Below are 144179 nucleotides of genomic sequence, written 5' to 3'. Positions count from 1 at the left end.
AACAAACAACAAAAAACTGTGCATGAAATTTTATAACATTTCTACTAATAACTTTTCTTGAAATACATTGAGAAATAATAATTCATAGGAATAGAAACATCATTTAGCTTATCCTGGTGGAGAAGATGTTTCCAGGCAATCTCTGTGGATGGGACCTCTTCCAAAATTTGTAACTTTCTAGTTCTTTCTCTTTAAACCAGGCAGCTCCTGAATTAGAGGTTGTCTTCACATAAAGAATTATCTTTTGCAAAATAGGTCATATCACCATTCTCTTTCCTGTTATGAGGAATTATCACTCTATCTCTACTCCATTTGTCTTGTATATGCAAACTAGGGTGGTGGGTGACTTTACATTGTTTCTGTTTTCCTATTGGAACATTCCTGTCATTTTACGCAATTCCTGGATCACGTTTTCCATTAATTTAAATTAAAATCACTACACACTAGGTTCTCAACTAGTTTAGACCAGCAAAACATCTGTTTCCTCATGTAAGTCTCATTTTGTCTTCAGGAACCTGGTAAGAGAAGTGCCACATGATTATAATCTTAAACAAATCCAAGCAAGAGAACATTATACCCTCCTAAAATCTGTCAGCTCTTTTAAAACTAAGTAGTATAACTAAACTGAAATGTAAGGAGCAACTTCTTTCAAGATAGGTACCCCATTGTTTCTGGGTGCAAATGTACTACAAAATTTTGTAAGTTGTGCTTTTCTTCCCTTATTTCCATCAGATATCTGCTAGATATGTTGTATTGATAATGCCCATCTACCGGTAGTGTGACCATTGGCATCAAGTTGGGAAAAATTAGACAGTCTTGGAAGAACCTCTATCTTATGCAAGGATGGAAAAGACTGGAGTAAATACCTGTGATTCTGCAGCCACTGAACATGAGCCACTAGTCTTTTTCAGCTTTTTGGAAGGCAAAAATCTCAGGATCCAAACAGGTTTTGCTGGGGAAAAAAAGAGGTAAATTATATTAATATTAAAATAAAGTTTCATCAGAAACCTTCAATAAAAGAAATTATTTCAATGAAACGTTTTTAAAAAATAAACTGGAAGGGTTAGACGTACATTGATGTGTTGTTAAATTAATTATTGGTCAGAATGAATGTAAACTGTAGTAGCCAGGACTTAATTCAGACCTTGCTAGTAGAAGTAGTGTATACCTTTTTTAATGAAAATTATCAGCACTTTTGATCAGTGACATCATCAAAGTAAACAAACCCATGTGCTGATTAAGTCAGCAGGTCATGGCCCTAAAAGGAAGTGACGTGCTCAGCCCCCACCCTCCGGATGTGACGTTTTGGCCTAATCCCATCAAGATTGGCAGTCAACCCTCTGCGTACATGATTAGGTTAACCCTAGACTAATTCTATGGACATTCAAACCCCCCCCCCCCCGAAAGAGCTAATTACAGTGAATAATTAGCAGAGGCCTATGTTTTTGGGAAACAAGCCCTACTTTGGGAAGCTGTGAAATAAAAAAATAAAAAAGGCTTTTTATTTCTAATCATTCTAGCCTAACAACAGTTTTAATTTTTGCTATGGGGGGGGGGAGACTACATTTTATTCAGGGTGCAAATGGCAAAATATGTGTCTTTAGGTTTTTACAAAGGTAAAAACCAGCTGTGGATTTTAAAAGGGGCTGTGGTTTGTTTGCTTTCCCCCTGCATTTGAGGAAATGATTTTAAAGCCACCTAGAAATAAATACCTTTTAGAAAAAAATATCTTTTAGAAAAAAATGGGTTAAATGCAGGCTCTGGCTGCCTTTCAGGGGCTTCTTTTTCCCCAGCTTTTGAGGCACTGATTTTTAAAACTCCACAAAAATTAAAAGCGTTGTTAGGCTAGAATGATTAGAAATAAAAAGCCTTTTTTATTTTTTATTTTACAGCTCCCCAAAGTAGGGCTTGTTTCCCAAAAACACAGGCCTCTGCTAATTATTCACTGTACTTAGCTTTTTTTTTTTTTTTGAATGTCCATAGAATTAGTCTAGGGTTAACCTAACCATCTACCCAGAGGATTGACTGCCAATCTTGATGGGATTAGGCCAAAATGTCACATCTGAGGGTGGGGGCTGAGCACATCACTTCTGTTTAGGGCCATGACCTGCTGACGTAATCAGCACATGGGTTTGTTTACTTTGATGACATCATTGATCAAAAGTGCTGATAATTTTCATTAAAAAAAGGTATACTCTACTTCTACTCTTGCTCTTATCCTGAAATATGGTTTTGGCTTAAAGCAATGGATGAACAGTGTTATTTGTAATCCACAATTTATAACTTAATATGTTGTATGAACCCAGCTGAGTTTTATACACACACATGCACGCGCACACATTTATGGACTAATTTGTCTGCTTTCTATTTTTCTGTTTTGGCTCTCCAGTAGTTTTGACTGCTATCAATTTTATGGAATATAATGTTTGTATAGCATCATGTTATAAACTCATTCTATAATGGAAAAACAGTTTATAATAAATACATGAACACTGAGATGACTTGTTTTGTTTCATTTTATATTGTTTCTTCTCCCCGAGATTTTTAAAAGTAGAGGGCAGAGCTGGGGTCCTATAATATCTTGTTGCAAGCAGCTGCTGCTCTGTTGGATTCAGAGGCCTGTATATTTATTTACTTATTTATATGCCGCAACAACCCTGTGAGCTGGGTTGGGCTAAGAGAGAGAAACCGGCCCAAAGTCCTCCAGACAGCTTCTGTGCCTATGGGAGGGATAGTGCCATAACCACTATGTCAGGGGTAGGCAACCTTGGCTCTTTTATGACTCGTGGACTTCAACTCCCAGAATTCCTGAGCCATAGCTGGCTCAGGAATTCTGGGAGTTGAAGTCCACGAGTCATAAAACAGCCAAGGTTGCCTACCCCTGCACTATGTCAAACTGGCTCTCAATATATCCCAGTTTTCTCCATGTTACTGATTTAGGTTGGGCACTTTCAGCCCAAGTCCTTAGTGTATGTTTGGTTTTAGCATCAACCCAAGACAGACATAAAAAGGTCAAGATATCCTCAACCTAAAGCTGACTCCTGCTGATGGAGTCCACACAGTTTTGTTGACAGTGTTTGCTGTCCACATAATTTTGTTGGCAGTGTTTGGGAAGTAATTTTCTGTTGCCTTGTTCAGTGAGAGGGCTGGGACGAGGGCAAGCAGGGCTTCCCACTGAGAGCTGTGGAAGACTTTGGTGGTCCTGATCCAAGTATTAAGCAGGGATGATTTTACTTAGCTCCTGAGTTCAGCCAAGGAAAGATGTAAACAACTTTCTAGCCTCATCGTTACCCTGCCGGCTGCATCCGTCTGGGTGAATAGCTATGTCAGACCACTTGGAGCTTGACTGCTCTGACCTCAAATTAAGATTGCTATAAATCATGGAATTAAAGAGACAAAAAGCCAGCCATATGAAAATAAAAAAGAATAGCCTTTGTGTTCTGTTCAGATACTATGGTTTCAAAATTCTACAAAAGGTTTTTGATTGTAGATGTATAATAGAAAGGAATGCTTATATAAAGAACTCTGTGAGCAAATCTTAAGGAAGTAGTATAAAATGTACTAAGGGACATAGTTCTGATGATCTGTCTGAAGCAAAGTGCATGTAACTCCCATTAGCATTCCTGGGAACTTTGCCAATGCACCAGAGTGGAAGAAAATGGAACAGGGCTTAGTGCTTGGAAATAGTGTTGCTTAGAGAGTCCTCCATAAGCCTTTAAAACAACTGGGAGTTTGTGTGTAATCAATCTCCACATGACAATCTTTGTTTATGGGTGAGTCCCAGGCTTTCCTGGTTAGCCTGCTAAAGCTGAGCAGATCTCTAGGAAGAGTTTACTCTGCAAGAGCTGGAGACTATAGTGAGAAACACAAGACAGCTATTATTCTCAATTGCTCCAATAATGCAGAATAGAAGCAAGAGAATCAGTCTAAAGCAGAACACAGATAGACACACATCTGAATGTATATAACTAAATATTTGATAGCTACTGTTTGCCACAATCTACATTTTATTATATTTACAAAGCCTTGATTTGTGTTGTTTTTTTTAAAAGTCTGCTAGCTTTACAATTGATGTAGTTTTAAATGAGATGCACTCATATTATAATTTCCAGGTTGAATCAATTGCAATAATAGCCTAGAGATGGAGAGAATGTTCTCAGGGTCCATATGTCAGAATCTAAGCAAGCGCAAAACATAATATAAACACCGCTTTTACCTAACAAATATATTTCCAATTTGGAGCCAATTTTAAATTCATCTCACAACAATTTGTAATTCAGAAGTTAAATTCAGGGCTGTTTCCAAAGATGTCTCTTAATTGCCTTGCTTTCATAGTGAGTACTTTTTCATTTATACCAAAGGTAAAAGTAACATGGGAAATAATATTTTTTTTAAAAAAATACACTAATAGAAGCTTTGTCTTTAACTAGTAAGTTATACCATGACACATTCCATTTATCAAAAAGTTGCCAAGATTTTTCTACGTGATTTATGTTGGGAGGGCCAAAAGGCCTCTTATTTCTGTGAGATAGTTTTGTGTTTGACATTTGCGGATTCAGCAAATACTAGTATTGTTCATGGAGCAAGTAGCAAAGCTGGCAAACCTATTACGAAGCAGAATGTGGAATTTCCAATAACCAACGAAGTCATTTTTAAACCAAGGAGACAAGGATGAGGGGTAACAGGCTTAAGCTGTAATATAGAGTACCCTAGAAAAGGAAGAGGATGACATAGTTGCCACAGAAATTTATCCAAAGTTGTCTATAAGAATCATCAACAAAGATGCTTAGTTTTCCATATGGGAATGAAATTACTTAGAAATAATAGAAAATTATTTAACGAAATTAATTAAACTCTTTCCCTCTTTGTGATTATGAAAATTTGCAAAATAACCTTATTGCCCTGAGCCTTGAACAGATTTTACCCCCCCCCCGATTTTATTTGCTTTTTTCCCCTTACACTTACACTTTTACACTTACACTTTGCAAAGAAAACTCATAATATTGATACTAGTTTAAAAGGATATAGAAAAACAGATAGTATAAAAAATAATACCAATTTAAACAATAAAATAGGGTTGAATAACCAAACAAATCTAAAAATATAATATGGCTAATATATTCTAATAAATTTGGGGTGCTCAGGGTGAAAAAAACTACATTAAAAATATCAAGTACTATGAAACATTTCAACCCCAGCTTCTACTCAAAATATGTTTACTGAGTTTTAAACTCTACTGAGTTTTAAAAACATTTGTTAACACAATTAAAACCAAAAAGACCAGAAAAGGCAAATAATAGATAATGAACAATATATTAAGAGCATACTGTGGATAATATATAGATATTATCAAATGTAAACTCTAAATCCCACATTTCAGATGTGGAACAATTCCATGTGTAGATCTCTAACTGATCTAAAAATGGCATCTAAATATTGAATCGTACATGTATTTTTTTAATAAGCAGTTATTCTGGAGTGATGAGTTATTTTCTCTAATGGATTGAGGTGTGCTTTGAAGACATTTGTGAGTCAGCTAAAACATTCCTGAGCTAATTCAAATCAGTTGGGCTGCTACCTCCCTTTGCCCCTCTTCTTATTCTTAATAATTGATTCCATTAAGGTTGGCACAATGAATGACAACAAAGGAGGGAGTCTGTTTAGTGTCTGCCCCAATGATAGAATGCTTATGGCATAAAAGGATTTTTATTTCAACAGGCTTTTGTCTGCCAGGTGTGCACTTTTATGTCAACATTCAGTGAATAAAAATAAAAGAAGTGGCTTTTATGCCATCTGTAACAATAATTCTGCTGATTGATGAATCACATTATCTGCTGGTCAAGAGCCAGTCTTGTCAATAGTCACAGAATTTGTCCAATAGTATTTTTTCCCCTCAAATAAATGGGGTTATTGTAAGGAAAGCTCTTACTTAGCAGTGATAACATGTTTTGGACTTCATATTCTATCACTCCACCCAGCATGGCCCATGACTATGTGACAAGGACTGCACCCAATAGCATTGGCTATCCTAGCTCCAAGCCTACCAATTTACTTATGATTATCCTTTCCCTATTTTTCCTCCTATAGATCCAGGATTATGCATTCGTATTCCACAACTACATTCTTCTAGTACGAGTGGGAATTGTCAGCTGATTTAAAGCATAACATTTCATTCCTGTAACTTGTCTTTTCAATAATCAAGTTTGGAACTTAAACAAAAGAAATGTGTCACTTCAAAGACAAGGATGGAGACTGGCCTTGAATTAGAAATACTCTTATAAAGTGTTAGCAAAAAAGTAAATAAAAATCAAATAAGACTAGAATATAAAAAGTCTGAAAAGATTGAAATGAAAAACACCCATTGATAGCTCAACAGAAGAACCCAACCTGACTTTTTCAGTAATGCAGTATAAAATGAACATCTGCATGTTTCAGTTTATTGGAAAGTGGAGCAAAATAGAGGTAAGGGAGAAGTTGCATTAGCCAAGCTGGCTAGAGTTCTGCACATTTGGACTGCAGAGAGAGAGAGAGAGAGAGAGAGAAAGAGAAAGAGAGAGAGAGAGAGAGGGAGGGAGGGAGGGAGGGAAAGAGAGAGAGAGAGAGAGAGAGAGAGAGAGAGAGAGAGAGAGAGAGAGAGAGAGAGAGAGAGAGAGAGAGAGAGAGGAGCAAGGAGTTAATTTATCTCTTTTTTTCCATCTAATGGTTATTTGAATTCTTGGAGCCCAAATTTGGTAATCCTAGCCAAAATAATATGGAAGTTGAAATCCAAAACATCCCAAATAAAGTTTTGCAATATTTCAGTTGATTTATTGGACAAGAATTATGATTTCTGTGATGCATTTGTCAGAAGAGATTAAATAATGCTTAACTATATGGACAATAGCCATCTAAATAACAAAGCAAGTTTTCAACTCTTGATGAAACTTTCCTGCAAATAATGAAAACATGTGGGCATGTGTCACATTAAGAGAGAGAGATACAGAGAGGGAGGAAAGGAGAGAGAGAATGAGAGAGAGAGAGAGAGAGAATACATTCAGAAGTTTGTTTTATTTGATGACAAAATTATTTTTTCTGTAGTAAAATATTTGCTGCAATTCATGTGTGACTATTACTATTTTCTGTGATTCTTGTTGACTATTACTATTATTACTATTTTACATTATATATTTTTCTTTTACAAATGATTTGCTTGGTTTTTAAAACAATTAACCCAGCAATACAACAAGTACAATCCTTCAATTATATTTAATCATCTTACTTAAACTGTAACCTCATCTTAATTAAACTGTGAAGCTCATGTGATGGGTCTTCTCATACCAAGAAAGAATTTATATCACAGAAAATGTAGACTTGATAATTGCTAGTTTACATTAAAAGAGCAAAACTAATCCAGATGACATGCTTTAAAATCCTACCCACTTTAAGAAAAACCTAAACAAAATGCCTATTCATTTTGAACAAATAATTGAGAAATTCCAAAACTGAAATGCCTAGCTACAGTATATAGCAACCATTTAAATATAGACTGAAACTCATGGCCTCCCATTTGAAAGACCCACAGATACAGTTTCTTTTTAATTCTAGGATAAAACAAAATTTATCCAAAAGCAAAATCTACAGGCCAGAAAAATGTAAGAGCTGAAAAGGGAAACCAGACCGGCAGCTGAAGATGAAATACTATTTCAGCACGAATATGGCTCAGTAAGAATTAAACTATGTTGTAATTACCTTTATTAAACCCATTCCTTGAACTTAACTCTGGCTGCTTCTTAGAATACTGTCTGCTCCAGCATCAAATACTGTACTGCCATCAAATACAGCTGATCATGATCTAAAACAGATTGCCATAAACATTGAGTAAAAGCAGAGTTTAAGAAATGGCAGGCTACATTCAAAATGTTTTCTTTCATTCCATGAAAGTCAGTAATGGTCCCCGGAGCTTTTTTTTTAAAAAAAAAAAAACGTTTTCTGCAAACTATCTGAAGAAAAAAAAATACATTTTGAAACTATTGCACTGGAATTATCCTAGTCAGAGTTTCAGCTATGCTTTTTCCTTAGATGCATCCAACTTGCCAAAGTTAGATCTTTCCTAGCTCAGTTCTCACAAAACATATAGCTGGTTAATAAGAACATTTAAGTGTGTGTGTCATATTAACTCTAAACCTGAATTAATTCATCCATTCACTGTTTGCAGAGTTTCAAAACGAGCAAGATGGTTGCAAAATGCAGCAAGGCAATCCAAATTCCATCTCTTTTCATAGCATCATAGGGTTGGAAGGACCTTGAGGTCTTCAGATCTAACCAGGCAGAAGTTATACCAGCTCAAAGAAATAGTTGTCCAGTCTTTTCTTAAAAACCACCAGTGGTGGAGCAGCTACAACTTTGGGAGGCAAGCTGTTCCACTGCTTAATAGTTCTCACTCTCAGGAAATCTCTCCTTATTTCCAGATTGGACCTTCCTCTGATGAGCTTTCTCTCATTGCTTCTTGTCCTGCCTTCAGGTGCCATGGAGAATAAATGGCCTTCTTCTTCCACTGTGGCAGCCCTTCAGATATTGGAAGACTGCTATCATGTCTCCCCTCAGTCTTCTCTTCATTAAGCTAAACATGCTTAGTTCCTTTTGCCATTCTTCATAGGATATCGGTGGGTATAGAGCAGTACTATATTTGTATGTGTGTCATCTTGCAGCAAGTTCCAATTGTACTGTCATGATTGCTATTTTGTCAACAGATGCTACTGCTCCAAACAAACACAGATTAAGGTAGTTTGAAGTAACTACACATTATCCGTAAACTATTACCATAAAACAAGTACAAAACACTTATACTATTTATATTTATATGAAACATATTAATCATATTAATCAGACAAGATGATTAACCACAAGATGAAACAACATTGTAGCATCCAGTCCACATAATCCACTGGATTAGCTAGATTGTTGTGGTTTTCCTAAACCCAACCTGATCCCAGCAACACAATTTTTCAATAAAAACTAATTCCCTCCAGAGGAAAGAAAAACATTAAAAAGACAGGAATTGGGGAGAGAATTTAGAGCCTCCTTTGCGAAGACTGGTAATAAGAACTAAAAGAGGGCCACTTTCTATTAAAAACATGCAAGTTTGCTGGAGGACCAGATCTTGGTTGGGACACATCATGTGAACATGGCCACTGCATCATATACTATTAAGATTCTTTTCTTTCAACCTGGTAAAACGTGGAGTCCTTCGAAATCTGTGAATTTGTCCTTCTTGTAGGTCTCAGTAATCTTGGAAAAGTGTGTTTCTATTTTTAGGATTCTATTTTTAAGGATATGGCTCTCAAAGTGAGCCACAGATACATAAAAATAACCACATTTGTTGTTCAGTGGTGATTCAGTCTTACAACCACTGTAGAGGGTTATATATTATATAATTATTGAGTGTTGCTTATGATTTATTGTCTCGTGGATCTCATTTACTTTGTGTTCTACTTTTGTTTTGGCAGACAAAAACTCATTCCTTAAAATCAGCAATATAACTGCATTTAAAATCTATAAAAATTAGCAGATTAATTACAGCTACAAAGGTTTTGGTTTATGGGGCTGGAATCCTTAGGTCACTACCAGATAGTAATCAAAGTTTCCCTCAAATTTCTGTTGCCCTTCCTATAACACAGAGCTGGGCAAAAATTGGGCCTTTAGGGCTGTAGTATAACACTGTATACTCATAGCAAACAGCATCTGCTCACTGGTGGCTGTCATAATTGCCATTTTCTTATACAACTTACAGAAGGGAGGAAGCTTTTCTGGGCTGTTCCTTTCTGTAGGAATCTTATCTTTGGTCTTCATCCAACTGTGGCACCTTCTAAAGACAAAGCAACACCTGAACATACAAGCTGACTCCCAGGACGCTGCAACCATCATAAATACATGCCAATTGCAAAGCATCCATATTTTGATCATGTGATCGTAGAGATGCTGCAATAATCGTAAGTGTATCAGTTGTAGAGGCTGACTACCTGTTCCATTCTTACAGTGGAAAAAAGACTTCACCCCTACCTGTTAGCTAGAACCCCATGCTACTTCGAATAGTTTTCACACTGTTCACTGCTATCTCTGATCAAAATGCAGTCTGTCAAATTTCAGTTGCTGGGACTACACTTAACACTGAACTGAGTGAAGACAAAGGCCATTAATGGGTAAGATGAAGATGGGAAGAAGATGGGATAGTTTGGAGACATAGGTGGGAGCTGTTTCTTCACTTTTTTCCCCAGATGGGGGTCAGAATTTGTGAGAGGACGCTATCCTTCTTTAAACAACTCTTTCTGCCTCTTACTATGTATGTCAATTTCACAAATTCCTTCTGTTTTCATACTCATACCCAGTAAGTGTTGACAATTTAGCAAAGAAAAATGTAGGAAGTTCGTTTTTAAAAGTAATGTATTTGGTTGCAACTAATACAGACTCCTTGGATCTTACTTCCCACCTTCTTCTACTCTCTTGCAACAGCCCCAAATGTCTTTGCTCTCTTTGTCTAAATGGCACAGCTGGTGAAACCTGATGACCCCCTAAAGGGTTAAAAGTAAATGAATCAATGGACAGAAAGAAAGCCATCTCCACAGGATAAACACTAAAAAAGACAGCTCCAAGAAGCTGATGACACAACCTGATGTACCTAATGGCAGGCAGACATGATACTTTATTGTAATTGCTACAAAGTATTTTAGGAAGCTTGAACAGCGTTTACCCAGAGCTAAGAGTTCACAGGTCAACACGTGTGAGAGTGCTCTATATGTCCCAATAGACTAGCCCATTGCTATAATTTAAATCCTTCCAGATGTCCGGAAGAACCTATGGCAGACATTCAATAATACAATATCTGGGGTTTGTATTGCTGGACTCCTTGATAGCTTCTGCCCAGCGGTGGTCTGAGAGATCTATTTATTTTAAGAAGCCACCATTTGGGGGCTGTTTCCAGATATCTTTTAAAGCAAGTATGCTAATTAATCAGCTTGCTCATTTATTTTATTTTTCAGTCTTATTTAATGTATGAATACACGGAGACTTCCTTTTCAGTGTAAAGCTAATAAAAATATATTATAAAAATGTTGGGAGATCATCAAGATAAGACTGCCTATTGGGAATTGCACTAGAATTCTACACCTAGTTTTCATCTGTTTCATTATTGCCTTTGACAATCATGATACTACAGAAATTATGGAGATTTGCTGCTGAGATAGGTGCACGTGGTAGACTAGAAATATGTAGCTCATATATATCTGATTTATTTTGCTGTCCATATTAGTGAGACAAAATGCCAAAATGGGGAATTCTAATGGATTCAAAAATGATAAAACAAAAATTCTGTCTACATCCAATCTTTGTTTACAGCTTTCCCTAATACGATGCAAAGTTCTCTAACATCATTTTTGTAAGGATATTTGCTTGTTGCAAGATTTCTAACATAAGGTTCCTTGATATAAGCAGTTTCTGAAAAACAAAACAATATTTTTCTATATGCCAATTTTAGAAACAAATTACCTGTTTTATACATGGGACATTTTGCTGGTAGACTGTTCAGGACTGTTACCCATGCCGTGGCTGTAGCCATTTGGCTGCAATGCAGATCAGTTCCCATGGAAATGTCTAAGATTTGTTAAGTTGTGAGTTCTAGTCCCACTTTAGGCACGAAAGCCAGTTAGTTAACTTTGGACCAGTCATTCTCTCTCAGAGTTTTGTATTGTATTGTATTGCAGGGGTCACCAACCCCCTACAATTCAGAACTGGGCCATGCAAGCGGCAGGCGAATGTGTGCACACACAGCTCCATTTGCTGAGGGGTAGGCACTCACCCATGTGTGTGAAGCTCCATTTGTGCACAAAGGAAGCTTCACACACATGCACAAGTGTCCACAGCTTGTGCAAATGGAGCTGTGCATATGTCTGCTGCTCACACAGAACTTTCCCCCCTGCCAGTCCACAAAGCCAGAAAGATTGGGGATCACTGTTGTATTGCATTGCATTTATATTTCATACTTCTTAACTGCCAATCTCCCTCAGATTACTATTGTAGGGAAAATAGGGGCAGGAAGGAATATTAGGCAAGTTTGCTGCCAAAGGCAAGATTTAAAAATCTAATTAAAAATAAACAGATAAGATTTGCTAAATTTAGGAACAAATTTCTACTCAGAAATGGTAAAAACCTTCCAAAACAGGAGTAAAACGTGGCCATTTATTTGGGGGCTGAAAGAGATAAAAAGCGAGGCATAAATAATCCATTTAACTCTTACCACTATTGTCATATAAGCTGATAATTTTGTTCCCGTTGGACTCTTGAAATTGACAGGTGAGAGGATGTATGTGGGCTTTTTAAGGTCATGGGGTGGAAAGCTAGAATTTCTTTTTAAATTGCTGGAATTTTCAATATTTTATTTAACTGAAAAAAAAATTCTGTTTTCACAGAAATGCAGACTGTTGTGTCCTGAGCCTGCAAAGGCAGGCTCGGGACATTGCAATGGTCCCGGGCTGTTGCAAGCTGCCCGGGACCAGACTGAGTGGCGCCGGCTTCGCACGCATGCGTGAAGCACGGAAGCGTGCCAGATTGTTACCTTTTTGCCCAGGGATTCTATTAAAGGAGACGGAGAGGCCTGCGAGCCTCAGAGTTGTGTCGGATGAAGAACTACTGAGAATAAAAGGCTGTTGGAATTACAGAATGTGTGCTCTTCATTCGCCGTTGACTCGAGGACTCAACATTGGCGACGAGGATGGGATGGCTTACAAGAACAAAAAAGAAGATTTGTAAGCTTACCCCAAGAGTCCTGGAAAGAGGAAGACAGCGTTAAACTCAGCACCTGGCCTGCCAGTACAGCGTCGCTGGAGGTAAGCTGGCTGATAGACCCCTTCCTAGAGTAAGAAGCAAGAATGGCGAAGATAGGGAGACTGTCTGAATTCGACGTTACTCACCCAGAAAGATGGGAGTCTTATGTTGCTAGAGTAGAAAATTACTTTAGAGTGAATCAAGTTAGAGAAGATGGCTTGAGGCCGCTACTTTGCTGTGTGTCTATAGTCAAGATGCATTTGAAATTGCAGAAAATTTGGCAGCCCCTGCTTCTCTTGAATCTGTCACTTACACAGATTTAAAGAAATTATTGAAGGAACATTTTCAGCCCAAGTTGTCTGTTATTGCATGGAGACACACGTTTGAACAGAGGGATCAAAGAGCTGGTGAATCAGCCAAAAAATACATTGCAGCCTTGAGAAGAGCAGCTAAGCCTTGTGACTTTAAAGATTTAGAAGAAAGGCTGAGAGACCGATTTGTATGCGGGCTTAGGAACAGAGACTTGCAACAGAGACTCTTTGCAAAAGAAGACATATCCTTCCAAGATGCCTTGAGAGAGGTCACTGCAGAAGAGGCAGCAGGTGGGGCAGTCAAGAATATGAGGCCTATCAGGAACAACTCAGAAGCAGTCTTTGTGCACCATGAGGAAGTCCAGGAGAGCTCAGAGGAAGATCCTGAAGATGAGGTGGATCATCTCTACCCATCCAGAGAAAGGAAGCAGAAGGAAGGCAAAGAAAAGTCTTCAGCTGTACCCAAGTGCTTCAGGTGTGGAGGTCGCCACAAGAGGACTGACTGCAGGTTCTGTTCTGCAATCTGTAGAGCACATGGTAAGCAAGGCCACATAGCAGCTGTGTGTCTGGGCCGTCAGAAGGTACAACCCCGAGAAGAATTGCGCCTGAAAGGTACCAGGGTCCCCAGCCAAAACAGGGTGGGTTTCTGTGCATCACATAGAAGCAACTATAGGACAGGCACACACAGGCCACTTAAAAAGAAACTGTCACTTAAGGTGAAGTTGCAAGGAGTTCCATTGGTCATGGAACTGGATACTGGGTCTGCCCTTTCAATCATTTCTATCCACACTTTCAGAAAGATTTGCTCTAGCAGTGGGTTCCAGGCCAAGCTTAGGCCATCCAATATCGTCTTAACAGACTTCCAAAATTCCAAGGTGTGTGTTAACTGGGAGGCCACCCTTACAGTACAATACAAGGATATTGAAGGTCCATTAGATGTATTGGTAGTTGGGGGTGAACGAACGAGTCTCATTGGACTCGATTGGTTTGAGGCCTTGGGAATCCAAGTTACAGGGCTACACAATTTGCAAACGCCAGGCCTACAAGCAGTCTGCAAAGAGTTTGTAGATGTCTTCAGCCCCCAGCTAGGAGCTTACAAAGGCCCCCCAGTTTCTTTGAAACTGGACCCCACTATCACTCCAATTAGGGTAAAAGCAAGGAGAGTACCCTTTGCTTTAAAAGGAAAAATTGATGCTGAATTGGACAAATTGATCCAGCAAGGTGTTTTAGAACTTGTTGACTCAAGTCCATGGAAAAACCCCATAGTTACGCTTCTCAAGGCTAATGGGGACATTCGCATCTATGCAACTACAAATGCACCCTAAATAAGGTATTGCAACAGCATGCCTATCCTGTACCTGTAGTCAGCCATATTTTGGCCTCCCTCAAAGGGGGGCGTGTTTTTGCAAAGCTAGATTTAGCACAGGCTTATCAACAGTTACCTGTTGATGAAGCTGCTGCCAAAGCACAGACCATTGTAACTCATAGGGGGGCATTCAAATTCAAAAGACTACAATTTGGAGTAAATGTAGCTCCTGGAATCTTCCAAAGTGTAATGGAAAACACCCTGAGGGGTATACCAGGGGTTTGCCCCTATTTTGATGATGTCCTTATTGCAGGAGAATCCACTCAGAATTTAGCTGAGAGATTGAGGCTGTTCTGCTACGTTTCAGAAAAACAGGTCTCAAGGTTAAAAAAGACAAAGGCAAAATTGGAGTGTCTTCTACAGATTTTCTGGGATTCAGAATAGATGCCAGGGGTATTCACCCTGCTAAATTAAAAGCTATACTGCAAGCTCCTAGGCCTAAGTCTAAAGCTGAGTTACAAGCTTTTCTGGGCCTCTTGAATTTTTACAATGCTTTCATATCTAACAAAGCTAATGTAGCAGAGCCACTTCATAGACGTCTAGACAAGCAGGCAGTGTGGCAGTGGTCACAAGCACATGAACAAACCTTCAATGAGGTCAAGGCCTTACTTACATCAAATGATGTGCTTGCACATTTTAATGAAACTCTTCCTGTGTGCATCGCTTGTGATGCTTCCCCTTATGGGGTGGGAGCTGTACTTAGCCACTTAAAAGCAGATGGAACTCAGGTTCCTGTTGCATATTACTCCAGAACCTTGTCCTCTGCTGAGCGAAACTACGCTCAGATAGATAGGGAAGCCTTGGCCATTGTTGCTGGAATTAAAAAATTCCATGATTTTCTATATGGCAGACACTTCACAGTCTATACTGATCATAAGCCTCTGTTGGGGTTGTTTACCACAAACAAACAAACTCCCCATATCATCTCCCCTAGAATGCTGAGATGGTCTATCTTTCTGTCAGCCTATGATTTTTCATTGGTTCACAAACCTAGCAAGGAAATGGGCCACGCTGATGGCCTAAGTAGATTACCTTTACAAATGGTGGAGGCTGACCCTGCCATCAACATTCTTTCCATTCAGGCATTGCCTGAGTCTCCCTTAAATGCCAGGGATGTGGATGCTGAATCAGCCACGGATCTCACACTCACCCGTGTGTTGTCATGGGTTTTGTCTGGATGGCCGGAGAGTTGTCCAGGTACTGAGTTCCAGAGTTTCTGGCTCAAGAAGCATGAGTTATCCACTTTCCAGGGTTGTCTGTTGTGGGGCAGCAAAGTTGTTATTCCTACCTCAATGAGACCTAGAGTCTTAGCTTCCCTTCATGAGGGTCATCCTGGCATTGTGAGGATGAAGGCGCTTGTGCGTAGCCATTTATGGTGGCCAGGGTTAGACAGGGAAATAGAGGCCCAAGTGCATGGATGCCACTTGTGTCAGCGCTCACGCCTGAAATGCCTCAGGCTCCTGTGCATAGATGGGAGGAGACACAGTCACCTTGGTCAAGGGTGCATGTAGATTACGCTGGGCCCTTTCAGAGACAATTCTTCATGGTCCTTGTTGACAGCCATTCAAAGTGGCTTGAGGTTGTTCCTGTCTCTTCCACCACTGCTGCCAAGACCATTCAAGTACTGAGAGGGATTTTTGCTGCACATGGCCTCCCCGATGTTCTGGTTTCTGACAATGGTCCTCAATTCACTTCTTTCAAGTTTCAGGCTTTCTTGCAGGCCAACATGATTTGTCATGCAACTTCGGCACCATTCCACCCTTCCACCAACAGTATGGCTGAGCAGATGGTTCGCATCACCAAGGATGCTTTAAAGAGACTGACCTACGGGGACTAGCACCCCAGGTTGGCAGACTTTCTTCTTGCTTACCGCACCACACCTTCCACTTCCACTGGGAAGAACCCGGCTGAACTCCGCTGGGGGCGCAAACTGATCACCAAACTTGACAGGTTGCATCCGGACAGACTGCCTCCTAGGGTCACCCAACCCAGGGCACCGCGGTGTCTGCAAGTGGGTGCCCCAGTATGGACCCAGAACTATGGGTCTGGTCACCTGTGGGTTCCTGCTGTAGTATGCAAGATCACTGGTCCATTGTCCTATGAGGTTTCCTTGGATGACGGTCGTGTCCTTCGGCGGCATATCAATCAGCTGCGTACGAGACTGGACTTACCCTCTGGAACTCCTGGGCTTTCTCCAGGGGGGAGGGGGACCACTGTGGGCAAAGGGAAGGGTGTTGGCAGCAGCCGGGGCCAAACAGAGAGGCCGAAGAAGGCCTGTTCCAAGGTTCCGCAAGTGTCCCTAACAGGAATTCAGGGGAATAAGAAATAATACAGGCACCAGTGCCTACTCCAGCCAGGGAGTCACCCAGGGGGCATACTCATCATTCACAACCACAATTCAGCACTCCAAGCAGGGAGAATAACCGGGAGCATCCAAACAACCCAAACAATGCAAGAGAACTGGCACACAAACAATTAAGCTGGCCCAGTACTGCTACTGCTTCCAAAAGGAAGTCTACACACAGGGAGGTAGTCAGAGAGGCAAATCCTGATTGTGGCACCTCCGGCATAGAATGGGGGTCTACAGAGTATTGGGGGACTGCAGAAACCCCAGACAATCCCGTTACGGGGCTTGGGAGTGAAGGGATGCGTTCCCTTGATAGGTCCATTGTGGACTTGGAGAGTTCTACAGAAATGCCAAATACTGGTGGGCACATAGAGGGGCCCGAGAGCCTACAGTTAGGCAGGTCAACCAGGTTCAGTGGGGAGCAAAGTCCTGGTCTGACGAGCCCGGTGGGCAAGTAAGCAGACCAGGCAACAGGACACAGTTCACGGGGACCACCAGGGTTTAAAAGAGGAGGCAACTCCACTCCAACCTCTGTACAAGAGGAATTAGGGGGTTCTCAGAACCTGAGGAGGTCACAGAGAGTAAAAAGATCTCCCAAATACCTTGAAGATTTTGTAGCCTTGCTGTCAAAGCAAGGAAGGTGAGAGGGTGCCTGCTGTTGCTAGGGGAACTTGAAAGTGCAAGTGTTGGGCACTTAATTCCAAAACAATAGCCTGGTACCATGCTGTAGTGTGGCTAGTGAGTAGCTGCAACAGATGTGCAGGTTCCCTGGGTTGGCACACCACGCTCGTGTTGAGGTCGCGTATAACTACCTATATAGTTAATAAGTCTCATCCGGGGGGGAGGGGTGTTGTGTCCTAAGCCTGCAAAGGCAGGCTCGGGACGTTGCAATGGTCCCGGGCTGTTGCAAGCTGCCCGGGACCAGACTGAGTGGCGCCGGCTTCGCGCGCATGCACGAGGTGCGGAAGCATGCCAGATTGTTACCTTTTTGCCCAGGAATTCTATTAAAGGAGACAGAGAGGCCTGAGAGCCTCAGAGTTGTGTCGGAGGAAGAACTACTGAGAATAAAAGGCTGTTGGAATTACAGAATGTGTGCTCTTCATTCGCCGTTGACTCGAGGACTCAACACTGACCTCTTCATAAACTCAGATTTTTATTGCTCTGCCAGACAAGCTGGAAATTGTAAAAAGTTTGAACTCAGAACACAAGACTAGGTTGAAGGCTTTCCAGACAGATACCTTGTCCAAGGAGAGTGGAAAAAACTGTAAATTCATATCCTAGTGAATTGTATGCACAATTGTGATTTTTTAATATTATGCTTATATAGCACTCTGGGCTCAGTATTGTCTCACATTAATCATCTTCTGAGCAGACCTACAGCCAGTGATTTTACAATTATAGCTGATGTCTCTTAACTAGTAAATACTTTAAAATTGTTTTAATTAACTTACCAATATCAACCATATTAAAAGAGGAGGAAAGTTTAATAATGAATAAATTTTCTTAAACATTCATACTTTCATACTTGTAGCAAGCCACAGAAATGACCTTGGAGAAACTAGGGAATGGCTGACCATTCAACCCACTACATCACAACTAACACAAGCTATAAAAAAGGTAATACTACCACATATTTCAAACAACTAACTACTACAATCACACAGCCTCACAGTAGCACACAAAGCAGCTAAAGGCCTCCATATCTTAAGTAAAACAAAGTAATCCAAAAAGAAGAAGCAAACAGGAGTCATCTACAATATACAGTATAAGGATGATAATATCCAGCCAGAAGACTGACAGAGCATATCATGAACACCCAGTACTGTAGCAGACAGAAGACTGAAACTCCTTAATCTTACAATATGTGGGTAGATTCAACCATAGTTTCAAATGGGAAAAGCTGTGAGCATTCTAGACCAAATTAAATCCCCAATATCCCTAGATATTTGACATTCAGACAAATCAGTAATCAGGAGACACATAAAGATAAACCACATTTATATACCATTCAAAAAAGACAACAAGAAGTCTAAGAAGGAAACAAAAAGACCATAGCACATCCTTTTCAGATAAGCCTCTCCAGCATCCAGATAAGAAGGGATTAATACCAAACAGAAAACAATAAATTAATCAAGGAACTAGCAAGGAGAAACCACACCCCTACCAACATTTTTAATCTTATTTTCATTTTAAAATAAAAACACAGTAAAACTTAAAAAAATGGACACTAAAAGATATTTTAATATTGGAGATATTGAGGGATATTTTTGAACAACCAACCTAGAAGTTATTTTAATAACTATTTTTAATAGTGACTACCTCTATAGATATATTGTATTTAAAATATGTTAGGGAAGAGCACTACCAATTCAGAATGGGACTGAACTGAAAGTAGATTTTAAAATGATAAGATTTCAAGAATAACATGGAAAAAAATGTTACACTGATATACAAAAGTAACTACCTGATATCTTAATAATTAAAAGGAATATGCAAACAACAAACCAAGAGAGTGACCTGGATAATTTTCCTACACTGGATTTACAAAGGTGACTTTTTAACATTTTAAAGGATTTTGTGGGATGGGACAAAGAAAAAATCAAAAGAAATCAAGTTTTAAGACAGTAGTAGGCCTTATTCAGGATGACAATGAGGGTGCTTACCACAAGGAGGTAGAGGGCTTGGTGAACTGGTGTAATAAAAACAGTCTCATTTTAAACATAAGAAAAACAAAAGAACATTGTTGATTTCAGAAAAGGCAGGCACAGCCACACATCTCTGTGTATTAATGACTCAACTGTGGAGGTGGTTAGCAGCATCAGGTTTGTGGGTGTGCAGCTGATAATTAGGTTGGCTTGATCACTCAACAGTAAGACATTGATGAAGTGGGCACAGCAGCGCCCTGCACTCTCTGCGCCACATTAGGAAAATACAATACATCTGTCCTTATCACTTTCTATAAAGGGATGATCGAGATCATCCTGTCATATTGCATTACTGTCTGGTTTAGAAGCATTACTGCTTTGGACAGGAAGCGATGCAGAGAGTGATGAGAATGGCAGAAAAGATTATTGGTAGTTCACTTCCTTCTATCCAGGACATGGCATATAAGCAATGCTTGAGTAGGGTCTTCAGGATTGTCAGGGACGCTGCACATCCTCTCCATGACCAGTTTTTCTTGTTACCTTCTGGAAGAAGGCTTCATGGTATCCGAAGCAGAACATCCGTAGGTCTTTAGTTGTTCGGGTTTTCTCCCGCGTAAAATTGGAAGTGTCTTGGCGACGTTTCGACGAAGTCCGATTCGTCATCTTCAGGCTGGTGCTTTCAGCTTCGTGCTTTGTGCAGCAATATGTGGTCTTAGCTGTTTCTTCCTTTTAACTGCCAGTGGGGGTATGAACTGATTGGGTGGGAGCTTGGCTGTGTTCTGATTGGGTGGAGGTGTGTTCTGATTGGTTAGGGGTTTGGCTGTGCTCTGATTGGCTGAGGGGTTGGCTGTGCTCTGATTGGCTGGGGGAGTGTTCTGTTTGGTTGTGCTCAGGTTAGTCTGAGTTGCAGGGGGGGTTAAGATTTTGGGCTGCCTAGCTATTTTTTGGCTTCGCGTTTGTGGTCGTGCCTCATCTTCATGGAGGGTGTCAGTTTGCTTCATGTATGGATTGGAGGGGTTTAAAGTGGCTAATGATGCAGCTGTGGTCTGGCTTCTGGTTTGTGGTCGTGCCTCATCATCGGTGTGGCTTTGGGTTTGCTTTTTGCATGGATGTGTGGTGGTGACATCCTGTGTGGTTTTTGTGAGTGTGGGTCTGGTATCATTTTTTGTGTTAGGGAGTCGTTTGTCAATAAGGGCGGGTTTCCAAATGGCTGGTAGACGGGAGGTATCATCTCGCTTGTTCATGCTGTGTGGGTTTTTCTATCTTGATGGCTTCTCTGATTATTCTGTTATTAAAATGTTCACTTTTGGCAATGGTTCTGGTATTTTTAAAGTCAATTTCATGTCCTGTGGCTTTAAGGTGTTGGACCAGGGAAGATGTTGGTTCCTCTTTTTTGACTGAGTTCTTATGTTCTTCAATGCGTGTACTTATTCTTCTGTTGGTTTGTCCGATGTATGTGGTGGGACAAGTGGTGCATGGGATTTCGTATACTCCTTGATTTTCTAATTCAATTTTATCTTTGGGGTTTCTAAGGATGGTGGATATTTTTCTGTTTGTGCAGAATGCTGTTTTGATGTTGTGTTTATGGAGGATCTTACTGATTCTGTCTGTGGTGCCTTTTATGTATGGGAGGAGGGCTTTGCCGTTTTCTTGTTCTTTGTCTTGGATTTTAGTGGGGGTTTCTTTTTGGATTAGGTTTGTAATCTTATTTCTATGGAATCCATTGGATGTTAGTACATTGGTGAGAGTGTGTAGTTCGGGTTTTAGGTGTTGTTCGTCAGCTAAGCGTTTTGTTCTGGAGATGAGTGTCTTGGCTACAGAGTTGATCTGTGCTGGGTGGTGGTGTGAGAGAGCGTGCAGATAGCGGTTTGTGTGTGTTTTCTTCTGGTAGATGGTGTGTCCTAGGGAGCCATTGGATTTCTTGTAGACTAAGACATCCAGGAAGGGAAGTTGGTTGTTAGCTTCTGTTTCCATGGTGAACTGTATTTTGGGGTATAGGCTGTTGAGGTGTGTGAGGAAGTTGTCCAGTTTTTCTTTCCCATGTGGCCAGATTATGAAGGTGTCATCTACGTATCTGAGCCAGAGTTTGGGTTTGTGATCCGATTTTTCTAGAACTTGGGTTTCAAAGTGTTCCATGTAGAGGTTTGTAGAGCTAAGGTTTGTAGAGCTAAGACCACACATTGCTGCTCGAAGCACGAAGCTGAAAACACCAGCCTGAAGATGATGAATGGGACTTCGTCGAAACGTCGCCAAGACACTTCCAATTTTACGCGGGAGAAAACCCGAACAACCAAAGACCTACATATATATATATGAAATTCTGTTGCCTGCTCTCAAAAAAAGTATATATATACTTTTTTTGACAGCAGGCAACACAATTTCAGTTTTAATACGTGCCAGTGTGCTCACAGTAAAAAACAACAATAAAGATTATCTATTATTTGAAGTGACAAAAGATCAAGATTATTAAAAATAAAAGGAAGCAATGTAAAGTTGGTATATTTGATCAAGGTTAAAATAGATATGTTATCTCTGGTAATTTTTAATGGATATTTGCTGACATCAGGACTGAACAATGTGACTTATGAATCTGTTTATAGATAAGAGATGGGATATGGGAAGTAGAGATCATTTGTTATATTTTAAAAGAAGGTGATAAGTTACTAAAATTGTTTCTAGTGATGAAGATATGAAGTCGTTTTTTTATAGATTTTTTTCTTTTTCTTTACTATATTATTATTTTTTCTTTCTTTTTCTTTTTTTCCTTTCTTTTCTGAACCTTCTACTTTTGCTTTTTTATTCTTTTAGGGGTTTTTTTCAATTTGTGTTAGTTTTTACTATTGCAATTATAACGCTTAATAAATTATATTAAAAAATTAATTCTGGTCTCCTCCAAATCTCCCTGATAGACTTCCATGAGAGCTTAAGCTTACTGGCTTTGTTGCTGACTGCTCTGCCACTGCTGGCTGGGCAAACCTTGTCCTAAACAGTCGGTCCACTCTTTATTATAGTCCAGATCAGAAAACAGTTTCCACAAATTTGACTGGAACTCTATTGATATAAGCTACATTATCAGAATCATGAAAACTTGTGTTTCCCCTTCTCTTCTTCTTATGCCCCAGGAAGTTAGGGTGAAACCAGAATGTGTTTCTTTTTTTATGTTTCCCTCATTTCTGGGAATCTCTAAAAGACTCAACAGAGATATAAATCTCTTTTTTTTTCTATGTCTTCCGTTCAGTGAATAAAAGAATCACAACCAACCTTTCTCATTTCCCCCCCTTTTTTCTCCTCCAATCAATCTTATATTTTCAGACTGCCTTTTTCAAGTTTTCCCATTGAAATTTGGTTAAACTGTACAATTTTGAGCTAATTGTCAGAGTGAGGTGACACAAAAGGTTAATCCTATTAGAAACTTTAGGAAGTCCTGGCCTTACAAAGTTTGAGAATATCCGACTTACTGTCATTGGTATGAGTTTGTTTCTTTTTTAAAAAATGTTGAAATAACACCGATTTTTAAAAAGCTCTGTTAGAACATCCTCATTGTAATCCACTTTGGTATTTTGCATGCTGAAGGGTGGCCTCATGCAAAGAGAATTGCAATTTACAAGAAATGATAACAGTATAAGCATAGACCTTAAAGAATATGACCTTGCTGGAGATAGATGAGATCTGTTACCAAAGGGACCAAGACAAAGCAATACGGAATAAGCCCAAAACATGCAGAAGGAATGCAACAGCAGTCAGACACCTTCCTAATTCACATTTTATATATACTGTATCTCTAGCAACTGTTTTTGCTATCTTTCCAGTGCTGAAATTAATCAAGATTAATGCAATATATTAAGGCTATTTTCAGGCCTAGGATTCTTAGAGATAGTAATCAGAGAACACTATTTAGCTATTCTATGGGGGGAAATGGGATGGAAAAAAATGCTTACAAATAGAAGACAACGGAGTCTAAAACTCGTGACAATCTGTGAAGAAGGCAGGGTACAAGCCCTTGGTGAAGACACTATTACTACACACTCTTCATGTAATTATCACCTTTTTAGAGGTGGAATATTTGGAAGGTAAACATAATAATCAAATGGGGATATTGTTTTTTTTACAAATCTATACATTACATTGTCTTGCTTTGCCCTACTGATGCATAGCTATAGTCAAAGTCTCTCTCCCAGATTTCTTTCCTGCCATGTGAATAAACTATTGTCTTCTGCAGTTCCTGGCCTTTTTACCTCTTAGGATCTCCAGCTTCTCAGAGCTGGGGGACTTTGGGCCAGGACAATGCCGTATCAACTTCTTCTAAACGTGATATGGCTAGCGTTAGCTCCGTGTCTGACTAAAATATGTGGAAACTATGATTTTCATTTGCAGCCACATAGTTCCACATCTTTCATTCAAAAACTGCAAATGCATCAAATCAACACACTCTGCCGCAGGCTGGATAAAGACTTGCCCTTCCGTGAATGATGAAACAGGTCTCATGGAAGTGCCTTCTAGAGGAAACGGGGTTTCTAATTTTCAGCTTTCCTGGAAAAATATAGGGCTGCATAAAAATAAGAAAGTACCGCAGTACATACCTTTCCCGACATATGGATAATCTCTGGATTCCACCCTTTTCTTTCTGCTTCTACTGTTAACAGAGGAATGTTAGATATTAATCCTTCCTGATATAAGGCAGATCCTTCAAAAGTAAAAATGCAGCTTTGTTGAATCCAACAGATATTCTGGAGTTTGGTACTGCAGCAAATTTGATTCTTTAAGTAGTCTCCCAGCTGGAAAGAGAACAGCACAAAGAGAAGTAATAAATCCATAGGACTTGTAACTCGATTGGATCATCATCAATGTTTTCTGTCATCTCTCACAGCCAGACAGTAATGCAAGATCCATCTTAAAAGAACCTCTCTCCATAAATGGAGCTCTTAGCAAGTGTTCAATTTAGAAAAATGACAAGTGTTCCAAAGTCTTCTGCGGATTGAGAATCATGCTTCATCTCTGATTTAATATCAGAATTTATTCTTCATAATGTTAAAACCATTTCTCAGATGCTGTTAGGAACAATTTCTATTATTTTGTTTGCATGCATACACGATTTCAAATAACAGAATTGCAATAGAGGTTATATAAGTAGGCCATGACTCAATAAGAGGTAACCTCTTATGATTTATAAGTGTATTTCTTATGAAAAAAACCCCAAAGTTTCCTACCATTATTTTGACTTTTTCCAGATATATTTGGATGTACTTGGTGATGGTCTAGGTCAGGGGTAGGCAACCTCGGCTCTTTTATGACTCATGGACTTCAACTCCCAGAATTCCTGAGTCAGCTAAGCTAAGCTGACTCAGGAATTCTGGGAGTTGAAGTCCATGAGTCATAAAAGAGCCGAGGTTGCCTACCCCTGGTCTAGGTACACAGGTATTGTTTGGGTTGTTTAAAGACAGTGCTAGCTGTGACAAAATCAAGTGGCAGAAATCGGTAGGTTGCTCTCCTACTTTATTTCAATTTCCTATGGCATACAATCAAATTACATCTCCTCCTTAATATTTCCAGCTTTGGCATTCCAGTCTCCAATCACAAGCAACACTTCTTGCTTGCGTGTTCCCTTGATTACATAAAATTCATCTTTTTCATCTGCACTGATGATTGCAAACTTGGATAATATTATTCAGTCATTGATTACAGTGTAACCACATACTATTCTTGTTATACCCTTCCTAACTGTGAAAGCAACACTCTTCCTTCTTTATTTTTGCTTTTCTGTATCCTGAGTAAAATAACAATGTAATCTTCTGACTGAAAGTGATCAATTCCAGGCTATCTTAACAAATCTAGTAGGAATTCAGAAACTGATGTTGCTTGTCACTGCCTTATTCCTGTGGAACAAATGTTTGCCCCCCTCCCAGTTGTGCTTAAGCAAGATGGTTAAAACACTCTGTTCTGCTAATTATTAGGGAATTAAGGGGTGTTTGGGCTGCTTTAAGGTGAGTTTTTGACTAAAATGATTAAAATGACTAAAATGAAATGGGGCCAATCGAGTTAACAGAATAACAGAAAAAGAGAATTGGGAGGGACCTTGGGGGTCTTCTAGCCAACCCCTTGCTCAAGCAGAAAACCCAATACCATTTCAGACAAATCATTGTCCAATCTCTTCTTAAAAGCCTCCAGTGTTGGAGCACCCACAACTTCTGAAGGCAATTTGTTTCAGCGATTAATTGTTCTAACTTACTGTATGCATTATTTGAAACTTGATTTTTTTTTTCCTCGTGCAAACTTAGCGTGACTTTTTTTTTAATGTGCAGCACAATTATTTATTACCTTTTCCAGAGAAATACATCCTCATCATAATCTACACCTGAAAACAAGCAATACTACTAAGATACAGATTTATCATCACATTTTCTATATAAAAGTCCCAGCGTCGGTTATTTCTGAACTTTTTTTAAAAAAATGAATGTTTACATTTTAGGGTCCTAGGATAAACAGTATAACACTAAACTAAAAGTTCATTTTTAGAAAATCTGTATACATAAAAGCTGAGTATAAAATGCTGAAAATATTAGGATTTATATTCAGCATGAGAGAATGAAAATTACAGCTGGATAAACCAAGACCTTTCCTCTGTTGCCTCAAGTGAGAAATAATATAAACATTTAGACAATTCTCTAAAGTATCAGTTGCTTGTTTAATGGTAGACAGAATTCTTTCTGCTCTAATTTACGAACAATTCTCACATTTAATATATTAAACATGTTGTAATATTTATCAGCATATGTCTCTAAAGCCCTTAATCCAACTGCAACCATGCAGGGAAAAGTAAAATGGAACATATACAAGGAAATTAATATGATGAAACTAGATTTCTTTAAATCCATGCCAAAATGGAAAATAATATTTAATTACCCTTTTCCCTTCTGGAGTATGAAAGACCGTCAGATGAAAATTGGATGGAAATCTTTCAGTTCCAAGAGCTCAAGCCATAATCCAAGAGAGAATGAACTACATAATGGCATTGGATGACTCAACACAATGAATTATACACAATTATACACAAAGGTTTAGATCCTAAATTAAATTATGGAATATTCCTAGCTTTGCCAAGAGGATGGTTCGTGAGCCACAAAGTCAGTCATTCTGCTTTCAGAGAACCCTAAGGAAAGTGATTCTTGAGTTGTATAATTTCCATGTATAGCCTCAGGAAAGGGAAGCAAAGCAGGGCAAAGCTTAAAAGACACTTCTTACAGCTCTGTATCTGAAGAATCTAAACCTCTTTATGAAACTGTGGGAATTTGGCTTGAAACTACAGCCTTGTGTCTCTTTTTCAAATGTTATGCTCTGGATTTAGGGAGCTGATAAAACAATGGATATGATGTATGGAATTTCCCTTTCTTTCTCTTCCAAAGTAGCAATTATGCTGTAGAATCATAGGAAGAAATTACCCATCTTCCCTCTTCTTTGCGCTTCTAATTCTTAAAATATTGCAGTGCATTCAAAAAGTATTCATATCTCCTTCGCTTTTGTCAATTTTGTTATGCTCCAGCCTGATTCTACAGTGGCTGACATTCGTGTTTGTTTGTTTTTCTCATTAAGCTACACTCAGTACCCCATAATAACAAAGGGAAAACAGAAGATTGTAAGTGTCTGTAAATTTATTTCAAATGGTTTTCATTTGTTATGGCTTATTTTGTTTCATCTTGTGCTGAAAAATCAGTGGAAATTGTATTTCTGTTTTCACAACAATTTGCTATCAAAGTTTGGCATTACAATTTACAGAAGCTCTGTGGGCTACAGGTTGCTTAAAATAGGCATATAGTTCATATTAGGTTTTACAAGAAATATCTGTTTTAGAAAAAAAATGATGTAATTCATGCATACCACAGTTTTTAGAATGTAATGCGACATGTGAAGCTGAAGCAAGCAGGCTACAATTTGCAAATATACCATAAAGAGTCAGAAATTTTTCTTCACTAAAGTGTACCACTTCTCCATTGGTTTATGGAAGAAGACTATTATTTGCAAAAACGTCATGTTTCCTTAAGATATATGTGCATACGAAGTGCAACTCGATCCTAAAGTAATTATGCATTTGTGTGTGTTTGTATATACTTTTCTTTATGTTTCAATATTATTTCAATTCAAAGATGTTCAAATGCCAAGGCTCATTCATGAAACAGTTCTGAAATTGTTTAGAGTAAGGCTGAAATACTGAACTCTGACATCATTAACCACTAGAAAATAGTTTGCTTGAAAAATAGAACAACATGTATAATTGCACTTATATAGCAAAAATTTGCAAAAACAGACAGAGCATCATTGTTCAGCAAACCACAGTTCTGCCAGAAAGATTGTGTCTGGGATTTTTGCTTACTTCACCCAACCACTATTCCCACAGGAAACAGATCAGTTAAATCCTATAATAAGAATAATTAAAGTTATTAGAAAACCAGACATTAGCATAACAACATTACCATCTTTGAATATTATACAGGCAGTCCTCGACTTATGCCCACCACTGAGCTCAAAATTTCTGCAGCTAAGTGAAACCTTTGTTAAGTAAATTTTACCCCAGTTTGCGCCTTTCTTGCCACAGTTGTTGAGCGAATCACTACAGTTATTAAGTTAGTAACAAGGTTGTTAAGTGAATCTGGCTTCCCCATTGATTTTGCTTGTCAGAACGTCACAAAAGGTGATCACATGATCCCAGGAGACTGCAACCGTCATAAATATGAATCAGTTGTCGAGCATCTGAATTTTGATCACGGGACGATAGGAATGCTGCAACAGTCGTAAGTGTGAGAAACGGTCACAAGCCACTTGTTTTAGTGCTGTTGGAACTTTGAACAGTCACTAAATGAACTTCAAGGACTGCCTATAATACCTTTGAACATTATAAATGGAAAGTGTGTGTGTGTGTGTGTGTGTGTGTGTGTGTGTGTAGAATCTGTGACAGAAATTCCTGTTTGAACAGCTGTTGTAACCTCTGTGTGGTTGCTAAGGGTCAATGCCTATTTGATGGCACCATAATCATACAAATAATATAAAATTATACAAGAGAAAAAATGAAAAAACATGCATAGAATTTTATATCATGGACAGCTTCTAAATGTTGATCAGAGTACTTAGGAGAGACATGTCAAACACAAGCCCGGGGGCTGGATGCGGCCCGCGAAGTGGTTTCATGTGGCCCACGAAGCCATCCTGGAAACAGTGAGGGAACAGCCCCCGCTGCCTTGGCCCTGGCCCAGGCCAGCCAGGAGCCAATGTTTCTATGCTGAAACACATTCAGTCTTAGCTCCACAAGGCTGTCTGGAAACAGTGAGGAACCAGCACCTGCCATGTCAGTCCCACCCCCTGAGTGCATGCTGGGGAGGTGTCACCTTTTGTGAGGAATTAAGAAATGCACCATCGCCTGGAAGTGGCCAGCAAATGGCCCTCACCTACTTCACATATCTGACTTGATGGGCTCTGGGCTCCGGGCGCTCTCCTCACAGAGCTAAGAGGCTGAGCTGGGTGGCACAAAACTGATGAGAAGTGCAATGCTGCCTAGCTCCCAGCCTGCCCAGTTTCAGCAGCCAGCAAGGTACAAAGCTGGTGAGCTTCGCACTGCCCGGCTCAACCTCTCAGCACTGTGAGGAGAGCACCTCGTTGCCTGCCAAGACCAGGCAGGCTGGGGGCTAGGTGGTGTCACACTTCTTTTCAGATTTGTGCCACCTGACTCAGCCTCTCAGCACTGTGAAGAGAGCACCTCACTTCCTGCCGAAACCGGGCAGGCTGGGGGCTGGGCGGCATTGTGCAGGTAACATTGATTCTCATGCTGCTCATGGCATCCCTTCCCCCAGAGCCCACCAAGCATATGTGAAATAGGTGAGGGCCATGTGCTGGCCACTTCCAGGCAATGTGCATTTCTTCATTCCTCATGAAGGGTGACACCGGCCCAGCTGTTTTTCTTCCTCCCTCATCTCAAATATTTTCCCACCACTCTGTACTTAGGAAGAAGAAATGAAAGAGGGAGAGGGAGGGTCTGAGGGAAGTCCTGCCTTAGTCCTGCCCTGCTGCCCTTTTACCATCCCCTTGCCCCCTCCTCCTGGCTTATTCTGGAGGTCTCCCATTCTATTGCTAAGGAAGTTTTGGATACAAAGCCGGGTTTCCTCCCATGGAGAGGGAATGGGCCTTCCTCTGACTTTGCCCTCGTACCCATCATGAGCAACCTGGCTAAGGAGAGCAAGCACAGCAGCAGCCTTGAGGAGGAGGTAAGTGCAGCTGGGCGCCCCCTTGGGGAAGTGGGGCTGGAGTTGGTGCCATGGGTGCTGGGCCAGGCTGGGCGTTTGATCTCTGCTGCCCAGGGCTCCAAGCAGCCCGCACCACCATCCAGCCATCCCGCATGGCCTGAGAGGAATGGTGAGGCTCCTCCAGTGGACCATGCCTTGGCACTTGCCCTGGTCCCACCCCCCTTCTGCCAGAGACCCTCAGATCTGTCCCACTCCTTGCCCAGGCCCCCACAGGCACCCTTGATGCAAATGATATAGAGCTAGCCATGCCCACCCAGTAGGGCACACCCACTCCATCGACGCCCATCCAGTAGGCCGCACCCACACTGGCCACACCCATCCGTTCCCCCAAGGGCAACCGCAATGCTGATGTGGCTCTCAGTGAAATTGAGTTTGACACCCCTGACTTAGGAGTTGTCTTCCTTGCATTTCTTTCAAAAAAAAGGAGAAAGTCCTAAATTGACAAGCAACACATAATAAATTAATTAAGGAGCTAAAGAGCTAAAGATGCAACACCCATCAGAATTACATTGGACCCGACTGTATGGACAAGAACAGGCTATAAATTTAAATAAATAAATAAATAAATGTGTTCCCTATTAAGAGATTGCAGCTTCAGGAAACATAGCCTTAGAACTGGTTCTTGAGAATAAACTTGATTGCATTCAGTGAGAAACATGTATAAATTGGCGCTGCCAGGTTACATTTATGCTATAAGTATTTTTTATCTGTCAAATCACTCCATATGTACAAGCACACATACTGAAATCTAACCATATATGACCTTCATGCATACTGCGGTAGGCTTAGTGAAGGATTTTATAGGATTAAGGAAGAATAAAAGATTTAGGATTGTCTAATAATATTCTATGACTAGCGATGTAACATTAAACTTTTGAACCATGCTTAGAAGCCTCTGGCATGTAATAAGCCACCCTCTTAAAGAATACATTTTTAATGAAAGAAAAGATATATATTTTCTTAACAAATGTTTGCTCCAACATTTGATTCTATTTTAAAACAATAAACAGTACATAAATACATAAAGAACTCCAAATAGTTTTGGTCACCTGTTTTAGATTTGCCTTCATTATATATTTGTTCATTTTGTGTGCACTGTTTAAATGCCTCAGGGTGAGAACGCTTTATAAACTCAACAGTGTAAACCAATGCTCTTCATCAGGCTGACACTAGATAGCCCCCCCCCCCTTTTTTTACTTTGAATTAATTTATTTTCCAATGTTTCTTTTTCTCAGGGCCTTTGCTGTTGATGGCAATTTTGAAAGACAGGAATGGCTGTCTTTCTCTACTCTGGCCAACATTTGAAAAGGCTAGAAATGAGGGCCACTTGCATTTGCTGCTTGTTTTTTTTGTTTAAACAATAATCTATGCACAATGTGATTAAGGCTAAGCAAGTACTTAACAGGAACAAATATTGCTCATTTGCTCATTCATCTGCACACACTTCAGATGTGATTTGGAAGAAGTGCTTCAGATCTTGTACAGCTACAGCCTCTCTCTCTCTCTACTATCCATTAAAGCAGGGCTTTTCAACCAGTGGTATGGGTGCCACCTGTGGTACATTGGCACCTGGCAGGTGGTATGCGACCATCCTAGAAAGTAGCAGGGGAGGGGAAGGAGCTGAACCGATGGCAGCACCACACAAGCCTGAGCAAGAGATGGCTGGAGCTGCAGGGCTGTCAGGGCTCAGCGGAAGCCCCAGGATCAGCGCCAGGCTCCAGCTGGAGCTCGGCGCTGATGCTGGGGCTTCTGCTGAGCCCTGAAAAAGTGCCGATCAGCTGGAAAGCAGCACTGATCTTGGTGTGCTTCTGCTGAGCCCAGAAGATGCGCTGATCAGCTGGAATGTTGCAGCATCTCCAGGGTCTTGTGATTTACATTCAGATGCCTGGCAACTGATTCATATTTATGACGGTCACAGTGTCCCAGGGTCATGTGAAGTAACCAAAACCTGCTGCAACCACCCAGCAGATGGGGGGAATAAAAACCAAACTCCCCCCATCCCACCCCTGCTGCCAATCCTCAACAGAAATGCGGGCAGGCAGGTGTCTTGCTCGACTGTGGCTTGAGTGGCATTTTTTTCAGTGCCATTGTAACTTCGAACAGTTACTAAACGAACTGTTGTAAGTCGAGGACTACATGTAGTTTATCACTTTTTTCCTTTCGGGGGGGGGTCATCAAGTTTTTGACACCTTGCTAGGTGACTGATGGTATTCGGATATTGCCATATCCTAAAAGTGATACAATGGGTGAAAAGGTTGAAAAGCCCTGCATTAAAGCAGAAGTCTTTCAAACTTTTGTGATTCTTAAAAAAACATTTCAGCTCTTTTAAGGTACCAACTCATTTAAATGAATGTGACTCTTAAATCAATTCCAAGTTTGTTTGTTTTTTAATTGGAAGCCTGAAAAACGAAAGGCTGTCTTGAAAAGAGAGGAGCTATGCTTCCACAATTAATTATATACCACCCATCTCACCATCAGGTGCCTCTAGGCAGCTTGCAAGATAAAAACCACAATAATAAAACATTAAAGCAATAAATATTAACATTAAAATTAATTTTAAAAAGCTAAGTAAGAACCAATATTCGATGGAATAGAGGTGGAGTTTTCTTTTAAATCTCCTAACCACTTCCAATATGGAACACCCCCATTGGGACCTTAAGCCAATCAGCAGAGCCAAAATTCTCCCAGAAGGCGAAGAGAGTGTGGGCAGATCTCACCTTGAGGGGCAAAATGATCCAGAGGACCATATGATACCCATAGCACTTTTTCCAAATCATTTCCATAGCTCTACTGAGTCGTAAACACAAAATGTTAACAGAACAAGTTCTGGGATGAAGAAAAAAAATGTACTAATTGAAGAACACCATTGATTTCCACATATCTGCTATCATTACCGTTGACGTAATTTGTAGCAATTATATATTATATCATTTGAAAATGTTGCCTGAAAGGAAGACACGTTTGGTAATTTCAGTCTGAAGCAAATGATTTCAAAGAAGGCACTGAAAAAGAATATACGTAGTAGTTAATTAATGAATAAGTTGATTGAGATTAAATTCTCCACAATCCAAAGCTTCCTATCTACATTATATTAAACTAAGATGTTCTCTATATGCACCTGAAAATTATATCTTCAGGAATGCCATAGTGAATGCTTTTCTTCCTATTAGACCAAAATCCTTTGACAATTAATTGCTTCAGATTATTTTTACTGAAGGCTTAATAGACATGATTATAACTGTCTATTCAGTCAAAATAGGCCAGGTCAAGGAACATAGACCATTGGGATTCCAGAAGTCCCACTTTACAGGTACTCCTCCACTTACAACAGTTCATTTAGTGACCATTCAAAGTTACAACTGAACTGAAAAAAGTGACTGTTTTTCACACTTACAACTGTTGCAGCAATCCCCATGGTCACATGATCAAAATTCAGAAGATTGGCAACTGGCTCATATTTATGACTGTTGCAATGTCCTGGGGTGCTATAATCATCTTTTGCCACCTTCTGACAAGCACAGTCAATTGAGAAGCCAGATTCACTTAACTACCTTATTACTAACTTAACAACTGCAGTGATTCTCTTAACAACTGTGGCAAGAAAGATTGTAAAATGAGGCAAAACTTGCTTAACAAATGTCTCACTTAGGAATAGACATTTTGGGCTCAATTGTGATTGTAGGTTGAGGACCACTGTACTGGAAAGTAAATAAGTTGGTTAACAGCTAAACTGCTTCTTTCGGTGAATCCTGACATTCTTGTTCTCCTCACAGTTACATAGAGTGCAAACTGATTAAAATGTACTCTCATAGACCAGGGTTGTAAGTCAAGACTACCAATATTGTACAGAATATAATGACAAAATCTTGAAACTGTACAAATTTTTCTTTGTTCCATTTTATACTAAACAAAATCAAGGTGGGATTATCTTGAGTTTTTTTTCTCATGCTTCCTTCAATCTCTGGACTATGCAATCGCTTGTCCAAGGTGATTCTTTATAGCTGCTTCATACCTTCCCCAACATCGGCTCTAAATTCCTTTACATAATGCAGATATAAATGCTAGAGCCTTATTGAATATCTTTAGATAAAATGCCTGAAATAAAATATACTTCCTACATTTAAGTTAGGACAGCAAAAACCTTTGAAAAGTTGTTGGTGGCATTTTCTCATCTCTTAAGGCTTCTATTTACATATTGCCAAATCAAATTCCCCTCCACACCCAGGTGCGTGAAGCTTGCATATGCTAAATTTACTAGTACAGTTGCCTATTCAATATACATAGTCAAGAAGTAATTAATGAACAATTTCAAAGCTTTAATCTCTTTTCTTATATTAATTTACATTTAAACTGGTCTGAACAGAATAACTTTTCATGCACATAATACATGCCCATCTTAGTGTTCCCTTCATTTGACTCGCCACCAAAATCGTAAAATTGTACTTGATTTTTTCAGCTTTTGAAGAAAGTGTAAGTTATCAAATATGATTCTTTATGCCACATAGCGACCCCTATCTAAAAACAACATTTTATCTCCAATGTATTAAAAGAGGCTCAAAATTAGTGATATCAATATAGGCAATGGCATCCTTGGTGACCAATCGTAAATATATAAAACATAGTCTTAAAAAAACAAACTATACACAGATACTTGGACATGCACACACACGTATTGCTTATTTAAATAAATTCAGTGGCTCTTCTGATCATTAAGACAAAGATAGATAAATACTTTTGCACAAAGTATCATTGAATATAAATTATTTTCATGTCATTACTCTACTCATAAAATCGCTCTGCAAAATTATTTGGTTACTGAATATGTCGGCCAATTTTATCACGTACATGTGATACCTTAGCACAAGAACACTCAGTGTGACAGAAAACTTTCTAGAATTTTTTAATGCAGTTGATGACATTCTTGGCATTTGCTATATGACAGTATGACATAAATGATGGTAAAAACTTTATAGACACTCTGAACAAACAAATGGATACAATTTGCAACATCTGAGAATATTCCAAAAACCTATCAAAAGGCAAAATCACTCTGAGCTGAAAGGTTCAGTAACTGCCAAGCCTATGAATTAAATAATGTTTTTCAAACCTGAAACAAATTTTGCCTTAGGGCTCATGTTTGCCTGGACTAAATCCAAACAATGACAATCAGATTTTTCTCTTACAGCTCCTTTGCAAACATGCAGTAATCTGAAAGCTTTTATTCTCCACTGAATTATTGCAAAATTACTATAATTGGGACCAAGCTATAATTCATTCCACAGCGAGTGAATTAATGGACGTTTATCCATGTATTCAACCACTAAGTGTTGATTGACTGGAGACATAATCTTAAAAAAAAAACTTACTCATGTAGAAAGAAATGAAAATGTATTCTCAAAGGGAAAAAATGTTCCACCCTTCTAAAATACTAGCCTAATCTTTCAAACAATCACGTTCTATTATTTGACTTTAGCTTCCATTCCATTTGCCCCAACTTCCATATTCTGGGGCTGAGATCTCTTATGCTGATTGCTTTGTATATGAATTGTTTAAATGACAAAATAAGCATTTAATGAGTAGTTCTGTATTAAGCTGTTAAGTAACCTTGAGCCCTTTGTTGAAACATATCTGAGAGTTTTACATGACGTTGACATGTACAATGGCTCATTAAAGAGAGAGGTAATGTGGCAGTCATTTAGAAAATAATACAATAAAGCTGGAGAAAGAAACTCAAGCCTGCCCCACTTTGACCCTCTTTGGTATTAGAAGGAAAAAAGAAACATGCTGAGAGTTTCAAAATTCTGTTCGTACAGCCTATATCAATAACACAAAGTTCTAGTACCATGTTTCCCTGAAAGTGAGGCCTACCCCCAAAATAAGTCCAAGCTTGATTTTGGGGGGTGGGCCTAATATAAGCCCTATTCCAAAAATAAGCCCTAGTTTTGGGGCGAGGCACACCTAAAAATCAAGCTAGGGCTGGGATGTGGGTTGTGGAGCTGCCCCACACACCCCGCACCCATTTACCTTGCAGCCAGGCTTCTCCTTGCTGGCCCACTTCTTCTGCGTTGTCTTCTGCAGCCAAACCTGCATTTCTCAGTCACAGGCCTTTCCAGAAGGCCTGTGCAGCCAAGAACTGAGCTATGGATTCAATCTGTAGCTTGGTTCTGCAAGTCCTCTACAGCCGAGGACTGAGCTATGAATTGAATCCATAGCTTGGTATTCGGCTGCAATGGCCTTCCGGAAAGGCCTGACTGCAAAATGCAGGCCAGAATGCAGCTGCAGAATGAAGCTGCTCGTTTGGCTGCAGAAGAAGTGGACCTGCTGAGCGGGATTGTTAGTACCGGAGGTGAGTAAGACATCCCCCGAAAATAAGACTTTTGATTTTGGGGGGTGGGCCTAATATTGGAGGCAAGAAAAAAAAATGACTCAGTCTTATTTTTGGGGAAACACGGTATGTTGTATATGTCTGTTTCCTGACTGGTCTACCTTAAGAGTTTTCCTTTGCAGCTTTATTCTCCAGTGGGAGATAAAATCTTCCAACCATATGCTTACTTCAGATATACTCATAAATCAATTCCCCAGGAAAGGAAATTCAGAGTAGTATAAATAATATGCACAATTGCTAAAGTCAAGCTTCTCAGGGTGAGCAACCTTTTGATGGTTCAAGGCACACTTAACACATCAGGTAAAGCTGAGGACCACAAAGTATGTAGGGCCAGATGACTCAAGTTGGTAGTGATGCTTGGAGGAGGGGTTATTGGGAAAATTTTTAATAATAAGACATTGGGGACTTTTATCATAGTTGTCATGTGTTTCCCTCCTTAGGATATGAGAAACAGTGTAGTCAGTTTTGGCAGTCATAATCAAGGGGGCTCAAAGACCTACAAAACAAGGTACTTGGATCCTGTAAGTACAGATTGTCCATATCTGTTTTAAATCAACACTGCATGAATCTTGTAAGAACAAAATGATAGTATGAATGAGGGGACTTGGATTTTTTCTCTGTATTGCAGTGGGTCAACCAGATTCTATCTGCAATTGGGCTCCAACAAGTGGTGGTAAACTCAGCAATGTTGGGGAATCACTGGAGAAAGACTGCAAGGAAGAGAGGTGCAAGAAAGAGAAAGTTTGAATTAGAGATTGATGGATAATTATTTTGAGCCACAGCTTTTCACATGTGCCAATTTATACAAGGATCCATCCCATTTCTGCAGCGTTCTCTGTTTCTCTTTAATTTGTACAAATATACTGAACTTGCAGGGAACCTGTTTTCTCTCAAAGTACATATTTTGAAAAGTATTTTGAAGTGCTTTTGTTTAGCCAAGAATTGCACTGCATGGCATGTGATACTAAACTATTTTTATGAGATGTGGGAATCAGATTAGGTCATACGTAACTTTGCAAAGTATAAGGGATCTATTAGTTTCATCCATCTGCCTGGCCCTGTTCCATTTACAAATGACAGGAGTTTCATATAAAGATTGCAACAGATGTAGACCTTGATCTCAACTGAAAAGGAATCATAACAGGAGCAGAATCCTCATGTGCCCCAGGAAAGAATGTAACTTCATGGTCCTGGATCAGAAGCAAAGATGGATTTGCATAGATATTTATGCAAAAATACCAAAAATGTGTGAATGAGTGAATGAATAAATGTATGAATTGCATAATGGCTTCTGTAGAATTTAGTTCTGGGAAAAGTAGAGCCCGGGGGAAATACAAAGGCTGATACTGAGTTTCTATGAAGCAGAATATTCATTTATGATCTAATTTCCTTGCCATAATAATTAATCTGACAGTATTACAATCATACAATTCAAGTTTGTTTTGGACTCTATCCAGTATTTTTATGAGATACCGTGTTTCCCCGAAAATAAGACCCACCCAGAAAATAAGCCCTAGCCTGATGTTTTAGGGTGTGCCTAATATAAGCTGTACCTCAAAAATAAGCCCGGGGTGGTGGTGGGCGTGGCCAGCACAGGAAGCGGAAAGCACGGGGAGTGATGGTGTCTGGCAGCAGCCACAGCCTGCACAGCACAGGTAAGTCCAAGCATGGAGGCAGAGCTGGGGGGAGGAGGCAAGTGATCCAGATGCACCGCCCACTCCGTCCCACTGTCACTGTGTGCTGGACAGTGAAAATTTAATCCTTAAATTAATGTTCCTAATGTAGGGTTTAAAATAAAATAATCTCTGGGTTTGGGTGAGTGGCCTGAAAATGCCAACTGGATAGTTTTAAAAAAAATCTCATTCTTTGGATCCATTTCATTCAATTAATAGATGCATATTTAAATTATATTTATAATTAATTATTTCTACCCTTAATCACATATAGTCTTAAATAGAGCAAAAGGGATAATAATTTAAAATAATCAGTGAATACCTAGGATTCACCTTTGATTCTTGCAACTATTTCCTTTTCAGATTAGAAATTATTTTATTATTTAAATATGTCACATCATTCTTAAGGATGCCTTATAATAACCAAAATATGTAAGTTGTGATGGGAGGGGGGAAGAGAAAATCAGATATTTTTGTTCAGGCTTAAGGCAAGGGTCTCTAAAAACATCTTGCATTCTCCATTTCCCATTGGGCAGCAAGGAGAATGTTTTGAACTAAGATAGAGCTGAGATAAAATTAGATGGAGTTGGTGTTTTGTATTTGCCAATTACATCTGAGAGCAGTAAAATCTTTTTCAGGAGAGTTACTCAGCTGGAACTTTTGTGTACAGAAACTGTAACAGTGTTGCTGTTGTTGATGGATGTAATTTTAAAAGCAGCTTTGACAAGCATGTTACTTCTCTTCCTGCACAAAATCAGCCATGCATACATTCCATGCCTGACTGCCAATTTTCCAATGCATGTTTTGTCTACTTATGGGGGGAAAATATGAAAGAAAGATACAACATATCCAATTGGGAAATTATAATCATTTCATCTGTAGAGATTTTTTTATGTTGCACAAAACTGTATAATTGACATGATTTTTTGTAGTGTTCTTTTGGAACAGCAAGTTTCAAACAAAGCTACAATACTGGATGAACTAGAAAGAGGAATAGCAATCCTATACCAAACATCAAAGAAATATTTTCTCTGGGAACTATCAGGCTAACGTAGGATAGGCTACTGTTCAGACAAATAGAGCCAGTGATATGAACAATATGTTAATAGGAATGGGGAATTCTTTAGAATCGAATCAAATAGACTAGACTAGACTAGACTAGACTAGACTAGACTAGACTAGACTAGACTAGACTAGAATAGAATAGAATAGAATAGAATAGAATCTTTATTGTCGTTTTATATATACTCTAATCAGCATACATTAAAATCAAATTTTGTTGCATTCGGCTCAAAAAAATACCATTATGCACACAAACACATATATGACACATCGCAGAAACATCACAGTCTAGTTCGAATGTATACATACACATGGCGGGTGAAAAAAGAATCCTGCGAATTTACAAGATGGATAGCATAAGGAACAAGGCTGTTACAGAATCTAGTAGTCCTGCTATAAATATTTCAAAATACTTCAAAACCAAAAGAAACAGACCATAAAGTACGTGTGTGGGGTCTCTAACAATGCTTCAAGCTCTAAGCACATAATGCTTATAAGCAGTATCCCAGACCTTTGATAGGTCTAGCAGTGTTAGTATCTCAAAAGAAACTCCTATCACATTCCCTGTAAAAAGAAAGGATGAGCCCTTTAAAATATAGCAGTGTACAGGCAACTTCCAGATGAATGGACATTGATCTTCAGAAGTCCACAACCGACATGTCCATTAGTTGGTATTTTGGAAGTAGAGAAATTTCCTAGCGTGAGAAACAATGCTGTAGACATTAGGAAAGAGAGGGACTTTGGATACAGTAATGCAAACCCCCTTTCCTCCATATCTGAAACCACTGGGAAATATACAAAGGGTTGCAATTTATTACCTCTTATAGGATCGTTGCTGTGATTATAAAAATTAGCATGGGGTAATGACATCATCTGTGAGATCCCTGGAGAAGAGGTGGAATACCAATTAACTAATGAACAAACATAATTTTCACTTCTATTTAACTAAATGTTTACTATTAGAATATATAAGCTAGCTCAGACTGTCTTCATGTGTGTGCATACCCAGGGCAATTTAAGCATCTTCCACTTTCTGCCTGAATGGACAGCAACAGGAAGTTCTTCACTTCGCTAATATTTCAGCTGTTTCAGTCTAAAGTGTTGCAGCAGCAAATCTTTTCTATTCCTCCCCAAATCATTCTATTATGCTTTATCTAATTAAGATTCATCATCCTCATATTATTATTATTATTAAAAATCTTCAGATAAGAAATTTAAAATGTGCTTTTTTTCTTTTGAAAAACATCTTGCTCACCTTAGTTCCAGCAGAACTCTGTATCTTTATATCATACATCATACATATACATCATATATACATATTTACTGATCAGGCTATTCTTTTTTGGGGCAGCAACATTATACTGAATATCAGAAAGGGAGTAAGAAATAGCAAATCAAAAAATTAGAGACATGAGATAAACAAAGAAACTTTATCTAAATTTAGCTTACTCCAACACTACTTGAACTGCCTTTCCATACCTTTTTATCTGCCATCCTTGTACTTCCAGTATCTGTACACATAATATATTGTCTTTTCTTCTTCAAACTTTTGCCTTTGTTTTTTGTAGGATCTCATAACTTGATCTCACTAGAACTTTCTTACCTAATTTGAACCCACTAAGACCTTCCTCTTAACCCATCCATTCTACCTTGATGCATTTATTTGGTCATTCAGTCCTCATTCATGCTCTCTAAATCAGTGTTTCCCAAACTTGACAATTTTAAGGCATGAGGACTTCAACTCCCAGAATTCCACAGCCAGCGTTGCTGGCTGTGGAATTCTGGGAGTTGAAGTCCACATGCCTTAAAATTGTCAAGTTTGGGAAACACTGCTCTAAATGATCTCCATCCCGGTCTTTCAATTGGAAAATGTAAAGTTCAATGTCACATGATCATACCACTTACCAATGACAGCTCCAGCAGTTCCGGTTGCTGTCATTAAACAAGGACTGCACAGGTTAACTGAGAACCTCATGTGATCACAACGTCTGGCTACCTTCCCCATTGGCTTTGATTGTAGGAAGCCAGCAGGGAACGTCAGAAAATACAATCACATGATCATGTCTTGCAGCAACGTTGTAATTTTGAATTATGTGTTAAGTGCCTGATTCGCAGTCATATGACCACAGAGACCCTGCAACAGGTGGAAGTCTGAGGACCAGCCATAACCCTCCTCAATCAGCCCCATCACAATTTTTAATCGTCACTGAATGATTTGTTGTAACCCAAGGACCACGTTTACTTCATTCCCACCATAACCCATTTATCTTTCTGGATCTCTTGATATACCCTAGCTCTCACTCCTATATAAGAATGTGGACATAAACCTTCTCTTCTACACAGCTAGATTTCCTTCTTTTGACAAACATCATCTATTTTCACTTTTTGCTATTTGTGCCAAAAACATCTACTTTGGTCTTGGATTTTACCGTTTATCTAATGTTCATGTTTTCAGCCAACAGCGTGATGTTATCTATACAGAAAAATGCATGCATATTCATGCTCTCCACTAACATATCTTTAATGTCATTACAAGCATTCCTTAGGCATACATCCATAAATGTATTAAACAATCAAAAGGACATTATTCCGATCTCAGTGTAAACCTTTTGCCAAGTATTCCATTTATTCTCCTGCATATGTTACTTTTATTATATGATCCTCTTCACTGCCTTTTTCAATAATCCCTTACATGTTTGCACACCAAAACCATAACATAATACATTCACTTTGTCATACACACACACACACACACACACTTTTCTGCAAGGGAATGCTGGCTTTTTTTTACTTTTGGCAACAGCAGAAGCTATTGCTCTCCGATATCTGATATGGAGATATTTAAAATACTACTGGCCTAGGTTATCATATGATTCATAAATAAATTAATAAATAAAACATGCAACACCTAGAAGCTCCCGCAACTGCATTCAGTTTTCCAACCCTGCTAGGCAACAACATTAGTGAAAAAGGTCAGAGTAACTGGGTTACTGTGGCATGGGGGGAAGAAGTAGCTGTGTTTGCCACCCAATCTTAAAACCTGCAGCTTATTAAAGGGGCAAGGGTTGACTAATAAAATCAACAGAACTTGTAACACGTTTTCCCTTCATATATTACTAAGGTACATTTATGAGTAGCACACGATATGGCAAGCACCATGTAAAGTTACAAAATCAATAGTTTGATCTTTACTCTCAGAGGGTTGCCTCGAATTTTGTGACTGACTTGAAACCCTATAATTCTGATGAAGGAACAGTGTGACTACCTGGAAATTATTTGGGGAGAAGAAGAGTTCCTTGTTTTTTTAGGCAACACCTTTCAGTTGGGATTGCTCCACTGAATCATTATCATTAGAGGAAATGTTGAGTCATGGGCCTGGGAATAAGAAGAAAAGCTTCAGCTTAGCATGTGAACAGCAATTAGAAGTGGTTCTCCTAAAAATATAGTATGAATTTCGTTTTTGCATTGAACGGAGGCTATTCTGAAAAGAAATTAAGGAGACTAGAGCAGAGCATTGCAATGGGCAGGTTATGCTAACAAAGCAATGGGAGCCTAAAATTATTGGGGGAGAAAATATTGTAAGAGGAAAACCGTATTAGTTTACATTGGCAGAAAACCTAACGTTGCACTTTCCTAAGTAACAAATTTTATTAAAAGACATCAGGTTTCCAGAGCTGTAGCTCATCTCGTCAGATGCATAGAATAGCTAGACCAGTAGTGGCGAACCTATGGCACACGTGACAGAGGCGGCACTCGGAGCCCTCTCTGTGGGCACACACACCGTTGCCCCAGCCCTGCCTCTCCCCACAGCCCCCTCTTCACCAGCAGCCCCCCTGGAGGAGAGTCGCCCCCAGGTGCAGCCCGTACGGAGCAGCATAGCCAAGTACATAGCAACACGGACAAGACTCCACCCTTGCACCCCATAGCATGCAGATGATGCTGAGGGGTGTGGGCGGAGGGCGTGGCTGCCATGGCACTGCAGAGCTGCCCGGGCAAGCTGCGGTGGGCCATGGATCCGGTGCGTGGCCCTGCGGGCGGGTGGGGTGGAGCAGGAAGGGCGGGAGGCGGAGCGGGGATGGGGGGCTGGTTTTGGGGCACTCAGTCACTAAAAGGTTTGCCATCACTGAGCTAGACAGACGTAGGATTTAAATTGGGTGAGATGAGGGGAGAAATAAGGAGGAGAAGACAGGTTGTTTGTGTAAGTCAGGGGTGTCAAACTCACAATGTCATGTGACATGTTGCGATGTATCACAACTTTTTTTTTATTGCTAGCAATGGGGTGGGCGTGGTTTTGGCATGACGCATTCAGCCCACGGGCTGGCAGTTTGACACCCCTGATATAGGTGCAGGCTACAGGTGAGACAGGTTATAAATACCTTATTAATTAACAATTGTAATACGTTAAAACCCCATTGTGTTTGTCAACTTCTAAGACTTCCCCAAACCTTTTGATGTATACGAATTCAACACTTTCCCATTCCGTGGTGGAGTTACAAAACCCATTTTACCAAAAAGAGTTACTTAGAGATCTGATATAGACAGTGATGGGATTCAGATATGTGAACAACCAGTTCTCTGTGTGGATGCCACTTCCGGAAGTCCATTCTGGGCCTGGGCAACAAAAAAAATTAGCTACCGGGGTGTTCTGCTGAAGTGGTGCTCACTGGCTGAATCCCACCACTGGATATAGAGTGTCCTGGGAGGTTGAAATGCTCTGACATTACTTTGTCCTTATTTTGAGCCCTGATGCCAAAATTGTATTCATTCGTTCTTTGGAGCAAAGGTTGTTCTGTTTATCGTACATAGAATCTAGAAGGGCATTGCTGGCAGATGATCGCATATCTAATATTAGAAAACAATCACAGTTAAACTGCAAAACAAAATAGTTTGTTTTCAAAAACTAGAGGCAAATGTTATAGTGATTGACTATATAAAATGGAGCTAAACGGAAAACATGCCAATGATACACAGCTGTAGACTTTCACCCTGGGCCATCCAAGTGATGCTGTGGAGGTGCTATCTTGGTATTTGATGGGGCTTAGATCAGACAAACAGGCTTCAACTCAACCCTAGAAAGACTGAATGGTTTGGGTTGTAGGGCCTCCTAATTTTGTGGATTCAACCTCTTATTCTGATGGGGTGGCACTGCCCCAGACAGAACCGGTGTACAGTTTGGGGTTCCTCCTTGATTTGTAGCTCCTGTTCAAGGAGCAGGTAGTGGCAATGACCAGAAGTTCTTTTGCATAGCTTTGTGTTGTGTGCCAATCACACTCTTTCCTGGATTGAAAAGCTCTGCCCATAATCACTCATGCCTTAGTCACCTCCTGGATGGGCTATAGTAGTGAGTTCTATATGAGTCTGCCCTTGAGGAGCATCCAGAAGCTGCAGTTAATACAAAATGTAGCAGGACAGACAGCTATGGGTGTTTCTCAATCTACGCATGCTATATCTCTGTTTGGAAAGCTGTATTGATTGTCAATATGCTTTTGGGTTCAATAACAGGTGAAGTTATTGAACCTATGAAGTTTTTCATGGCATGGGGACAGGTTATCTGTGGGAATACCTCTCCCCAATCAGATCTGGCAGGAGAAGTATATCCATGTAGCAGGACTTCCTGTTGTCACATTATTCCCCAGAAGATCAGATTGTCCTTGACTCTGTTGGCCTTTTACAAGGACCAGAAGACCCCAGGCTTGGGGTCTGTTGGAGCTTGTGAGTGAAGTTTATTGAAAGAGCTAAAGCACTTAGACTTATATATCACTTTATAATGGTTTACAGCCCTTTCTAAGTGGTTTACAGAGTCAGCAACAATCTGGCTCTTCATTTTACCAACCTCAGAAGGATGAAAGGCTGAGGCAACCTTGAGCAGGTGTGAATCAAACTTCTGGCAGTTGGCAAATTAGCCTGCAGCACTGCATTCCAACCACTGCTCCATCATGGCTCGAAATGTTTTTATTGCATTTATAGGGATAGGGGATTCTGCTGTGGTTCTTTTAATTTTGGCTGCTGAATGCCTATTTTATATTTTAGGTTGGCTTTTTGCTGGTTTTTAAAATTCTTGTTAACCCATAGTCATTTATTTCACATGATCAATCATACAAATTGAACAAATACATGCATTAAAGATGTAATTTGGGGCATACTTGTTTGGGAGTAAGTCCTGGTGAATTTAAAAAGGCTTAGATAGTTTAGTTATAGTTGTATACATTTCAACTACATACTTAATCCTTTAACAATTGGGAGTAAATGGCATACCTAGTCTCGGTTCAGAAACTAAATGGGCTTAAAAAGAGTTACCATTTGAATGATAGTTCACCAGCAAATCAAAGAGCTATAGGCTATGCTAGGATGCCAAGAAATATCCTGGAAGGCAGCAATTGTAAATCATTTTGGTAAATCATCACCAAAAAAAGCAACATGAACAAGAGAAAAGGAGGAGGCTGCTATCAGAGGAGGCTACTGAAGGAGGCTTCTGCGAGATAACTGCTTTCTAGCTATATCCCTAGATATCTTAAATATGTCTTGTTATCTTTTTTTCTATTTTATTTTTAATTTTATAAATAATATGCATATTGTACTGTATCCCAAATCAGTTAGAAAGTTGCCTTTAAAAAAACAGCAATAAAAGTAAGGATGACTACCAGTGGAAAATGTGGTTCAAAAATATGCAAACACTGAGAATTTTATGTATTACTATGTTCCACAAACCACAAAGTCTTTTTTTAAAAAAGAAATCTCTTTATTTCTCTCCATATTGGAAAACTGATGAGACAAAGAATATGGGGCATATTTTCTGCTAGAGTGGTGAGGATGTGAAAAGTCATAGGTGCTCCGCTACCTTTTGATTCTCCTTTGCACTCCACATTTTACATAAGATTCGGACAAAGTAGAATAAGTTCAAAGAAAGGAAATGCGGGCGATTAGGGGAATTAGTTAAATCCCATGAAAAATGAGTGAAGGAATAGGAAATATTTAACATTGAGAAGAAAATGTTACGGGTAACTTGGTAACATTCTTCCAATATTTGAAAGGTTATCATACAGTGAAAATCAGGTATGTTCTCCATTATTTCAGAGAAGTTGACTAACATATGAAAAAGCATTCAACTAATATATGCAGTTGTATTATGTTGGTTCACTTGTTTTCATAGTAAAGTGTGGAGACCGCCTATCCTGTACAATGACAAAACCAGAGCAAGGCTGGAGCATTTGCCTGCTTCAATAGTAAGCTGATCAGAAGGTATCCCAAAAGAAATCTTCCATTGAAATAATGGACAAGAAATTCGAACAGTTATCATTTCTTTGCACATTGACTTCCAAGGAGAACCAAATTATATTGTATGCAGATTCGATCCAGCAACTCATCTGATCTAGCCAAATCAAACCATACAGGTTTGAGATGGCTAAATGAGTTTTTTGAAGTGTTTGTAGAAATATGCAATGCAAGATAGAATCATAGTAGTGTGAGCATGCCCCTCCCACGAGGCAAATAGAACCCTGGGGGGGGGGGGGGAAATGGTGTGAGCATGCCTTACTTGTCTGTTGTAGTTAGGTCACAGCACTTTCTATGTGTTTGCCTGGCTATCTATTGTTTGAACAAAGATATGTTGCAGATAAAGCTTCAACTGCCTGCTGAAGAAAAAAAAAACTGATAATGGGTAACTTTCTTTGGATTGTTTGGATTGAAGCCAGCAATTTACTCCAGGACTGGGGCGGGGGAATCCCTCACTGCCACCCATGACTCCATTCCATTGGCTGGATTGAGAGATGATTGACATTATGCTATAGTGAAACTTGGCCAGATCACCTGTTGGCTTAGCAGCAGCATGTAAGGAGGTGTAGATGGAAAGTGAAGTAAACAGGCAAACAATTCCTCAGACTCTTAGAGAAAGAATGTGTGCACAGGAGTGTGCTCAGCAGTGGAATATTGTTCAGCTCTGTGAACTATTGTATGTCCAGTTACTGCTTGTACATATGGCTAAAACATTCCAATTTAAGTATGCGTTGCTAACCCATTGAGCTACTTACTTCACCTATGTCTCTAGGTAAGCAAATAATAGCTGGCCATGTCAGAATTAAAACTACTCCACCCACTGAAACACCCATTTCAATCTATTATGTTCTCCTCCCATCTTTTCAACAGAGGAGGAAAATCAAACAGCAGCAACAAGAGTTTTGGATTTCAGCATTTTTATACTTTTTATAATGTTGACAGTTGGCATTCACCATACAAACAGTGAATGGGTTAAAGGAGAAGATAATTTGACATTTTATTTATTTTTATTTTATTTATGTCCCACGTAATTATTTTTACAAATAACTCAAGGCAACAAACATATCCAACTGACCTTCTTCCACCTATTTTCTGCATAACAACGACCCTGTGAGGTGGGTTGAGCGGAGAGTGATTGATCCAAAATCATCCAAATGGCTTTCATGGCTAAGACAGTACTTGAACTCATAGTCTCCTGCTTTCTAGCCAGGTACCATTTTCATTTGTTGAAACTGTTAAATTACTAGCATGAATTGCAAAAGTGTCCTTATGATTGTCCGAAAATTTAAGCTCTTAAATAAAGGGGAAGGGATTTTTGATAGTGTGTATCAATATATGTATACAGCATATTAACATCTACAAAGAAACCATGTGACAGTCAGCATTTTTCATGTTAGGGCTTTCTTTAAAAGGAATTTTTAAAAGTTAGGATTTTTTAAATAAATTAATACGATACATCCTCCTTTCACTGCTCCTGTCTGGAGTATTACAATGCAGTCTACATAGAACTACCCTTGAAGAGTCTTTACAAGTTTCAGCTGGTACAGAATGTGGCCGTGCAAACAATTTTAGGCACCCCGAGAATGGCAATGTAGTACCCTGAAGGAGACGGGCAGTCTATTAACATGAAATGTAAATAAATAAATACATACATGCATATATACATACCTTTGCTGCATGAGCTGCATTGGGTCAAAATTTGCTTCTATGTTCAGTTCAAGGTTTTGGTTATGCTTTGGGACCAAATTATTCAAGCTACCACCTTAACCCTATCATATCAGCCCATCAAACCCAGTCAGACAGAGAAGACATTTTACAGGCCCCGTCAATTAAAGAATTTTGACTGGGGAGCTCCAGGAATATCCTCCCCCAAAGGTTGGGCAGGTCCCCACTGTCCTAGCCTTTCGAAAAAGTTTGAAGACCTAGGCTTTGCCAACCTGCATGGGTCTCACAGAGGGTGTAGTTCAGTGGTTCTCAACCTGTGGGTTGGGACCCCATTTGGGGTCGAACGACCATTTCACGGGGGTCGCCAAACAACGCAGTCCACCATTTTTTCCCCTTTTCCTTAGCTGTGCTACTCCCTTTTATTCTATTGGCTTTTGAAAGCCAATAGAATAGACTCTTGAATAGAGTCTAATTCTATTGGCTTTCAAAAGCCAATAGGAATTGTCCAGGCTGTCTCTGCCCTGCTGAGCCCGCCAAAAGTCCCATTCTACAAACGGTGATGCACCTGTTGAGTAGTCCTCGACTTACGACCGGTTGAGTAGTCCTCAATTTACGACCGGTTGGGGGTCGTGGCATTAAAAAGGTTGAGAACCACTGGTGTAGTTAGTGCCATGAAGGTCTCCCTCCACCTTTTAACTTTTAATTAATTTAATCCTTGTTTTACCTGGATCTTTTTCCTGATGCATTATATCTTTATTTATGTATTGTGTCTGAGAGTGACTACATTTGATAAATAAATAAAAAATCTAAAAGACATGAATATGATTCTTTTTTCTCCCCCCCTTGGCCCTATTATTATTTACAGAACAATTTGGCTAAATTTAGAAATAATGACTGGCTCCAAGTCACAGTTTCTTGGGCAAACCATGACTTCAGCTTGTCTTCTTTTCTAAGTCTAATGAAACTGGTAACAGAATAAACAGAGAAGAGCAGGTAAATGTAAACAATGCAGCAGGTGGAGTTATGTAATGATGCACGCAGGAGGTGGAATTATGGAAAAGGTTCAAGCAATAACCTTTGGAATTTAAGCTGAACTGTTATAAGCATGTTCTGTCTTTATTTTTGAAATGCTGGAGGGTAAACTTTATTAATAGAGTTAATTGTTACAAGAGTATCAATTACAAAAATAGGAACTGTCTTTATCTCAGATAGAATAATGTTTCAACAGTTTAATAAGTACTAAACTACTTAGAAAATGACCTGGTTTCAAGGGCATTGTGTATGAGAGTCATTTTCCTGTGTGACATGGGCAGCAAATAATTTAGGCCACTGGTATATCGCTACAGATGAAAAGCTGTAAATTGTATCACAGACAAACACACACACACCCCAAGACTCATCCATAGGCCTAGATGATCAAGGTAGAAAGGACAAACCAATATGAAAAAAAATGAAAAACACTATTTTCAGAAGTTTATTGAAATATTTTACTACCATATAGCTTTTACATCAGAACAACTAAGGATGATTAAGCCCATCCTACTCAGGTCTGGAGATAAGATGAAAATAATATCATGGGGACAAAGCAGAAAAAACATGTTGCTGTAGTAGATTTTTATACCATTATTAAGTTCAAGTGAGAAAAAATTTATACAAGTTAGTGTAGCAGGCTATCCTTAATATCTAAGTCGGCATTACTGGGGACCCTTTCTGATCTAGGAAAATATAAATTCCAACACATGGAAGTCAGATATTTTTTTGATCCCAGTTCCCTCTCCAAAAAAACCTACTCAGAATATTGGGGTGGGAATTGGGTCCAGTTTTTCCTTAGTTTCAGTTTAGTTTTAAAGCCAAAGTCTCCTAAAAACAGGTAATATTTTTGCATAGAGTATGAAAAGTAAGGGGAAACCATTTTATTTTCCATTCTTCTGTAAACCAATCGTTCCAACTGCTTGCAACGATTTGTACAATATTATGTAAATAAAACCATTCTATACATTGGGAGAGGGTGACTTTACCAGGTGTTTGTTATAAAAATGCATAGCGAAAAGAAAGGTAAGCCAAGATTGCTGGAACTGGATAGGAAACAAAAGCAGGATCTACCTGTGCTCTTTTTTTTTTTTTTAATGGTTCCTTAGAAAATTGCTCTTCGGTTAGGGAAAGGATATGAAGCTGAAGTTTGAGAATTAGATGGCTATTGTCCATATAGTTAAGCATTATTTAATCTCTTCTGACAAATGCATCACAGAAATCATAATTCTTGTCCAATAAATCAACTGAAATATTGCAAAACTTTGTTTGGGATGTTTTGGATTTCAACTTCCATATTATTTTGGCTAGGACTACCAAATTTGGGCTCCAAGAATTCAAATAACCATTAGATGGGAAAAAAGAGATAAATTAACTCTTTGCTCCTCTCTCTCTCTCTCTCTCTCTCTCTCTCTCTCTCTCTCTCTCTCTGAGCACTGGTTAGCAATTGACTCAGGTATAAAAGAACAGCTGGAACCCTCGAAAGAAAAGGTTGGTTTTGTGACTAAAAAAAACCCTCGTTAATCTAAGTTTAATCAGGGAATATCCTTACCCAACGGCTCGTTGTACAGAAGGGCCAAGGAAAAAGTTGGATTCCCGCCCGCCCTAAACGTGAAGGGCCCCGCCTCTCCCTTTCTCTGCCCCCTGTTCCTCCTCCTCCTCCTCCCTCTCTCCCCTGTACGGGGAAGCCGAGAGACGTCAGGCCGGACCGGAGATTAGCAGGCGCTTTAAGTGGATTAGAAAGCGGCAGAGGCAAAGAGAGGAGAGACGAGCCGAGAAGTTGGTGTTGGAGGCAGGCGCCGCTTTGCGAGTTGCTTTCAGCCGGCGAGCCAGGCGCGCTCCCTCATCCCGCTTTTCCTTTTGGCTTTGAAGAGCCTCCGCCATGCCCCAGACAGTGGCTCTGAACGGTCCTTCGCCATGGGGGTTCCGCCTGGTCGGAGGGAAAGATTTTAGCACTCCGCTGACTATTTCCCGGGTAAGTGTGAGGAAAAGCCGCGTCTCTGCCCTCGGTGCGCTGGCGGGGGGGTGGAGGTTTGAGAAGCGCTTCAGGCGCCGGAGGCGGGAACTGGCACTTTTCGGCACTCGTGTCGCTGCGCCGTCTCGGGCAGACTGGTAGAGAGGGTAGAAAGGGGAAAGCGTGTGCGGGCCAGGGAAGCGCGTTTGTACGCGCCTGGTTTTGTTCAAAGGTTATCAGGAGTGGGGTGGGTGAGGGGGACGGTGGTAGAAAAGAAGCCTTTTGTCGACCCGCATCCCTCAGGCACCATTACATCAGCCTGAGGCAACCTGGAAAGCCCCCGCCAGCCAGCCAGCCAGCCCGCCCGCCCGCCAAGCCCGCCAAAGAGAAAAGCGGCGATGCACTTCAAAGGCCCTCCCGGGGGCTCTCGCGCGCTGCTTGACGACCCTGCGGTAGGAGGCACTTGTTGCCGGCCAGCCAGCTAGCTCTCGGCGATCTGGCGCTCCCGCTGTTGGCAGCTTTTTCCTCGCTAAAGGCGAGCAGCGGGACAAGGAACGGGAGGAGGGCGCCTGGGTGAAACGCCCCTGCGAAAGAGAAAAGATGCTGCGTGCGCTTTTAGCCAGATTCAGGACCTTCCCTCTGAGTTGGATGCCGCGGTGGGAACAGAAAGAGCCGCCTCAGATCTGCAGGCGCTGAACTTCGTGGCAGCTCCTTATTTATTATTATTTTTCTCCCGAACCTAGGCTGGAAAGGAAAAACCTTAAAAAAGAGAAAGCGGGCTTTTACTAAAGTGACTAGAAAAGGATGGGGTTATAGTTTAACAGAGCAGTTGGGTTTGTGTTGTTGTTGTTTTTTTTTTTTTTAAAGGAACGTGCGGGAAAGTTTCTTCGAGGGAGGGAAAGGAAAAGATTGCAAGAAACGGGTGCCCCATCAGTAAGTGGATTGGTAGGAAATGTTAATGCAGGGCGAAGAATTATGTTGCCTTTGTGTTGCCCCATCTCCCGCCTTGGGGTCATAACATTTGGGAAGACAGAGAATTTTCCCCTGGACATATTAGTCACAGAAATTATTGTCCTACGTGTAATGAAATCATTTCCTAAACTACTTTAATTTCTAACACGCCGATCCTAGCCGTGATTATTAAAACTACATTTTCCGAAAGCAGTGGGACAGAAGAATACAGAAAAATGAAAGAGACAGATCGTAAAGGAAGAACAGGTAGCCCAGAACTGTAGTGCTGATAACTGGAAAGCCAAAATTCAAAGTTAGCTGAAATCAGCAAAGAATGCTGAAAATAAAGCAGGGCTTCTTAAAATCTGTTCAAAATAAATCAATACAACAGCTGCCCAATGAAGAAGACAGAATGCTAATAAGTAACAAAGAAAGGGCAGAGCTATTTAACTCCTGTTTTAGTTCAGCCTTCAACAAAACTATGAGTTCTACTTAGGAAGAGCAGGATGAAAGGGCAGGTTTGTATTTGGAGACGGATGGCAACATTATTAAAAAATCCCTTTGAGTTTAAATCTTTAGGACCAGATTAATTGTAACCTAGAGTATTAAAGGAAGTAGCTGGATGGTTTAGTTGAACTCTTATCTATTACATTTGAGAATTCTTGGAGAAGGAATGGTGCCAAATGACTTTTAAAAGGGGTCAAAAGAAGATACAGCAAACTACACACCAGTCTGACACTGATACTTGGGAAGATTCTAAAACTCATCAAGAGTTAGATGAGTAATTTAGAACCAATCATCAAGAGATGGATCAAAAACAGTGCCATAATTATCAGGAGTCGGCAGTGATTTGTTGAGAACAAATAGTGGCAGATTAATTTTAGCTTTTTTAGATGAAACATGCTGGATATTGCAGCGGTTGCTTAACAGTATGGTTTGAAAGTCATACATAGATTGCAGGTCATCAATGGCTCCTTGCCAAATTGGAAAAAGATGGTGAGGTGCTATAAGAATATTTTAGGCAACCTACTTCACAATATTTACTTATTTTATTTTATTTTTATTTATTTATTTATTTACCATATTTATATAGCCACCCTTCTCACAAACACATATTTCTGGGCTGGATACAACACAACAGCAGTTAAATATGTCAAAAGAATCTAAAACAACAAAACTAAATAAAATAAACATAAAGTAATCACACAAAATAAATAAAACGAAGAGGTAAAACCCAAGAAACCAGAAGAATAAGCATCACTTAATCTCATACAGCTGTTTTGCACCCTGGGATCCCCAAGGCTGGGGAAAAAAGCATTTTTCAAGGACCTTCCTGGAAGATCCTCAACTCAGGGTGAACGATGTTCCAGAGAGTGGAGGCCACAGCATAAAAGTCATGGCTCTGGAGCTCATTTGGAGATGGAACCGACAGCATACTCCTCATGCCTGATCTGCTGTTTGATTGAGAAAGTAGAAGAAAGGTTTATTAAATCTGCAAATTGTATAAACTAATCAAGGAGAGAAGCAACCTAGAACTAAGGAGAAACTTCCTGACAGAACAATTAAACAGTGGAACAGCTTGCCTCCAGAAGCAGTAAATGCTCCAACACTGGAAGTTTTTAAGAAGAGACTGGACAGCCATTTGTCCGAAATGGTGTAGGGTTTCCTGCCCGAGCAGGGGGTTGGACTAGATGACCTCCAAGGTCCCTTCCAACTTTACTATTATTATTATTATTATTATTATTATTATTATTATTATTATTATAAAGCGGTGGTCCCCAACCTTTCCTGCTTGGCGGCCTGGCTGGGGGAAGGGGAGGGGATGGGTTTGTGTGAGTAGCAGGTACGCGCACAAGCGCTCACAATTCTATGCACATGAGGTTGTCACTCATACAAAGCCATTCCCTCTCCCTCCCCCCAGCTGGGCTGCCAATCCAGAAAGTTTGGGGACCGCAGGTTAGACAAAAAAAAGCTACTCCCAGACTCCTTTTCACGTACTGTATAGATATTGAGCAAATCTCAGCATTCCAGCCAACAACAGAATAACAGTTCGAAGGGATGATGGAGTCTTCTGGTCAACCTCCTGCTCAAGCAGGAGACCCTAATCCAAGTGGCGCTGTCTGTGTGTGTTTGTGCGCTCGCCTGCCATTCGCATGGCCTGGTTCCAAACAGGTAGAGCCCCAGTCCAGGGCTGCAGACTGGGGCACTTACCCTAGATGAGATGAATAATATTTCAAACAAACTCAGTATGGAGAAATGGGCAGAAAATTATGGAACAATAAAGACCACAGCAAACTTCTTCACTTAGGGAAAAAGAATCAAACCTATGTAGTAGTTGATTATACAAGTAGTCCTCGACTTACAACTCTGATGGAGCTTGCCCATTTCAGTCATATGTCATGGCTGTCATTAAATGAGGTATCCATGTGATCGCCATGTTTAATGACCACAATTTCTGCTCTTCTCATTGTGGTCATTGAGCCTCAGGTGGTGAAGGCCCTAGAAGGTCTAGTGCAGGTGCAGGCCCACACTATGTGATCATTAGGATGACCACATAAATGATTTAATGGCACGTATTCATTCATAATAAAAATAATTTGCTACAGATAGTCCTCAACTTTCAACAGTAAATTTAATGACCATTCAAAGTTGCAATGGCACTGAAAAAGTGACTTATGACTATTTTTCACACTTAAAACTGTCATGGCATCCCCATGGTCATGTGATTTATATTCAGATGCTTGACAGCTGACTCACATTTATGATTGCTGCAATGTCCTAAGGTCATGTGATCCTCTTTTGCGACTTTCTGTCAAGCAAAGTCAATTGGGAAACCAGATTCACTTAACAACAGTGCTACTAATTTAACAACTGCAGTGATTTAGTTAATAAACATGACAAGAAAAGTCATATAATGTGGCAAAACTCATTTAACAAATTTCTCAGCAGTATAAATTTGGGGCCCAATTGTGGTCGTAAGTCGAGGACTACCTGTATATACAATTTCTTATTCATTTGGAGAGACAAAAAAAGTGACTTGTGATAATCTGGGGGACTCCATTCCAGTGTGGGACTGAATTTTACTTTCAGCAACCCAACTGAAATTTAGATACAGAGAGAGAAAATATGACAGATCTGAGCATGTCACATGCTACAGATGTGTTAATACAAAATTAATGTTAATTGGTGATGAAAGAAGAGTAGTTCTTTTGAAGGACCATTTTAATTTGTAATTAAAAAAATATGCTTTGATTTTTTTTTCTCAAAAAATACTTTGTAAAATGCCAGAACTAATTTGTTCCATAAATACAGTTCCATAAACATCACTTGTCTATGTGTCCCAATGAACAAAGTTCAGCTTTCGTTTGAACAGGTAGAAAGGTTGGAGATGTTTGCAAATTCTGCTGCAGTAATTAGTGATAATGAAAGAAGCAGATACGAGTTTGGAGAAAATTGTATAACATGCTGAATGAATGCAGTGTGTGTGGGGGGGGGGAATATTCTGCTAGAATGGATGTGGCAGAAGATGCTGAGAAAGGACAGAAGATATGCTTGCACTATTTGTTAGATGCAAAGATGAATGAGATTGTTGAGAGCTTGGTGAGTTATCAGCTTAAAAGACCATTTATTTCCAATGTACCATTTTATCTGTAAGTCTACTCATTTGTATATACTGCAATGAAATGTATATAAAACTAAAAATATGACTAATTTTATTGCATATGATGAAAGAGAAGTAATGAAAGATACAAGAATGGCAAGTACCGGTACTATAATAGGGTCCTGTCTCACAGTATCTGAGAATATTTGATCTTAAATGCAAAAAATAACACCGTAAGAATCTATTATCCAGCTAGGCTGCCTTGAAAAATATCCATGTTAGACATGTTACATTACATGTTATGTTACATTACTGAGGAGAAAAAGTGCTTGCTTAAAAGGAATGTAATCTATCAAAGTCATTTAAAATGTTATAAATGTATATAATATTCTCTAAGTTTCTCTAAGTTTTCCACTAAATATTAAAATGGGCCGTATGCCTATGAGCATGTATGGTATACGTACATTTATTTAATATTTCCCCCATCCTTTTTAGACTATTCCATTTTGAGTATCTTATAATTTGATACCTTATACTATAGATACTCTGTCTACCCTAATATTTTACAGACTATTTACTTTGTCTTAGTATGCTTAATGTAGCAAAATTATATGAACTTTGGATCTTTCAGTATCTTAAGTCTGAAAAGAACTGACTGTTTTTGAAGATAAATGCTTTGTTTATATTACTTGTGATTGGTTGTCAAGTCATTGCACAGAGAAAACAGTTGTTAAAGGGTGTTTTCCCATCTACAATCTGCAAAGTGGTTTCTGTAAATGAATGTGTTAGAAGAATACACTGCAGCAAATTAAAAAAAGAGATAAAGATAAAGGAAAGGAAAAATGAATTTTTTTCAAAACAATTATAAGACATAATTAACTCAGATTTTTAGATAGGCCTTTCCCCTTAAATACTCATTGTTTTAAACTGGGATTTTAATAGCAGAAATTATTGTAGTAGACAGGGCTTTTTTTGTCATAGAATGCCCAGAACGGAGTTCCAGCACCTTTTTTGGATGGAACCTTGTAGGGTAAGCAAGGCAGGTTGTATGACGTGTGAGTTCTGGCACCTTTCTTTTTTTTTTTTTTTTTTTTTTTTACAAATAAAGCACTGGTAATAGATAAATATATCCAGATAAGGAACAAGTAAAATTATAAATATACTTCAACATACTTTATTTGTTTTAGAAAATCTACTGCCTTTCTTTCATTCTCTACCATTCTTTACAGAATTTTTCTCATTTAGGGCTACTATATTTGAATTCCAAAAATCCAGATGACAATTAGGTAGAGGCAGAACATTATGGTTTTTTTTGGATCTCTCTAGTTCTCATCTGGATTTCTGCAACCCAGACATAGCGTCCTAAACTCTTCCATGGAAACTTCACTTAAGAACTTATGCTGGGTTTTAAAGCAAATTAAGAAAGTGTTTAATGAGGCTTATTCAGAAATATCAATAGGTGAGCAAATCCATTTTTCTTTTGGTCACTTGTAATAGTAGTAAAGTTGGAAGGGACCTTGGAGGTCATCTAGTCCAACCCCCTGCTCGGGCAGGAAACCCTACACCATTTCAGACAAGTGGCTGTCCAGTCTCTTCTTAAAAACTTCAACTTGCAGTGGATCATTTCCCTTCTCATTTGTAACAAAATAAAATCTTCATGAAGATAAAATCATCTGAATATATACTTATAAATACTTGCATTTTCTCTAAGTATATCTGTTGTACATGCCCTGTTGTTACATAAACAAACAACTTATTAGGCCTTCCTTTCACCAATGTAGACATCTTTGTATATATCTTTTATTATGGACCTCCCTCACAGAACTGAGAAAAAAACTATTTTTAAATTTGAGCTACATTTTATTTAAATATTAACTTGGGAGGTTGATTAGCTAGTTGCACTAACATGCTAATTATAAATGAGTTTCTACACTGTCATGAAGTGTTGTTAGAGAAGAATTCAGTTGTGGTTGTTTCAAATTCTGTTGCTCTGACATGTTTCTATGAGGTTTCTCTGAGACTTAGCTCAAGAATCCACACTGTTCTGCAAAAGACAACAACATTACAAGCCTCAAAACCTGCTAGGAATGAGAATAACATCATGGCAAACCGGAGAAAAATTAGAGCCTACTATTTATGCATTTCCTTCATTGATAAATTGAGTAGTTTCCCCCTTGGAACTGTTCCAAGTATAAAAGTACTTGAAGAGTAAGCAAGCAGCCAGTCGAGAACCTAAGGGAAGATTTCACACTAAGCCATATTTTTTGTTATGGTAACTTTTATGCTAGATTCCTTCATAGCTTCCTTGTTCCTGCTTCTTTCTACATTTGTTGCTTTCTTTAGAGTAGTTATCGTGTAATAACAAGGTTTTGTTTTAAGGTTATACATTTATATCGGAATTTTTGAAAGTTGGCAAGTTTCAGATGTGTGGAGTCTGGGAAATTCTAGGAGTTGAAGTCCATACATCCTAGAGTTGCCAAGTTTGAAAAAGACCGATTTATATTATATTTTTGTATGAAATAGTTGTAATATTAAGACTAATTTATGATAAAATTAATTTGCTAAGATTCCCATCATTGCCACAATAACAAAGAAAAGCTGAGAGATTAAAAACTAATCAGTGCCTGCAGTATTATTATTATTGTTTTACTGCCCTGATCTGGAGCAAGGTAATTATAAATACCCATGTGCTATTTATTTTTCTTTGCCTCCGTGAAAAAGATACATTTTTCCCAGTGTTGAGTTGTGGCATGCAACAATTCCAGCCTTTTCATTTCCTTAGAATGCCTTCCATTCCTTGTTTAGCAAAGACCGACATCTGCAGTCTCTACTTTATAGTATTCAGGTGTAATTAAAAAGAGAGATATTCACAATGCAGGCAATAGAGACCAATCTCACTCCAATAAATAGTGGCTGAGATGTCAATTAAACCAGTTCTGTCCAAGTATGGAACTGAAATGTTTACTCAACAGAGGCCTCTGTGTAGGCTACCATTTACACAGCCTGCAGACATGTCATAAATGGCAGGGCTCCTCCCCTTCATTTAGGTATTTTTAATAACTCCTGGATAACACGAGTATCTTAAAATCATTAGACATTGTATACTAGTCTCTGTGTTAAGGAGTCAGTATCTGCATAGTCTACATGTGGTTAAATAACAATGACAACTTTGGTCTTAAATAGATATCTGGGTTATTATTCACAGTGCAAACATCTGCTAAGTATGTGCCCCACCTCTAGAAATGCTCCATTAAATCCCGCATTACAACTATAATCTTTTACAAAGTCTTGTTCAGGTTTATTCATACATTTTGTATATATATATTTCTGTCTTGTTCTACAACATGAAAAATATTAATATTGTACGTTTTAATGGGTTTTCCCAAATATTTAAGTTTGTAGTCTTTTAAAGTTTGTCTCTGTGGCTGAGATTTTAGAGAGTTATCTGGTAACAATTTCATTAAAGAACTGTAGAAGATAGAAGAAGTAGTTTGCTATTTATTATAAAATAAATAATTTTATTTCTGTAATTGCTGTTATTAGTTTCACTTAGAAAATGATTCAAGTTATTTCATTAAAAATTACATAAATTATATTAAGTCAATAGACCAAACAGTAAAGGAAAATTATTTTATAAACCTAATGGACAGTTGTAAGATGAGATGCCATATAATTAATTGCATTTCGGAGATAGCAGTCACCAAATAACAGTAAGGAATCATATACTATGGAAAAGGAATCCTATACTATGAAGGGGTTAAGTGGCTGACCAAATGAATGCTATATGTCAGTGATGGTGAACCTTTTAGAGACTGAGTGCCCAAACTGCAACCCAAAACCCACTTATGTATTGTCGGGTGCCGGATGGGTGTGGCCCATTGGCTGGGCATGGCCCATTGGGTGGGCATGGCTGCAATGGTAATGGCAGACTGGGTGGGACTAAAAAGTTCAATCAATTCCAACTTTGCAAGATCTTTTTTTTCCCACGAGAAGTTGAAATTGACTGATTGAACCTTTTTTTTTTTTTTTGCACACGGCGGCGGAGGCCTAAAGCGAAAAGGTTTTATAAAACCCAGCTGAAGGCCTAGGACTGGGGCGATGTTGCATGTGCCCATAGAGAGGGCTCTGAGTGCCGTCTCTGGCACCCGTGCCATAGGTTCGCCACCACTGCTATATGTTATTGTCATAGGTAGAAATGTGAGTGAATTTTAATTTTTTTTAAATGATACAATTGTAGGAAATCAATTGTATGGGATGCTGCTGTAAAAGCATGTGCACAAAATTTGGTTTGTTTCATCTTTTTTTTTATGTGGTGGGGGTATGAGGAGAAAATTGGAAATGACCACATCTTTTTCAAGTAATCATACGTTATTATACCCAAACTGAATCTATCTGTCTGTCTGTCTGTCTGTCTGTCTATCTGTCTGTCTGTCTATCTTCCTGCCTATCTCCAGGCAGCCTTACAAAGTGAAAAGATTAATTCCATTAATAACACAGCATCATAAAGCAATCACCATCCTAGGAAACAAAACTACCCTTCCACATCCCCCTCCAGTTTAAAGGGACCATTGAACTATCCTAGCTCAAGGCCTGAGGGAAAAACCAGAATTTCAAAGTACACTTGAAGGCAGGCAGGGTAGGAACCCTATGAATCTCCAAGGAAGGCTGTTCCAAACGGCAGGTGCAGTAACAGAGAAGGCCCACTTCCTGGGTCCTGCTATATAACATTGCTTAATCAATAGGATCTGGAACAAGTCAAATCTATCAAACGTCTAGCACCATGGAAGATATGCAATCCTTCAAATATCTTGACTTTGTGCCATGCCCATCTAAAAAGTGACCAGAACATGTGAGACCACGAGGAAGTCTCTAAGCACAACTGGCATAGTGCTACAGCTGGGCAAAGGCCTTCCTGGCCAAAGCAGCCATCTTTGAGATTGCCAAGTGAAATTGTACAAAAATGGAAGATCCCCAGTACCAGGAGGACATGGCCGCTTGGTCTTACTAGATCAAATCTAAGCCTGTTCCTTCCTGTCCAGATCCCCCAAGAGCGTCCAGACACTGGGACAAAACAGTAATTGCACTACTTGATTTTCCAGTGATTGAGGGATACCACTGTATATCATCAGCATGTTCATGATACCCAGAACCAACCAATGACAGTGGGTTCATATGGGGGAGAGAAGAGAATGCCAAGCACTAAATCACCCTTAATTTGGGCCTTCAGCTTCAACCTCTCTGCTCCAACGAACACCATCTGAAACTTGCCATGCTTTCTCATTCCCTAAAGCTGGTTTAGAAGGATACTATAAAATTTGTGGAAGTTTCAATAAGTCGAAGATAGTGTTAATAATGTTTTGTTTTCATTTAGACAGAAAAACAAAATATTGAAAGTAAACATTTTTCCAGTTCCTTCCTTTGCCTGGGTTAAGAAGGACTTCGGAAGGAACTGGAAAAATGTTTATTTTGGGATGGTTCTTAGATTTGTTCTTCTACAGCTAAGGCATGGTTCAGCTTTATCATACAACCTGAATCTTGTTTGCAATTTCATAATATGATACACTGGGGGACCCTTTCAATCTAAGACACCACAGGGTATTATTGAATGTTACTTCCCTAGCTTAACCGTATTCAATTAACACATTGTGAATATGCTGTAGAAAACACAAGTTACTTTGAATAACCTCACAGTAGGCTGGCAATATTCAAGGGAGAAAAAAATATTTTAAATTTATTTCATTTTGGACATAATTGTAAAATATTCAGTTCATTGTATTTTGACACACTGATAATTAGAGCCCTTTTAATGTCAAGCCTATTATTAATTACTTAAATTAGTTGATTGCACCGGCAATCCAAAAGAGGAAATCAGGCAGAAGAAATTATTTATATTTTTTTCATTCCAAGTCTGACCTTGGTGGAAGCTTAACAAAATAAATCTCCCACACCCTAAACACTTTCTGTCTTTGCCAAACTGGATGAAACAAAAACATTCAAACTACTTGGGAGAATTCATACCATTCTGCAATGCTGGTATAATGACATCAGCATTTTTAAAACAAAGTTTAAACTATTGTTTTCCCAATGCAGATGTAGCTAGCTACTGTGGAAATACAGATATACAAACATAAGAGAAGCAAAACTATGCTTGAGGGATACCACTTAAGAAAACCTATTTTTCAAGTTGATTACAATAATTTAATATTTCCGAAATGAAAGCATTTAAAAGTACACTTTTAAATAATATTGGTTATTGTAATAACTGTTGCTGATTAGAAAAATAACTTTTAAAAAAATAATAATAAATAACCAATAATTTATAGAAAATCTTGTGCAACATAGCAAAAGTCAGTTTGGTTCAGTGGTTAAAAGGCTGATATCAGCCTAGAAGGCAAGAGACTGTGAGTTCAAGTCCTGCCTTAGCCATGAAAATCAGTTGGGTGACTTTGGGCCAATCATTCTTAGCCCAACCCACCTCATAAAATAGGAGGAGGAAGTTGTGGTGGATATGTTTGCTGCCTTGAGGTATTGATAAAAATAATAAAAGTAGGAATACAAAAAATAAATAAATGTAATCATTCATGTTAATAAAGTTGCTCCTTGAGAATGGAGAAATACCAAATATTTTGATGCTCAGGGGGAGCAGCACAGATCTTATGTGTGCATATTGCATGGGATCTGAGTGATTTGCCTGTTTCTCCTTTGGATGCAGATGGATGACATGGGTGGGTATTTTATTTATGTGGCTAGGTGTACTCCTCTGAATAATCTTATTTGCCTTCTATGGAATTTTCATTTTGTGCTTTGCTGAGACAATACATTTGCTACTGCCATTTTACATCCATCTTGAGGCATTTTCTTGGTCAAATTATTTCTGAACATGTTTGGATTGCCTTCCTTGAAGTTGGTGTTGGGACCCGCTCCTACCCCCAAAAAGGTTTTCAAAAGGAGGTATTGGGTTTGGGATCTCTGCCACACACTAAATAATGGCATGGGCAAAAAAAACCCTGATTTTTCTAAAGTACAATTTTGCCTTCTGGGAAATGGATATTCTCCAGAAGCAAAAGTTTCTTAAAATTGCAAATGAACTCACTTACTGAAAGAGTTAACATTTGCTGTAACCAGCGCAGATGAGGAAACGGTCCGTAGTGTCCAGCTTAGGTGGTTTGTTTAGCTTCTGTGTTGGCTTCTCTTGTCCCTTGCCCAATCCAGAAGCCAAGTGGATTGCTGGTGGAAGAATAGGTTTGTCATCGGGGGATGACAGAAATGAATAGGCCAAGCTCTGTTTTGTTTTGTTTTCTCTCTTCGCTAATGAGATAATTCAATTCCTTTTGGCTAGCAGCAATATTCATAACCAGGACCATACTGTTGAGTTGCAAGCTCTCGCGCATTCTGGAGCGGATAGTTTTTCACTGTGACTATAAAGGAAATGTGTCAGTTTCCAGAGGACAGTTTTCAGAAATCCACATATCAGCAACTGAAGGCAGCCTGCTGAAAAACAATCGTTCTATTTTCTTAGGTTCCTGGCTGGAAAAAGAAGTTGTGGATATTAAATTTCAAAGGCAGGAGAAATAAAGCAATCAAAATGTTTTTTTTTTAAAAAAAAAAAAACACTTCAATGTTCACCTTTCGTTAATGGAACCAAGACAATTCTTGGGAACTACAGTACTTACTGTTGTTTTCATTTCTCCATTAAAACAAAATGGAGACTATAACAGACTATCGTTTACATTTTTCTAAACCAATTCTGATGTACCTACTTAGTTTTGCTGTCCTATTTTTATTCTCTCTAACACAGCATAATGTAAAAGAGCCTCTCCATCTCTCATTGGGATAATTCTCTCAAAACTAAACAAAGTGGGACTGAATTTGGTTGGGGAAGGGAGAGTAGCTTGCAAAAAATGGTAGGAGTCTAAAGTGGGATAGATCTTGACCTGGCTTGGGACTATGGAGGGAAAAAATTCCTCCTCCTGCTGAATCCTTTAGGGTAGTGATTCTCAACCTTTCTAATGCCGTGACCCCATAATACAGTTCCCCATGTTGTGGTGACCCCCAAGTGGGTGTGGCCACCAATAAGAGGGAGTAGGACAGCTAGGGAAAAGGGAAAAAAATGGCGGACAGCATGGTTTGGCGACCCCCGTGAAATGGTCATTCGACCCCAAATAGAGTCCCGACCCACAGGTTGAAAACCACTGCTTTAGGGAGAAGCAGCTGGGCAGATTGCTGTGAACTCGTGCTGTCTCCTGGCTGGGTGACCCACAGAAAACTGGTGTTTAAACCCCAAACTTGCTTTGCCCCACCAACCTTTGCAAATCTCTAGTGGCAGCAGTGAGGTACACGAGAGACTAAACTCAGATTTTATCTGAATTTCCTTAAACTCTTCTACAGAAGAGAATACAGCTTTCTTCTATGGCCATGGCTGATAAATGGGTTTGAAAGTCATGTGACTCAGAGAGGAGATTACATCATACACAGTCTGTTCCATTCTTCTCAGTGCACACATACAGAAAACTATGGGCAAGTAAAATGGCAGGACAGAGCAGATACACAGATATGCAACTGCTTTGATTAGACTTTGCAGGGGATATGGACAAATGCAGACATGTGGTAGAAGCAGAAGGGGAGAATAGAAATATGTAACTGTGCACTTAGAGACCCAAAATGTTTTCCAGCCAATGAAACTTTGGGAATAAATTGTTTCTATCTGTCCATCCATGGGTTTAATTCTGAGAACCAAACAGAAATGGAACCAAATTTGGTGTAGGGGAGGGAGGTGGAGCTGAAACCAGCAGAGAAAAAAGCCAAGTTAGAAACTGGGCCAAATCTGTTTGGGGACTGCCAAGGGAAAAAAAAAATCCATTCAGTGCATCCTTCTGAGAGAGAAGGCAGCTGGGCAGCAGCTCAGATTGTTGGCAATTGCTTCATTTTATCTCCTTTCCAGTCATGTAACCCGTAATGGAAATCACGAAGCTATTATATATTTCTAATATACACAAACAAATGGTTCCTGCTAGTAAACGAATTGAAGATAATTCCAGAACTATGATCTGCTTGCTTCCCTATGTGGTTTAAAAATTGAATTTTAAATTGCAAGTTACTCTGAGATTCTTTTCAGAATTAAACTGTAATTCAAAAATAACTTTATGAGGGCAAAAGTAAAATACTTGAATTTTATTAATATGATAATCAAATGAACATTTTTCCAAAAGCTAAGTATAAAACAAAAGAGACCCCAAGAGATAAACTGGAGATGTTTGAACTTCATCATCCATCTGAAAGTGGGGATGCTTTAGAATTGCATGTATTTCCTACTGGATGTTGAATCTGGACAGCTTTTAGGTTATGAATTACCTAACTGAGCAATGTGTCTAAGCCTGTATTGCATATATTCAGAATTCCCATTCCTGGGAAACTTACATAAGACCAATTTTTGTTAATTTTACTAGATTAAATGGCACAGTACTGTGTGTACTTTAATTCTCTTGTATGGTGTTAAGAGAACATGCATTACTCTTATGATCCTTTTGTTCCTGGTTCCTCAGAACAATAATTAATAGGGAAAGTGTTGGGGGTCATGGTTACAAAAATACTGTACAAACATCACCATGATTAAATGAATCAAAATCTGAAGATAAGAGAAAGTGTCTTCCTCCCTAAGCCACCCCAACTGAATTAATGACTGAGACAAGATTACATGAAATATATTATGTTTAGATTAACTTTGAATATACTGTTCTTTTTCAATTCATAGTAGAAAAGGGGGACAATGAGACAACCTTGGATGAAGGCTTCAAGTTTAGCAACCCAGAAAACAAGAGTAACATTGTCTCTTGAATGCTGTTACTTCATTCAGCTTTTACAAACACAATAGAAAGTTTTAAACTTTGGAAAATGCTCCAGTCCTGCCAAAAAAAATAAACTGGAATATCCAAGGTATTCTGTACTGAGCCACTTCATTCATATTATATAAAAAGGTCAATTTAAATCTTTTGGAAGACAGGAGTGGCTTTTCATTTTTTTTTTCCTCCAAAGAAATTAACTCAAAACAATTCAACTATTGTTTGTAAAGGTGACATATGACTGAATATTATCAACAAGTATTATTGACCACAATATGTACAATATTGTTTTGATTCAGCTTCCCCCCAATTAATGGTTTCAGTTTCCCCAATTTCTAGCAAGGCTGCTTTAATTCAACTTAGTTGTATAATCTTTTAAAAGTAATATGTTTTTCTCCTTTGTCTGTATTAAGCCATTGCCAGGCCTTAATGAAAACAATATTGAACTAAATAAGCTTTTTCATAGTTTCTTTTTCTTTTTCTTTTTCGCTCTGTTTAACAAAGTATATTATAACAAAGGCTGACTTATCTACCTAGAAGCATATGGAACACTATAGAAGAAACACAAGAATGGTTAGCTAAACCTCTGCATAGCTCTGGGAAAGAAGAGAGGATGAGAAAGAAACTCAAGATAATGGTGCCTTGACTCTCCTTAGTATAAGAGGGGGCATAAGGAAATTCTGAGACATCCAGTAACAAAATTCCAATAGTCTTGGAGTATCTTATTTCTTGAGCTGGCCTACCTCAAAGGGAAGATTATGTAGTTGTTAAAATCTAGTAATTTAGAAATGGGTAGTACCATTTATTTAATCCCCCTCCCTTCCGGTGCATTTTTTTTTAAAAAGTGTATAAGAGATTATCTCAAAATTAGAATAAATCGCTTGTGTAAATTTCATGACAAATAACTGTGTAATCTTGTTCAATAATCAGTCATGTCCCAGGCAAAATAATAATAATAAAATAAAACAGTTTCAGTTCAAACTCCTGGAGGCCTTACTTTATTGGGACAGAGGGCAGCTTTAGGAAAGAAAATTATTTATGAACAGCAAACAGATACCCAGGAAGGACTTATATTTGAAACTATGCACGTTTTCCAAACCAGACTAAAAAACCCAGATTTTCTTTATTACATTGCAAGGCAATTTTATTATTTGGATACGGGAATTGCCATGGGAAAGTGCAACTAAAATCCACTAATCTGTATGAAATGGATAATATTTCTAGAGCAGTTCTGGGATAATCTTATATAAATTGAAATCTTGCATTATATTAAGGCTATTTAATCAAACAAGGCTACTGAGAAAAAGTAGGATCAAGAGGCATTTGGGAGGAGTTCAGTGCTGCAGGAAGCGACAAATCTTTAGGACAGTGTTTCTCAACCTTGACAATTTTAAGGCATGTGGACTTCAACTCCCAGAATTCCACAGCCAGCAATGCTGGCTGTGGAATTCTGGGAGTTGAAGTCCACATGCCTTAAAATTGTCAAGGTTGAGAACACTGCTTTAGGAATTAACCATACATACCCAAAGGCCATGAAGTTCTGTTTGTTCTTGTAAAGGGCTACCATGTCATACCAAATTTAGACATATAATGGATGGCAGCAAAGAGATACAGAAAACTTTCTTTGTTCCATTTAGTTGTTGATCCAGATTTTTATAGCCTAAATAAATTAAAATTATTAATAAATTAATAGGTTATTTCACAAAGAATCTTCTTAATTTGGGCCTCTTCATGAGTTTGGTAAGGCAACCTTGTCTGCTATAAAAATCTGAAGGAGCCCTAGATAGTGGAAGAGAGTTTTAGTTTTTTTAATTTGTTGTTGAGTAAATGTTTGCAGCCCAGAAATGGTAGATCTGGTATAGAATGGATTTGTGTCAAGAATTTTACAGTCTTTCTGCTATAATATTGGCTTTGTGATGTTACTATTCCCAATATAATATTATTTAATGAAGATCAAGAGAGAGAAGTCTTATCCAGGTACTATGTCCCATCAATTTCTGAAAGCCACTAATCACCTCAGAAAATTCTGCTCTTTTTTGTTTATTACGTAAGAAAGCACTTTCTGTGCCTTGATGGACAATAATATATACTGAGGAAATATCTTTATCTCTGATCCTCATGAAGCAATAAGTTCTTTATTAAAAAAAAACAAGTGGAGGAGATGATTAAAGTATTTACATATTAAATACACCTTGAGAAACAAGATTGTAGTTGCAATAAAACATTATATTTTTATGGAGCAGATATGATTAAAACTATAAGCAATTTTTAATGCCAACTATCTAGAGTTAGCAGAAGTTGTGAAGGAGTATTGAAACTTCTGGATTAATGTTGCCCTTGCCAACTTACTCCTTTCCAATTAGCAATTACATGAGCTACAGCAGTGTTTTTCAGCCTTAGCAACTTTAAGATATGTGGACTTCAAGTCCCAGAATTCTCCAGCCAGTATGCTGAGTATACAATCCCAAATCTCTTGGAAGATAGATTGAGGAGGTAGATCAATATATACATATACTTACTAGCCACTGATTTGTTGTTACAGGTCAGCTGTATATATGGAACTCAATTTGCCAGTCTAATAGATGCTTACTGAAGGTTTTTTTTTAAAACTATTAAAATGCATTTTAGTTGAACTACAAACATTGTTAGGATCTACCATTAGTCACACTGAAACAAAGTAACAGTCTTTGCAAGATCTTGGCATTAAGACAAAACACCAGGGAAAATGCTGTGGAGTTTAATAAACAGCATGATATTTCATGCATGACTGGCAAGTGACAAGCTATTTGAGTTCTAGCCAAGCAAAGCTGTTGAGGAAGATAACACCTCAGCAGGAAGCTATTAGTATGATTTCCATAATGTTGACTGCTTCTTTTAATTGCAGAAGTATTTTATCATTTTATCATTTGCTTGGTTTCAAAGAACTGATCCATATCATGAAGCACTGAAACTTGGGAATAAAGGCTGGAGATTTCCAAGAGTCAAATATACTTAGAACTTGTTGACTTTTGAGCTGAAAATGTTGATTTCGGAATTGTAATCAGTTCTCAAGAATCTTTTTATTAAGTTATGAATATAAAAATCAGATTTAGTTTCTGGAAGGGCAAACATTTAGAAACTATGGGGAATATTTACATACTTAATTTTGATCTGTGAATTGAAAAATAAAGGTACTTTATTACTATGAAATATGAGTTTCATTCATGTACAACATTAAATCAGAAATCATAGTTTGTTGACTAAGTCACACTGGCATCTTTAACAAATATTGCCAAAGCATAATTTGAAAAACTGATTAAGTTGGAAACAAAGCCACAGAATAATTTACTTTATAATTTAGGTATGAATCACTTATCATGGTGTGAAATCTGAATTTCAAACATCTGTCTTTGGGGAAACTGAGAGGAAAAAATATTCATTATTGATAAATTCTTTAAAAAAGGTTCATGGTGCTGTTTTCTATTACCAGTACTCTCTCATCAGTTCAGTTTTAGCATTTTTAGATAATTTTAAACTATTTTCCAAGAATTATTGAATTACTTACTTACTGTGTACACCAATTCTCAGAGAAGTCAGGCTCCAAGAAGAGTCTATTTTCTGAAAAAATGAAAGTTACATTTTTGCAAATATATTGAGCTAATATATTTAATGTAAAATATTTTGTGGCTTGGTTTCCAACTTAATTACTCAGTTTTGCAAATTATCCAATTATATTTATATTCTACTCTTAACTTCAGCAGTTCCATCCTCTGGTAAAATATGAGCAATTTCACTGAATACCATACTCAGATGTAGAAGATATTATTACATTCTCTTTAACTGCCAATTATATACACTAGCTAGGGTTGCAGCATTTAGAGCCGCTAATTGATAGGAGAAAAAAGTCAAGTTTGATGTACAGTTTAAGACATTAGGTTAGAAATCAAGAACCTGTGAGTTCTAGTGCTTTCTTAGGCACAAAGCCAGCTGGCTGACCTTGGGCCAGTCTCCCTCAGCCTAGGCCAATGTTTCTCAACCTTGACAATTTTAAGGCATGTGGACTTCAACTCCCAGAATTCCACAGCCAGCATTGCTGGCTGTGGAATTCTGGGAGTTGAAGTCCACATGCCTTAAAATTGTCAAGGTTGAGAAACACTGGCCTAGGAAGAAGAAGGTGGGAATAGCAAATCATTTCTGAAATCTTGCCAAGAAAATTGCAGACTTCTTTAGGCAGTTGCCAGGAATCAATACTGACTCCGAAGACAACAACAACAGTGACAGAAACTACAGGATAACCCACGTGGTTCTTAGAATATCTCCCCACCTCCGTATGTTTGTCCTTTCAGAGACAGATCTGAGTTTTACACAATCAAAATATCATAGTTTGTAATGTTCCTTTCTTTTTCTCCTATAGATAAATCCAGGAAGTAAAGCTGCTCTTGCTAACCTTTGCCCAGGTGATGTCATTTTGTCAATTAATGGTGACAGCACAGAAAATATGACACATTTAGAAGCACAAAACAAGATCAAAGCTTGCCTGGATCAACTGATACTGTCTGTGAACAGGTAAATGTCTCAACTTTCTATCTCACGCTGACCTATCAGGTCTATGCACACATGTGGTTGGGCAGTTTATGCCCAGTGATTGACAGTCCACAAGCAGATGTTGATTGCCTAACCTCTTTGTTATATTCATTGTGGAAGAGTTATTTTGTGATTATTTATGTAGCACTTTAGCCTGGATTCATGGCCTGTCTTGATGTAGAGAAAGAAAAACAAATCTTGCTTCTTATTTTCAATAGTTGTGGTAATCCCCTATGTGGCAAATTAATACATTATCATTTTAATTCTCAGCATATGTGTGTATGTGTGTATAGGCCATTTTAAAAAAATCCTCTGGTTTTAGTTTGTTCTGCCATGAATAATTAAATATGACATACTCCAGCATTCTCAGTAAAATGTTCTAGGCATACTGGGAATAGAAATACAATCCTGTTCCTTCTTCCTTCTTGAAATATATATATATATTTGGGAAATGGGATTGAGGGAAAACAGAAATAAGAAAGTCCTGATATACTGGAAAGAAAGTTATTAAGAAGTTCAGTGGGCCCAGTCCTTCTGCAAGTTGCAGAATTTTCATAAAAAAAATAATTTTAATTGAAAAGAGTTTTGCCTTAAAAGCCATCTTCTTGTAATTTTATCATATAAAGCATTGTCATGTATAAGGTCACCGTTATAATTTTATTCATAATTTTGATCACAGAAAGAGAGGTAGAGCAGCCACTCACTCCCTAGTGGAGAAATGCATTAAATATTAGTTAATTGTTTTATTTTATTCAATTATCAAATCACACAAAATGTACATAATGAATGTGAAATACAGGTAGTCTTCGACTTATGGTCACAACTGAGCCCAAAAATTTCTGTTGCTAAGCGAGGCATTTGTTAAGTGAATTTTGTCCCATTTTATGACCTTTCCTGCCACAGTTGTCACTATAGTTGTTCAGTTAGTAAAACAGTTGTTAATGAATCTGGTTTTCTCATTGCTTGTCAGAAGTTGCAAAAGGTGATCACATGATCCTAGAACGCTGCAACCATCATAACATGAACCAGTTGGCTTTAGGAGGCAGGTCAATGAAAGAATGCTGTATATCTTTATAAAATATAGAGGTTAACAGACCATTAATTAAACATTCATGAAGCTGCAAGAGCAAAACTCTCAAGCTAGGTTGGTTTTTCCATTCATTTTCCAGTTACAGGCAGGAGGGCAAAGGGTTCTACTTGTCAGTATGAAGCCCCTTCTAAAAATTGGGATTTGATCTGCTGGTTTCAGAGAACAATTTCTTTTTTCCATATTATGGCAATTTGGAACAATTGGTGTTTTCTGTCCATTATTCTTTCCTTAATATTGGCTCTGTTGCTCTCTAATGCTATTGTCAGAAGTGCTTCCCGACAGATATTACACATTTGGAACCCAGCCTTTAAGAGGTGACTCCAAAGAAAGTGTCAGGAATCTGTTAACACAAGAGGAGCCAAGCCCATGGTGATTCAGTTCAGGTTAACTAATAATTAAAGTTTGTGATCTGGATTTTTGCCTATACTGACAGTGGTCCAATCTCAGATCAGAAAATAACATTGAGAATGTAATTTGGAACTTGAAAGACTTCTCAGGGATTTTAACTAAAACAATTCCAAGATGCACGGACTGCAGAATAATCAAATAATCAAAAACAATATAAGATTTGTGCTAAGCCCAGAGTTATTGCAACACGTTAGACATCATAGGCATGTACTTACATACTGTTGGTGAGACCCATAATTTGGGGTGGGGGGGGGAAACAACCGCACTGATGTTTCATTATTTAATCCTGTGCAATTTTTATTGGAATTTTACAATTTTAAGTGAATGGCATTTTTTTAGATCTTTAGGTTTGGTGTCTTCTAAAATCCTGTTCTGAAGATAAATACAGATAATTTTTAATAATATGGCAGAATGTATTGTTTACTTTTGAGAAATGGAAATGCCTAGGTTGGCTGTAGATACATATTTTAAAAGAAGATTTGAAGTTGATTAATTATAGGAGGGGCATTTCACATTGTTTTTTGTCTCTTTGTATCTCTCAGTGGAATTGTGTCCAAAATTCTTACAAAAAAATTGCAAATTATTCTATAGTCTTGCCAAAATAATTTTTAGGAGGTTAGTATTATTTTAGTGATTTCAAAGATACTTATAGCCGAAAGATCTTTTTAATCCAAACAAAAATGGCATTCTGATAAACAAAGTATTTTCACTTTACTTTATACTTTGTCTTAAAAAATATTAAGGTACCACACGCTTGAAAACTCTGAAACTTCAGGTTAATGTTCTTAATATGTTAGAAAATTAATTCTAATACAGTGGTACCTCGATACTCATCATTAATTGGTTCCAAGAGGCATGATGAATACCACAACTGATGAGTACCAAACAAATTTTTCCCATAAGGAATAATGTAATGTCACAAGGCAGCCAACACGGACAAGTTCTAGCTTGTGTGATGAATACTGGGACAAAATGTTTGTGTCAAAATGCAATAAGTTTCAAAGCAGTTGAATAGGAACCACTATGTCTCTGTTTTTCCAGTAAATTGGGGTGAGTTGATTTGGCACACAAAATGGATCAATTTTTAGTTCAGTGGATTTAGTTTATGTTTCTGATACTGGCCAGTTCTACCTCCGGAGAAAATGTGAATACTTCACAAAACTTGGATGACTGCTTTTTCGTTATGATTTAACATTTGCAGGTTCTTCCACTGTAACATGATTTTTGATATGAGAATAGGAAATATTTTTCTGTGATGCTTCCCAGCATGTAAACATTCCATAAAAATACATAAAAGGAAATGGGAATTTTTATTGTAGCATACATGTTAAAAAGACCCTGGGTGAAATCTCAGAAGACCTCAACCATATATAATTATGTCAGTTCAAAATTTCCCATCAGCCTTGGTGAGAAATACAATGCATATATCATATACAGAAACAGAAGATTTCATAAATAAAGGACTTATATTAAAATTCCTGATTAAAGTTGCTAAATTGTAAGAACTTTGGAAGAGATTGTCTATTTCAGACATGTAAAACACAAGGCCCGGAGGCAGGATGCAGGCCGCAAAGCGGTTTCATGTGGCCCGCGAAGCCATCCTGGAAACAGTGAGGGAATGACCCTCGCTGCCTTGGCCCTGTCCCAGGCCAGCCGAGAGCCAATGTACAATTTTGTGGTGGCCACAATGCTGATGCGGTCCTCAATGCAATTGAGTTTGACACCCCTGGTCTATGTAATGCATTTATCTTTAAATTAGAAATCCATATAATTTAGGCAGCAGTTCATAATTCTGTAACAAAGAATATAAACAATATACTCTGCCTAGAGTTACTTGTTGAGGTGAATGTCTGTAGGAATCAATCAATCAAACAGACAACTAAATGAAGCCAAACTTAATTTTTCTATTATTTTCTATAATTTAAGTTAGCATTTTCAAAGCTTGCCTACTTTGAACTTTTTTATGAAAACAAATTTGGAGGTACTTCGGATTAAGTCTTCACTTTTCACAGTCCTGCCGTATTGCTTAACTCTATGAATTCCACTGCCACTGATTGCTGATGATATTTCCTTTGTGTGCTTTCTTAGTTTACGTATATACCATAATAAATGCTTATCTAAACTAACTATAAAGTTAGAACATATTACATTATATATTACATATTCATATTCTAATACCAATATAAATATATTATTGTTTAAAATGATGCTGCATTGTAGAAAAATAAAGAGGTCAGAAAAGGAGAAGTGGAAGGGGAGAAATCCATTAGTGTTTAAGCACTAAACTAATTAGGGCTCCCTGGTGCTTTCTGAGCTTGCTTGTTTTGTTGTAGATGTTTCATTACCCTAACTATGTAACATCACCAGTGCTAGTCTGATGTTAGTTAGGGCAGGGGTCTCCAACCTTGGCAAATTTCAGACTTGTGGACCAACTTTAGTCCACAAGTCTTAAATTTGCCAAAGTTGGGGACCTCTGAGTTAGGGTAATGAAATATCTGCAAGAAAACAAGCAAACTCAGAGATCACCAAGGACCACTCATTTCAACCCTGAGCTACAAATATTCTCCTTCATTGGTACCAAGCTAATTAGAATTCACTTTCCTGGTTTTTTTTAATTAAAATTGACCAATAAGAGGCTTTACTTATATTAAAGAGGGACAACGAAGCTTGACCAGTATTTGTTATTTTGAAATATGATTTCCTTCTGGAGAATCTGGCTATTTAATGGTACTGAATTTGACTTTGTGGTAATTAAAAATTGGAGTCTTATCCCCTGTGATGTTTGAACAAGGTTGTTTAGAATTTATTTGCTCTTAGAGGCATCCAGTTTTGTTTAAATGCTTCATTTTATTCTAATTTATTTTATTTATATTATATATTTCTAATCTGTTATTTGGCTAAGAGGTTTTTCCCTAAGCCACCTACCCACCATTCATTCATTCATTCATTTATATATATATATATATTTGTTTTCTGAGGTTTTCGCGGGTATTTGTATGTAGGTCTTTGGTTGTTCGGGTTTTCTCCCACGTAAAATTGGAAGTGTCTTGTCGACGTTTCGACGAAGTCCCATTCGTCATCTTCAGGCTGGTGCTTTCAGCTTCGTGCCTCGAGCAGCAGTGTGTGGTCTTGGCTGTTTCTTCCTTTTAACTGCCAGTGGGGGTATGAACTGATTGGGTGGGAGCTTGGCTGTGTTCTGATTGGGTGGAGGTGTGTTCTGATTGGTTAGGGGCTTGGCTGTGCTCTGATTGGCTGGGGGGTTGGCTGTGCTCTGATTGGCTGGGGGGTTGGCTGTGCTCTGATTGGCTGGGGGAGTGTCCTGTTTGGTTGTGCTCAGGTTAGTCTGAGTTGCAGAGGGATTCAAGATTTTGGGCTGCCCTGCCATTCCTTGGCTTCGCGTTCGTGGTCGTGCTTCCTCTTCATGGAGGGTTCCAGTTCACCATGGAAACAGAAACTAACAACCAACTTCCCTTCCTGGATGTCTTAGTCTACAAGAAATCCAATGGCTCCCTAGGACACACCATCTACCAGAAGAAAACAAACACAAACCGCTATCTGCACGCTCTCTCACACCACCACCCAGCACAGATCAACTCTGTAGCCAAGACACTCATCTCCAGAACAAAACGCTTAGCTGACGAACAACACCTAAAACCCGAACTACACACTCTCACCAATTTACTAACATCCAATGGATTCCATAGAAATAAGATTACAAACCTAATCCAAAAAGAAACCCCCACTAAAATCCAAGACAAAGAACAAGAAAACGGCAAAGCCATCCTCCCATACATAAAAGGCATCACAGACAGAATCAGTAAGATCCTCCATAAACACAACATAAAAACAGCATTCTGCACAAACAGAAAAATATCCACAATCCTTAGAAACCCCAAAGATAAAATTGAATTAGAAAATCAAGGAGTATACGAAATCCCATGCACCACTTGTCCCACCACATACATCGGACAAACCAACAGAAGAATAAGTGCACGCATTGAAGAACATAAGAACTCAGTCAAAAAAGAGGAACCAACATCTTCCCTGGTCCAACACCTTAAAGCCACAGGACATAAAATTGACTTTAAAAATACCAGAACCATTGCCAAAAGTGAACATTTTAATAACAGAATAATCAGAGAAGCCATCAAGATAGAAAAACGCCCACACAGCATGAACAAGCAAGATGATACCTCCCGCCTACCAGCCATTTGGAAACCCGCCCTTATTGACAAACGACTCCCTAACACAAAAAATGATACCAGACCCACACTCACAAAAACCACACAGGATGTCACCACCACACATCCACGCAAAAAACAAACCCAAAGCCACACCGATGACGAGGCACGACCACAAACCAGAAGCCAGACCACAGCTGCATCATTAGCCACTTTAAACCCCTCCAATCCATACATGAAGCAAACTGACACCCTCCATGAAGATGAGGCACGACCATGAACGCGAAGCCAAAAAATAGCTAGGCAGCCCAAAATCTTAAACCCCCTGCAACTCAGACTAACCTGAGCACAACCAAACAGAACACCCCCCCAGCCAATCAGAGCACAGCCAACCCCCCAGCCAATCAGAGCACAGCCAAACCCCTAACCAATCAGAACACACCTCCACCCAATCAGAACACAGCCAAGCTCCCACCCAATCAGTTCATACCTCCACTGGCAGTTAAAAGGAAGAAACAGCCAAGACCACACACTGCTGCTTGAGGCACGAAGCTGAAAGCACCAGCCTGAAGATGACGAATTGGACTTCGTCGAAACGTCGCCAAGACACTTCCAATTTTACGTGGGAGAAAACCCGAACAACAAAAGACCTACATATATATATATATATATATATATATATATATATATATATATATATATATATATGTATCTATACACACACACACACACACACACACACATTAATTAATTTTGGTTGGGCTACATTTCTTGAAGCATTAGAAATTTTGTTGGAACTCAGTATACATTTGATTTATATGAATCTACTTGGCCATTTTTAGTCATATGAAATCATTTTTTAAAAAAAATATACAATATTATAAATGTACAAAAATGCAAAAACTTAGCAATGTTAGGCAAGTGAAAACAGTGGTCAAGCTATCTACAGATGGATCATGAGACAGGTCCTTCCTTCAGGAACATGTGATTGATTGTTGTTTTTAATTGTCTATGTATGGAATCCTGCATTCCATGTCCTTCCAGGTTCAATCCTCAAGGAGAAATCCCAGGAGAAACAAAGTGAGTGTGTGAGCAGAGCACCAAAATAAACAGAAAAAATAAAGCACTGAACAAATTGGAACTGCTGAACTGTATAAACTGCTGCCACAGGGAGCATGGGAGAATGTGAAAATCATAGCATACCAAACATCAAATGCTAATAAGTATAAGAAGAAGATCCAAAAAGCAATAGAAAAGGAACTGACAAGCTCCCCCCAAACACTGGAACTAAGAGTTGAAACCTGGAAGGACAGGGAATGAGGAATTCCTTGGGCAATTAAGAAAAAGTCTTCATGGTAGGCCAATCAGGATTTATTTAAGATAAATGATTATTTAGGCTTATATATTGGAGGAGAAAGAAGATAAATTCTGTCTCTAAAATACCCAACTAAGTATTTTAAAAAGCAACATCTCTCCCAATCAGAAAATGTACATGTTTATTTTATGCAGTAGGTATAGTAATTATATTAACAATTTTATTAGTGCTTTTTAAGCCTTGACCAGATAAAACATCTGGATGGTGTAGTTATTGTATTTCTTAACTCAGCCCAAACAAGTCTTAGAGTTCCAAATAAAGATGTCTGGCCAATAAAAGTAGTCACTGCTTAAGCCAGATGCAGACTTATTTGTTACTGAAGATGAATCATCCTTTTTAGCAAAGCATTGTTTTCAAACGAAAAGGGAAACCAGCTTCATCAGAAAATTATTTATTACAATCTATACAGATCATTCCTGTAGGAATTCTTCCAGAAACCTGAACGTGTTTTGTTTATATTGCTATCCGTACAACTTGTATGAACAAACATTTCACAGTTTATTGATCTAATGTTTTCTTAAGCACTGTTGTATTATAATTTAATTCATTGATTGGAAGGATGGTTACAAAAAGAATGCTGATCGAGTTTTTCCCCCTATCTTAATCCCACTGAATATAATAGTTGCCCATAAATGAAATCATTTCTAATAGTTCAGAAAACAAACAGTACGAACCATTTTTCATTATTTTGAAATATCGTATAATTGACAATATTCCAATGATTTCTCATTAAATTTAAGATATAGTAAAGAAAGAACTGGAAATGAGAACAACCTCATTGTAATACTCTTTCAGCTGAGAAAAGTGTATTCCATATGAATGTAATTATTAGTTTAGATCAGCTGCATATGCAAAGGCTCATCTGGCATTTATTGCAATAGCTTAATTATCTCTTAAGATTTTTAGTAAATGTATGTCTACCTTTTAACTTTAGATTCATGCTACACGTCCCAAGCACTTAAAGACAGTTCATCTTCTTTACAGTCTGGTTTAGTAATTCCTATAGATTTGAGTCACTGTGTTTTTGCACACATGCATTCCTATCAGTGAACGATGAGACTTCTTTCCTGTTTGTATCCTTGACATGTTCTACTTTGTTTGCCCCACTTATTTTCCATCAGACAGAATGGAGGCCAAAAGAAGCAGAACAAAAATCTGACTTGAACAAATCACTTTCACTATTTTTATGTGTTGAGATTAAGGGGAAAAAAACAAGGGTGGGGAACAAACTTCTGTGGGCCAAATGGAATAACTGGGTTGTTTATAATTTTGTTTCTCTTTATATCTGCTGAGTGAATCCTCCTGGAATTTGGTGCTGCTCATTCTTTGCCAAATAAGGTTCCATGGAGACCCAACTGTAGCCATGTGATTAATGATCACGTCAAGAACAAGGACGTCTTTTAATGAACCTCTTTCATCTTCTGGCAATTGTTTTTCCATACACTACCATATAAATGAATTATTACCAATATGTTGTAAAAAAAGAGTTTTATTTTGTAGATTATGCAAAAATCATATCCTTTCTCAGCTAGTGGAAACTGAAACGTATTAGAGATTGATACAATATTACTATTTCTATGCAAAGAAGGGGTTGAGTTCTGGGGAAAAAAGACAGTAGCATTATTGGAGGCTTGAAAAAAGATGGTGCTTTTTTAAAAGTGCATTTTAATTTTTCTACATGGCTTTATTACATTGTCTCATATCAGAGCCAGATAATTTTTTCTGAATTTTTCAAAATATGCACACTCTCATATCCCATTCTTTGTTCAACTAAGGATTTGCAGAGACACATAGAAAAAAAATTAAAACTTTAAATGACACTGCTGATACACTTTTCTGGAAAAGTTAGATGAATTGACTGCACAACAGAGGGGATTTTAATATAAACATAGATGAGATCCGCAATAAATATTCTGGAGGAAAATATGAAGCACCAGACTCAACTATGCAATTGAGACACCAGAACTGAGAAGCCACATTTCTGGTCACTATCAGAGAATAAGGCTGGATAACCAAGAAAAGAGCTTTTGAATTATTAAAAAACAGTCCTACAATTATCTATCTCAAATGAATGACTTTGATTATTTCACTAATTGTAGTGTTATAGATTTGACCTGGAGCAGAATGGCATTTGTTGCAATTTCTTAGATTTGTTTTGGTCATGTGCTTTAAAACCGACCAGGAACCAGCATAGTTATCCTGGACCTATGGTTCTTTATGCTTGGTCATAATTAGAAAAATGAATGACACTGTTAAAGCCAGTCCTGCTTTCAATACCTTTTTAGTATTTCCATGAAATACTATTAGAAAATGTTTTAATTCAGGCCTGACTACTTTTGCTCTGAAGGATCTATAGATGGCATACTGAAATTCACATAAAACATGTGAATTCATGAGCTTCCTAGGTAAATTTTTTTTGGGGGGGGGAAACTATTTCAAAAACAAACATTAAAAAATACAATACAAAGTTTTCAGGTTTCCATAGCCCAAGGCTCTCCAAAGAAGCGATTACTTAAATGATTAATAATATATAGAGGAACACAGTATATGAAAGCTATGATTTGTTATTTGGAGAATTTTATGGAATGTGTGTTATGTATAGGCACAGGGGAAAGTCAAGAGCCAATTCCATTTCATGGTAGTTTAAAACCACAATGTTTTATTTAGGTAGTTTGTTTCCAGCACATTTGGAGATAATAAAGCATCTCTGATAGTGATGCCATATGTATACATGTGTGTTGTATAGAACAGAGTAATATTGGTACACATTAAAAGCATTATTCATATTTTTTTCAAATTTCCAGATTGAGTCATAGGTGAAAAAAGAATCACTTTTCAGGATTTTGGGTAAGAACAAATATAATATTAATTACATCATTTTCCTCTGGTATGTCCTTGAGGAAACACTGGATGTCTGATTTCAATACAAAAGTTAGATTCAAAATAAGTATTAGCAACCATCAGTCTTTATATTCAGGAGCTATTATTGGGAGATGGAAGGGGGAAGAATGTTTGCTGCTAACAGATTAACTGGAATTTCATTTTATTACTTATTTGGACAAACAATTTCAGGTTTGTACGAATTTTCCTGTACATACATAAACAAGGTTTGTAAATAACTATTTGTTTGGCTGCCTATAGCAACTAAGAATTCTGTCAAGTGAAGAGAGAAGGAAAGTTTATAGTGGTGATTATAAAGGAATTGTACACTAACATAAACTGAGCAAGATCTGAATTAGTACCATATGTGAAATCTAGCAGAATATAGGAACTGACTGATACCATAATGTTAAAATACCATCCAAAGGTATCTTGAGAACATAAATAGGATGTATATTCTATTTTTTAACCTATGTTTAAATATGTATTTTATTCTCAGAATGAGTTGCTAGCCATACTGGTCAACTCATTCTTTACCACCTATAATTTCTGTTTTCTTCTCTAAAGTAAGCATAATTATATGACAAACTTGCATCCCAATATATAGAATAAAAATAGGACAGATCAGTAAAATATTATATAAGTTCAATCCTAAAATAATGCAACAGTTGTTAAGGAAAGGCTGGCAATAGTTAGTGAAATGCCCAGGAAAACAATTAAATTTTTAATCACTGCCAAGAAGATGCTACGTGCCAGATCATCTTTCTTGGGAATAACATAGTACTTGAAAAAGTCACTTGTGGAGAAGCAACATGTTGCATATAAACATGGGTTAATAATATTCCAATTTGAGGGATTCATAATAGACAAAGTTCAAGGGGATACTGCTGCAAGATTTCTGTCTACATAAGGGATATACAAAAAATAATTTAAGAGAGTGCCCTGGATAATTTTCCTATATTGGATTTACAGAAGAACATTGTTAAAACTTTGAAGAATTTTGTGAGTAGATGAAATAAAAATGAAAAGTAATCAAGTTCTATCTAGGGCATTATTTGAAGGGACTAGAAATTGTTAAAAATTAAAGGAAGGAATATAAAGCTGGTTTATGTGATCAAGGTTAAAATAGATATATTGCTAGTTGTGGTGACTCTTAATGAATCCTAATCTGGATTTAAATGATGAGGTTTTAAGAATTTGTTTATAAATAAGAGATGGGTCATGGGAAGAAGAGATCATTTATTGTATTTTTAGAGAAAGTGATGTTACTAAAATTGTTTATACTTGTGATGATGGTGGAAAGTCAATTCTTTTTTATTATAATCTTTTCTATTTTTCTTTCATTTTTTTCCTTTTCTTCACTTTCTATTTTTTCTTTGTATTCTCTTTTTTTAGTTTGTATTCATAGTTATCTTTTTAATTGTATCTTTTAATACAATTGCATTTAAAAATCATTCTCTGTTTGTAATCTGGTTTGCCCTTAATTGAAATAAGACCAATAGATTTTACATTTTGATTAAGCACAAGGTCTCCAAACTTGGCAACTTTATGATTTATGGACTTCAACTCCCAGATTCCTTAATTGCCAAGTTTGGAGATCCCTGGATTAGTGGATAGAACGATTATCTTCCTTAATCTCCACAACATCCTTGAACTTGAATAACTGTTCTTTGCCATGTGGAGAGAAATTTATTTTTTTTTGTTCTTTTTATTTATTATTGTTTTTTTAATTTCTATGTAGTTTATCATTGTAATTTTTAATAAACTTACTATTAAAAAGATACCATTATCAAATATTTTATGATCACTTTCAAATCAGGATTTCGTTCATGAGGGCTTATTTCAGAATCTCAGGAAGATCTGGCTGTAATTTCTGTAATTCTTTTTGATGCCTATTTGACAGTAAATAGCATCCAATATTTTCCTGTATTCTGTGTGTGCATTGTGTCTGTGTGTCTGGGTCTTTATTTAACCTTAACTTTAAATACATTAATTCTCACTGATTACAGTAGAACTTGCTCCAGAATGTAACACATGTTAAAATTGAGGACAACGTGCTCATCATAATTACGGAAGGCTTAGTTAGTCTGTATAATTGACTCTTTCAGAACACAATGCTTTCTTGTTTCATTTAGACAAGAAAAAAGGGCCTTGGGTAAACACTTCCTAGACTGAAATTCTTACATGATATAAATAGTTTGTGTGTCATTAATGCCAACAGTTCACTTAAACTAAACTTCAGTGTTTAATAGATGAGGAATTAAATATAAATAAAAGATTCTTAGCTGTATTTGGAACAAGAAGCTTTACATTTTCTAAAGTGACATGTGCAAAATGAAAGAAATACTAAAAGTGAGTTATGTTATAAAATCTTATTTATGTTATTTTGGTGAGATAATAGTTGACTGCTTTTGCTAATATATTGATGTTCACAAAAATTAATTTCTGCAAGATAACAAGCTAAGGCATTAAATTGAAGGCCAAGGATGCAGATAGGATACTAATAGTTTGGTATTCTTGCTTTTTCCTTATTTCTGCCCCACTCCCCAAATATTAATTTGTTCTCCTTCTTGTCAGCTTTATCTGAGTTTCAGTAGTTAAAGTAAACCAGATTTCTTAACCACAGTTTGTAAATACATTTGAAATCCTTACCATGAGTGTAATGGCTAAGTTAAACATGAAAAGGTACAATATTTTAACTATAATTAAAACTGTTAAGCTAGACAGTTTTTAAATGAATAGAGCATCTTTTTTTTCCTTTCTCCAGAATGAAAGGTTAAAGGTTGTAAAATGATGTTAATACAGTTTTTCTTTCTAACTTAAGCAAATGAAATGAATTGCAAATTATAATATGTTTTGATTTTAGAAAAGGTTTTAGAAAAGATGGTCCCCTTTCAGCTGGAATTCAGAGTATGGTCCTGAAATGGCATTGATCACAAACAACATGTGGCAGGAGCAGGATGGAAGTGATGCAACCATCTTTGCTCTTCCTGACTTCTTGGCGAGTTTTGATAACATCAATAGTGGTATCCTTCTGGATTGGCTTTAGGGATTGGGAGCGGGTAGCACTGTGTTGTGCTGGTTCTCTTCCTTCCTCCAGGGCAGTCAGTGTTTTTTTATTATTATTATTAAAAGTTTTACAATTTTACAATAAAATCCCTCTCCCACCACCTCCCCCAGGGCAGTCAGTGTTGATGGTAGGGAGAGGTCCAGCCTGCAGTCACTTCTTTGCAGAGTTCTGCAGGGCTTGGTAGTTGCTTGGCTCCTGTTTAACATCTCCAGGAAGCCACTCTGTGAGATCATTCAGAGGCATGCTGATGGTATACATCTCCACTTCTGAACTGCCCATTTGATACAATGGAAATTCAGTTTAGCATGTGGAGACTATGGAGGTTTGGATGAGGAACAACAGATTTCAATTCAACCCTAGCAAGACTAAGCTGTCTTGGGTAGTAGGGCATTCTGGTTCTAGAGACTTTTCATCTTTAATTTTCAAGGTGATTGTGCTACTTCAAACAGAATTGATGTGCAGTCTGGGGCACCTACTGGACTTAAGGAACAGGTGGCTGCTGTACCCAGTCTTTGTTTGCCATATTTTTACCTCAGCTGGTTATTATGGGTGTCTTGTTTTCATATTATTAGGATTTTCATGGTGCTTTTAACTGTTGTTAGCTGCCAAGCGACATGAATTTGAAAGGGACAGCCATTTAGATTGATTGATTGATTGAATGAATGAATGGAAGTTTACTTTTCAATGGGAAAAGAATATAATAGGAAAGGAAAAAATAGGTAATTAATGATGTTTTTGATTCTTCCAGGTGTACAGCTCCTTGGAAATGTATAAAAATTATATTCAAGTTTACTAACAATCTATATTGTACATATACAGTAATTCTTAATTTTCCATTGCAGGGCTGAAGGCAAGGTTTGGTCACCCAATACTTTGGAAGATGGAAAAGCACAAGCTTATCGTGTCAGTGTAGAACCTGAACCACAGGTATGTGATCTTTGCACATTTAAGTCATTTTTAAAAAATTCATAAAAATAGGAAATAAATCTCCTTCCTCTGTATAAAACATTATATTGTTGAACATTGAGACATCAGAAAAATATGTTGCTTTCTGGATCTATTGTATATTTAAGTATGCAAAATCCTTTACAGTTTGTATCTATGTTCACTGGCATTCCATGAAATAGAATTTGTATAAAAAGAATTATCTATTTGAAATAACCTATAGAGGTTCATAGCAAAAACTGATTTAAAACAAGTTTGGTAAACTTTATTTCTGTTGTGGTGGGGTTAGTGAGAGAACACATAGCAAGAGGAGTATTAGAATTAGAGTCTTCTTTTAGTATCCTTTAGATATACTTCTAGAGTATTTTTAGATTCAGCTGCAATGACTAAATGTCTGTTTGGATAGTGTGGTATGTTGATGTTTATAAAAAATTGATCTTTACATTTCATGCTGCCCATATATGGGCTAGGTAGATAATCACACTTTTACTAACCTTTCATAGCAGTAGTGCCATACAGTGGCAACAATCTATAAAGTCTATTTGGTGTGTGGTGGGATTCAAATATGTGAACAACCGATTCTCTGTGTGGATGCTGCTTCCGGAAGTCCATTCTGGGCCTGGACAACAAAAAATTAGCTCCTGGTTCTGCCAAACTAGTGCAAACTGGCTGAATCCCACCACTGATATTTCCCATTCAAAATCAGTTGTATCTGACTTTGTATGAAAATTATAGTACGAGAGAATATTTTTCTGAGTTAGCATAAAAAAAAAAGCCAGCACAAGATAGATGCATCAGCCAAATCAGTAAATGAGCAAGTAAAGGATGTTTCTTCATTACTACCCTACTCTTTGTGCCCTGGGAGAGAAAGGAGATTTGTCACTAATGTTTTTAGCTAACAGGAGAGATTTTCTACCAGTTTAAATTCCATCTGTCAACTTCTTGGAAAGGATTATATATACTTCTGATTTAGCTTGCATGTTAGTTCATGATTGCTCATGGACTAACTTTAAAATGAAATGTTGAAATTCTGGAACATCTGTGAAGTGGTGATATGATTTAGACAGTTAACGTAATTGGTTCTATGCAGGGCTTTTTTTCTCATAGAACGCCCAGAACGGAGTTCCGGCACCTTTTTTGGATGGAACCTTGTAGGGTAGGCAAGGCGGGTTGTATGACGTGTGTGAGTCTGGCACCTTTTTTTTTTAAAAGAAAAAAAGCACTGGTTCTATGTCTATGGAGAATCTCAGTCATCCAGGTAATGGTTGTCCCAAAAGTGCTATTTCAAAAGGCAACTGGACTTTGGTTGTTTTTCCTTGAAAATGTTTCACTTCTCATCCAAGAAGTTTCTTAACTGAAGAAGTTTCTTGAATGAGAAGCAAAAACGTTTTCAAGGAATACCAACCAAAGTCCAGTTGCCTTTTGAAAAAGCATGTCTGGAATAATAGCTTCTATGCTTTTCTCACAGATCTTGATTTCTTGAGCTGCTTAGAACAATAAAGCACTGAAGTATGTAACTAGAAATATAACAGAAGAAAGTTTGGAATGCATACAGTCAAACCTGCTCTACATTTTAGATATATATAATAGTAGATGACACTGAAGAAGCTGTTCCCTGCTACTATTGCATTCACACAATACTCAAGCAGTTGTAAAGGTGCTGTTGTGTGCTAGGCTTCAAACAATAGAATAGACTTTCTCAAAAGATTGCAAAAGTTGCTGATAAAAATAACTGCTTGCTTTAAAAAAGCCCCATTTGCAGTAACTGAAGAGTTTAGCAACTGTAGCTTATTTATGGATTAGTTTCATTTTGTTTAATCTGAAAAGTTAGGCAAATTGGGATAGGGATGGACCAAGATTGGCTGAGCCTTTTCTTTCTGAAAAAAATTACTAAGATAATCAGGCAATAGGTTAGTGATGATTGCATTCCATCTCCTTGTAAGGGCATTACTGAAAAAAACCCATGAAAGTCAACTACCAGCTAAGTTATAGTAATATTTAATAAGTGCATACCTAATTCAACCCATTATCTTATTTGAAGCAGATTGTTCAGCAGATTCAGTTTCTTTTTGGGGACTGAAGCAGCCTTGGCCACCTTAGTGGATGATCTGTACTATAAGCTGAATGGGATTCCTCAACAGTATTTGCTACTACTGACTGAAGTGGTTGAAGGCGTGTTTAGACTGAGCAAGAGAAGATTCTTGGGAGACATGTTAGCTGTCTCCAAATACCTGAAGGACTGCCAAGAAGAAAATGGGGCAGAATTGTTCAGAGTTGTTTCAGAAGACAGGATAAGAATCAATGGATTTATATTTCAAAGAAATAGATTTCAGTTGAACATTAGGAGGAATTTTCCAAGCATAAAAGCTGTTCGATGGTGGAAAGGTTGACATGCAATATTGGATTCTCTTTTGCTTTAGGTGCTTAAACAGAGGGTCAGGGGACATTGGTGAGGGATGCTACAGAATGCATTAATGAATTTGTGTGCTGAGTATGAGGATAGAATAGATCAGTGGTTCTCAACCTGTGGGTCGGGACCCCATTTGGGGTCGAACGACCATTTCACGGGGGTCGCCAAACAAGGCTGTCTGCCATTTTTCCCCCTTTTCTTTGGCCACGCCCCTGGCACCCGGTGATGTATAAGTGGTTGGGGGTCACCACAACATGGGGAACTGTATTATGGGGTTGCGGCATTAGAAAGGTTGAGAACCACTGGAATAGATGGTTTCCAAGACCTAACTTTTACCTTCTATGCTGTAGGCACACGATCTTTCTCTTTCTCCCTCTCAGATGTGGAATACTTGAGCTGTTGTCTGGCTTGGCTCACCCACTTATCAGCTGGTTGTGGGACAAGAAATTAAGGCTTAATTGAGGATGGAGTAGACAAGTTAATAGAAGAACATTACAATAAATAATAGTACAATAGGAAGCAACTCTTCTTAATTCTTTAGGCTCACACAGCTGCTTCAGAAACTATCCAAGCTATCTCCATCTTGCACTTTAAGCAACTCTTTCAAAGATTTGCAAAATCCTAATACTGTACTTATTACAACATCCACTTCGGTGCAGGGGTTAAGGGATCATCCTAGAAACCAGGAATTTTAGTTCCACCTTGGGCACCTTCTCTCAGGTCTAGGAAAAGAGGCAGTGGCAAACCACTTCTGAAAAACCTTGCCAAGAAAAGTATAGGGACTTGTCTAGGCATTCTCTGAGAATCAGACACAATTGAACAGAAGAAGAAAAAAATATTTATTACAGAAAGCTAGTTCCTTTCAGCACTCTAAGAAGCTTTACCAAAATTAGGGCCACCGTTCATTATAATGAGAACAAGATAGTGAAAGACCATTTCTTCTACAGGAATCTGCCCATTATTGCCATATTTTCCATTAGCAGGTGAATTCAAGTTAACAGGCAAATTGTTTTCGTTTTAACCATTCAGGCATGTCCGACTCTTGGAGACTCTATAGCCAAATGCCCCCCATTCTATCCTGTCAAGCACAGCTTCTTTCAGTTGTTGGATATTCATATTTGTATCAGTTTTGATGTTATTAAACAAACATGTTCTTTTTGCCCCTTTTTCTTGTTCCGCTAACCATTCTTAGTGTCACTGACTTATCCAATGAATTTGCATGCTCAGACATAGTCTTATGATTTTGATGTCTGGTTTTATATGATTCAATCTCTCTCTCTGTTAGCTACTCTGGCTGTAACAGGCATATAATTTAATGCTATTCTGAATGATTTTACATTAAAATAGTTCTCAAGGATACTATTTTCTTGAGAATCCTGTTTGTTGGAAGGGCAAGGTAAAAATATTAATACATAAACTAAAGTAGGTATATGAATTAACATTATATCAATTTTTATCTGAAATCGCATCCTCTGTAGGGCAAATATAGTATGCATATATCTTTAATCTGGGTTTATTGAAGAAGCATGGTGATGCTGTCTGTATTTTCCCCATTTCTTGGCTGTGTTTGCCTAATTAATCAGCTGCAGAAAATTTATTCTAAAAACTCTTTCGAAAAGATGTTGATGTGTTCCAAAACTGTCCATATGGGGGACAGTTTATTGGGAACAAATGCATGAATTCATACTGCCAAATATATTTCTGAGGGAGAGTGCACATTAGTTTTGATTCTTGCAATAAACTAACAGTATAAAATATATTTGCTGTTTATTTTTAAAATGGAAATTAGCTATGTGACTGGATAGGGGGCCAGAGTAATGCCTGTGTACATCACAAAACCTATTCCTACCATAGTTAGCAATAGCCTCAACGATATCCAGTATAGTTTCTAACCAATAGAAGCATTGCAAGAGTAGATGAAAGAATCTTGACTAATTTGGAAGAAGCTAAACAGATCTACTTGATACTTGGATGGTAAAACGGAGACTTAGAATTGGAAAATAGAAAAAAAATCCTAAAAGGAGATAGTGATCCGTCTGGCCCGCGGGCCGGCAGTTTGACACCCCTGTCCTAGAGTATATAATAATCTTCATGTCACTGAAAAAAGGAGATCATTAATATAATTTATCCTATGTTTTCTCTTATAAAATTATAATCAAAACACAACCATATGGTGCTTATAAAAGAATTGGATATTTGCTCTCTTTTTACATTCCTTTTACTGAGGATTCCTTTTGTGATTTCTCTTCATTTATCTTGGCCCAAATCTCTGTTTGTTTGTTTGTTGTTTGGTTTCATTCATTCATTCAGCATATCCTAAAATCTAACCCTCTGCTCAGTATAGGAATTTGGAGCATCCCAACTTAGCCCCATTGAACAACTCCAGAGAAATCTGCCATTTGTCTGAGTGATTGGCTTCACTGCTGAACTGCTTGAATTAGCTGCCCTGAACTCATTTATTCTTATTGCCACTACCCTGATGAAATTAATCCTGTATTATTCATTCTGACTACCAATATAACATTGGAAGGAGTCCCTGTGGATTTTATTCTGCTATCAGTGCTGACTACAGGAGGCAGTGCTCATCTCCACTTCAAGGCCATTGAGCCAGCGCTGTCTGAAGACATGTCCGTGGTCATGTGGCCAGCATGACATCATGAAGAATTGTTATCTTCCCACTGAAGTGGTACCTACTGTATCTATCCAGTTGCATTTGCATGCTTTCCAATTGCTAGATTGGCAGGAGCTGGGTTGAGGACAGGAGCTCACACCGTTCTGTAGCGCTCAGGTCTCGAATCTGGACTGCCAGCTTTCCAGCCAACAAGCACAGTGTCTTAACCACTGAGCCACCACACCACCACTTATAATATTATGCCTATGAAAAGCAGTTTGGTGTCATGATTAACCCCAGGCTAAGTACCATGAGTTCTAGTTCTGCCTTAGGCACAAAGTCAGCTGGATGGCCTTAGGGCAGCACTCCTTGCAGTCCAGGAAGAAGGCAATGTCAAACCACTTCTGAAATCTTGACAAGAAAACTTCAGGGTCTAGTCTAGACAATCAGCAATAAAGAGGTTTCGAAGGTAGCTAAAAAAAAAAAAAAAAGCTTACCATATCTCAGTTGCAAAAATCCAAGCAGCCACAAGTGGGCAAGATATACTGGAAATTCTAACTCTTTTCTGCCCACTAATGGCCATCTTGATGTGGCCAGTATTTTATTCTGTGACAGCATTGCTGGCTGTGGAATTCTGGGAGTTGAAGTCCACATGCCTTAAAATTGTCAAGGTTGAGAAACACTGGGTTAGCCTGATAGTTTGAGTGATAGATAAAGACTACATCCTTTCTGCAGCTTTGATTTGGTCTCAGTCTGGTCTCGTTCTCACTAGCTCTGGACAGCTAGTTATGAATAAACTAATTTGAAGCCAGTGATTTAAAAAAGTAACAATGGTTTTTGCTTGCTGGACACTTTTATTCTTTAGAAAATTTATGGGACAATGAGAGCATGAGGGAGAGACTAAGAAAGCTAGAAACAGGAAATAGCAGACCTGGATAGTGAAGAGAAAAACTATGATAGGTTTAGTTTGAGATAACTGGAACAATAGCTCTCAAGAAAACTAAGGAAGAGTCAGCAAGTTTTAATAATTTGTTCTATTATGAACTATGTGTGTATTTGGAAAACATAAGAATGGCAGGCATTTTTTTTTTTACTTCCCCTCTCCCAAAAAACAAACAACAAAAAAACCCCTCTAGTACTGCCTCTAAGCTTTTTTTTTTTTTTTTTTGAAATATAAGTCTAAACTGATTTAATAAAAAGCTGCCCTAAACTAATTGAATTTCAGTTGTTCAGCTTAATTTTTCCATGGGAAAGATAAAAATTAAACAAAATTCAAAGTGTAAATAATGAATCTTTATTGGAAGACAAAGATATCAAACAAAGCAACATTTGGTGCATAAAACCCTCAGCTGAATTTAACAGAATGCATTAAAATGTGAAAAGAATTATTATGCTCTTGAGAAATCAAAAAAGATGAGAAAACACACTGGCACAATTTTAAATGCAGGAACTATAAGCTTGTCTGTGGATGATTTACTGGTGGAAAGATGCAAAAGCTTTGCAGCTACTGTACAGTTATTGAAATAAATCATGAATGGAATGAATTTGTACAATTTGTACAAATTATAGTTTTCCTTCCCTCCCTCCCTTCCGTTCAAATCACAATAGTATTTTAGAGACAATGAATTCCAGGAGTTCAAATTGCTACGGCGAAAATGTCATTTAAAATCCTCCTACCTAGATGTTATTAAATATGGTGCATGATAGGTAAATCACTAATGTTACCTGGATTACATGGAACTATTAACTAGAAAATCTGAAACTAATATCGTTTCTTATATTAGTACCTCTATTTTACTATTTTATTATCTTTGAGGATTGTATCATTCCAACTGAAATCTGACAGAAATTGATAATTTCAGTACTCAAAGAAAGCAATTACCTCTCCTTTCCCCCTGACAGATACCTATAGATAGGTAGTTTTCATTTAGTTTTAGAAAGAGATACTGAGGTGCTTAAATGGCCAATGCTATATTCCCAATTTGCTAGTAAATTGTTACCTGACATATTCCTATTCTTAGTTTCATTTGTGCTTCACCTATGTGGTCAAAGCTCATGAGAAAAACAATCATGGTTCTGTTAACAATCTCACTCTCTCATTTCCACACCGTTACTTCCTGTAAATAAATCACTTTGTCATTTTTAGCATGCTAGTAAAAATCTGCTTGTAACTAAGCAACAACAGTTTGGTAAATAAATAATTCTGAAAACAATGTATTTTGTGGTTCCTCTTCAGGGAATATTCAGGTCCAAAGAGTAATACCATCAATTATATTTTATATGGCACTGAATCATTGGGAAAATCTTGTATGTGTGGATGCTTGTCTGTTAATACAAAAGGCTCCCAGGTGAAAAAGCTGTTTTTATACAGTACAAGGTTGAACAGGCATCTGACTGCTATTATGAAGAGTAACAATAATTCTGTTAGTTCACCTATTGAGATAGCGAATGACATAAAAAATAGCATTTTAGGTTGTATTAAAAATAATGTAAATAAGTAAAGCAGCCATGAACAACCAACCACTTAAATATAAAAATACAATGAAGCATATATCTAATAGAAACACAAAAGATTAAGTACAGGTAGTCCTCAACTTACAACAGTTCATTTAATGACCTTCAAAGTGACTTATGACCATTTTCCACACTTATGACCATTGCAGCATCCCCAGGGTCACGTGATATATATGTTCAGATGCTTGACAAGTGGTTCATATTTATGATGGTTGCAGTATCCCAGGATCATGTGATCCTCTTTTGCAACTTTCTGACAAGCAAAGTCAATGAGGAAGCCAGATTCACTTAACAACCGTTTTACTAACTTATCAACTGCAATTATTCACTTAACAACTGTGGTGATAAAATGAGGCAAAACGCACTTAACAAATTTCTCAGCAACATAAATTTTGGGCTCAATTGTGGTCGAAAGGATTACCTATATAAATAGTGTTTATTTTTGAAACTGATCCAATACAAAATAGAAACAAAGTATTTAAATTCACACAATCTTCAACAGTTTTAAGATATAATCTATTCTGGTGACAAAAAGAGAAGAATTATAGCACTTTTTAAAACTTCATTTTGCCAGTTACAAGATACTGAAAGATACTCTACTACAAGATCCATTTCATTTTAGTAATGGTTAGAGTTTATTTGCATTACCCGGGTTTCCCCAAAAATAAGACCTGGTTTCTTTTTTTTTTTTTTGCCTCCAAAAGAGGCACCAGGTCTTATTTTCAGGGAATGTCTTACTCACCTCCGGCACCGACAGCCCTACCCAGCTGGCCCATTTCTTCTGCCGCCGAACGAAATGCCTCTGCAGCTGAGAATGGAGCTCCGGCTTGCATTTTGCCATCAGAGGCCTTTCCGGAAGGCCTTTGGAGCCGAGAACCAAGCTGTGCATTGAATCTGTAGGCCTCTGACTGCGAAATGCAAGCCAGGGGATGCTGTAGAAGAAGTGGGCCAGCGAGGAGAGGCCTGGCTGCAACAGTAAGCGGGTGCAGGGCATGTGGGGCAGCTCCACCCCCACCTCTGCCCTAGCTTGATTTTTAGGCATGCTCCTCGCCCCAAAACTAGGGCTTATTTTTGGGGTAAGGCTTATCAAGCTAGGGCTTATTTTGGGGGCAGGTCTTACTTTCGGAAAAACACGGTAATAAGTTTGGGTTTATGCAGAAGAGGGCAGATTGGTCACAGAATACCAGGGTTGAATATGTATTTTATAGAATATAACAAAAACAAAAATTGCATCAAATAGAATTGAAACAGAAAACAAAATATTTAGAACAGGAACAAAAGAGGAGAATAAAGTAGAACAGGAATTAGGAAATAGAACCTGGGAATCAAATATGGATCTAACTGGGTGACTCCTCAATTTTAGAAGGAAACTTGGCTGTGTGCTAAAACTTTCTGGCACCGTATTAAGTTGATCCTCTTATAGAAGTTGTTCAGTCAACATCCCTAAAGTGATTGTTACACCATTTCCAAAGGAGGTTCCTGATAATATGTAAACTGTTCTTCCCAGGATGAAGTAGATGAATAATAAATATATACTGAAAATACAACCTTGGAAGAACTACTGTTTATGCTTTCATCATGACTTGGTATATCGCAATCCCAAAAAGGCTAGGCAGACAACATCCAGAGCAAAACTTGTACATAAAGAAGGATTTAGCAGGACTCCACAATTGGAAGCTAACAGGAATTAGCTTGCTTGAATTCCATGATGTTGACTTAGTGCAGCCTTCTAAGCTGAACATGGCAAATGCCTACAAATGGTTAGTCCATTGTAGGAATTACCTGGTAGATATCTGGCTAATGCTTGCAATGCTGAAAATGCTTGATATAACTAAGTATTTAAGTCCAGCTAGAATAATGGTTGGGGAGACCTGCTCAACAGCATTGCATACATTATATTTAATTAAATATTTCAATTTCAATAAAACTAGATCCTCGAGTTTTATAAACACTTAAAACAGCACTATAATAATCAAATTAAGAATAACAGAAAGGCCACCTTCAGTGATAAATGAATAGAAGTAATTACATTTGAATTTTTGCAACAGATGTTTGACATCAAATGGTTTGGACTACCTTTTGTGCTTAGGGGGAAAAACCTATCCATCAGACAAAATGTTCTTACAAATCATGTAACCATGGACGTGTTCATAGAAGATTTAACTGTGTTTTCAGATATCCTGCTCAGAGGTCTTTAAATAATGGCTGGTATCTTGAGCTGCACAAAAAAAAATATGTTGAAACAGTTCAACTGATTCAATATTATCAGCAAGGTGGTTTCAAAGTATACATCCAAATAGAACAAATGCATGAATAAATAATATGTTGCTTTCTTCTTTATTTTCCTTTTAGCTAATTTATGAAAGTAAGACCCAAATTGGATGTGCTCTGAAAGTAACAACTGGGAAGTGGGGGGGGGGGAACACATACAAATGATTCATGTAGATAGGAATTGGCAGACTTGGTACATGAGCATTAACAGATGGCTGTTTCCCCTTCCATTATAACAGTTTTCCTGGTTAGAATGGCCCACTCCACAGCTATGCACCTGGTTGGAGGAAGTAGATAGATACTTGAACAATACTTGCATTTATTGTCTTCTGGGAAGGGAATAGTTCCTTTGTAAAAAATGTTTTTTCATGACAAGATAATAAGTGACAAATACATTTAAATGAATGAATGAATGGTTTTACAATATGAGAAACTATAAAACCTCTGCCTGCAAATCACACTTCCTCCCTTCTTCCCACCTTTTCTTTTACATTAGTGTAAACACCTTACTAACAGAATTATATATCTATTCTTTTTTATATTAAATGGATTTCTTTTCTTTCAATATGCATTAACAATTAATCTCAATTGTGTGAGACTCTACTATTATTACTAGATAAGAAGCATTTTACTTAGATGCAGAACAAACATTGTTCAGATCAGCGTTTCTCAACATTTGTGTGACGGCGACCCCCGTCAGACGAACGTGCCGCGCATGCGCGGCGGTGCCCCCATGCGCGGCGCCGCCCCCTGAGGGGGGAAAATGGTGGATCGCATTGTTTGGCGACCCCCGTAAAATGGTCGATCGACCCCAAATGGGGTCGCGACCCATAGGTTGAGAACTGCTGGTTCAGATGCAACCAAAATATGCACTTCACAATTGTTAGCCAGGGTTATTCTAATAGGATCTTAAATTTCTGCTCTTTAACTATTTTTTTTTCTTTGAAATGGAATAAATCCAGCAGGAAAAAAATTAACCACCTGGAACTATAAAAAGGCAAGAAAAATATGGCTCTCAGTGTAACTCCCTTGTCAGAGAATCTAAAAGTAATTTTTAAAAGTAAATTTAAAAGTAACTAATTTAAAAGTAATTTTCTTTTAACAAAAAGAAAATCCATTCATATATTCCTCAATCCCTGAAAATGTATTACATGGGTTCCAGCATTCATTAAATATTATAACCACATAAGTCCTGCTAAACATAATTTTGGTTGCATCTGAACAATGTTTGTAAGATGGTTCCATAAGATAGTAGAATAACATCAGAGTCATTCTCTAGTAAGAATCAGAGTATAGTGAAAATACATGAAGCATAAGCTTGATGCTAACAGAGCCCCATTATTTGCTCTGAAGAATGACTATTCTTCTTTGTAAATGTTTCTTTTACTAGAGATCTATGAGTAAGTTGTCTGATGGCTCTAAACCAGTGGTCCTCAACTTGTGGGTCGGGACCCCATTTGGGGTCGAACGACCATTTCACGGGGATCGCCAAACAATGCAGTCCGCCATTTTTCCCCTCTTTTCCTTAACTGTGCTACTCCCTTTTATTCTCCAGTACAGGAGATGGATAATCCATGGATGGGTTTTCTCTGTCTGCCTGCTCTTGAGACCAAGTAGCCAAAGCTTGACACGCCCCCACTTCATGTGGAGTCCATTCTTAACTTGGTCTCTGCTCGGAGAAGACTCGTTTTGGCGTGGCTCTCAGCTTATCAGGTTAGACAAGAAATCCATTGATTGATTATCCCTTGATAATTGGCTTCCCAAAAAAATATTTTCCACCTATAGGAATTTAACCACAAAATTTTCTGGGGATCAGTCCTGATCTCAAACCTAAAATTAAAAAGGGGATTGGTGGGGAGGGAAATTTCCCCACAGATATCAGCCAGCCCCAGGGCTCTGGGGGGTGAAAAGGGGGGGAAGAAGGCATCAGCAGAGACTACTTGCTGAACCTTTTCCCCAACCACTAAGTTTTCCTTGGGATCATCCCTGATCCTATATTAAAATTGAAAAAGGGGGTGTGGGGGGGGAAAACTCCCCACGGATCCCAGTCAGCCCCAGGGCTCTGGAGGTGGAAAAGGGGGGGGGAAAAGGCATCAGCAGAGACCACTTGCTGAGCTTTTCTCCCCAACCTTCCAAGGGATTTTTTCCTCAAATTGGGGGAAAAAATAACAATCTCCAGGTCCGGATTCAAACTTGAATTCGGATCATCGGAGATTCCCTAGCAGCCCAGGGCAACCGCGGGCGCCATTTTAGTTGCCGTTTTCAGACAACAAAGGCAATCCCTGGCTGGGATTACCTTAAAACGTCACAGCGCGCCAAATTTAAATCCCCGGGCACAAGCAGCTTCTGGGAGGCTGCGGAGCTTATCTTCAGAGGGAAACGAAGCACAGGAAGGGAGTAAGCCAACCAAGAAACGGAGGCTAGAGAACCCTCCTGGGATCTGCAAAGCCCTTTTTCAGGGAGAAACGAGCTGTGGCTGCCATCTCTTGCCAGAGAAAGGCAAACCAAGCTTAAGGAAGCTCTACATCATATCTGGAATCACTGATAGAGGCGGAATAGGAGCACACAACCAGCGCTCCACCCCCGATACACACATATAATAATAGGACAAAATATAATAATAATAAAAATAGATACATAAATTTTAAAAATAATAATAATAATAATAATAAAAAAAAATTTTTTTTAAAGCTAAAAATTAAGCGACTGCAGGGCCAACAGGCCTAAAGACAGAACACACAATATTATCATCATCACCATTATTGTTGTTGTTATTATTATTATTATTATTTTACTATTATTGTTGTTCCTATTATTAGTATAATAGTAATAGTATTAATAAGAATAAATTCCGCTCTAGGTGACCGCCATTTGATACCTGCTGTGTATTAAGTCAGGCCTACAGACCCTTTTGGGGTTGCCACTGATATTTTTTGCCTCCCTTTTCCTTTTTCTACTGGTGCACGTTGCCTGGTCACCTAAGGCCTCCGGGCGGAACCCAAGGAGTGGTTCCAAACGTGCCTTCGGTACCTCCCTCAGCTACCGTGACCTTAGCCCAGAGAGAATATTTTTGTTGTGGTCGGGTGATCAGGGGAACAGTCCTGGTACTTGTTCCAATTTCGCTCCCGCCAATACTTGCCTGCCTGAGCGTCTTCTCAGTTTTTCTGGGACTGCTCAAGCGGAATGGAGGGACCCTCGTTGCCTCAATCCATGAGCACGACCCCTCCACCTCCCAATTACGGCTGCAACACACCTTCTGACCAGAAGGCGGCAGGCAAGTGCAAAGCGAAGACAAAACACTCGCTCAAGAGGCCCTCCAAGTTGGCGGAAAAGCAAGCCAGCCGTAGGCACCAGGCCCTGGAGAAGGAGTTCTCCAGAGCGCAGAGGCAGGCCCAATTGGAATTGGTTCAAATAGCGGCCACCGAGATGGAATTACCATTGGGTCCATCCACATCAACCCAGAGCGCGTGGTCCATTCCAGGAACACCGCAACCACTGGACCCGCCATCTACATCAGCCCAACAAACAACCACGGCGGCAGGCACAACCACTGAGTCCAACTCTCCACCTGCGGTCACCACACCCAAAGGTAATGACATAGGGGACATCTGGGCAGATGGACGGCTAGAGGCCCTATTAACCAAAGTGGTGGACCGAGCCCTAGCACAGCGCTCCGCCCACCACGACCAGGGGCCCTCCATCTCAGCCATGCCACACTCGGAACTCCCCTCAGAGTCCTCAGGCATTCAGGAACCCGTCTCCCCGGCCCAGTCCTCCATGAGTGGTTATTCTTCACCACAAGAGGAGGATCAACCTGGGATCTCTATGTCAGAGGATGAGGAACTTCCCCCTGAGCCCCCCTCAGGGGGATTATTTAATCCCAACCGCTTCCTCACGATACTACGCAAGGCCACAGCCATTGCGGACATGGGGACGGATCAGTTTTCTCAGCCGCAAGCGACACCGGCCACCACATCCAGACCCGTATTCGTAGAAAAGGTGACAACGCAACACCATATACCTTGCCCCGCCATTTTCCTGAAAGGGATCAAGAAGCCATGGGACTCTCCCGCTTCCTTCCCATCAGTGAGTGGTACGGACAAAAAATTATACAGCACTGCCACAGACCTCAATGAGGCCTTAGAAATTCCTAAAGTAGATGAAGCCTGGACCCCCTTGGTCTCCCAGACAGCCATGGCTGGGGACCTAGTGGAGGCCCTTAAGGCAGATGACAAAAAGTGGGAACAAGCCTTTCGCAAAACCCACCAGACAGCGGCATGGGCCATCAAAGCAGCCACCTCGGCCTCCTTTTTTGTCCGGGCCACCCTCATCTGGTTGCAACAACTACAAACCATAGTTCCTATGGAGGACATACGAACACACCAGGACCTGGCTAAGATGGTAGCAGCCACGGAATACGCTGCAGACGCAACGTTCCAATCGGCCATTTTTTCATCCAGATCCATAGCATCCAACATAATTGCCAGGAGAATGCTATGGCTAAAACACTGGCAAGCTGACACCAAGGCTAAGTGGCGGCTAGCGACCGCCCCTTACTCAAGCAACGGTCTGTTTGGGGAGGCCTTGGACCCCTATCTTGTAGAGAACAAAGACAAGCGGAAGGTCATGGCACACTTGAACAAAAGGTCAGACAAACGTACCACACCTTACTTTCGTAGGCAGTCCTTTCGTCAACCGACAACCACGCCTATCAGTCAGGCACCCAAGCCATTCACTCCCAGGCAGAACAAACCGTACGGCCGCCCCTACGACAGACCGGGGTTCCAGCCCAGACAACAAAACCAGTCGAGACGACCCTTTCGTGGAACGGGTCGTCCGTACCGGAAGACAAAATGACTCCTACATAGACCTACCCATTGGAGGAAGACTAGCTCACTTCTTCCACCAGTGGGAGCAGACCTCCACGGACAACTGGGTACTACAAACCATCCAGTCCGGGCTGTCCCTGGAGTTCCTGGTCACACCCCCAGACCGACTCATCAACTGCTCGGTCTCCAGGAACCCCACCAAACGCAAACTCATGCAGGAGGCCATCCAACACCTGTTGGACATTCAAGCAATAGAACCGGTCCCAGCGGAATACAGAGGCAGAGGATTTTACTCCATCCTCTTTGTGGTTCCAAAGACTTCAGGAGGATGGAGGGCAATCCTGGACCTAAAAAACCTCAACCGCTACATCACATACAAAAAATTCAAGATGCAATCCCTTCAGTCCATCCTGGGAAGCATCAGAGAAGGAGACTTCCTGGCATCGATAGACCTCACGGAAGCCTACCTTCACATCCCCATCCACCCAAACCACCGCCGGTTCCTACGTTTCTGTTACGGGGGAAAACACTTCCAATACAGAGCTCTCCCCTTCGGTCTATCTTCGGCACCCAGGGTATTTACCAAGATACTAGCAGCGGTAGCCGCCAAACTGAGAAAAATCCCAATACGCGTCCAATGTTACCTAGACGACATACTAATCCAAGCAACATCCCTACAGACAGCTCAGGCGGACGTAAGGACCGTCATTCGCGTCCTCCAATTACACGGATTCTCAGTAAACTTTCAGAAGAGCCAGACAGTTCCCTCGTCCAGGCTGCTGCATCTGGGGGCCATGATAGACACAACCAACTGTATGGTCTATCTCTCCCAAGACCGGGTGGCCGGCATCAGGGAACTGGCTCGCTGGGTTCACAGGCAACGTTCAGTTCCGATACTAACACTTTCCCAATTATTGGGCAAGATGGTATCGGCCATAGCCATTGTACCCTGGGCCAGGCTCCACCTACGGGAACTACAGTGGTTTCTGCTCCCGTACCAACGGCAGAACACCAGCGCATCCAACCACCTAGTCAGGGTCACGGCACAAATCCGCAGGGCGCTACGCTGGTGGTGCTCTCGGGCCGTGACCAAGGGGTCACCCTTCAAGGAACCAGTCAGAGTTACCATCACTACAGACGCCAGTCTGTATGGTTGGGGAGCCCATCTGGACTCCCGGTTTGTACAGGGACGTTGGTCCGCCACGGATCTGAGAAACAACATCAACTGGCTAGAACTCAGGGCTATCCACCTAGCCTTGCAACAATTCAAAGACAGAATCAGAGGCCACCACGTTCTAGTCCTAACAGACAACGTAGCAGCCAAGGCGCACATCAATCGGCAGGGGGGGACCAGATCAAAAACCCTCATGACAGAGTCACGACTCCTATTCAGCTGGGTAGAGCCCAATCTGAAGTCACTAAAAGCGGAACACATATCGGGGGTCAACAACCAGCAAGCGGACTTCCTAAGCCGCACAACAGTGGACCCTTCGGAGTGGGGGCTACACCCGAACTTGTTCCTAGACATCTCCCGCAAGTTCGGGTACCCGATCCTCGATCTGTTCGCATCATCAGACAATGCCCAGCTCCCCAGATTTTACTCTCGTTACTTCAACCCGCGAGCAGAGGGGACGGACGCTCTGAGAACTCAGTGGCCTCAGGGTCTGCTTTATGCCTTTCCCCCACTACCACTCATACCGGCGGTCATCCGAAACCTGATTCAGGAGCGGGCAGAAGTGATCCTAGTAGCACCATATTGACCACAGAGACCGTGGTTCGCCGACCTGATGAACCTGTCTCAGTCGCCCCCATGGAACATTCCCCCTCATCAAGTGTCCCTACACCAGGGAACCATCAGTCACCCGGAACCCCAATGGTTACAACTGACCGCCTGGCACTTGAGCGCCAGATAATGGCACAGGAACTATTCTCTCCCGGGGCCATTACCATAATTCAAGCTTCACGCCGTCCGGCAACAAACCGCATTTATGACTCCACTTGGAAAAATTTTTGCCTTTGGTGCAGGGAACAGCAGTTTGACTTACACAAACTCTACATCCCTCAGATAGTAGATTACCTCTTGGAGGGACTAGACAGAGGCCTCGCCCCCGCGACCATCCGCAGGCAAGTGGCGGCCTTGTCCACCCTCCTCACCTGCACGGATTCGGTTCCCTTAGCTCACCACCCCAGGATCCGCGCCTTTATCAAGGGCGCCTATAACACCAGACCTCCAGTAATTCACAGGTACCCGTCCTGGGAACTACCGCGAGTCCTTCACGCACTCACTCGGTCACCATTTGAACCATTGGCGACCGTTTCCTTGCGACACCTGTCGCTAAAGGTGGCGTTCCTGATTGCCATCACATCGGCCAGACGAATTTCGGAACTGTCCGCACTGTCAGTCAGAAACGACCTATGCATTTTCCACAAGGACACGGTGGTCCTTAGGTTAGATCCTGCCTTCATACCGAAGGTGAATTCACTCTTTCACAGGACACAGGAAGTAATTCTCCCAAACTTCTGTCCAAATCCAACACATGACCGGGAACGGCAGTGGCATACATTGGACGTCCGCAGAGCCTTGCGGCGTTATATAAAGCGTACAGAACCCTTCCGCAAATCGGAGGCCCTATTTGTTTCCTCCCAAGCGGGCATCTTGGGGCGGAAAGTTTCCGCGGGCACCATTGGAAGGTGGATCCGAAGCTGTATCGCAGAAGCTTACAATGTATCATCCCTGCCGCCCCCAAGTCATCTCACAGCCCATTCCACCCGAAGCGCTGCAACTTCGGCGGCATGGGCTACCCAGGCGTCAATCGAGGAAGTTTGCAGGGCCGCGACATGGTCCTCGCCTTCCCCGTTTATACGACACTACAAGATAGACCGCTTTGCATCGGCGGACGCCTCCTTTGGTAGGAGGGTCCTCCAGCAAGTTGTCTCAGAGATCAATCTACCGGCCTTATCTGTTTCCCACCCCTTGGGACAGTGAGGCTTTGGTACGTCCCATCCGTGGATTATCCATCTCCTGTACTGGAGAAGGGGCGTTGGTCTTACCTGAACGCCTTTTCTCAGTACGGAGATGGATAATCCACACCCACCCCAAGGCCAGCAGGCCGCTAGTAGGGAGCTGAGAGCCAATACCTCGTCAATCATCAGCCAATTCGCCCTCGTTAAGAATGGACTCCACATGAAGTGGGGGCGTGTCAAGCTTTGGCTACTTGGTCTCAAGAGCAGGCAGACAGAGAAAGCCCATCCATGGATTATCCATCTCCGTACTGAGAAAAGGCGTTCAGGTAAGACCAACGCCCCTTCTATTGGCTTTTGAAAGCCAATAGAATAGACTCTCTTGAATAGAGTCTAATTCTATTGGCTTTCAAAAGCCAATAGGAATTGTCCAGGCTGTCTCTGCCCTGCTGAGCCCACCAAAAGTCCCATTCTGCAAACGGTGCTGCACCAGTTGAGTAGTCCTCGACTTACGATCGGTTGAGTAGTCCTCCACTTACGACCAGTTGGGGGTCGTGGCATTAAAAAGGTTGAGAACCACTGCTCTAAACAAAGAACAAAGTGCTGAGCAAAGGACAACCGAAAGAGCTGTTATAAGTAGTACAAAAAATGAATATTGGCTGACTATCAGGAGAAGAAAAGAATTACTACTTTATCAAAGGGAAGACATTGTCGTGTACTCTTTCCATTTGATCTTGACTATAGATACAGAAATATGTTAGCATCTTCGGATGTATTTCAGAAGAAAAAGTCTCTGTATCATTATTGAGAAAACTTCATTATGTGTATCTGGAGTTGAAAGCAGAACTGGAACTTTGACATGGGAACAGAAAGGGAATTAATCCCTTTTTAGTGATAAGAGCCCCATGTATTAAATGATATCTTTTGTTGGACCAAATAGTATGGATCAGCTGGAAGAGCAACATCCTTCAAAGAAAGGATTTTAGCAGTTTAAATGTGAACTTAAATAAACTCTGCAAACTGTCTTCCCGTTGTTTGAAAATGTGCCAGCTTTCCTTCTTCAGCCACCCACAACTTCTACATGAAAGAAGTTGCTCCATTTTAAGATGTTGCTTATGGAAGTTTACATCTGAAAAAAGCACACCTGAGATCCAAAAAATTGGAATACATTAAAAAAATGAGTGGGTGCAATTGATTTGTTTGGAAGAGTGTTTCCATGGTAATAGACATTCCATTTATCTTCGCCATACATAACATGATCATCTGTTTAGAACATTAAGTTATAGAACCAGCCTTATCAGGCAAATCCTGAAGCAGGCTTCCCCAAATAGTTCAGATGAGATTAACCTTGGCAATATGAATTATACAAAATGGAGAGCATTCTTGAAAGTTACGAAACATTTTGGTCCAGAGAGCTGTACGGAAAGACTTCACTTCCAGTATGCTAACGATTAATCACCAGATTTTCATGTCTCCATCTGAGATTAAAAGATAACATTTGCATGAAACAGGAAATAATGTTGCAGTAAGCTTTAGGCTCACCCTCACCTCTCTCTCCACTTATTCGCTTGAGACAAGTATTTATTTTTGGCTTTAAAATAGACTACAATTTCCCATCATATCCAACTGCAGTCTCTTTGCGCACAAAATGCCAAGCTATTGTGAATTAATTCACACATGCAAAATCAAAATCAAGTAAAGCAGTTTTGGAGAAATGTACTTTTTTTTGAAACTGATTAAGATATAGTATGATTATTTTGATGATAACTTATTTTGGAACCACAAGCAAATCTTAGATTCCCTTGTTTTGAATTATATGTAGCTTACAGCCAGAAACAGATGCTTCCAGGATTCCTTTGGTTTGCAAAAGGAAAGAATGAAAGACGCATTTTATACAGAGGTTTGCTGGAGCTTATTTTCATAGTGGAAAACCATGACCAAAGTATTCTTGCTGCTAAATTCTTATGGTTTTGCCACATAAGAGTTTTAAACAAAATGAACACAGAGAAGTAGAACTAACATTATGAACTAGCATTAAGTATGAATGATTGTTCGATATAGTTTGTTATTTATTACAATTATTCAAGAAACAAAGATTTATATTTGGTCAATAGGGAACTCTGGGTAAGCTGGGGGTCAGTTTTCAAAGTTCCTTGAAAGTGTGACAATGGAGTAGAAATGTTTCATGGAGGTAGAGACAGCAATTTCTGTTGTTGTTTTTTTAATTACATGAATGTCCAAAATATCACTGATTTGTCATACATACCATGCTGGGATACTTTATATCTTTTCCCAGTTCATATTTTGCATGGCCTATAACAGTGGTGGTGAACCTATGGCATGGGTGCCAGAGGCGGCACTCAGAGCCCTCTCTTTGGGCACGCACGTCACCCCAGTCCTAGGCCTTCAGCTGGGTTTTATAAAACCTTTTTGCTTTAGGCCTCCACCATGTGCAAAAAAAAAAAAGGTTCAATCAATCAGTCAATTTCAACTTCTCATGGAAAAAAAAGATCTCACAAAGTTGGAATTGATTGATTGAACTTTTTAGTCCCACCCAGTCTGCTGTTACCACCGCAGCCACGCCCACCCAATGGGCCACACCCACCCAGCACCTGACGATGCATAAGTGGGTTTTGGGTTGCAGTTTGGGCACTTGGTCTCTAAAAGGTTCGCCATTACTGGCTTATAATTTCACAATTATGACAAATACATATGTTAAACTATCCTGATCATCTCAGCATATGCAGGCAATAGTATGTAGTGTTGTACATGCCTATGTTGGAGTTGAATTCACTCAACTGCATCTGCATTCTAAACCAGGTGCCTGGTAACAATTTACATCTTAATAACTTTGTCACAAGTTAACACAGATGAATTTGAAATGTGCTCAACTGTTCCCATATCTACTGCATTTTGACATTAATTATCAAAATAAATAATTTGTTTTTTTCCAATAGCAATTTTGACATAAGTTTGAAAAGAGCTGGTGATAATATAAGTTAATAAACAAACTATTAATTGTATAGCTTTGAAAAAATAAATACATTATTTTCATTAAACATCAAACATCAGTAGAGAGATTTATCACATGGGCAGTCATTTCAAATGAGTTTCATGCTAAAATTACCATTTAAACTAAAATTACCATTTAAACTTACAAATATGCAATTTTGCAGAAGCACCTTTTCTTTTATGATAAGTTATCTGATGAAAAATGCATATGCTTGTATGGTAGATTTCACAGGTCACTGAAAAAAAATGTACACCATAAATTTCATGGCAGTCTAAACAAGGAAATCCCAATGTCCCCATTCAAGTATGTCATCCAGAATTTAACTCACATTGTTTATATACATTTATTGCAAAATGGAGACTGATTTGTATGATCTTTCGTTCTGCAGTTTGAGGACGATTCTGCTAAAACATTTTTAAGGGGGTATTTGGAATATTTTAGCATTCTAGTTTTTTAGTTGTTGAAAATAATTCTATAATTGAAAAAATGTCACAAACAATGGTTGCAGGAGATCTAAAACAGCAACAGAGAATAACATAGCATTAATTTCAAAAGATTATTTTGCTCACTGAAGTTATATCTTCACTGATACAGATAAATCTCTGGCAAGGTAATAAAGTGCAGTTTTAAGAAAAAGTACCCTATGTATAAACCCCCATGAATGGGGAAAACAAACAGATATATTCCTGGCACCCTCCAAAATCTACTAGAAGATATAATTATAAAAAATAAATGAGAAAGTATTTCTGATTTCCAAGAAAAGATTTATATGCAAATGTTTGACTTAAATTCTTTAAATCCCAAAGATTTCCCTTTAGGCAGATGTCTTTGAATTTAATGTTCTGTATGTCAGAAATTTTTAAACTTTACTACTGTGTGTGTTTTATATTTATGTTGATTCACTATAATAAAACTATAAAACATAATAAACATTCTGTTTGCAAAACATCAAAAGAGGATGGTTTACTTCTTTTTACATTCTTTTCAGATTTCATATTTTCTCCCTTGCATGGATGTTAACATTAAAATTGGTTTACTTGGTACACATTCTTTTCTTAAAGATTAGCTTTCACATGTTGATTAAAAATTCTAGGAATTGTTTAAAATATATTTGTGTCATTCAGCTAGTTTAATCTAAGGCAACTGTAAAGCTCTAAATGCTTCATTAAAATGCCCTCCTGGATATACTGTATGTTTCTGAATGTGGTAGGAACCAGATTATATGTTACTCTTCTAACATTCTCAAATCTCTACAAATTAGCCCATAGGGTAACCCGTGTTATATATGAGTGTAGCAGATTAATGGAGAATAACAGCATCAATTGTAGAGTTGAATCTGAATCATTTGCTAGGAAATCTTTAAAAAAGCTAATGCTTATGAGACAACTTTGAATACATTTTATCAGCCTATTGGGGTGGGGAGTTTTTTTGGGGGGTTTAAGAATGAAATAGATTGTCGCTGTAAAGCAGAGTTCTCCAACCTGTTGGGGTTGGCAGCCCAGAGTAGGAGGAGGGGGGGAAAGAAGGGATGGTTTTGTGGGTGATGGTGAATGCATGCGCATGAGCGTGTGCGCACACAAATACCCATTGCGAGCGCGAGTGAGGTTGCGAGCGCCCATGACGCTCGTGGTGACATGAGTGCTTGCACGTGGGGCTGTGAATGCTCACATGAGTGGGGTCGCAAACGCCCATAATGCTCACACAAGTGGGGCCGTGATGCTTGCAGTGATGCTTATGCGAGTTGGGCAGTGCATGCACACACCCGCCAGCCACTCACACGGCCAAGTGGCCAATAGGCCATGGGCCACAGGTTCAGGACCCCTGCTATAAAATGTTTTCAAATGAAGAATATTCTTGAGGTGAAATAAAATGACTGTAACCAACCTTCTTTTCTAGTTATTTCATATTTCAATGATCATCTGTTCAAAGTTATTTTGAATATACATTAGGCTTGATATTCTAAGCTTTGCAAAATGCCTCAATTATCCTGAAATGCAAATAATAATACTAATCAGGAAAGATCAATGTTTGAACTTGACAGTGGTTCTGCAATAATTTTGGCTGCTGTTTTTTTAGAGATGCATGTGGTTATCTGAAGAATTTCTAATCTGTGACTGAAAAGGCTCTTTTTCCTGTATACAAAGGGCTATTGTTAATTTTTCATTTTTACTTTCCCTGGTAGCCCTTGTTTATACTGTAGGATCCCCTAGGCAGATTTTCAGAGTTAAATAGAAACGCTGGAGGAATATTATCTTATTTCCCCACTTACTTTCAGTCAGTCATCCTGTTCACAAAGTTCCAAATTGAAGCCTTGTCCAGTGAATATATACAACACTGAAGAATAAAACCTACTGAAACATTTCTCAGGTATCTAGATAAAGGATAGAATATAGATAAAGAATATTTATTCTTATAAATTGTTAAGTCTCCTAAAGAGATTGTTTTATTTCCTAACAATAAAACATTATTCATATATAGGTCGTATAAGAGCCCCTCTTTGAGGGAGATGGGCTGTTTAGAAATATGACTGACAGGCAGGCAGGCAGACAGACAGACAGACAGACAAATTTGTGTGAACTAATCTCTGGATTAGTAAATGTCAATGTAACAATACTTAAACTGGCATATACAGCTGAGAAATTGATGCTGAAATTAGTATACACACAACAGATTGTCTACTTGGGGAAACTGGATGAAGACAGAACATTAGAATAACTTGAAGTTAGCGATTGGAAATTTCTTTTCTTGGCACAGATGCTTTGCTGTCCTGTTTATATAGGACCCATTTGCTCATAAATGTGCACATAATTACCTTCCAGATGTCCAAAGAAATATCTTCTTGTCCTTTACAAATTGTTTCTGCAAAATTAAATATTTAATTTGCTGATCCCAAATCTATGGAAGTTAGAACAAAAGTTTTACTAGCTTTTACAGGCAAAAGTACAGTAACCAGATTTGCAGGAAAAAGCTCATAATATGCTCTTCCCATTTATTCCTGTTGTTAAATCTTTTTAAGCATCCCATTTATTCATGTTTTATCATTCTTTTTTGTCCTCTGATATTTTTTGTAATATGGCAGATTATGTTACCAATTCTAGGAGAAAAGGATTTACATTTGTACAGCAATAATCCTTTTTCAGCTCAAACAGGAACGAGGGAAAGCAGTTGTGTGATCTCATCCCCCACTTTTGGAAACTTACCAAGCAAGATGCTGCTGAACACATAAAGCTTACAGAATTGATATCTTAATGAAAGGGTGTCTTAGAGGGAAATCCAATAGCTTTGAATTCATCATGCAAGTAAAACATCTCTGCAGGGATAACACTTAACTCAGCTTTTGATATAATGATTTACCTATTGGCAGTTATACAACTAATCTACTACTACTATTACAATATGTACACTAGGGATTTGGATCTGATTTCCTAAAAGGTGTTTTGGGGTACATGAGAGCCATTTCCTGAGATCAGACTGTTTTAAGGGGCATGGCTGCTTTAAGGTGTTGTAGACCAATGTTGAGTTCCTATTTGCTCAGAAATACCTTTTGGAAATTGAATCTAAAGTGCTGCACAGCTTGATTACACAATCTCTTATCAGAGACAATTTTGAATATTAGGTATAGACAGTACATCTCATACCAAGTAGTCAGAGGTAGTGTGCTTTGTTTGTTGTGATCTTTTAATAATCCTTCCCATGAAATCAGAAGGCCAGATCAGATTAGAATGAAGAGCTTCATTTGGAAATCCCTCAAAAAATGAAGCGAGTTCTATTACCATGATGTTCCATTTCCATGACGGATGTGCTCCTTTCTCTAGTGGAACATCTTTTCTGTAGGACCACAAGTGCTGAAGTCAGAGCTGCTCTGGCTACTATAATTTATCACATCCATCTAGGAAGAAAACTTTTAGCAAACAATTACTCATTCCAGAAGGACATAAAAAACTTGTACACTACTTTTAAAACCGTGTTTCCATTTTGGTGTAATTCTTCTGGCATAATTAGCTTTGGGAAACCAGCACATCTGTTCACATACATTTTAATACCATGGAGCAATTTTATGGTCCCATAAACATTGTCAGCTTCTTTGTGCTTTCTTTCCATTGTAGTTCTGAAGACAATTGACACATGTAACAATGATGAAACAACAGTGAGGTATGCAGAGTAGCCTCTAGCCCTCTAGCTACCTAGCAATGAAACATAACTGCTACTGGTATTTTATTTAATACATAAAAAAATCACATAATAGTTATTATATCTGTGTGATGTAATAGAAAAACCTTATCATGCTTTAGATACAAACATTTCAAGTCCTACAATTTCCAGCACCAACAGTGCTATCTGGGAAATTCTAGGAACTGAAGTCTACATAACTTTGTAGAAGGGCAGCTCAAAAAAACAAAAACAATGATACATGATTCTGCAGTTTATAGCAGCACATTTAGTTCTTTTAATACTTGATTTTTCAGAGTTTTGGACACATTTGGAATGTTGGGGAAATATGAGTAGTATTAAAAATTACCCACTGAGAGCTTCCGGTGGGAGGCGACGGCGATGGCGGCTAGCTTTTAGCCGTCCAGCTGGGGAAGTGTCAGAGCCGCGGAGCGCAGCGCGCATCAGCTGGCCCGCGGCTCGGAAATCCCTTCCCGGGCAAAGGGAAGGGATAGAGAACGCAAGAGTAGAGGTAGAACCCCTGAACCCCCTCTGGATTTATTTCTAGAGGGGGTGAAAGGAGTGTTCCCTCGGAGCTCTTGCTGATCTCCGCCTCCCAGCTGTTTTTGCTTCCTTGGAAGCAAAAGAAACCGCCGCTTCTATCTCCGTGTTTACAGCATTTTGGTGAGTAATTTTTAAACGGACGGAGCAGTTTAAAGGACTTTTTCTTATATTTTAGGTGTTTATTTTTTTATCTTTTGATTTTTACTATTTTTCCTCCTTTTCTTTGTTATACTAGTGAAAGGACTTAAGATGGCGTTTTGAAAGTGTCGGAGTTTTTTTTTCCTTTCTCTTTTGTTTTACTTTCCCTTTTTAAGGATTGTTTTTTGCTTTTGCTTTTGCTTTTGGCTTAGAATTTTTTTTTTGAATTGTTTGCTCTTTTATTACTTATTCTTGGGATTTATTCTGGACTTTTAATGATTATAGTTTGTCTCTTTTTAAAAATTCTTTTTTTCTTTTTTTCCTCCTCCCTTTTTGGCTGGAGGGGAAAGGGAAGTGACAATTGTGCTTTTTAAAATGGCTTCAAAGAGGCAGCAGCCTTCCTCAGTACCCAAGGTTATTTCTTCTCCTATAACTTCCACTGCACAGCTACAACAACAATCTAAACATGCACCACCGGCTCAGCCACCACCCTCCCCTCCTCTACCTGGACTTTCAGTGCAAGAGGTTAGAGGCATAATGGGAGAGATTGTAGTTCAAATGAGAGAGGAAATGACTCAATTTGTTTCACAGATTAAATCAGAAATTAAATCTGATCTCAAAGAAGAGATAACGGGGATAAAGTCTAAATTGCAAGAAAATAATAATGAATTACGACAAGATATACTGGCAGCTGTTTCAGGTTTGGCTACTGTGGTGGTTAAGCTCGATGCAAGGCTTGAGGAAGTGGAAGACAAAGTTGACTCTTTAGATGACAAAATTCAAGACGTGGAAAGGAAGGTGGACTCCTCACAAGAAGATATTTTGATGTTTCAATACAGACAAATGGAGTATGCTCTGAGGATTAGAGGCCTCAAGGAAGATATGAATCAAGATTTGATGGAGCTGGTTCTTAGTGATCTGGCGCTGGCTTTGGATATGGATAAAGGAGAATTACAGAGAGAAGTAGAAAAAATTTATAGACTCAACTCCTGGATTGCTAAGCAGAAGAATTTGCCCAGAGATGTGGTGATTTACTTTACAAAGAAGTCCCTGCGGAATGAGATTATACAAGCTTTTTACAACAAAAGATTTCAGATTGCCGCCCAAGATGTCATCATTCTAAAGGAAATCCCATCTAAAATTTTAAGAAGTAGGAAAGACTTTGCTTTTTTAACCAATGAGCTTAAAGCTAGATCGATGCCATTCAGATGGGAAATTCCGATGGGTATCGTTTTGAGCCATGCTGGGACACGTTACAGATTGAACACAGTTGACAAAGCTAGAGATTTCTATACTTCGGTCCTGAGTGCAGGCTCAACTTCATCTGGTCGGAAATCTTTGAGTGCTAAGGAACCTGAGCAGCAATCTGAGGCACTAGATTTGGTTTCCGCAGGGATGATAGAAGTGGCAAAGCAACGCCAAACGGAGGCTAAAGAGCAGAGGATGACTCGTGCAGCTTATAAGCGTAAAGAGAAAGAGCAACGTAAAAAAGAGCCCAAAGAGAATTCTCCTGGAAGTGCATCACCGCCGGTGGGAGGAGCAAGACCCAAGAGTTATGCAACACACGCAGCTCTGTCAGAGTTTGATGGTGTCTTCTCCAGGCTGCGTGCCAAGGGAGATGGCAAAGTTTTTGACCTGGAATGTTAATGGATTGAATTCTCCTCAGAAACGGAAAAAAATCTTTTATTATTTGAAACAACATACCAATGATGTTATTTGTTTACAGGAAACTCATATTCTACTTAAAGATCAGAAATATTTAGTTAATGCTCGTTTGGGATCTCATTTTATATCTCCTGCACCTGGGAAGAAAGGGGGAGTTGTTATATATGTCAAACAAAACCTGCCAGCTTGTCTGGTAGAATCAGATCCCCAGGGGAGATATGTGATGATTGAACTTGGTATTTATGGTAAGAAAGTACTTATAGTTGGACTTTATGCTCCAAATCAACAACAGGAACAATTTTATAAACAGTTACACCAAAAAATAACTTTGCTTGATTATAGATCGGTGGTATTAATGGGTGATTGGAATGGTGTCTTAGATACACAAAGGGATAAGAAAGGTTCCTCTCCTTTTCTTAAACAAGCAAGGCTACCTAAAGCCTTTTTTGATATGAAAGAAGACTGGGAATTAAGGGACTATTGGCGGGAACGTAATCAAGAGGAGAGAGACTTTACTTTTTTTTCTGACAGACACCAATCTTTTTCAAGAATTGACTTTTTCTTGATTACCACGGATTTGTATAATAAAGTAAAGAATGTAAAGATTTTTCCTAGATCACTGACGGATCATAGTCCAGTTTGGATGGAGTTGATTCAAGAGAAAGAGGAAAGAAGATCCTGGAGAGTTAATGAAAATTTGTTTAGACAAGAGAAGAATGTTCAAAAACTAAAGGAGTGTTTAAAGGACTATTTTGCTTTGAATATGTATAAGGGGACTTCAATGTCAATGGTATGGGATGCAGGTAAAGCATTTATGCGCGGTGTTTTGATAAAAATGAATAATTTTTATAAGCGAAATCAGACTCAGAAACGTAGAGAACTTGAAGATGAAATTAAACTAAAAGAAAGGGCTTTGATTCTAAATCCTTCTGATGAAAGTACTAAAGAATCTGTAAAGTTATTAAGGTCACAATTTAATATGTTGATAGCAGATCAAGCTGCAACCAATTTATTATTTATGAAACAAAATACATTTTGTAATGCTAATAAGCCGGGGAGATGGTTGGCTTATCAATTAAGAAAGAAACAGAGACTGAGAATAATAGAGAAAATAAATTATAAGGGTAAACTAGTTTCTCAGAAGGAATTAATTAAAAAATCTTTTTTGGATTATTATCAAAACCTATACAAATCTACTAATGTACAACTGTTAGATATAAATAAATATTTAGCTGAGGCAAGTTTTCCTAAACTGACTGAGGATCAGAAATATGAAATTAATGGTTTAATTACTAAGGAGGAAATCGCCTCAGCAATTCAACAATTGAAATTAGGGAAAGCACCGGGTACGGATGGGTTAACAGCTGTTTATTATAAAGCTTTAATGGAGGAGATGATTCAACCATTAAATGATCTTTTTAATGGTATCTTACAGGGTTTAGAGATTCCTCCTTCATGGCGTAGTGCTTTTATATCATTGATTCCAAAGGAGGATCAAGATCTTACTTTACCAAAAAACTATAGGCCTATATCTCTTTTAAACGTGGATTATAAGATATTTGTAAAAATTTTGGTAAATAGGCTTATGAGGGTGGTGCATCATCTTGTGCATAAAGATCAATCAGGGTTTATAACAGGAAGGTATATGAAAAACAATGTTAGACAAATTATTAACTTATTAGAATACTTAGATAAGAACAACCAAGTTCCTGCAGGGCTCATATTTTTAGATGCTGAAAAAGCATTTGACCAACTGAATTGGCATTTTATGCTAAGAGTAATGGAAGAAATGAATTTTGGTGAAAACATATTACAAGCCCTTAAGGTAATATATCAAAAACAAACAGCACAACTTATTGTTAATGGAGGTTTGTCGGAGGTTTTCACAATAGAGAAAGGTACTAGACAGGGGTGTCCTTTATCGCCATTGTTGTTTGTTTTAACATTGGAAATATTATTGATTAAAATTCGAGAGTCTCAGGAAATTAAAGGAATATATGTTAATAAAAAAGAATATAAGTTGAGAGCTTTTGCGGATGACTTGGTTGTTACTTTGTCGCAACCTGATTATTCTGTAGTAAACTTATTACAGTTGATTCACCATTATGGTTTGGTCTCGGGTTTTAAGATTAATGTAAATAAGACTAAAATTTTACCTAAAAATTTGTCGAGTCAGGAGAAGCAGATTTTGGTTAACTCGACGGGTTTTGAGATTGTTAATAAGGTAAAATATTTGGGGGTGATGCTGTCTGTTTCTAATGCAAAACTATTTAAAAATAATTATGAAAGGTTGTGGGTCGGGGTACAGAAAGACTTGAAGAATTGGGAAAAGCTGCAATTATCCCTCATGGGAAGAATTGCAGTGATAAAAATGAATATTCTACCCAAGTTTCTTTTTTTGTTTCAAATGTTACCAATTTTGAAAAATGAGATTAATTTAAATGAGTGGCAGAAGGGTCTCAATAAATTTATTTGGGCAGGGAAAAAACCAAGGGTTAAGTTCAAAATTATGCAAGACTTCCGTGAGAGGGGCGGACTCAAGGTACCAAATTTGAAATTATATTATGATGCGGTGGTTTTAACATTAATTAGTGACTGGGTAAATTTGACAAATTCTGAGATACTTTATCTAGAGGGATGGGATTTACTTTATGGGTGGCATGCCTATTTAATATTTAATAAAAAAATAGATTGGGCTTTTAAATCTCATATTTTAAGAATTTCTTTACTTAGGATTTGGAGAAAATATTATAAAAGTGATTTTAAAGTACCATTATGGGCTATACCTTGGCATGCGATAGAAGGAATAAAAAGAGGGGTTAAAATGGATATGGTGTCTTACAGACAGTTACTTAAATGGGATGGACAAAACTGGCAATTAAAATCACGGGAAGAATTAGCACAAGAAAATTTTACTTATTCTTGGTTCCAATATAGGCAACTACTAGATAGATGGAAGATGGATTGTAAGGTGGGTTTTCTTAGAGAAGATGAAAATCTTATTAAGCAACTGAAGGATCAAAGACAAACCCACATTAAGAGAATTTATGGGGTTTTAGTTGAATTGGACTCAGAAACGGAACTAATTAAAGATTGTATGATTAGATGGGCGCAGAACTTTGGTGAGCCAGTTTCATTGGACACCTGGGAAACTATTTGGGTGAGAAATGTCAAATTTACTCAAGCACAGAATCTAAGGGAGAATTTTTATAAAATGTTTTATAGATGGCACCTTGATCCACAAAAAATGTCTTACATGTACCCTGACGTGCAACCTAAATGTTGGAGATGTGGTTATAAGGAGGCTTCCTATTATCATATTTGGTGGTCATGTAGAGAGATAAAAGCATTTTGGATCAAAATATGGTGGAATATCCAGAGAATTTTTAGAAGGAGGGTAAAATTTACTCCGCAATTATTTTTGTTAGGTATTGTTACAGATTGTGATACAAAGGAGGTTGTATTGATGTTAAACTTGATCACAGCCGCGAGGCTGTTAATTGGACAATATTGGAAGAAGGAATCTTTGCCTACATTGCAGGAATGGTTTTTTAAAGTAGCTTATCTGGCAGAAATGGCAAAGATTTCGGCTTTCTTAAAGCAACAAACGCAAGAGAAGTTTTTTGCTATCTGGGACAAATGGATAAAATTTATACAATTTAGATTGGGTATACAAAAATATTATATAGCTTTTTCATAAGTTTTATTTTTATATATATTATAGATATCTTTTTTATATATATAAATATAAAGTTTTTAATTTAATTTTTATTTTTTTTTTTTTTTTTTTTTTATTATTATTATTTCTTAAGCCTATATTCTGCTCTGGGAAGCTCAGGGGGGGGGAAGGGAGGGTTTTTGGGAGGGGTGTGGGGTGGGGGTTTTTTTTATATGTATTGTTTAATTTTTTTTTCTTTTGTATATGTTGTTTTTTGTTCTGTATTGTTCTTGTTTTTTTTTGTAAAATTTATAAAACTTTTAATAAAAAAAAAAAAAAAAAAAAATTACCCACTGTAGTAAGTGCAACCAATCATAGAAAGAACCTAAAAGACAAATTCAAATTTCTAAATGCAAGGCACAGTTGAATCCAAGCCTTGGGATAACAAAATCAAACCGGTTTCTTGGGCCAACAAAAAATAAGGAGACACAGAATAAGTTTCTAAGGCTAAAAGCTACCTTATTTAAGATTCCTTAGAACTATTGTGTTTTTCTTTTCTTTTCTTTTTTTACTCCCTCACTCTGGATCACCCATAGCATGGTATTTTTCTCACCACAGGCTTGGTCTTCCTTTTTCAAGATCATTCTCAAGAACTGCCAGACCCCACCTGTTGCTCTTTCCTAGCAGTAATCCAACTACTTCCTCCTGCACCAAGCAAAATTACTCATCTTTCCCCTGCTTCCTCTTCTCAGATCTTTAGGTTATAAAACTTCCTCTTCTCATAGTATTAGCTCACTCAGACTATTCCCAGAAATCCTTTAACACCGTGGTGGCGAACCTGTGGCCTTCAGCTGGGTTTTATAAAACCTCCGCCACCATCTGCAAAAAAAAAAAGTTTCACTCAATCAATCAATTTCAACTTCTCATGGAAAAAAAAGATCTCGCAAAGTTGGAATTGATTGATTGAACATTTTAGCCCCATGAACATTTTAGCCCCACCCAGTCTGCCGTTACCACTGCAGCCGCACCCACCCAATGGACCATGCCCACCCAATTGGCGACACATACCCAATTGGCCACACCCATCAAATTGGCCACATCCACCCGGCACCCGGCGATACATAAGTGGGTTTTGGATTGCAGATTGGGCAGTCGGTCTCACTGCTTTAACATATCCATGCTTCCCTACTGCTCTTCTACATCTGCCTCTCACTGCTAAGGTGTAAATATTGGATCTGTTAATTTTATGCATTTCTTTTTGTGCTTCAAATTTCTAAAACTGCTTCAAAGCAAAATGCTAGTCTCTGCATGCTTACTCTGTCTTCTTTTTAGGAATGTCTCTTGATTCCATGAGGCACAGAGGAACTGTATGGAATAAAGATAGCCAACATTGGGAAGACTCTGAAATAGATCTGCTCACCTCCTCCTGCAAAACCCATGTGCATTTCACAGGCACAGAGACAATTCCATAGGGCAGTAATATTTACAGGTCTCCTAATAACTGACCGTGAACAATTGGAAGAACTGAATTTTGTTATCATTTATATAGTTTTTATCATTGTTTTTATGGCAGGAGATATTCCTCTTAACATTGTCTTTAGAAGGCCTTAGCTTAATCATAATTGATAATGAGAGGACCTCATCATCCTGTTTTTAATAACCTCCATTTACAACAAGGATGGCTAAATGAATGCTTTCATTCATTCAAAATATTTCTAAGCCCCTTTTAAGATCCTCTCCTTAAGAAAAAACTTTCTAAGACAAATTGATAAAGTATTGGTCTAGGGCAGACATGTCAAAGTTGCGACGTCACATGACATTGTGTGACGTATCGGAGCTTATTCCCATTGGCGTGGTTTCCTGGAGACGCATCCAGCAGTTTGACGCCCCTGGTCTAGGGTCATATTGGTCTGTTGCCATGTGTGGCAAATGAGAACTTACAAATTTTCCAACCAGCTGTGCCAATAGCAATAACACATCTGAAGGGCATCCTCTTGCAGAAAGTTTACCATTAGAGTAAAGCTACTAAGAAAAGTACTGCTGCAAATGAAATAACTGTCTTAAGAAAAGGCTGCAGTGCAGATGTAAGATTTAAAAGCCTTAGAGAGGCTAAATCAAGTTGATGGAAATTTAATAACTGTGGGGTCACTAATTTATTTATTGAGTGATGGGGTTTCTTTGTTGTTAAAAGCACTGTGTTATTCTGGACAGAGAGCAAAGAAATTATCTCTTGAGCTTATCAGTCTAAATGAAGGTAAGAGTGAATTAGATGAGCAGTCCCTTTGAAGCAGAGCTGAGCCAAGATGGTATGAGTGAAAGTTTTCTTAAAGATAATTATTCAGACAATAAATGGCTTAGGACTGAGTTAATGTTAACCTTTTTCATTTGGTCCTGGTTTTTGTATGTTCCTTCCCATGCACTTCCAATTTGTTCTGTTTGGAGTCGCTCCAAGAAGTTTTTCCATCTGCAGAACAGAATAATTTTTCTAGAAAAAATATATATATATCCTTGTGTGTCTCAGCTCACCAGGCTTGGGCAAGGTTTTTTTTAATTGGAGAGGAAGCAGTCATAATATAAAATTTATAAAAGCAAGCTGCACTCCAGGTACAAGATAAACAGAAATTTCTTGCTGAGAGTGAGGCAGAAAAAGTCCAGGTTTTCCAAGGAGACTATTATCATGGCTTGAAGTTGGAAACTAACTACATAATATATATGGAAGATGGGGTCTGAATCTCTAGGCATACAATCAGGGACAGTGGGACACAATTCTGCTTCTTCACTAGTGCTTGAATGGCTCTTCCTAATGGAAAGAAAAATCATAGGAACCCAATGTTCTCTGACATGCCATATGCATATTGTGACTGCTTTGGAAAAGAACTATTCCCGGTCCCAACATTTGTTGGTTTGTAGAAAGCTAAGGAAGGTTTCAGTAACGCCATGTTTGATGCAAGGGTTCATTTAAATTGCCAAGAATTATTTTGATTGATATAAACAAGAAAAGAAGTCTGACTTTTCTGATATACAATAATGTGGAAAAGGTAATGTTCAACAATGACAAAAATAGAATTTCCCAAACACTAGGAAAAAATGACAAATGAATATTTTTCAATTTTTCTGGCCTTTTAGATTTTTCTTTTGTTCCAATCAGAATTTGGAATTGGACTCATTTTTTGTGAATCCTGTCAACATGGATTTCCTTCTCTTAGAAAATCCATTAGAATCTATTACTTTTAAAAGAGTGGTGAACACTATCATTTTGTTTATAGTTATAGCTACAGTACTCTTATGAACTATTTTAAAATGTATATTAAAAAAGATTTTTTTAAAAAAATCACAAAGCAGCTACATTTACATGAATCCCTCCCCTTGCTTTATCAGGGCTCACCAAAAGTGCCATATTTGTGTCAGTAAGAGAAAAAGATGAAATAAAAGATGCTGAATTGGGTTGTGCACTTCAGAAACATTAAATCACTTTTCAGAAACTAAGAATCTGGCAAAACTATTATAGTTATAAAGGCCCTGTGTGCTAGTTGACATGACTCAGCAGGAAATACGGTAACAAACTGAAAAGATTCTCTTCAGAGAGAATAAAACTGTACACCAAATTTATAATATTCAGCACAATGAGCTGTATCAAATATTCTCTCATATTTTCTTATGCATATTGCCATTTGCTTGTTCTAATGTTTTGAACATTTTAAGTATTTATTTTCTCTTGTGCTAATTTAAGGTAGGAAAACTTTGCATTTAGCCATAAAAAGAAGCAATTTCTTTTGCCACATCTTTCCAGCTTACCATTCCTGTTCCCCTTCAGTGTAACAGGGCAATAAAGTCAGGAAAATTAAAAAGTGTGTTTAACATTTGAAAATGTGCTATTTCTAATTAGAGTAGCAAAAACTAAAAATCTGGAAAACTATAGCTCTAAGACAGTGATTCTCAACCTGTGGGTCGGGACCCCATTTGGGGTTGAATGACCATTTCACGGGGATCACCAAACCATGCTGTCTGCCATTTTTTTCCCTTTTCCCTAGCTGTCCTACTCCCTCTTATTGGTGGCCACACCCACTTGGGGGTCACCACAACATGGGGAACTGTATTATGGGGTCACAGCATTAGAAAGGTTGAGAATCACTGCTCTAAGACAAATAATCAAACTATATCTCCCTCTGTCCAATTGCTGACAGCAATTGGTTAAAACAAGCTTGCTTATTTATTTCATATCTTTCATTCCTCATCTTAGCTCTGTTTAGACTTTCAGAGAGAAAAGGACAAGGACAGAGAAAATGAGAAATGCCTACTACAGCCTCACCCTGACATTTGTACAATGAGAGGAAGAATATTCCCATGGAGAGGATGCTGGACATGCGTCCTTATCCTGATTCTTCTCCCTCTGCAACCTTAACATATTGATTGGGGGGGTATCAGACATATGTGATGATAATTTTTGCTACTGGTTTAGTTCTCGACTTAGAACCATTAATTTAGCAATCGTTCAAAGCTGTCAGGATACTGAAAAAAGTTTTTATTCACTTATCAAGTCCCTCCCAAGGTCCTTGGATAGGCAGGTGTTTTTGTTGAATGGTGCTAAATAAAGGTATCATCACAGAATGTAAGATATTCCAAAGTTGCCTTTTGCAGTTGAGTGATGGTAATTTTGTCAATGCCAGTCGTGTTAAAGTGATGCTCCTAGTTTTTTGGGATTGCACCCAAGGAGTCCATTATTATTGGTAGTATCTTTGCTTTCTTTTGCCAGAGTCGTTCTAATTCTATTTGTAGCTCTTCGGATTTTGTGTTTTTTTCTCCAGCTCCGTCTCCTCTTCTGCTATCTCCAGGCACTGCCACATCTACTATCCAGCCTTTTTTGTTCCTCTTATCAAGAATGGTTAAATCTGGAGTGTTATGTGTAAGGTCCTTGTCTGTTTGAACTGTAGAGTTCCAGAGCACTTTTAATTTCTTCATTTTCTATTACTTTGTTTATTTTGTGAATTCACCAGTTCTGGCTTGAAGGCAAATGTTATTTGTGCTGATATTTCAATGTGCCATTGTTGCTACTTTGTCATGCTGCTGTTTGTAGTCTGTCTGTGCAATCTTCTTGCAGCAGCTAACTAGGTAGTCCACTATTTCTTCAGCTTCTTTACAGAGTGGAATTTGTTATTTGTTGCTGTCTTCTCGATTCTGGCTTTGTATGCCTTTGTTCTTATTATTATTCCAGCCAGCTAAAGAAAATTATAGTGCCTCTTTCCTCCTCCATAAGAAGAAGCAGACCGTGCTTCCAGAAACAGAGCTAGTGAGGTACTTGATTATCCCATATCTGCTTTCTCTTTAATGGGAAGGAACAAACTATGGCCCAATCTATTTCAGCAGATGTGCCTGAGTGACAGGCCCACAGAATCATTTTCTAGGTACAAGGAGTTACCAAAAAAGTCTGGCTGCGTTTCTGATTCTGCAAGCTCTGTTTGTTCCCCTCCCAGTTCCTTTTCCTGTACAAGGGTTGGGCAATGCAAAGGAATAGTTGGGCACCAGCTGAGGGGTTGGAAAGGCACGCTGGCTTGATGCCATTTATTCTCATAATCAGCATCCATTCCCAGAAATCAAGAAGAAATAAATGGGAAGTAAGGGATCCTTAGTTAATCAGGACTTGCAATTCTAAACAGTTCTAGCACAAACACATATTCTAGGGAAATCTTATTTAAAAAAAAACAGCTAGTTTTAAGAAGAGTAGCATTTATTCATAGGTAAATATTTGAAAAACTGTAAAATGTAATTTGCAGAAAATCTTTACACTGATTATGCATATCATAAAATTACAATCTCTAAGCCTGGAGACTATAATTATTGTGTGACTAGACTTTTGCCTCCACATGAGTGTAACTACTTTCTATTGCCTTTCCAAATTGCTTTAAGGATTGCTTACATTAGGTCATTAGCACTTTCAAAGATCGTTCTAGTTTTTAAAGCAGCACCACCCTTTTCAGGCTCAAGAAGAGAAAAAAACAGGTTTTGTTTTAATAAAATAGCAGAAAGAGGATATCAGAAACCCTTGTGCAATATCCAGAGCAATTTTTCTGAATAATTTTCAAAATACTAATTACCTGATTATTACTGCTGGAAGAATAATTCAGTGCATGTTTAGAATACATTTTGTTTTGTAGGAAAGATTTAAGATAAGATAAACTTTATTGTCATTTTTTACTGTGTGCACACTGGCACACAGTAAAAATGAAATTCTTTTGCTTGCTCTCAAAAGTGTACACATACATAACACACACAAAAATATGCTATACAAAACAGATGTATATACCTACACCCTTACATATAAATATTAATCAATTTCCATCTTGAATACATAGCGGAAGGAGGAAGTCCTTCTTTATAAAGACTCTATGTAAACTTCAGGCTATTTAAAACAAAAATTAGTTATATTTTAAGTATAAAAATGAGGGGGCTATTGTTAGGATTCAGAGAAGAGATATCAGTGTTCATCCCTACCTTTTTTTTCCCCATTGTATTAAAGAGGCATAGAAAACTCACATAAGTTGAGGAATGTGAGGGAAGTTATAACATGGACTTAGCAAATAAATATTCTGAACAGATTTATGAGGATAGATAGATGGATGGATGGATGGATGGATGGATGGATGGATGGATAGATAGATAGATAGATAGACAGATAGACAGATAGATAGACAGACAGATTTTTTAAATCCCAGGTTTATCTTTTTATGAATAACTCAAGGCAGCCAACGTATCTAATACTCCTTCCTCCTCCTATTTTTCACCACAACAGCCTTGTGAGGTAAGTTGGGGTGTGAAAGAGTGACTAGTGCAAGGCCACCTAGCCGGTTTTCATGCCTAAAACAGGACTGGAATTTATAGTCTCCTGGGTTGCTAGCCTGGTACCTTAATCACCACACCAAACTTCATGATGGCATCTTATTTACAGTATCACCTATTTGTTGTTGTTGTTTGTGCTTTATTAACTTTCCTGGGACCTTTAGCTAAAGAATAATAAATTTATTTCCAAAAGCTGAATTATATAAACTGCTTACGGTTCTTAGTCTACTTCTTCCAGCAGAAAATATCCTCTCCAGTTAACTGCTGTTTTTCTTGCTCATTTCTCTATTTCTGTCCTCCAAGTAAGATTCATTTTACTGTAGTTATTTCCACTAGGAATTTCCCTCCAAGTCCCATTTCTAGCACTCCCCAAGGTAAACGGGCAAGGTAGATAATGGCTTTTGCTTCTTCACGTTATTCCTTTTGCTTTCATGGTTAGCACAGTTATGAGAACAGACAGCAAAGGAGAAGGGGAAGAAGAGGAGGGAAACACCTATTGATGCCAGCCACTGTTGATTGTGTATTTAAACAAATGACTAGAGTCCCAGTGTTTCTCAACCTTGACAATTTTAAGGCATGTGGACTTCAACTCCCAGAATTCCACAGCCAGCATTGCTGGCTGTGGAATTCTGGGAGTTGAAGTCCACGTGCCTTAAAATTGTCAAGGTTGAGAAACACTGGACTAGACATTCTATTTTGTAAAACCAAACTCATACATGTTTGTTCTAAAAACGAAACCCCAAATAACTGTAGCACCGTGCATTCTTTCCTTGGCCCATGAGTCTTAACAGATACTTTTTAATTTCACTTTACAGCAGTTTTTGAAAAAGTCCCAATCTCACAGCCTTTGGATGAGGTACAAGAGCAATTTTTTTTTAAAAAAAAAATGAAAACCAAAATACATTAACTGTTAAAATAATAAAATCATTGATGCATTTTAGTATATAGTAATAAATGCTGGCAATCATCCTAAGATTCAAACAGCAGTTTAAAGAGATAGTTTTAAAAGTCTTCCTGATTGAAAAGGAGTGTGAATTAATTGTATTGCCATAATGTCAGACTATAATGACTGTTTCCTAGTCAAGCTCCCCTTGACTTCACATTAATAGATTACAGAGCTTAAAAAACAATAACACTATTATTTTTACAGACATTAAACTGCCATGTTTACATCTGCCCACCCATACATTTATCTTTTCTTATTTGTCTAGGATCAAAACGTTTCCTCAAAGGTAGATCTAACTTGAATATCTATTTCAATTAACGTAGATACAACACAAGTTAAAACAGACATCGTACAGCAGGTGTTTTACACATGTGAAATACATTTATTTTCTTCCTCCTCAAACAGATCCTCTTTGCTGATTCTTTATTCCCCAATTTACGGGCTCCATTAGTATTAAGTAAATATTGTTTGCAGTTGGTGGACCACTTAATGGTAAACTGCCATTTACTGAAAGGGGTGGTTTATTACAGACAAGGGCAACTTATCATGATTTCTTCTTTTGTTTAGGATAATGGACCTACTCTAAACAGGAGACCCATGGCCTTTTCACCTGGAGGAAGTCCAACAGACAACAAGCAGACCTTAAATTTGCAATATAATAATCCTTCACGTCTGCATGCAAACAACAGTCCAGAGACTAGTTTGCCCTCACAGTTGAGTAGTCTCCATATCACAACTCTCCAAAGGTATGGAAGGCTACATGACAATGGAATTGCTTTTGAAGATGCCTGAATTGAATGAATGAAGTAGGGCTGCTGCATCCATGCTGCAAAAATGCAGGCAATTGCTAGAGGGCAGTAGAGAGAAAGGGGAAGCTCTCACTTTTCACATCCCTTTAATGGTCATCTGGATGTTTTAGTCCAGACATGGTACACCCAGTACGAAAAGGTAAGTGTGTGGGGGGAGGGGTTGCACCATTTTTTCCAGATGAAAATCTTCACTCTTTCACACACACTAAAATGACTATGTGCTTCTGTTGGAAGAGCATCCCCCCTCCACCTAAAATGGATTTAAATACTTGAGAAAAGTCATTTTAGCACTATTTTTCCAAGCGATTCAGCCAACTATTCAACTATTTTACTAAAAATGAAACTTTACTACCTGGGCTCCAGAAATCCAGATGGCCAGTAGATGGCAGCAAAATGGAGAAATTTTCTCCACCTTTATGCTGTTTAGTAATATGCCAGGTAGGATAGCCTAATGAAAAAAAACTTACCACATTGATTGATATCATTGTTTCGGAGTTATTTCAAACCCAATTTGTTATAGATTTTAAAATGATTTACAGCTTAGCATGTGACAATAAATAATGATCCTTTCAACGATCATAGGTAAAACAGTGTTTGTGTTACAGATATGCTTTATCTATTAGTACACAATTGCTAAAATAGCAGCCTAATAATTTTTTTCCAACATAAATTGGCAAAAGAAAAATGAAATTCACATTGGAACATTCCCATTTGTCCCAGAGGTGCTTTTCAAAAGGCAACTGAGAACTGAAGAAGCTTCTTGAATGAGAAGTGAGACATTTTCAAGGAAAAATTAAGAAAGTCCAGTTGCCTTTTGAAAAGCACCTTTGGAACAACCATAATATAGATCAGGGGTCTTCAAACTTGGCCCTTTTATGACTTGTGGACAGCCAAGCACGCTGGCCGAGGAATTCTGGGAGTTGAGGTCCACAAGTCATAAAAGGGCCAAGTTTGAAGACCCCTGACCTAGATGATTGAGAATATCCATAGATATTCTGATTTGTAAAGCCATCTAAAAAAACTGTGTAACGTTTTTTATGTATTATTATTTCCCCCCCTCTGTTCAATTGTGCCAATTCTCAGAGAGTAGCTGGACAAGTCTCTGCAGTTTGCTTGGGAAGTTTTTTCAGAAATGGTTTGCCATTACCTTCCTTCTGAGGACTGAGGAAAAAAATGACTGGCTCAAGATCACTCAGCTGGCTTTGGCCTAAGAACTCAGTCTCCCAAGTTTATAGCCTAGTGCCTTAACTATTACACCACACTCTCCCTTTAAATTATATATATATATCTATGCAGTGCTACAAAGTAATAGTTTTAAATAGGCATGAGGAAGCTGTTAAAAATGGGATGAGGATACATTTTTGTAATATGACTATTTAGGCCTGAGATTTAAACTGGTCTTGGCTGCTAGATTAAATTCAGACATCTGGGTTTATACCGTAATAGCAACCCTAAGCCAGTGATGGCGAACCTTTTAGAGACCAAGTGCCCAAACTGCAACCCAAAACCCACTTATGCATCGTCGGACGCTGGGTGGGCGTGGCCCATTGGCTGGGTGTGGCCAATTGGGTGGGCGTGGCTGCGGTGGTAACAGTAGACTGGGTGGGACTAAAAAGTTCAATCAATCAATTCCAACTTTGCAAGATCTTTTTTTTTCCCCACAAGAAGTTGAAATTGACTGATTGAACCTTTTTTTTTTTTTTGCACATGGCAACGGAGGCCTAAAGCGAAAAGGTTTTATAAAACCCAGCTGAAGGCCTAGGATTCAGGCGATGGTGCGTGTGCCCACAGAGAGCACTCTGAGTGCCGCCTCTGGCACCCATGCCATAGGTTCGCCACCACTGCCCTAAGCTATCAGCTAGATTTAAGCACACAGCACCTCAAGTGACCTGCATGGTACATTATATGAATAAGATAAATTCAAACAAATAGAAGTTGGGGCTGGCCATATATTAAGTTAAGATGCTGTATTTTCCAAGTACAAACATACTTTGTTGTTAAATATACACTCTTCTGAAAGCATAATTCCTATCATCTGAAGGACATTATCGTAGACTGCATTTAAATAATGTCTTAGCTGGATTTTATAAACACAGATCACTTGAAAAATAACAGATCACGGCGGTATCCTTTAATATCACGAATAGAATAATACTAAAATGGAAAGTGGCTTGTTAAACATATTTTAGATGTTTCAAATCTATCAAATTAGAATCCACAATCTCTACTGATTCCGGGTGCAAATAAACAAGAAATAGGAAATCCACTCGGGGTGATAAAGGTGAACCCAGGTGAAAAAGATTCAGAGGAATTTCAGCAATTTTGGCTAAAATGGTGGCAATGGGGTCCAGCATTTTTAAGAGTGACCATTCTTGACTGTCATTTCCAAACCCAGTCCATGTTTTTCAGGGACTTTATGTAGTCCAGCACACGGTTGCATCTCTCCAGGGGTGGAGGTTTAGGGCTTCAGAATGCATCATTTAAATAAGGCTGAACTGAAATGAGTTTTTTCTATTTCACACACACACACACACACACACACACACACACACACACACACATCCAAATATATGGGTGGCAAAATAGGGAGATCTCTCTAAGGGACCCAGTATGGTGGTATGAGTGACCATTATTTTTGACTTCTTAGCCATATATGTTTGCCATTTACATCAAAGAAAACATCAAACATTAATTCTTTTTCAAATGTATGATAGATTAAATGCAACCCAGTCCATAAGGAATCAAATTTATAAGGAGTGAAGGTTTTTTTTTTAAAGTAGTATCCCTGAGACAATGTTTGGCAATAACAAAAAAATAACTCCAGTGCCAAATATTATTCAGTGGTGGGAGGACTTCCAATTCCTTCAGTAATTTAATTTAATGCATTTTTTAAAAAATATGATCCATGTGTAACACAGTAATTCAACAAACTGCAGCAGCTGTCTTTCACTTACTGATTAGTCTTAAATGTATGGTTCAGTAGCCAGCAGAATGAACTCAAGGGCTCCTTCATTGGCAATGCTTTGCATATAATAGATTGCACATGACCAACCATCGCTCCAGAAACAAGGAAGGGGAAACAAATGGTTGAATCCTCATTAGTAGACATAGCATTTGTTTGCCAAAAGTTGCAGTTATCAAGCTCGTGATTTGATGAAACAGTTCTAGAAAACATTGTGAAAGAAACTCCTCATAAAAGACTCCTTTTCTTTAATGGACTTTAGGTTGATACCTCTTCAGTTGGCATCAATTGATTGACCTTCATTTTCTATTCACATAGTGCTGATCCTCTAAGGTCTCTATCAAGGAACAAAAATGGAATTGACACAGACTCCGATGTGTACAAAATGCTACAAGATCATGAAAGGCCTGTTTCAGAACCTAAGCAATCAGGATCTTTCCGGTATCTGCAAGGCATGTTGGAAGCTGGAGAGAATGGTAAGCAGCACAAACGTTCCTCTTTTATGCCAACCTTAATGTACATGCCAGTCTTAGAAACCATACGTACAATGATTCTTGATTAGCTGTTTAGGCTGGATTTGGCATTTCAGTCCCCCTATTGTGTCCTTCCCAAGGACCTGGGATAGGCAGATGTTGTTCGATGGTGTTAAAGATACCATCACAGGATATTTTATTTATTCATTTGTATCTCGCCTTTATTATTTTTACAAAGAACTCCAGGTGGCAAACATATCCAATATACCTTCCTCCTCTTATTAATATAATTAACCCAAGTTTATTAATATAAGCTGTTCCAAGTAAAGCTGCCTTTTGCAATCGACTGTGGTTTTGTTAACGCCAATGGCGTTCTTCTAGTGCTCCAGTTGTTTTGAGGTTGCGCCCCAACGCGCATATTACTATTGGTATTATTTTTGCTTTCTTTTGCCACAGTTGTTCCACTTCTAACTGCAGGTCTTTGTATTTTAGTATTGATGTAAGCGGAGAAGTAAAAGAAAAGAAATCAGGAAAACCACCCAGAGTATGTGATTAAAAAGAACAGGGGAAGGAGACACTGACATCAGTATTAGCAAGCAAAGGCTCAGAGCATTCATAGGCTGTTTAAAAAGCAGAGCAGTCAGACTGTGGACATTGGTATCTGCATATCTGTATATTCATAAGCATTACATGCTTCATGTATATAAAGATTTCTCGAGTTCCCTTTTTTCTGCTTAGTTCAAACTACATAGTTTTTTTTCATAATATAATCCTTCAAAAGAGCCAGCTCCTAACATGCTGTCATGCTTTTATTACAGACGTTTAAAGGTCTCTCTGAGTCCTGATATACAGTAAAACAAATAAATCTGGCATGCCAATGCTATAAAAGTGCACTTTAGCAGTGTTATTGCCTTGCTTGATTTCTTTTACATAGCAAGAGGTCATATCTTCCCCCCCCCCCAATCCATAAAGTAAAAACATTTTCTAAATTAGGGAACATCATCTGTCTTGTATTTCCTCCATACAGCTCATTTGTACCAGCTTTCCTTTGTTCCTTTTTAAATCTCTCTCATACCATTTTCCCTGGGTTTTTTTTTTTTAATTTCTGGTTTTATCTAGCAAAACAGAACTTTGTATAATATTCCCATGCTATCTTGCTTTCTTATTCTTATAGTAATGCTACCATTTTAAAATAAACACCTTACGGTTAATGCTGGTCACCTGTTCCCTAAGCTTTATATCATCTGACATATAGCCCGATACTAGCTCAGGAAAAAATCCCATTAATTTCTAAAGGATTTCCTGCTTTCTGTGAATGCAGCCTTAGGATGTTCCTGTCATTCTGGTGATGAAGGAATATGTGTATGCAATAAAGACAACCCCTTACTTTTGAATTCAAGAGAAATTACAGGTATTCCTTGAGTTACAACCCCAACTGAGGCCAAAATTTATGTTGCTAAATGGAACATTTGTTAAGTGAGTTTGCCCCATTTTATAACTTTACTTGTCACAGTTGTTAAGTTAGTAACACGATTGTTAAGTAAATCTGGATTCCCCATTGTCTCTGCTTGCAAGAAGGTTGCAAAAAGGGATCACATGATCCCCTGGGACACTGCAACCATCATAAATATGAACCAGTTGCCAAATATCTGAATTTTGATCATGTGACCATGGGGATGCTGCAGTGGTCATAAGTGTGAAAAATGGTTATAAGTCACTTTTTTCAGTGTAACTTTGTAGCTTTGAATGGTCACTAAATAAACTGTTGTAAGTCGAGGACTACCTGTATTTAAACCAGTGGTTCTCAACCTGTGGGTTGGGACCCCATTTGGGGTCGAACGACCATTTCACGGGGGTCGCCAAACAACGCAGTCCGCTATTTTTCCCCCTTTTCCTTAGCTGTGCTACTCTCTTTTATTCTATTGGCTTTCAAAAGCCAATAGGACTTGTCCAGGCTGTCTCTGCCCTGCTGAGCCCGCCAAAAGTCCCATTCTGCAAACGGTGCTGCACCAGTTGAGTAGTCCTCGACTTACGACCGGTTGGGGTCATTAAAAAGGTTGAGAACCACTGATTTAAACAAAGAAATTTTCATATCTGGGGACATTTCGCATGCCTTAAATCAATAATACTGAAATGTTATCTTACCTTCTTGACAGGTGAAAAGTACGACAAAGTGACCAGTCCAAGACACATTAAATCTCCAGTCCCTAAACTGGGTGGAGCCATGTCTGGCTTGCAGGTGCTCCCTGAGTGTACCAGATGCGGTAACGGCATTGTGTAAGTACACGAATCTCCCCAGAAGCCTTAATAGTTTATGTCCTGTTTGGGAAAGCTAGTGAATAAAAGTGCCATCTGTTTCATTTTAAACTCTCATTGTTATGTATGGGCCATAAAACCACATTATGTGCTGGGTGGAATTATAAGAGCAGAATGGCGTCTGGACTTTTTCTTTCATAGGAAGGCTAATTAAATATGTATTTGCAGCTTTAATGTTCACGAATGTTAGTCTCTTGATCCGGAGTACCTGTGTTGTTCCAAAATTTGGTGGGAACTCCGCACAAAAGAGGATTCCCTGATTTCATTGGAATCCACTTGGCTCACAGATGTGGAATTAAGGAGCAGCTGGTTTTTGCAGATAGTAAAGTCTCTTAGTCTTTGTCTTATGAGCCAGGGATGTGCCCAGAACTGCTTGGCCTTATGTAACAACTCATTGACCTGAAAGAAACATTAATGGTTTTAATATTTAACTTTCTTATCTTCTCTCCTTCACTCTAACAGTGGCACAATAGTGAAAGCCCGTGACAAACTCTACCATCCAGAATGTTTCATGTGTGACGACTGTGGCCTCAACCTGAAGCAAAGGGGCTACTTCTTCATTGAGGAACAACTATACTGTGAGACACATGCCAAGGAAAGGGTTAAACCACCAGAAGGATACGACGTGGTAGCTGTTTATCCGAATGCCAAAGTTGAACTTGTCTAAATAGATACTCTTATTTCCCAGCCAGGGCGAAAGGGCTAGAAGAGAGTCAAAAGGGGTTTATTCTCAGTAAAATACTTTTCAGAAAACAAATGAATTACCCTTGGGACCTTAGATGGGATAGTCCTGGTTGCAGAAAACCTTTGAAAAGAATAATTTCCTTCATTTCTTATAAAACTTTGCTTTTTGTTTGCTGTGCTGTTGATTTTTTTTTTAAAAAAATGCAAACAATATTTGCTGTAGACCATCCAAAATCTATGTAAAAATAGATGCTTTTTTAAAAAAAGAACTTTTCCACATACAACCAGTATTTCTTTTTGTCCCATTTAAAAATAAGGCACTTTAAGAACTGACAGTTTAAAGCATTGCATTAAATTTTACTTTTGTCAATAATATAGATATACGATAAATACTGCTTTGTGGCTTTCAGGGTATAGAACACTGAGACCATGTTTATTATTATTATTAATATAGTTAGAGACATTCTCTTATAAATCCTTCTTCAAGTGGTGTTGTTATAGTTGCTGCCTATTTGTTATTTTAGTTAGGAAACAAAAAAGAAAAATCTTTTTTGAGTTGAGCTTTACTCCTGGTGGCTTCACGCAGGGGCTACCATATCTAAGCTGCCAAAATTTGGACACCCATTAAAACAGGGGTAGTCAACCTTGGCTCTTTTATGACTCGTGGACAGCTGGCTCAGGAATTCTGGGAGCTGAAGTCCATGAGTCATAAAAGAGCCAAGGTTGACTACCCCTAAGGTGACCAACCGTCCTCCTTTAGGGAGGACAGTGCTCCTTTTGTAAGTTCTGTCCTCCCTTGAAAAGTGTCCTCCTACATGTCCTCCTTTTTGATATTTGAAGACTAATCTGCAGGGCTTTTTTCCCCTCATAGAACGCTCAGAACGGCGTTCCAGCACCTTTTTTTGATGGTTTTTTTCAACTTTTACATGAGCTGTGCTACTCCCCCTATTGGCTTTCGAAAGCCAATAGGAATTGCTGCTGAGCGCGCCAAAACACCTGGCCAGCAAACTTTGCACATGCAAGTTGTCTGCAGCGAAGGCAAATTGGCAGGAACTTAGCACTCTTCCTGCTACCCAACTACACCATCTCCTAGTTAGTTCCGAAGATACCTGGAGGAGACTGGAGCGGTAAGTTTCTCTTGATCTTCAGCTCTACTAGGACAATAATGGCTGCGGGTGCAAGAGGCAGGAGCACCGGGGGTGCTGCGGGCAGTGGTGTGAGGGGCGGCAGTGGCCGGCTGCCCCCCGTGCTGTGGGAGCCGCGGGGCCCTCTCTACACGGGGCTGTGCAGGATGGGCGGTGGTGCTGGCAGGGTGGCTGCAGGCGGGGTGTGTTGACGGTGGGCTGCCCCCCCAGGGCCAGAGCCAGCGAGGCTGGTGCTGCGGGTGCTGTGGGGCCCGCTCTACACGGCAGGGCAGCGGTGCTGGCGGGGCAGCTGCAGGCACGGGGCACAGCAGGCGGTTGACCTTCCATGGGCCGAGCCAGCTTTTACAATATTTTTTCTTCTATTTATTTGTGTCCTCCTTTTCATTGTAAAAAAGTTGGTCACCTTACTACCCTTGCATTAAAAGGTAGTAGCAAGCTAGAGGGTTCTGTATGTTTTGTGCCCTCTATGGTTGACTGTTTTGCAGCCTAGATGTGGTAGCCTTATTCACGGACATGGACACTAATTTTTTTGGTAATAATACAAAAGTCATTTCACATTTTTCCTGTGAAATGTGTGATAAACAACCCCTTTTTATTGTCCTTGTGACACATAGCAGCATTAGCAGCTGGAACTTTCTGCTGACCTAATACTACCCTTTAAATTCTCCTAAAGAAAACATTATGGAAACCCATAATTGACCCTGAGCTGGTCAAGAGCAGTGAGCAGATTAAAGATGATTTGTGTGTTCTCAGGCTCTTCTAGATCACGTGATGCTGACACTTGTATTAAAATTAAGAACTCTCAAATGTAAAATTCTCTGTAAACAGAAATGTATGAATGCATGTACAGCAAAGAATCAGATATAACAGAATCTTTACATATGATACCAATGTTCTTTTTTGCCTGTGAGATACCATAATCTCTCTTGCTGTTTATTCCTTTGTATCAAATCACACGGACAACTATTTCTATTACTTCCTCCTTTGTGTTTAAACCATAAGATTTTATATTCAAGCCTGAAATATAAAACTGTTCTCAGATTCAGTTTATTTGAATATTCATCTCTGTGGCAAACATTTCAGTCAATATAAAAGAAATCCAAATAACAACAGGGCAAAGACCACAAAGTGATTTTTTATTTTGAGTTTTCAGAACTGAATGTCCTTGGACATACTGAAGTCTTTTCATGTTGGAATGAATGATATGCAGAAGAGTCCATACAATTATAAGAAAATTAAGCCTCATTTCAGACAAATACAGCGACAGACAGACAGACACTTCTTGGTAACATAGGATGAAACTTGCCCAGTGTGAAAACTACATTATGCTTTAACAAGTAAAATGTAGCAACAAGGATGAATAAAAGTATGTACTTTTAGTTAAAACATAGTTCTTTAAACCATTAACACACTGTCTGTATTGTTAGGGTTCTCATTTAAGCTTGATTGACTGAGTTTATTTTTTTTCTGTCTGCAGTTATTATAAATATATATACAGTATTAATAATTCATTTAGCCATGGGGAGTCCAACTCTTTCAGCCATATAAGCTATAGTAGAAAAACACAGAAGCTTTTCCTCCCATCTTTTTTTTTTCTTTGCCCTCCACCTGCCTAATTTTGTTGTAAAAGACTAGTGAAATTCTCATGCATGCAAAGAAGCTGCTGATCCCCTGCCCTTGAAGTACCAAAATTTCCTTTGGTAGCTTTCTGCCTGCCACTGCTTGCAGGGAAAATACTGATGATGTCCTTTCAGAAGGACCGCTTCTGCTGCATCCTATTTTTAGCCATCAGTAATAGGGAAGGTATCTCAGCATTGCATTGCTGTTTTGCTTTTTGGTTTTTTTTTTTTTTTTGCTGACTGATTAAACAGGAATACCTTTTTTGGTGTATCAGTATGAAACTACCGTATATGCCGGCGTATTAGGCGACTCGGCGTATAAGACGACCCCCATCTTTGTCGCCGAGCCGCATTCCTAGAACGTCGTCTTATACACCGGAAACTACCAGTATTTCCGGCGTATAAGACGACTCGGCGTATAAGACGACCCCCGTCTTTGGCGCCGAGTTTAGCACTTCCGGAAGTCGTCTTATACGCCGGCATATACGGTAGTTAATTAGTTCCTACAGCACTCACTGTGTCACTTTTTTTCACATTAGCTCTATTATGCAAGGTTTCCTGTCAGGTGGGAAAACAGTCCTATTTGAATTCTTCAGTAGCTTCCAACTCTTAAGTTATCACTAGTTCTTATGATTTTTCTGACCTAATATTTATGCTTTTCTCTTCATGGAATCATTTCAGTAAATCCAGGAATATTTATATAATATTATAGTTATTAATCAAGCAATATTGTTGTTGTTTCATTTCTTGGTTGCCAAGAGATAGCTATTTCTTTTGCAACAGTTGTGAACATTTGCTCCAATTTGGCTTATTTGTGTTGATCCTTAGAGCCTCAGGTATGATTATACTGTTTTGTGGGTTATAGTTTGAAGTGCTCTGAGGAACGCATATACTATGAGCCTACAATTTTACAAATTGCTGGGTGCCTTTAAATTCAAAATTGGTACCTAATCTCTCTGGTCCTTGAAATCCAGTTGATAATTCACAACATCTGGTTTTATTGAAGGATCTTCCCAGTTTATCTCACATCTCTTTTGTCCTTTCATTATCAAGTGAGTTTGATAAACAAGCAATCTTTCTTGACTTGTATTTAGGATTCTGCCTGTAGGGCGCATTCTAATGAAGCGGCAGACTGCCTGTCCGTGGTCCTTTGCACAAGTGCCTTGAAACAGCCACCATAATTTCCAGATTAGAAATAAAGATGTTTTTACAAATGTTTCTGGGTGAGCAATTTACCTATATGCCTTGCAACCGTTTCTTGAAATCAAAAACTACCGTAAATCCAGTCATTTTAATCAGATACTTCATTAAATATAATTTTGTTTTCATTCAAACCTGCTTGGCAAAATTATTTCAAGAATTCACAGTGTGAATACAATTTAAGGAACAAGTATGTGTTTCATTGTAATGGCTTAGAATATTCAGACCTTGATTCTAGTTTCCTTAAAACATTTATCAGTTTAAAAACTGCTAAAGTCGATCATACCTATCACTTTCCTTATGCTTATTTTTTTCATTTTGCTAATAGTTATTGCAATAAAGCTGAAAACTAAAAGGTGGATATCTCTCTATATACACATGCTATAATAATCATATAGTTGCTTGACAATAAAGAACATCTCATAGAATAGAAAGTAACTTGCAAATAAATGAGCCCAGATATTTCTGGATTGAGTACTGCATCACAAACCTGATATAATCAACTTTTTCTCTTGTGCAGTGAAACACAGGTTTCTGAATATGTTAGGCTATAGATCAGTTTGCATTGCTCTTGGTTCCCCACTTCAGTTTCATTTCAAAGGCTGTTTTTCACCCTGCGGGAGTCTGCTGTCTACTTCAGATCTTTATAATAATAGTAAAACATGTGGCCCATGTTGGAAATTCATTAGTCTTGAACTGTGAGCATTATAAATTGCATACAACTAATTGTGAATAATTAGTTAATTCAATTATCTATTTCAGGCTTTCTTGTATGCAAATAACTTTACTAGCCAAGGAATGAAACTTTCTTTTTATATTTTATCTGCATGGAAATTATTAACACTCAGAATTCCTACAAATTTGTCTCTTGCTGGTTTCTTTTCTAAATTGATGATTCACGCGGTATTGAAATTGGAACCATCTTGCACAAGAATATTTTGTTATAAATTCATTTCCTTCTAGCTGTGCCCCTTATCCTACAGACCTTTTTTGTAGCATATTATTAAAACTGGAATATGGTTTGTTGCCAGTTCAATCAAGGGATAAGACATTTTTTATTTGTGCGGGTTAACTATTCAATAACAGAGAAAAGCATTTTAGGAAAACATATGGAGTTTAAATATATTATGAGTCTACCTGATTATCAAATGAATTATGATTTAACTATTTCATCATCACTACTATAGCCTCAGAAGTTTTTTTTATTATTTCATAGTCAGTCATATTCAGAAACTATGTGGTTGGTAATATATTTCCCTTATATTGCCAGCCATCAGAATCTTGTGACAACCATTTACAAGATTTTGATATCCCTGATCACACATTCATTTCAGCACTGGTACACTTCAACTTAAAAAAGGCAAATTTTGTCACTATGTCCTTTAGTACCAAAGGGGAACTCTATTGAGGTATTTTGATCATGGATCATCCATTGAGAGCAGGAATGGATGTTGTTTTCAATCTTTCAATTCTCATTAATGTCTCCTCTGGGGGGAATCTTCCAAGTCTCTGGAGTAGATTTTGAGGAGAAATTGGGAACAGGGCTATAAAATAAATGTAAAGAAGAAAAGGCTCTATTATGTGACCCAAAATCTACTTGGATGACTTTGAACTTCACTCTTAACATATGGGATACAATTACTGGCAATAGATAAGGTGGAGGGCTTTTTAAAAAAAAATACTAGACTGGATCATAACCAGAGTTTCTCTGCAAAGATGTCTTTTAAAACACTGAATGAACCACTGAATTTGGTTAAAGTGCCAATGTCTTTTCTTACACAAACAGTAGCAACTCTGTGGGGTCCTTGGTGCTTTCTGAGCTTGGTTGTTTTCTTGCAAACTCTAGCACTGAGGATGTTACCTGGTTTGGTAATGAAACATCTGCAAGAAAACAATCAAACTTAGAGAGTACCAAGGACCCCACAGTTCAGCCGTGAACTACAAATATTTTCTTCTGTTAGTAGAAGTGCCACAAATATAAAAAGCCATAGAAGCAAAAAGCCATAAGGACATCATAGTATTTTATTTTAGTACAGAACAGACTTTTTCTGAAGCAGAACTGATGCCCATGAGAAGATATCTATGAATGGAGGAAATGCCAAGGGCAAAAAGTTGTGCGGTGAGAGAAGATAGCCTTCTGCACTGGTCCCACAGATTAGGAAGAGTTTAAGTCCAAAATATCTGGAAGTCCCTACATCCTATATTCTTTGGAGGCAAAGCTGAAAACAGAAGAGGGAGGAGAATAAAATCGGTTTAACCGAATTAAAAATATCTGTGTTCACCATCTATTCAAGGAACTCAATCATAACTTACTAAATTAAGAGGTTGTTACCGGGCTATGGAACAAATTCTCTCTGGAACTTGGTTTGGTCCCAATCTCTATTTTTAGAAAAGATATTGAGGCATGTCCTTTTAACTTGGCTTTTTATATCTTTAAGGTCACCATATTGCTCACTTTTCTGGAATTAAGCCCTGTGGAACACTAGAAGAGAAGACTCATAAGTCCAGTGCAGGAAAAAATGATTGGTGCTTAATGCTTATTGTTTGCATTGTTCTTTTTGTGTACCACTTGGTAGGAGGCCATGACATTCACCTAATCATGTTTCACACAGTTTGTAATCACAGCAGAAACACAAATATGAGGAAACTGTAATACTTTCCTAACATCAAACTAATGCTGTTAAAGACGACAGCTGGGAGAATTTTGAATATTGTGAAATATGTGAATAATACATGTTGATTTATTATACATTAACGTGTGGTCTGGAAAACTTCTTAGACGGGTTGTGGTCTTTCACAACTGGCTCCTGGAGATGCTCTGCTATTTATGGCACAAGTTCACAACTTAAGGCTTCTGGGTGTATAGTTAGAAAGATTGACAGGATAGACTCTTTCATGTATTTATTTTCAGGCCATGCCTTATTCACTATGTATGCACTACTTACTGTGTATGAGTGTGTTCACAATAGGTAAGAATAGCAATTGCCCAGCATAAGTGATTGCACAGTAATATACAGTGAGGGAAAAAAGTATTTGATCCCCTGCTGATTTTGTATGTTTGCCCACTGACAAAGAAATGATCAGTCTATAATTGTAATGGTAGGTTTATTTTAACAGTGAGAGACAGAATAACAACAGAAAAATCCAGAAAAACGCTTTTCAAAAAAGTTATAAATTGATTTGCATTTTAATGAGTGAAATAAGTATTTGATCCCCTATCAGTCAGCAAGATTTCTGGCTCCCAGGTGTCTTTTATACAGGTAACGAGCTGAGATTAGGAACACTGTCTTAAAGGGCAGAAGGACAGAAGTAATCAATGAAATTCCAAACTCTCCACAATGGCCAAGACCAAAGAGCTGTCCAAGGATGTCAGGGACATGATTGTAAACCTACGCAAGGCTGGAATGGGTTACAAGACTATCTCCAAGCAGCTTGGTGAGAAGGTGACAACAGTTGGTGCGATTATTCACAAATGGAAGAAAAACAAAAATAACTGTCGATCTCCCTCAGTCTGAGGCTCCATGCAAGATCTCACCTCGTCGAGTTTCAATGATCATGAAAACGGTGAGGAATCAGCCCAGAACTACACAGGAGGAGCTTATCAATGATCTCAAGGCAGCTGGGACCATAGTCACCAAGAAAACAATTGGTAACACTCTATGCTGTGAAGGACTGAAATCCTGCAGCACCCACAAGGTCCCCCTGCTCAAGAAAGCACATGTACAGGCCTGTCTGAAGTTTGCCAATGAACACCTGAATGAGTCAGAGGAGAACTGGGCAAATGTGTTGTAATCAGATGAATCCAAAATCGAGCTCTTTGGCATCAACTCAACTCGCTGTGTTAGAAGGAGGAGGAATGCTGCCAAGAACACCATCCTCACCATCAAACATGGAGGTGGAAATATTATGCTTTGGGGTGTTTTTCTGCTAAGGGGGCAGGACAACTTCACATCAAAGGGACGATGGACGGGGTCATGTACCGTCAAATCTTGGACGAGAACCTCCTTCCCTTAACCAGGGCATTGAAAATGGGTCGAGGATGGGTATTCCAGCATGGCAATGACCCAAAACACATGGCCAAGGCAACAGAGGAGTGGCTCAAGAAGAAGCACATTAAGGTCCTGGAGTGACCCAGGCAATCTCCAGACCTTAATCCCCTAGAAACTCTGTGGAGGGAGCTGAAGGTTTGAACTGCCAAATGTCAGCCTTGAAACCTTAATGACCTGGAGAGGATCTGCAAAGAGGAGTGGAACAAAATCCCTCCTGAGATTTGTGCAAACCTGATGGCCAACTACAAGACATGTCTGACCTCTGTGATTGCCAACAAGGGTTTTGCCACCAAGTACTAAGTCATGTTTTGCGAAGGGGTCAAATACTTATTTCACTCATTAAAATGCAAATCAATTTATAACTTTTCTGAATGCGTTTTTCTGTATTTTTTTTGTTATTCTGTTTCTCACTGTTAAAATAAACCTGCCATTACAATTATAGACTGATCATTTCTTTGTCAGTGGGCAAACGTACAAAATCAGCAGGGGATCAAATAATTTTTTCCCTCACTGAATCCCTCCAAGTAGATAGCTCCTTCTTCTCTAAAGCATCTTCTCCTTGGATATGGAAGGGTATGTTCAAACATAAAGTAAGCAGGGCTAATTAAATCTGGCCTGGCTTGGGTTCTTTTTGCAGAAACATTTGCACTACAAATCTTGATCTTAGACAAATCTGAATGTTTTAAATTCAAACGGTACAATCCTCAATCACCAAAAGAATTGCAGGGTTCACACAGTCTTGCAGTCAAATTCACTGTGGTTCGTAAATATTGTAGGTGCCAATCATAGCATGCCACAATGCCTGAACCTTATAAAACCTGATGTTTGGAACTACAGAATATTTCATTTGAAACCTACAGAGACTGGATGTAACAAAGACAGAAATGTACAGGAGTTATTTTGCGCTGCTTCAATTGGCACGCCGAATGAGTCTGATGCCGATTAGATCAGTCTTGGCCACAGTTCCACATATGTTCATTATTCCATCAACTGAATTACAGAAAACCACTTGCTGATTTGATTACTGTAATGCGACATTTGACTGGGGAATAGAAATACTGGGATTGTGCAAAAGTTTTATTTCATCAGCTACAGTACATTGGCTACCAGCACATTTTCATATACAGTTCAAGGTGCTTGTAAGAGCTAAGTGGCTTGTGACTTGATTCCTGGGAGCCTGTCTCTCATTCTCCCTTTGATCTTGCCTCTCTTTTACAATTGCTCGGTGTACTTAAATTGTATGTGCCTTTACCTTCAGAGACAGAGTTCGCAATGGCCACATCTACAATATGGAGATTCTTATCCCAAGAAATGAGGTGTAAAAAATGTTCCTTTTCTCCCAGCAAATGAGGACAATTATTTTTAAGTCAGTCATTTCATTCTGCTGTTGTATAATCTTACTAAACAATGCCTAGTCTGTGTATGCTTCCTTTTGCTGCCACCTGCGTAGTGTTCCTGTGCTTCTGAAAATAATGTTCTTTGGATGGTATACCTGGCACATTATGCTTGATCTAGAGTGGATGCATCAGGTTGGCTGCTGCTTAACACAGAATGCTGATTTATTTTTATTAATTTACTTGTTAAGTTGGCATCCCCTACCTTTCTTCCAGGAGCTTCAGGAGGCTTATACACATGCAGGCACCCTCCCACCCCTATATATCAATCTTTCCCTTAGTTCACCACATTGTCTGGAGGAGGATTGTTGAAAGAGTGACTGCTAAGGTCACCTCCTGACTGGGGCTGAAAGTGGACACAAGCCTGGCCTTAACCCAACACACAAGTCCTTAGGACAACACTGGTGAAGAAAAGCCTTACAGTCTTGTATGTTATTATTGAGGAAAATTGAAAAGTTGATGAATCAGGGCAATCAGCCTGTGAAATAAATCAGGGAAATCATCACAAGAGTGTGGTTTTTTTTTTATTTCCACTATTACTACAGTTCCTAGGAGATGTAAAAATAATAATGCATACATCTCTCACAGCAGACACAAGTTTTCCATGGGAGAGGAGTAAAGATGCTTGTTCTGGAGCTGCTTCTACTCCCCCCCCCCCCACAGACACACTTTCTTTTCTTTTTTTTTTAATGTAAAACAAGATATCATTTTGCACAGCCAAAATATGTGCAACTGACAGAGTGAATTACAGACTGAAAATGTGAAGACATGAAAGGGACAGCTAAAAACCTCATTGCTCCAATAGTCCATTCCCATGGTGGCCCATAAGGAGATGCCTCTGGAAAGACGATTAGAACAGCGATACTCTCCTGTTTCTCACAGCTGGTAAGAGGCCATTCTGGTGGTCATGAGCAATATCCATTGATAGCCTTACACACTCACACTGCAGTAGCAAATTCCATTAGACTATTGTAGGCATCGATTGCCATTGTGTTCTTAAATATGGATATGTAGGGAAAGTAGTGAATGAGGTTACCAATTCTTTCTATAATTTTGTAGTTTTCCCCCCTACCAAGCCATATAGAATGATCTGAGGCATTCTAGGCAAAGAATGTAATATGAGGGCAATTCAGAAATAAATCTCCATTCGGTCATCAATGACAGACACACGCAGATACAGAACTTTTATTATACACATTAGAAAACTACAACATTACATTACTTTTTGACATAATCGCCGTTCAAATTGAGGCACTTGTCATAATGTCTTACAAGGTTTGAAATTCCTTAGTAGTACCAAATCTGGACAATGGGGGGGTGATCAAAAACATCCCAATACAACTGCTTCAAAGGTTCTTGGGTGCGTCTAGTGGTGTGTGGGCGAGCAACACCACACTGGAAGTGGTGCCATAGAAAATCCCACCAAATGTGAAGATGCCAAAAGAGTACTGCTAGTGAAGTTCATGGAGCGTGGTTTGACCATCAGTTCAGATGCCTACTGTGAAACGTTACAGAAAACTCAGATGAGCCATCCATAACAAGCTTGATGACTTCCGGTGTGGGGTTGGTTCACGATAAAGCTTGCCCGCACACCACTAGACGCACCCAAGAACTTTTGAAGCAGTTCCGTTCGGATATTTTTGATCACACACACTCCCATAGCCCAGATTTGGCGCTGAGTGACTACTACTAAGAAATTTCAAATCTTGTAAGTTGTTATGACAAATGATGTCCTAAAGCCAGAAAGAAAGAAGTGATGCCCTAAATACAATCTAAATGCAAAATGCAAAGTCAGCATTGATACTAAGGAAAGACCCTTGTTTGCTAATATGAATTTACTACTCCTAATTCCTGTTGAGTTACAGGCTGCTAGAAAAATGCTCTTTTGAAGACCAACTTTTGAGTGGTAGCCATAGTTCTTCCTGATACACAGGCACCACTATTAGGCAGTGAAGCAACCTCAGGTAGTAAATGCTTCTGGCAAGGAGTAGCAGCTCCCATATAACCACTCCTAGCTACCTATGGGATATCCTATCTCTACTATTTAGTTATAATTGCTAGTAACCTAGTTTAATAGACAGAACAAACAGTTAGCACTCTCTTAGTTCTTCATCTCAGACTGTTACATTCCCCTTGCTAGTTTTACACACGCCTTTACTCCCTTAGCTGAAAGAGTCTGGCTTGGTCTATCTAAATGGCAAAAGCGCCTCCAGGATAGAAAGGTTCCCTTTACATTACACTGAAACTATAACATCTCCCAGCTTGACCTGCAAATATCTATGACAAAATATGGAAGTTTGTGGTTGCCATCTTGCAGAACAGCAGCCAAACACGTATGCTAGTCTTTGCTAAACTCTGCTGGGATTACTGATCCCACAGTTCCTCATCTCTATGATTGTTGACCATGTTGTGTGGGAATTTTAGTCTCCCCACACACATGGTACAAGACCATGGATTAGGAAAAGCTGAAGTATAACATGGGGAAGAAATGTGTAAAGGGAAGAAATCTAGAATGTATCTTTTGAAATGGTTTGAGAAGGCTCATGAGTAAATCAATTACATAATCTGCAGGTTTTTTTAAAATCTGCATGAGGATAATATTTTGACCAGTAGCATTTAACAACAACAACAATAATAATAATAATAATAAAGTTGGAAGGGACCTTGAAGGTCATCTAGTCCAATCCCCTGCTCAGGCAGGAAACCCTATTCCATTTCAGACAAATGGCTGTCTAGTCTCTTCTTAAAAACTTCCAGTGTTGGAGCATTCACCACTTCTGGAGGCAGGTTGTTCCACTGGTTAATTGTTCTAACTGTCAGGAAGATTCTCCTTAGTTCCAGGTTGCTTCTCTCCTTGATTTATAATAAATTTATAAATTTATAATAGAGAGTGGGAGGATGACAAATTGGCTTTGCACACAAGACCTTTTTTTTCTATATGCACACCAAAAAGAGGCAGAATGTGCAATATGGTGCTTTTCAGGTTATTCGGATGAAAGCAGAGTCTGCAGATGCTGTTTTTTGTAATCTTTCTGGAATAGGATTTTTTTTTACTTAAGCAAACTTAGACTGTGTTTATATAAAGAGGCAGTCTTTGATAAAAACCCCTCTTACTTGAAAAGTAGTAAATAAAGTACAAGTATGATATTCAGCAATTTGGAGTTTGTTTAGTTAGCTTTCAAACCACAAAGAACCTAAAAATCCATTTGATCTTTTCATGTGTGCAATATATTAAAGATGCTATCGGGAATGTCCAGCATAATGGGACCATGCATCCTAGTCAACGGTTAGTTTTAAAATTATATACCCGCTGTAAAATGCTTGTGTTGCTTGCATAATAAGAGAGTGGAACAAATTCAAGAAGCTGAGACAGTAACTAGCAGCTGAGACCAGAGATCCAGGATTGGCTGTTTACCCAGGACTTCTTAAAAGTTCTCATAAAGGCTTATGATCTGTGCCACATCAAAACCAGCTCGTGAATTTGCTTTTGTTGAAGCCCTTTCTTGAAGCAATGAGCAGTATTTTGGCTCATCATTGCTACTGCTAGCGTAACTTTGGTAAACATTTCAGTTGCTTTTCCACTCTGATGCTTTCCGGCATTCTCTCTTTCCACCCGGGACCCAAGATGAATTGCATCATCCCTGCTTTTGTGCTTTTCCTGAATCCCTTCCCTGCTCTCACAAACCGGTCAATGATTGCAGCAGTTCTTCAGTGGCTAGACATGTTCCACGGAAGACAGGATGGATTCCTTAGGGGCCCTTCCTGAGCCTCATCTCTGACTACACCGTGTGGTTTCAGCCTCTCTTTTTTGCCAGTTTCCTTCTGCCGATAAATTGTTTCCAACTGTGAGAAATGTGGGGCCATTTCTTTGGCCAACCAAGACTGGAGGCCAAAAAAGGAGTGGTTGGAAGTCAGACTATATCCAGCTTCTCCGGGGAATTGCCAAACAGGGAATAGACTAACCTAATGAGTAAAAAAAAAAATCACCACTTTTGGCCTTCAAGCCAGATTGCTGTCATAAAGCATTTGTGATTTCTGGATCGGTTCTTATTCCTCTCCATTAATTTCAGACTCTGCTCTATTTCTAAGGAAGGAAGTGGAGAGAAAGGTTGCTATGAATGTATTGTCAGCATTACAATAATGATTGAGTGGATATAAAGAAAACTAGGCCAGGTTTTTTCCAACTACGTGCTTGATGAACAACATATACTGGCCTGGTGGAGTTGTGAACCCACACAGTACAATTTAGCATTCTCTATGAACCATGCTGGTGTCCACAACTCTTTTTTTTTCTCCCCATGTATGCCTGGCACTATAATTATGAAATGGGTGCATATTGACAAAATATTCAATACGTTCTTGAAGCCTTTTTTTTCCATTTTGAATGCTAGGGGGTTATGTCTGAATTCAGCATAACCACAGAGTGGTAACAACAGTAGGCTATCATTACATCTACTTTCCACTGCCCCCAAGTAAAGAATGTCTATTTGACCTCTATAGGAAGTAAGGAGTAAGCAAGATAAAGTCTTGGCACCAACTCAATGGTACCCCTATCTTATGAGCAGAGGACCCTTGTTATGTTCAAATGTTTAATGTCCTCCAACTTTGAATCTTATAACAAAAGTCTATGACTTAAAATGGAAAAAAATATATTTGTTTTAAAAGTGTCTGGACCAAATCTAAAAGGTTCAAACCATCAGTGTTAAGATTTCTCCATGCATTAGATTAAACCAGTTACAAATAATTAATATTATATCACTAGATATGGCAAACGATACAGCATTTCAAATGAAACACCCCAATCAACTTTGTTTATGCCCAGAAAGATACTTTACATTCTTATGTGACTAGTTACTACATGTTAAAATACATATAGAAGTGCACCTTCTATTGACAGATGGGTTGGCAGCTAAGTGAGCATTTGAAGCGTATCAAATGCCCCTGCTGAATTCTTGTTCTGTAGATGACATGTGGGCAAAACTCTGTTGTTGTGCTGAATTCAGGCATTTGCTTTTACTGGAATTACAAAAGCATCATTTGTCCATGCTTTAACCATATGGGTTTCCATTTTTTTGTGGCAATAAAACACACAAAAGGTCAGATGTGATTAGCTCGCTTCTGTTTCCTTCTATTTCCATGTTGTCATGTTGGAAATAACCACTCTATAAACACAATCTGACCAGAACATGGACTAGGAAGCTATTAACCAGATAGGTGGTCCAAAGAATATAAACAAGTTCAAATTATGGTGTGACATGCGTAGCAAAAAAGC

At 38.6% G+C, this 144179-nt stretch overlaps 1 protein-coding gene across 1 annotated transcript; it reads left to right on the top strand.

Moving 5' to 3' along the window:
- Positions 1 to 50497: 50497 nt before the first annotated feature.
- On the top strand, positions 50498 to 130183 carry PDLIM4 (PDZ and LIM domain 4). The gene is made up of 7 exons (XM_039324945.1): positions 50498 to 50811; positions 69575 to 69726; positions 83591 to 83675; positions 122824 to 123002; positions 126346 to 126503; positions 128657 to 128777; positions 129279 to 130183. Exons 1-7 carry the CDS (start codon positions 50719 to 50721, stop codon positions 129481 to 129483), a joined length of 993 nt encoding a protein of 330 aa, XP_039180879.1. The 5' UTR covers positions 50498 to 50718; the 3' UTR covers positions 129484 to 130183.
- Positions 130184 to 144179: the final 13996 nt, after the last annotated feature.

The sequence above is a fragment of the Crotalus tigris genome, unplaced genomic scaffold (genome assembly GCF_016545835.1).
Source record: "Crotalus tigris isolate CLP2741 ecotype Arizona unplaced genomic scaffold, ASM1654583v1 scf7180000024310.2302065, whole genome shotgun sequence".
NCBI lineage: Eukaryota > Metazoa > Chordata > Lepidosauria > Squamata > Viperidae > Crotalus > Crotalus tigris.
Note: the sequence above shows the minus strand (reverse complement) of the source record. Positions and strands in the feature narration are given on the sequence as shown.

Coding starts and splice junctions, on each gene's coding strand:
- PDLIM4 (XM_039324945.1), top strand. CDS start 50,719: ATGCCCCAGACAGTGGCTCTGAACGGTCCTTCGCCATGGGGGTTCCGC. Junction 83,676..122,823: donor GTGTAGAACCTGAACCACAG/GTATGTGATCTT, acceptor TCTTTTGTTTAG/GATAATGGACCTACTCTAAA. Junction 126,504..128,656: donor GTTGGAAGCTGGAGAGAATG/GTAAGCAGCACA, acceptor CCTTCTTGACAG/GTGAAAAGTACGACAAAGTG.